Source organism: Suricata suricatta, chromosome 3, assembly GCF_006229205.1.
Source record: "Suricata suricatta isolate VVHF042 chromosome 3, meerkat_22Aug2017_6uvM2_HiC, whole genome shotgun sequence".
Classification (NCBI taxonomy): domain Eukaryota; kingdom Metazoa; phylum Chordata; class Mammalia; order Carnivora; family Herpestidae; genus Suricata; species Suricata suricatta.
In genome coordinates this window covers 14163896-14308074 of record NC_043702.1, presented here as the reverse complement: position 1 = coordinate 14308074, position 144179 = coordinate 14163896, and the positions used below count along the sequence as shown (strand labels likewise).

Here is a 144179-nt window from a genome sequence, read left to right as displayed (position 1 = left end):
AGACTGGGTAATGAAATGCACGCAGCCATGTCCTGTGACTCACAGTGTGTCTGACAGGAGAGTCCCCATTAACAGGAGTTACTGAACACTGCAATTAGTCAGAAACCTCTCCCCACCTCTTCTAAAATTATTGGAGGATAAATTTTTCTCCAGTTCTCTCATGGATAAAGTGGCAGTTATCCAAGGACTCAAAAAGGCCAAGAAAGTATAAAGAGGCAGAGCTGATATTTGCAGAAGGAGCTGTCTTCTTGGAGCCTGTTTCTAGGTTGACACAAGGAGCAAAGCTGGGCAGCCAGGGCCCAGGGAGCGAGATCTTCCAGTAATGCCGGGTGGATGGCTGTGAGCCTCTGGGCATTGCAAGAGTGGCGGGGCTGTCATTTGCCACCTGTTCGGTCGCATCCTCTAAGCAGCTACCATGAACCAGGTGCCCCGCGAGGAGGCAGTGCTTTCTTCCAGTTTAGCAGGGGAGCTCATGATCTAAATCATTACCCACGCTGCAGAGAGGCTCATGCACCATTGACTGAACATTCTACACACTCAGATAATAATTCAAACTATATCAAACCCCTCTCCTTCTTCTGCTCCCAACCCCCCTTCTCCCCCAACTATTTCTCCCCATCCCCTTCCTTTGTCTTTATCTTTACTGTATGGCAGGCACCAGCTAGACATCACCTCGTTCAATCCTCAGAAGATCCGTATAAGGCAATACTGTTATCACCATCATTTTATACATAGAACCAGCCTGCTGAACAGCCTCAAATGGTTGAGTATAAGGATGACATTGTTCCAGTTTTCTTCAGACAATGCCTGTGATATGTTGAACGTGCCTTTTCTGCTGGTGGAAGGCTCCTGAATGACATCGTGAGCACTTTGGTAGCTTCCTATTCACCTTCAATTCTTTAAAACTTCTGTCCCATCTCAAACTCTTATGTCCTCTGTCCCCAACCCATGAACACCCTTCAACCCATCACTCTGTAATGAGATGCTTTATATTTAATACTGTCATAGATGAGAATTATTGCTACATCATGTGATATGACGTCAATGAGTTTACTCTTAAGATTACTTTTCAAACACTGTGTTGAGGGTTTCATACAGGCTGGTCAAATGAGGGGTGTACAGTAAGGTGGCAGATTTGGGCATTAGTTGTTAATTGTGAGATGTTGTAATTAGCAGCCTCTTGCACTCTGTCTAGTACTATTGTGACTAAGCTCATAAAGGGACTTTGTTCCTTTCTTTGCACTTGGAGCTACTTAGAAATGTTCAAATTCTTCTCTCTGTGAGATGAATGTTTTTGCAAGATGAGCGCCCAGTTTACTTGGCCCCATTGCTTTTCTTGATAGCTTGAGCATGAAAACAAGTCATTTAGGCAGAGGAGAAGAAGGATCAGGTCTCACAAATTCAAATTAGTGATAATCCTCAGTAGATTGCTTAAATAGGGCCTCAAACTTTTTTTTTTTTTTTTTGACTTCTCTGTTTGTTTTGTGAGTCTGATGGCCTTCTGGCTTTAATCAAAGTCTTGTCTATTATGAGAAAATAAATGTCAGAAAAATTTAAATCTACTTAAATGCAAGATACTTAAGAGGATTATAACCCTTCTTTGGTTTCAGAAACATTGGTTTTCCAAAAAAGTTTTTAGGTCAACTGCATTTTTAAGAATATTAAAAACTAAATTGCATCAAAAATACTAAAAAAATAAGTCTATGTAAGCAAAATAGCAAGTATTAAAATATAAACTTCTATTTAATTCTCAAGTCAGTAGTCTAAAGTTTTACAAGATATTAATTTTGCATACATTCATGTATGTTTAAATATATTTTGAAGATTGATATTCTGAAAACCTAAAAGTCTATTAATAGCCTTAAATTCAATACAATAGCCTAAATTACAAGAAGAGGGGCTCCTGGGTGGGTCAGTTGGATAAGCGTCAGACTTCAGCTCAGGTCATGATCTCTTGGCTCTTGAGTTAGAGCCCTGCATTGGACTCTCTACTGTCAGTGCAGACAGATCCTCTGTCCTCCTCTCTCTCTGTCCCTCCCCCACTTTTGCTCTCTCTCTCTCAAAAATAAGTAAAAAACATTTAAAACATTGTCAAGAAGAAACAATTAAGAAAATAAAATAATTATATTCCATTTAGGAACATGTAATGCCAGATAACTATAGCAAGAACAAGAATCAATAGGGCTTCTTTTTTTGGTAGAAAAGATTCTGAAAAACAAGGTAAATAAAAAATTTTACATGCATTCCCAAAATGAAACTCATCAATAGTGATAAAAGAGTGACTAAGTAATAACCAACTTAAGTGGGGTGATTGTCTGGGATGGTCAGGGGGAGGTATTACTTGGCCCAGCCCCTAAATGCACCAATATAGTAGTTACTTAGTTACTGACTGCAGAAACTTATAGAAAGAAATATGCATAATCGTTTTCAAATATTCCTTCAATTGTTGAAAGTATTTGAATGGTTTTAAACATGGTCTTTAATTTGTAAACATTCTACAACTTTTTCCATATAAGGTCACCCAGCGTAAGTGTGAGCTGTGGCTTCCCAGTTGGGAAGGTCTGTGCCGTTGACAATCATTGCTATTTTCCATCGAGTGGAACATCAACCCTACTCTGGCTTGTTAGAACTTTCAGGGCTCTTATGTCTTTGAGAGCTTCTGGCCAGTGTCATTTTGTGAACTAGACCATGAGAGCTTCTTGGAATGTGTGTGGGAGCTACAGAAATATGATAGGTCTTAATACAGCAGCATGATTGCCATTACTCTGTGTGTGTTGGGAGGGTTTGTGTGAAAAATATATTCTCTTAGCAGTTGGCACTTAAATTCTTCTTAGGGAGTAAACAGTTTTTGTTTATAGTAACACTTCACTAAAACATGTGGGATAGCAGGTGAGAAAGAGCCTGAGGTCAATAAAATAGAGCCAAAGCAATAAAGTTGACAAAGTGCTCAGAACAAGAAAATAAAAATTGTTCTGCTTTCAGAGGAACAGAGTGAGAGTGGGTTCCATAGGGATGAATTGGCCAGTGGAAATACCCAATAAGCAGGTGGCCTACAGTTTAAATGGGTTGAGAGTACCTAAAAATCAGATACCTGATTAAACAAATTTTTTTATGTCTTTTATTTATTTTTGAGAGACAGAGAGAGACAGTGTGATCAGGGGAGGGTCAGAGAGAGACAGAGACACAGAATCTGAAGCAGGCTCCAGGCTCTGAGCTGTCAGCACAGAGCCCGATGCGGGGCTCGAACTCACAGACCATGAGATCATGACCTGAGCCGAACTCGGATGCTTAACCAACTGAGTCACTCAGGCGCCTCGATACCTGATTTTTAAATGGGTTGTTTTTATTTCTGTTTATGTTCTTTGCATACAGATCTTCTCAAATCTGTAGCAAAGTCAAAATCCCTCTCCCTTATTTCCTTGAGAAATTGGAAAATGGAAGGAAGAATTGAGTTCCACATCTAGGTCCACAAGGGCAGTTCCAAAATGGCAAAACAGGGCATCAACTGAGCAAGCCAAGGTTAGGGCCAGAAGATCTGAACCCAAAAGCTCCTCCAGGAGTTTGCAGAAATGATGGAAGATGTGTTTGGACCTGCCCCGTGTTTAGATTTGAAATTTTGATGCAATCTTATATAGATCTCAATACACTGAGGTATCACCTGACATCTCAGTTATAAAGAACAAGGAAAGCAGACCCTAAACGGAGAATGAAACTGCAGGTACCCATTTACAGAAGAGATGCCCTTTTGATATTTGAACACTGCTCAGACTACCTTCCCTATATGTCTTTAAATTTTGCCAGCGGAGAAACAGGCATAGACAGACAAAATCCCTAGCTAGGTACCCTTAGTTAGAAATAAGAAAAGTGTGTGTTTGAAAAAAATTTCGTGTCATAAAAATTGTAAAATATTGCTTTGAGAAGAGCATTGGCAGCATCTTAAAATGTATCTGTCTTAGAAAGGAGAGATGTCATTAATTGACAGAATGATTTGACCTGTTAAGGTGGCATGATGAAACTTACTTCCTGGCCTTACACACCCTTCTGGAAGATCCAAGTCTTTCTGCTGAACTGCATTTTCTTGGGACTCTTAAGATCTCATTACAGGTGAGAAAGCCAATAAAAGCAGCACTAATTTATTCTTGGTCTTATGGCTGTGCAACTAGAGCCAAAGGTGGACTTTGAAGAAACATTTCAGGCTCATGATCAATTTTTGTTAATACTCTTCTTTAAGGCTTACTATTTTGGAAGAAAAAATACACAGTAAAGACAACATCACATTCTGATGATCAATTTATTCTTTAGAGGCACTGAAAGTATGGTTCATTATTATGGTGGTAATCATTTTGCAGTATGTACGTATCAAACGAACACATGTACACCTTAAAGTTATTCATTGTTTTATGTCAGCTATACCTTAAAGCTGGAAAAATAAAAACTGATCTCATGTAAGCAGAATTTTTTAAATATCTAATTATTCTTTGTCCATGTTTAAAGGCTTTATTTTTCTTTCTAGTTGAAATGTCTAGGTAACAATTTGTGATTTGAGAAAACGCTCTCTGTCAGATTTGAAACATGAACAGAACCCATTCCTTAGGAAAATGTCAGTGTTTAGATTTTATGTTGTTACTTAAGAATCATTTTTCTGATTTTTATCCAAACGATTGGAAGACAAATCTGAAGATACTCAAATGGTTATTTTTCTATCTAACTTTTTTCATTGATCTCTGCCTCTTTTTCTTCTGGATGCTTCTCAAGTGGATGCTGTTCTTTTCATGATCCTGGATTTTTACCCCCTTTCTACCTTGACCCTCAATGGTTTCTTATGCATTTCCAGTCTTGTTTCATTTTCTTTGAGTCTTTCATTTTCCTCTCACGCTATCATGCACAGGAATGACATTCTAATTTCTGGAAGGGCAAGTGTACCTGAGAAGAACTTCTTCCATTCTTCCTTACTTCAGATACAGTGACCTTGGCCAGTATTTTCTTCTTGTTTTTCCTTCTCAGAGAAAGGATTTCTCCTTTTCCTCTCAGGTTAGCTCCTCCATCTGTAATCTTTTCCCTTCCTTACTCCACGTGGCCACTCTTCTGTTATTGATCCCATTACATCTGATGATTTTTTACACTAAAGTTGTTCTCATAGACCTCTTATCTTCAACCATCTGGGTGGGTGATCTTATTATAAGCATTAGATCCACATCTGTGTCCTCTCTTCCAGGGATAGCCACCTCTAGAGGGAGAGACAGCCAGCAAGGTCAATCTGTCACAAGCCCAAATCATCATGTCTCTCTTCATTTTCTTGCCCTAACTATCTTTCTTTTCTCCTCTTAGAATTTCTACCCTGATAGGTAGCGTTACCATCATCCTTGCGATCTAAGCGAGAAACTTTCCCTCCCTTATTCTTACCATCCCCATTATACAAAGTCCCAATTCACCATAAAATTCTTTTGACTTTTGGTGTATAATATTTCTCTGTTCAGTGCTTTCTTTTCATCCCATTGCCCTAGCTTCAGCTTACATTTTGTCTTGCCTGGAAAATTGCCACAGCTCTGGACTGTCTCTATGGTATTGCTGGAAACGTGAAATTTGGTGACCCAGCTCAAGCCTGAAGAACTTAAGAAGTACTTTGGCTATGAGACACACCAGCAGTGAGAGGATTCATGATCATTCAGTGTCTATTTAGTTCTGGGTTTTCTAGGAAAAAGATGGGTCCAGGGTCCCGAAGCTGGGACTGTTTGGGTTCCCAAACAATCAACAATTTCATTTAAAGAAGGGCCAGATAACTCTAAATCAAGACTGCAGTGGGGCACCAAAACTGCAGTAAACAATTCTTTTGAAAGATTTGATAGAAATCAAAACCTCATTGAGATATCACCTCATGCCTGTCAGAGTGGCTAAAATGAACAAATCAAGAGACTATAGATGCTAGTGAGGATGTGGAGAAATGGGCACCCTCCTACACTGTTGGTGGGGATGTAAACGGGTGCACTCACTCTGGAAAACAGTATGAAGTTTCCTCAAAAAAACTAACAATAGAACCCCCCTATGACCCAGCAATAGCCCTGCTAGGGATTTATCCAGGGGATACAGAAGTGCTGACTCATAGGAGCACACGAACCCCAATGTTCATAGCGACACTTTCTACAATAGCCAAATCATGGAAAGAGCCTAAATGTCCATCACCTGATGAATGGATCAAGAAGATATGGTATATATATGCAATGGAGTATGACATGGCAATGAGAAAGAATGAAATCTGGCCATTTGTAGCAAAGTGGATGGACCTCAAGGGTGCCATGCTAAGTAAAATAAGTCAGGTGGAGAAGAACAGATACCATATGTTTGCACTCATAGGTCTAACAGGAGAAACCTAACAGAGAATCATAAAGAGGGGAAGGGAGATAGAGAGTTGGGGACAGAGAGGGATGCAAAACATGAGAGACTACTGAATACTGAAAACGAACTGAGGGCTGAAGGGGCAAGGAGAGGGTGGAAGGTGGGTGGTGGTAATAAAGAAGGGCACTTGTGGGGAAGAGCACTGGGTGTTATATGGAAACCAATTTGACAATAAACTATTAAAAAAAACAACTACAACAAAAAGATTTTATATTGTAATAAAAGTATCAAGTAGGCATTATGGGCTAGATTTCATGCTTGGATTTTCTAACTCTTATTTACAGTTTAGTATAATTATATTTTGAATGACATTTAAGGCTGAGATATATATTTTGAAAGATAATCAGATGGGAAACATACTCTTCTCCTTATTTAGGATCTCTGAAGGTCTTAAGCTAACTCTGCCTTGAGGAGATGCTCAGGTTGCCATAGTGACTAGTTGGGAAGGGTTCCATGATGTCATCAGCCCTTAGATGTTCCCAATACTGGGACTCTAGTGTTGAACTCAGGCCCTCCAACCAGACTCCATCTTCTTACTTCTGGGAAGTCTCCTATTAGGTTGTTTTTTAAAAAGTTTTTAATGTTTATTTTTGAGAAAGAGAGAGAGACTGAGAGAGAGAGAGAGAAGAGCATGAGTGGAAGATGGGTTAAGGGAGATGGAGACACAGAATCCAGAGCAGGCTCAAGGCCGTGAGTTGTCAGCGCAGAGCCCAAAGTGGGGCTTGAACTCAAGAGCTGTGAGATCATGATCTGAGCTGATGTTGGTTGCTTAACCTACTGAGCCACCCAGGCACCCCTGTCTTAGTTTCCTACTATTGGTCTCAGTCTAAATAGACTGAGCTTAAAGCATTGGACCTAAAAGAGAGGTGTCTGGAATCACTCAGACCCATCTTATAGAAGGGTTTTTAGACACTGAATAAACTTTATGTTTCAAACTCGGAAAGGCACAGCCATTCTATCCTATAAGATTTGAGTTCAAGACCACATTGAGTTCAAGATCACATTCCTGAACTTTCCCCTAGAACTCCTGAAAGGGATTTCCTTCAAAATTTATTTGTAACGGGCCATTTCTGGTGAGCTTCCTGAAACAAAGATAGGGTGATCCCAAATGATTTTCTGCTCCCATCACCTAGAGTAGAGCCTGTTGCACGTTTCAGGAGAAGAACGTTAACTTATCTGTGACCTAGCACCTTTTTTATTCTTGAGAAAATGGACATTTGTGTTGTTGAGTCTGTGATTTTCCATCTGGCTTTGACTTTTGTCTGCTGACTTCTTTGACTCCACCCTTGACTGGAAGAACTGCCTCATGGGACATACATATCAGAATTATGTTAACGAGGCTGTTGAGTGCCAGTGTGCCTGCTAGGGACACCACACTCTAAAAATCCTCCTGGGCAAATTGTCAAAACCCAGTTCCCGTTCAGTCCTTTGAGAATGTGAAGATAAAACCAAAACCACCTTGGTCAATCGCATTAAACACATTTTCGCATGACTCAGAAAAAACATTTGGCCAACAACAACAACAACAAAAAGAACCAAACCACATTTGGTTTATTTAAAAATTCCATTGTCTTATCATTGTGTGAGGATTTGAAACTGGCAGCTACTTGAATGCCTTAGATGTTTTTGGTGTGTCTTTGAAAGAGGTTCAAAGTGTTAAAAATAAGCCAAAATTTTTAATGTAAACCTTTTTCATTTTTTAATTGTTAATTTTTTAACTGGCAAGAATTTTCTCTCAGTTTTACTGAGAAATAATTGACATACATCACTGTATAAATTTAAGATATATGACATGATGGCTTGATATACATATGTTGTGAAATGGCATTATGAGGGTTCAGTCAACAGTCATATCATGTAGATACAATAAAAAGAGAAAAAGGAAAAAAGGAAAAAAGCTTTCCCCTTATGATGAGAACTCATGAAATTTCTCCTAACTTTCCTACATATCATGCAGATACAATAAAAAGAGAAAAAGGAAAAAAGGAAAAAAGCTTTCCCCTTATGATGAGAACTCATGAAATTTCTCCTAACTTTCCTACATATCATGCAGCACTGTTAGCTATAGTCATCATGTTGTACATTATATATCATTATATATCTCAAACTTATTTATCCTATAACTGGAGGTTTGTACTTTTTGATCACTTTCCTCCAAGTCTCCCTCTTCCCATCCTTTGCAACCAGTAGCTACAAGTCTGATCTCTTTCTATGAGGTGTTTTTATTTTTTTTTAAGAGTCCATGTGTAAGTGATATTTCACTTAGCGTAATACCTTCAAGACCCATCCAATTGTTGCAAATGGTAGGATATCTTCATTTTTAATGGCTGAATAATATTCCAATGCATGTATATATCACAACTTCTTTACCCATTCACCCACTGATAGACATTTAGGTTGTTTTTATGTCTTGCTTACTGCGGAAAATGCCACTATGAACATGGGGGTGCAGATGTATTTTTCAGTTAGTGTTTTTGTTTCCTTTGTATATATTCACAGGTAGAGTTACTGTATCATATGATAGTTCTATTTTAAAATTTGGAGATATCCTTATACTGTTTTCCACAGTAGCTCTTCCAGTTTACAATTCCACAGACAGTGCATGAGCCTTCCCTTTTCTTCACATCTATGCCAGCATTTATTTCTTGTCTTTTGATGATTTGATGGCCATTCTAACAAGAGTGAGATTATATCTCATTGTGGTTTTAATTTACATTTCCCTAATGACTTATGAGGTTAAATATCTTTCTGTGTACCTTTTGGCTTTTTGTATATCTTTTTGGAGAAATGTCTTTTAGGTCGTTTGCTCATTTAAAAAATTGGGTTGTTTGTTATTTTGCTATTCAGTTGTATGAATTCTTTGTATATTAGGGGCATTAACCTCTAATCAGATACTTGGTTTGCAAATATTTTTTCCTATTCCATAGATTGTTTTTTCACTTTGTTGATGGTGTCTTTTTAGTTTGATGTAGTCCCACATGTTTTGTTGTAGTTATTGGGGGTGCTGCTGTTTTTTAAAATTTTGTTGCTTGTGCTTTGTGTATCATTCCAAAAATTCATTACTAAGACCTACGTCAAGGAGGTATGTTCTTGTGTTTCCTTCTAGGAGTTTCATGGTTTCAGGTCTTACACTTTGGTCTGTTTGCTTTATAAAGCTAAAACTTACAAAGATAAAAGAAGACAATCATGTTGTATTTAATTCCCTAGTCTCAATGATGGATTGAATTGTTTGGGAAATAAATCCAAGCATATGTGGAAAACTAATATTTAACAAGGAAGCCAAGAATATGAAATGGAGAAAAGACAGTCTCTTCAATAATTAGTCCTGAGATAATTGGAAAGCAGCACCTGAATTCAGGTACTCCAATGTTAGGTGGATGAATATTTATAATTATTATATTTTATTTATATACCGACCTCCTTATCATTTTATAATGACTTTCTTTGTCTCTTTCGACCATTTTAAGTTTAAAGCCTATTTTGTCTCATATAAATATAGATACTCCTGCTTTCGTTATTGTTGCTGTTGTTATCATTTGCTTAAAGTGTCTTTTTCCATCCTTTCACTCTTAGACTATATATGTCATTAAGGAAGGCTAACTGAGCAGCATATTGCTGGATCTGTTTTTTTATCCATTTAGCCATCTGGTGTCTTTTAACTGGAGAATTTACGCCATTAATGCTTAAAGTAATTATTGATAGGTAAAGACTGCTGTGATTTTATTAATTATTTTCTATTTTTTCTATTTTTTTTTAACATTTATTCATTTTTGAGAGATGGAGACAGAGTGCAAGTGGGGGATGGGCAGAGAGAGAGGGAAACACAGAATCTGAAGCCAGCTTCAGGGTCCAGGCTCTGAGCTGTCAACACACAGCCTGATGCAGGGCTCAAACCCATGAACTATGAGATCATGACCTGAGCCAAAGTTGGATGCTTAACTGACTAAGCCAGACATCCCTGTTTTCTGGTTGTTTTCTATATCCATTGTTCCTTTTTCTTATCCTCTGATCCTTTTTGTGTTTTGATATCTTGGAACTAGCATACTTTGACTTCATTATTGTGTTCTCTTGTGTAATTACCCCAGGATTTTTTCTTGTGGTTAACATAAAGCCTATGTAAATATCTTAAACTTCTAGGACCCTATTTTAAACTGATAACAACTCAACTTCAATAAAATTTGTAAACTTTACACTTTGGCTTCATTTTCCCCTCATATTTTAGATTACTGCTGTTACAATTTACATTTTTTATATTGTGTAACTAATAACAGATTAGGTAGTTATGATTATTTTTATTATGCTCATTTTTAAAGCTTTCAAACTAGCATTGAAGTGACTTATGTGCCACTATTAGCATATTGCAGAATCTAACTATAACTCTATATTTACCATTGCCAGTGCGATTTTTTCTACCTGTCTGTTTATATGAATTAAATTAGCATTCTTTGACTTCCACACAAAGAATTCCCATTAACATTTCTTGTAAGGCAAGTCTGGTGTTAATGAACTCCTTCGACTTTTGTTCTGATAAAGATAAAAGTCTTTATCTCTCCCTTGTTTCTGAACAGCAGCTTCACTGGGTATAGAATTTTTGGTTGACTGTTATTTTCCTTTCAATACTTTCAAAGTACACCTGGTACTGATGGTCTGGGGGTAATTAGCTCTGCTTGCCTACCCCTTGGCTTGAGTACTACTGGCATTATAGCTTCCAAGAGTTATCACCAGCCTTCCTGTTCAGATGTATCTGGAAGGTGCTCTGGACAGTGGGTGGAGCTGTGATGCAATTCCTTGCTGGGGTGTGAAAAAACTGGGCTCTAGGGTCAGCAAAACTCATTTGAGGATTAAAATCAGGCAGATCTGCATTCTGCCAAGTTCTCTGGTCAAAGTATGCCCTGATTGGGTTCTGCAGATGAGCACATCTGCTGTTTGGATTGCTACTTGGACACTGTAGGTATTATTGTGCCAACATCTGTGGGCCAGTTCTTGCAAGCCCCTCTTTCCTTTACCACACCCAGATTCTTAGTGGTTGAGCCCTGCAGAGTCCCTGTGGTGCAAGATCAGAGTAGGGGCTTCTGCGAAGTGACTCACAATGTTGGGGCAGAGGGGATTGTTGTCTCCCCCCACCCCCTAGGTTCTCTTTTTTCCACTGGAGCAATAAGGGTTTCAGGAAGACCTCTACTTGTGGAGCAGCCCTGGCATGGGAGAGGGGCAGTACACTCAGTGTGTAGCTGCTTCTCTTACTTTTCTCATGCAGTTTGTCTTAACCTCTGTGGTGAGGTCAGTGCTTCAGCCTCATCCCTGTGTTCTAGGATTTTCTCAGTGGTGTCTTATTCTTGACTAGTTGTTGGTTTTTCTCGTTATGGGGAGCAAAGTCAGAAACAACCTATGGGGCCAATTTGGTGACATCATTCTCAAGTTAAAATATAAATCTTTATGATATTTATTTTTTTATATTCAATTTCCTTCCCTGAAACTCTACTGGATTATATAAAGAAATGGGGGAAAAAAACTGTGAAGCAATATTGGCCTGAATTTTTCAGACTTTCTGTAAGCAAGACTGTCAGAGAGATTGGCAGGAGTTTTGCTTCCATAAAAAATATAGGCTGGGCTCCTATGTTTATAGTTATCAGGGGAACTATTTTTTAGATCAAATTTGGAACATTCTTTTCAAGAGAGAAGTTAAAGTAGCTAACTGTGGCCCAAAATATCTCAGTAGAATGTTTTTCAAATAAATTATATTCTTTTCCAAGGTTTTAATAGAAGAAATTGTCCAGATCATCACTATGCACTATATGCTAACTATGTAAAAGAAACTTTGAAATTAATATAAAGTGAAACAATATGAATAATGAAATGTTCATTAAATAATGTGATTGAATTAGAAATGTTTTAAAAACAATTATTATTTTAATAAGGAAATGTTGGGATTCTTGACATACCTGGATTTCTCATAATAATTTTGATATGAAGTATTATTTTGATTTTACTGATGAGAAAACGGAAGGTCTGAGAACTTAGCAGGCTAAAAAATAAATAGGTACTTGAATACAGATGTGAATCTGTGTCTTACATTTCGAAGCCCATACCTTATTTCCATGGCCACATCCACTTCCTCAATGCAGCTTTATTATTCTCAGGTTCTTACACTAAATTGAGGAAAAGTATCAAAAGTAACATTCTCTTAAAAGAATTAATAACAAAGTATGATTAGAACTTAGATGATACTATCACTTTAAAAGCTCTTAGAAATATTTGAAATGAAAACTTTTCCCTTGAAATCTTGTCTATTGTTAATTTGCCTATTAAACCCTTCTTTGTGAATACTAGAAAGGGCATTACATAACCTTGCTGATATCATGTTTTAACTCTGGATTTAACAAAACCTTTACATATCTGTGAGTATATCTTTGTAGTTTTGAGAGCTTTATAGATTAATTCGTTTCCTTTTAAACTTAATTACTCTTTCTCTAAAATTCTTCATACATAGATGGAACAAGGTTAAAGACCCATTTTTTCTCTCGTGCAGAGAAAAGTTTGAACATTAATAATGAACTGGACATGAAAATTCGAGCATTCATACTGATTCCAATAATAGTCTTGTCCCATAATAGCAAACATCTGATAGGAATGACTAAAAGGCACTGCTAGTTTATAGACAATAAATGTCAGAGATCTCAATGCTGAATATCATTTCCTCTTTGTTGGTGCTTTAAAAATGGACAAGATTTGGTTTCTAATAGCAGCCATTATTTTGCTGAGACTTTGCTAGGCTCTAGGCTATCTGCTTGGCTTAACGCACATGTTCCTCTTTAAGCTGTGGAATCACACTGCGTGGGGGGGGTGTCACAAATCACCAAGCTACAGATGGGGAGAGGGATTGCCTAAAGTTGCACGGCAGGTGCATGGCAGAACTGGGATTCTACCTTGACTTTGCATCTGAAGAGCATCAAAGAAGGTGAAGAGGATGGGCTCAGAGTCCTTCAAAGAGGCATAATCATCTTAGGTTATGGGAAAATGGAGGCAAGAAGTTAAATTATCTTACTAAGCACAAAATTATATGCCTGAAACTAATATTACATTGTATATGTTAACTAACTGGAATTTAAATAAAAACTTAGAAAAGTTATCCTCCATGTAATTACTTGGGGATGTTTGCCTAAACAGCTAAATGCTGTTTCCTTTAGATTTTTGGTTGTCAAACTGCTCTGTACAAGTCTTAAATTCTGTGGGTCGCCTCTAAGAGACTGGAAAGAAGTGATAGCCGTGGCTTCCCTGAGGTGCTTTGTAGGCACAAGGGCTTAAGTGAAATTGAATGAAGAAAGCCCCTACCCCACTGCCTGACCACAGTCAATGCTTGTAGTTGAATCAAGCTACTTCACCATGCTTGGTAATCTCTCCAATGACTTGGAGTGGTAGGGTACACAGCAACCAGAAGGAGCCCATAAAAGCAGGATTCAACCCTCTTTTGCTGCATGTCTGACACAGGACCCTTGGGGGGAAAACTATTAGTTTAATGTCTATTGGTGGTTTATAATGTTCTTTTTTAAAATAGTTAAAAAAATTTATTCCTTTATTATTTCTGAGAGAGAGCGAGAGAGAGAGCATGTGCACAAGTAGGGGAGGGGCAGAGAGAGAGGGAGACACAGAATCCAAATCAGGTTCTAGGCACTGAGCTGTCAGCACTGAGCCGGATGCAGGGCTCTAACTCATGAACTGTGAGATCAGGACCTGACCAGAAATCAGACGCTTAACTGACTGAACCACCCAGGCACCCCTATAAATGTTCTTATTATTGTCTATTCCGGGCCACTGACCTTCAAATTCAAGTATTTTTTTTTCTATACATTTCTCTTTAACGCTTCAAGGGGCAAGTTTATTATTTTTCTCAAGAACTGCCAAATGTGAAGGCCTCTGTTTCCTTTCCCAGTTTCTGCTACGCTGACAAAATATTTATATAAATACAAGGAACAGCACTTATATTTAGCTGGCCTTCATACCAGTGAAAACATGGAAATACTTTCATACTAGCTGGTACTCTTTGTTCTCTCCATCCCACCCAATGCCTTGGGACACTACAGACCACCTAATGATCTGGCAATTAAAGAGTTAACACCTGGTTAGGGCCTGATTTAGACTTCATGGGATTTGACACTTCTTGATTTTGGATCCCCGATAAATGAGAAGAACACAATACCAGGTATAAACACAAAGAGATATGCAAAAGAAGAAAAGAGATCACAACAAATTATAAATTTTGAACACCTGATAACACAAATATCCCCAATCTTTGGAAACATGATAATATCTTTTATTAATTAATTATACTTCATAATGCCATAAAACGTCTCTTTCTACATACTTTTTCTTTGATATCTTTATATGGCAACAATTTTATAATATAATACACAGAAATAATAGAAAGAAAATGTACTCTTTCTACATATATGGTTAGCTAGATTTTATTTTTATTTTTAATCGTTTTCACTAATTTGCTGGACATTATTGAAAACTGAATCTTCTATTTACAATTTTGCATGTTTGATGATTAAGAATTTTGCAAAGATTAGCTTCTGGCACTGTAGTTCAAGACTTGCTTCCTTTTTTACCCACTTACTCACCAGTGCTGGTGATTTGGGACACATTCGTATTATCCTAAGACCTGACACATTGCATATTATTATCATGCTTCTTGGGGAATTAGCTGGCAGAGAACATATTCAGAATATTCCTGTTCTTGATACTGAAAGCATGATCCATGCGGTTGTCTTAATGTGTCCTCCCTAAATTTGTATGTTGAAATTTTAACCCCCAAAGGGGATGATGACAGAGGTGGTCGTGGAATCCTCTTGAACGGGGTTAGTTCTCTGATAAAAGAGATCCCACACAGCTGCCCAGCCCCTTGCATCATGTGAGCACATAGGAAGAAGGTGCTAGCTATCAACTGGAAAGTGGGGTTTCACCAGAAAATGACCACTCTGGTTCCTTTGTCTTTGACTTCCAGCCTCCAAAAGTGTGAGAAATAATTTTCTGTTGTTTATAAGCTACCCAGTCTGTGATATTTTGTTATCACAGACCAAGTGGAGTAAAACAATCTATAAAAAGAACAATTGATAAATTGAAAATTCATAAAGATGAAAAACGTGCTCTATAAAAGCCCATGTGAAGAGTATAAAAAGATAGAGTACAGACTAAAAAAATATATTTGCAAACCACCACATTTCTGACAAAGGATTAGTATCAAGAATATATAAAGAACTCCCAAAATGCAACAGCAAAAAATCCAAATGAAAAATGAACAAAAGACATACACAGACATTTCACTGAAGAGACTATACAGATGGTAAATAAACACATGAAGACACCATTAGGGAAATGCAAATTAAGTCCACAATGAGCTATGTCTATACACTATCAGAACGGCTAAAATAAAAAACTTGTGATAACATCAAATGCTGCTTAGGTTGCAGAGGAGCCTGCCACTCATACATTGCTGATGAGAATGTTAAACGGTACAGCTACTCTAGAAAACAGTCCGGCAGTTTTTTTGGAAGAAGCAAGTAAGTGACTATCATGCAACACAGCAATTGTTTGCCCAGACAGGTCCACCAGAGAAACGTTCACATGAAAACCTGTACGCCAATGTTCTCAGCGGCTGCAGTCAGCGCGATGTCCTTCAACAGGTCAGTTGTGGACAAACAGCAGTGGGCAGCCCTATCACGAGACTCTCCTGAGCAACGAAAAGGAATGTAGTGACTTGAACGGATCTCAAGGGAATTTTGCTGAGTGAAAAAAAAATCCCAAAAGGTCACATACTATTGATTTTATGTATATAGCATTTTGAATGACAAAATTTTATGGATGGAGGACAGATTAGTGGTTACTGTGGGACAGAAAGAAGTGGGAGCGGGGAGGAAGGAACCTGATGTGGTCATAATGGGACCACATGGGAAACCCTTGTGGCTCTGTAACTACAGTAATAGATACATGGACCCATATGTGTGATACAACTGAGAGATCTTAATACACATGTGTACACACTCATGAATGAAAACAAGTAAAACTGGGTAGTCTGGGGGCGCCTGGGGGGCTCAGTCGGTTAAGCGTCTGGCTTCAGCTCAACTCATGACCTCACGGTTCATGGGTTCAGGTCCCGTGTTGGGCTCTGTGCTGACAGCTAGCTCAGAGTGTGGAGGCTGCTTCAGATTCTGTGTCTCCCTCTCTCTCTGACCCTCCCCTGCTCATGTTGTCTCTCTCTGTCTTTCAAAAATTAAAAAAAAAAAAAATTAAAAAAACCTGGGTAGTCTGAATATGATAAATGAATTATATCAAAGTTAATATCTGGTTGTAATATTAAACCAGTGTCTTACAAAGGATACAGGAATCTGTATTATTTCTTACAGCTGCCTACGAATCTACAAGAATCTCAATAAAAATTTCAATTAAAACTAAATTTAAAAATACTTCTGGAAGTTATTTATACTCTAGTAACTATACACAGAAGTGACTGAAAACTACATCCATGTATTATTGCTAATCCCAAACCAGTGTATTTCTATATCAGTTTTTCCCCCAGGCAGATTCCAAAATGCCCCTTGCTGCTCCAATGGCACCCAACATGAAAAGAAGTGTGACAGGGGACATCAAAGCAGAAATAAACAGTGGTGTTAATCAATTGGGGTTAAATTAGTTTACCTTTGCAAGTTTTACAAAAACCTACCACCATGTGAATATATTGCTTGTGTTCACCCCAGGGCCATGTGATTGGGGGTCCCAAGCCTTATCAAGCACCCTTAGATTTCCTGTATCTCTGACTCTGTGTGTGGCCCAGCAGGTATCTCCATAATTGAAATCCTTGGCCTCTCCTTTGGAGGTTGGTGCCTGGGATGGGCTGACCGTTAAGTCTGAAACAGTGCTGCTAATCTTTACATTTTTAAGTGAATTTTTTGTTTGTTTATTATGAGTGTAATTGAAGAATGAGGTGAAGTCATGGCAGAGTACAAAGTTGCATGGCAGGTTTGCTCTAGGATCCTGTTCTGTCATTTGGACTTTGGAAAAAAGTGGGTTCATTTAAGGGCTCTTTTAAGGGAGTTTATTTGCAGGAGAACCTAGGGCCCTTGTGAGAAGTCACTTTTACCTGCAAGGTGGGTCCCCTTTCTGAACTCCAAAGATAATACCATCAAACCTCTTGACAAAGCAATGTGTAAACCTTCTGTACTTCTTTTTTGTGGCTTCTTTCTCCCCCTGGGGTTAGGTGTGATTTATGTAACTGGTGGGATGGGAAAAGAGAATCATAGAGCACATTATGCTCAGGTTTTTATGGGCTCTTTTCAGAGCTTCCTGTCCATAGGCCTCCTCTTCTTGTAAAAGGCTTGCTGAAGCAGGACTTGGTGGGAATAAGGCAGGGAGGTGGCCAGTTGTTCTGCCTTTTGCTGGGTCAGGATGCTTCTCTGGGAATGGGTGGACAGGAAGGAGAAGGGAGCTCCTTGCAGCCCCAGGTTTAATTTGAGAACTCTTACCCAACTGCACCAAGGATAAAGCTGGTGCTGGGATCATGATCTGAGCCTTTGTCTACTTATCAACTGGTTCAGGACCTGTAGGGTTACGAAATGTGATAAAATGGATCCTGCACACACACACAAAACTCACACTTAAATTTGTTGGTACCAGATACATAGCCTTGTGACACTGGGTGAGCAAAGCAGTATGGCCTTCAAGATCCTGGCAGGCATGTTTCAGTGCATCCCAGGTGATAAGCACCCTCTTGAGACTCTGGACACAGAATAGCTCTACCGCTTGTCTATGGAGAGGAAAATTCCTTCAGTTTAGTACTGTACATTCCTCCAAGATTTTCTAAAGCAGCTGGACTCAAGCCCAGCAGTCCAGGGGGAATCACTTGGCTACTCTGTCCCAGTCTCCCTCCCTAACATGTGGCAGTTAAGGAGAATATTCCTTTTATGATCTCAAGTCTGCTCAGAGTAAAGCCAGCCCAGGCTGTAGGGAGGAGGCTGTGGACAAGGCAAATAAATCACTACACAGCAGCCAGTTGATTCCACCTCCCATGCCTGGGGGGGCCCTGGCCATGCCTCCAAACTGCAGGAGAGAGCAGGCCAGCAGAGCACTGAGCAACCCCCTCATGTGACAATAGGGCCTTCCTAGTCCTCTTCCCACCCCTACTGAAAATTCAAGGTGGTCAATGATTATTACAGTCTCTACTCTTCATTGTTTTCCCCCTTAGTATTTGCTTTGGGAAAGGCATTTGCAAACACAGCTGAGAACTGCATTTTGAGAATAAATTTTATTTTCCTAAGAAGAAAACAGCTTAAAGGAATTTCTGAATCTTATGAAGACCAGCTGGCTATTGATACACTTCATTATTAAGTGGTTGGCAACAGAATAGTTCTGTATGTCCTCATTAAAGTTTGCATTTCATGAGAGAGACTTCTCTTGGCTGGAGCAGGTGAATAAGAGCCCTTAGAGCAGGGGAAGAGACTTGTTGGTCATAACCTGTGAGGACACTGGATTGATAATCCAGTTAGGAAGACAGGACAGGTGAGCCCTTGTTCTGGGCCAGGTCCAGGCACTGCCTCAGACACCATCACGTTTGGGTGGAATTTCCTTGGGCTGTGAAAGACTCACCCTCTCTTTTGCATCAGTGGACTGACCCTCTCAGAAAAGAAAACAAAATGTCAAGTTCATGATGTGATGGAAATACCATAAGGCAGAACTCAGGGGCCCCTGTCCTGGTTCTGACTTTGTTGCCAGCTGAACGGTTTTAGCTAATTCAGTTTTCATCTGTGTCTCAGTTTCCCTATCCAAATGATGAGCCATTGGAATGAGTACCTCTCTCTTTACTCCCAGCCCTCACTTTCTATAGTGTATGAGTTCTCTAGCTTATGAAAAGGAAAGTATAGAACTGTATGCCAACCATGGACACAGACCCTTGACTCCTTTGGTCTTCAGAAAACACCACTTCAGTTTTACAGATAAACAAATGAGGCTCAGAGAGGTCAAACAACTTGGGAAATTGTTATGCAACTGATATATTAGTGACCAGACTTTTAGTTACAAGTGTCAGGAAATCCACGTTGAGCTGGTTTAAACAAAAAGAGAATATATTGGTTCTTATCATGAGAGATTGCAAGGGATTCTGGCTACAGACATGGCTAGATCCAGGAGTTTGAAGATGTGACCAGAAACTGACTCCATCTCTCAGTTTCTTTTCCTTTGTGCTGGTTTCATTGTCAGGTTTCATGTAGTAACAATATGGCTGTAGCAGCCTCACTTCCCACAACCAGCTCTGATATCCATCTAGGATGACAAGTTGGCCCGGTTTGCCTGGAATTGAGGGGGATTCCCTGGATAGGGGACTTTCGGTTTTAGAGCCAGGAATTTCCCAGGCAAATCGTGACAAGTTGGTCCTTGGCATCGTCTCGACTGCAAGTCCAGAAGACAAAGAACATGCTTCTTGAGTAGCTCCTGTAGACTGTCCTGATTTTCACCTGCCCAACTATCTTAGAACCAGGGCCTTTCCCTAAGCATCTCTGTGGCCAGGTGACTGCATGGGACACCAAATGGCTTAGGCTTGGAAACAGCCTTGTTGGGACCACATGCATGGGGGTGGGGAGGAGGGGAGGAGCCAGCCCTAAAAGACAATAGGGGCTGTGGTCAGAAAGGGAAGTGAAGAGCTCTGTGGAGGTGAATGGAAAAACCTTCCTGCTGACGAGGAGTAAGATCATGTTTCAACCCTGGTGTCCTTACTGCAAGCTCAGTGTTCTTCCTCCAGAAGCATGGGGAGGTGGTTGACTCCAAGACGGTGGCCCTTTTCCAGGAGAGGTCAAGGAAGAACAGCCAGCAGAGTTAGAGAATGGTGATTCTGACGCAAGAAATTTGGGAGTTCTTGGCTCCGTGGCCTTTGAATAGAGAACAGATCCATTTCCTGGCCCCTGCACCATGGTAGGATTTATAGAGGTGGGTGGGCAGGGCGTGTGTGGGAGTGCGTGGCCAGTTCTCACCATGTGAGTGTGTTGGCGGCAGCCCTGAGTGAGGCTGCACTCTGTTCATTGTTCGGCATCTGGGAAGCCCTTATCTGATGCCAAGGGGAGAGCCAAGCTCATTCTCTGGGGGAAATGAAATCACAACGAAGGGAGAGGGACATCTGCCTGCAAGATCGATACCCAAAGGAATTTAAAAGATGCCGTCTGTGCAGTACCAGCTTGGAGTGCCCTGGCTGCGAATACTGCCTTTTATTAGAGCTTCCAGCAACACTTACTGGAGAGCTACTAGGCTAAAAGGAAAGATTATTTTTGGCTCTCGTACTTCCTGTTTTAGGAGAAAATGGTGTTTCAGAAAGACTTACAAAGACTGAAAAACTGCTAACATAATGACATTGAAGACAGGAGATAAATTTCACACTGAAATTTTTACTTCAAGTGAGAGAAAAAGTGTGAAAATTATTATAAGGGTGATGATAGAAACATGCTGTAATCAGGAAACAGAAATATGGTCTACTTAGGAAACCTAATGTTAGAGGTATATTGTGTGATTTCAGGACCAAGACTGTCTTCCTGCATACAGAAAACTTTTAGGAGTGTTAAAAACAGGATTGACTCCACAGTCAAATTATTCTCCAAAGATTACCTTGCATTTGAACTTCTAGAAACCTAGGCTAAATGGCCTATAATAAACTTCAGTGGGCATCTCTCTCTTTTTTTTTTTTTGCCTGCCCAGCACTGATCTTTTCTGTCTTCTTCTGCAGCAGCACCTTGATTTCATCTTAAAGAGTTAACCTTAACTGTCGTTATACTCAACCCAGGTAGTTTCAGAGGGATTGAATTCCAGGGTTGGGTACAGGATCAAAAACTGGCCAATAAGTCACTGTGATTGGTTCAGGCATGATTGTATGACCCAATCCAGGCCAGTGGAAGTCAGCACTGAGACTTCTGCTCAATTACTGGAGAAAAGATACCTAACCTAGTTTCTGTTGGTGTTGCTACACTGACAGAATATAAGTACATAGATACCGGTCTTCGCCTGAGAGGCAGCATGGCAAAATGTAGAGCCAAAGATATGGAAAGATGGAACTTTGACAGTATTATTTAAGCACCCAGATCTGGGCATTCCTGAAGCAGGTGGACTTTTCATCTGTATGAGTCAATACATTCTTTACTTCACTTGTTGGAGCCAATTTGATTTGGTCTTGGGTTACTTGCTAGTGAAACATTCCCAATTCATAGAGGAGAATAGAGTTAACTGTATCATTCACTTACAACTCAGTTGTCCAATTGATTGATTATGTGGAACAAAGAAAGGTGTGAACTGAGTTGGAGGGAACTCTGAAGAGCCAAAGCAGTTGTCACATGAAGATGCTGAGGTGGGCTCAAAGGGAAATTTATTTTTTCAGGGTTGTATGTGAGAGTAAGAGTCAAAATGCTCTCAGCAATTTTACTATTTGGTTTTCAGAGTTACCGCAGATGAGGAGCAAATCTGAAGACAAGGATGGAGCCACTCCACACATGAGAGAGAGAGAAGTGAGCAGCAACCGGATTAGTCTAAGATGAGAAGGGCCAGAGAAGTATTTCCAAACTCAACAGATGTAGTCCTTTAACATGAAGGTCAAAAAGGTCCTACATTGCATGGATGTTCTTGATTAATCCTTGAGCCACCAAGAAGACTGCTCGCTGCTCCATGGTTTTCTGTTTGAAAGGGTATGAAGGACATAACAAAGCAATTTTAGAGAGTTCCTACTGATTTAAGTTTAAAAATATGTTTTGGTGGTAGGAAGGATACATTTCACTAACTGGTAGAGCTCTCCACCAAGACCAGTTTCCTAAGGATATGGATAGCCTAGAAATGTTTTGTATTTATTTAGAAGTAGTGATGTTTGAGAACTTTTACAGTTTACCACTAAGTGAGGTAGCCTTTGTGTTTTGATTTTTATTCTATTTCATTTTAACCAAAGGATGGTTTTTGGTGTTGATGGTAAGGGAGACAGGGTCCTGTTTAATGATAGTGAAGCCTGAGGGGGTTGGTCTCAAAGCAGAGGTATTTTGAGCATTTGCTCTGGGTGAAATATTTTTGTGTGATCAATAGATGCTCTCTGGGGTCTCTTTTAACTCAAAAGATCTATAATTGCGTTCTCGGTTTAGTTTTTTTTTTAATAGCCATTTACTTTTAAATGTTATCCTACTGAATAAATCTATTTCCTCAAGTTCAAATTTTGAGAAGACATATGATACCATTATTTAAAACTCATTTCAGCCATATAGAATGGCCTGTCTTTACCAGAATACCTTTAGCTTGGGTTGTGGCCTACAGAGCTGTCTACCACAATGCTTGTCCCCCTTTTATGGTGTGGAATTTTGTGCTAGAAGATGATGGCCCATTTAGGTTCCAGCTCTTCTTGTGTCTAGGAGTGACCATATGATTAATTGTCATCAATGGAACATGAACTGAAATGGGTGTATCTTTTCCAAGATTTTTAATAGCGGGTGTGCCTTTACCATCATTTCCATTCCAGTTGGACACAGAGAATGCTACTGGAGTCCCGACACACGAAGAGAAGCACCTGGGCCTGGTGTTGCCCCTGGTTGGCAGAAGTTGAGCCTGGAGTTATTGTTTAGTGGGAGAAGAGATGCCCACCAACAATTAACGCCTTCCTTAGATTGCTAGAAAGATGTGGATGGACTTTTGGGACATTACTACTTTTTTAGCTATTATGAATAATACTGCACAATTATAATAATACCTTTTATTCTTGTGCAGGAATATGTGTTAATTTCTGTTGGTAAGTACTTTGGAGTGAAATTGCTTGGTTATGTGGTAATTCTGTGTTTAACTTTTTGAGAAACTGCCAACCTACTCATTTTTAGTTGGGTTATTTATTTTTTATTATTGAATTTTGGAGTTCTTCATGTATTCTGCACACAAACTCCTTATCAGTTATATGGTTGGCAAATATCTTTTTTTCCCTATTCTGTGAGTTGTCTTTTTGCTTTCCTGATGGTATTTTTTGCAGCGCTTCATGATATTTTATAGACTCTATGATTGCAAAGTTTCATTATTCCATCCATCCATCCATCCATCCATTCATCCATCCATATATCTATTCGTCCATCTATGCATCCAACAATTCAGTGAGGTGATGAGCCAAATCTTGATTGATTTACTTTTTCAGCTTGTAAGCAGGAACATTTTCTGTGGTGTGAGCAATCTTTTTTTTTTTTTTTTAACTTTTTAAACTGTATTTATATTTGAGAGAGAGAGAGAGAATGAGCAGGGGAGGGGCAGAATGAGATGGAGACAGAATCAGAAGCAGGCTCCAGGCTCTGAGTTGTCACCACAGAGCCGGAGGTGGGGCTCGAACTCGTGAGTGGTGAGATCATGACCCAAGTTGAAGTTGGAGGCTTAAATGACTGAGCCACCCAGGTGTCCCTGTGGCATCATCAATCTTAATTGAAGACTTACTAAGGAATGTTTTTCATTGGCTAAATTAACCCTTATTTAATGGGACCGTATACACTGAAGCATGGGGCCATGCCTGGCAACTCTCCTCAGAAGAGAATGGACTTTGGAAAACATGTCAAGAAATCCATATATTTTTAAATACTGACTTTAGTATTGCCTGTATTTCTTTTTCAAAAATTTATTTATATGTTTTTTTTTTTTGAGAGAGAAAGAGTAAGAGAGAGAGAAAGAGAGTGAAAGAGAGAATCTCAAGCAGATTCCACACTGTCAGTGCAGAGCCTGATATGGGGCTTGATCTCACAAACCATGAGATCATGACCTGAGCCAAAATCAACAGTCAAATGCTTAACTCACTGAGACACCCAAGTGCTCCTATTGCTTATATTTCAATGATAGATTAATACACTTTCAGAAAATAATTTTAAGGTTTATATTCACTTTCCACTCCACACCCAAATTATTATTTTTATCTGAAAAAACAACAAAAAGCCAAAAACACACTTATCTCTTTTGCTTTGGAAAAATCTGGATACCCAAGAGCACTCAGTGAAACTGTACTATATTCTGTGTAACTGGTAAGAGTGAATAGTTATTTTATGATCAGTTTGTTCAGTAAGCACGAGAACCAAAGTGTATGACCACACTTAGTTTTGCCGTTTTCTTTGATTTGCAGCCTGTGCCCCAAATTACAGATGGCCTCAATGTCCTCATTTGCATCATGGATGTAACAGTACTTACTCTGTAAAGTTTTAAGGAAGATTAACTATGTGTACATGCCTTGCTCAGTGCCTGGCTTAGAGTAGGTGCCCCATTAATGTTTATTAACTTTGATCTGTTCTTGATTTGGGGTAAGAGAGGGTCAAACCTTGAGGTAGTCTCTGGATTAACTCCACAGAGAAAACAATTTATACAAGATGCCATGTATACCAAACAAAACCCAAAACAAACAACAACAACAAAACACCCTACACTTGCAAATGCATTTCTCCGTAAGGACTGAGTCGGGGCTGGGGAGAGATACAGTACGATATCAGGTGTATGGAATGCTTGGAGACGCCAGATTCTGACTCACAGAGGCCACAGCCTGCCTGTTTCATGGGTGGCCAGTGCAGGCACATGCAGATCAGAGGACTGGCTCTGGCCCCTGGCTCACTGTGTGATCTCTCCAGGAACATCTGCTTTATGGAAAGAAGCAGATCAAATGGCTCAAGAAAAGATCAAAATCAGATGGGAAAAAAATGAAATCTCTTAAGCCCTAGGCTTACATTCATTTTCCCAAAGAGATATGTGGGGTACTTAGTAGCATTTTTTTTGAAAAACACTTTTTGACTGCGGTGTGATGGTCAGAAGTGTGCTCTCGAGCCAAGATGGTATGTGGCTTGACAGAAAGTCGGAATCTTCAGATCACGCTGAGTGAATGCGGAGGCTGTGGCTTTTGTTTTATGATTCATGATCTTGCTTCAGCTCTGGGTGATTCTTTTTGATTTGAACTTTCCTTCTCATTTAAAGAAATAGCAAAGTATGTGCCATAAAGTTGAGCTTATATACTGTGAAAGCATGTATTTCTTGAACATGCTCTAGCTGCAAAGCATTGTATGAAGCTCCGTGGGGAATACAGACATCCAGGTGTATGTTATAGTCATTTTTGAAAGGAGCTGGCTGTGGAGTTGAGCAGATAAAAAAGGCATCTGTGTTCATTAGTTTGATGCATGTATTTGGCTAGACTTCAATAGCCAGTTCTTTAAACAAACATTACTCTAGATGTTGCTGGGAAGGTATTTTGTAGATCTGGTTACTATGTACAATACACTGACTTTAAGCAAAGGACATCAACTTTGTAAGTGGGCCTCATCTAACCAGTTGAAAGCCTTAAGAACAAAAACTGAGGTTTCCTAAATAAGAAGAAATTCTGTCTTAAAACTGCACAAACTCCGGTCTGAGTTTCCAGTCCCCATGGTTGTGTGAGACAACTATTTAAAGTTTATCTGTATATTTATGTATCTATCTATCTAAATATGTGTCTATCACCTATTGGTTCTATACCTCTGGATAAATCTGGCTGATGCAGTATCAAAAAAACCTCAAATTTTAGGCAAAAGAATGTGTGCTCCATGAGAACAGGGACTCTGTTTAGTTCACTTGTGTATCTCAGCAATTCGAACAATGCCTGGCACATACTTGGCTTTCAATAAATACTTTTTGGATAGATGGCTGGCTGGATGAGCGGATGATGTGGTAAGGACAACAAGAATGGTATAGAATATTATTAATTCCAAAATGAAAGTTATAGAATTCTTAGAATCAACCTTTAACGTCAATATTTACTCTCATCATTTTTTTTTCTTCCTAAACCTAGAATCTAGCAGATGTAACACAGTGATGAGTCTCAAACCAAAAGTATTCTATTCCACTTACCAGTAATTTGCTTAAGAATGGGTGAGTGCTGGGGTGCCTGGGTGGCTCAGTCGGTCAAGCATCCGGCTTCGGCTCAGGTCATGATCTCACGGTTCGTGGGTTCGAGCCCCACGTCAGGCTCTGTGCTGGCAGCTAGCTCAGAGCCTGGAGCCTGCTTCAGATTCTGTGTCTTCCTCTCTCTCTGACCCTCCCCTGCTCTCACTGTCTCTCTTTGTCCTTCAAAAATAAGTAAAAAACATTAAAAAAAAGAGAATGGGTGAGGGCTTTGATTCTGGATGGCAAGGAAGTCTGTTGGGTGCCACTGGGAAATTCTTTCTTTTCCCAAAACAAAAATCCCTTCTCTGAATATAAAGTTAATTGTATATAATGCTTTAAGTCTCCAGCTGGAAAAAGGCTGAACCAAGGGAATTACAAGGAAATAGAGTGGAAATCCTAATGTGCCACATCTGAAACTCACCTTAACTTTTTTTTGTGTATGTGACATAATAAAATTTCCTATTTTTTAAATTAGTTTGAGTCATGGTATTTTGTTATTTGTGCTAAATGCATCAATTCACTAAATAAATATAAAGCCATGCGAGAATGGCTAGTAGTGGCTAGTAGGTAAGAAAACTTTAAAAATTGGAGTTTATTTCATATCACCAAGGATGAACTACTTACTAGGGTATTTTAGTTGTTGGTATACTCCATAATTGTGAGGATTCTTAAAAACTACAGAAAAGCTCTTGAAGAATCTAAAAGAACACAAAAATAACCAGTACTTGTGAGTTAGCATATTAGTCTACCACAGTGTCATGGATGATGGCAGAAGACATGAGACTCCAAGGTCAGAGACAAAGGACTTTATTATTCATCCACAACAAAGCAAGCATCATGGGTATTATATTTACAATGGAGAAGGGTTCAGATGGGTACTGGATGGGTAGTAGGCTTGCATCACACCTGAGGAAGCTTGAGTTTGGGAACCTGAATCTTTTATGATAGGTGCAAGCAACTTACTCTTTGCTGTGGAGGGAAACATTATCTTTATTATACTGGACAGAAGGCAAATCAGCCCTTTGGTCAGAAAGACATCACTATCTCTACATTCCAAGGCTGTTTGCTATACAAGCATTCTTGAGATGATAGTTCAGAACCAAAGAGCAGTTAGTGCCATACCCCAGGACATTCAGAAATGCCAAGAGTCCTATAGAAAACTGTTTCTCTAACAGGGGCTGGGAATGGGTTTATGGAATCATGGAGGACTTCAGTGAGTTTATAGAATGGTTAGGGTGAGATCTATTGGTTTACCAATATGGATGTAGAGTAGTGTTTAGGTTAGTCTTCTGTGACTAGAAGATATGAACCCCAAAGAGATTATAGTGATCACAAAATTAAAAGGAAAATTTGCCGTATCCCTCTCTTTGGGGCAATAATATATTCCATTGATCTGCTTAGAAATAAAGTGTTCTTTTCCATTAATGATGAGAAGAGAGCTAACATTTATTAGGTACATACTATATACTAATGCTGATTCCAAGTCTTATTTAGGTGAATTTATCATCACTGTAACATTTGTGAGGTAGTTCTCTTAATTCTCATTACTTTGTAGGTGAGGAAAATGAGAAACAGAGCAAGATTATGATGGTAAAAGATTAATTTTAGGAAATATTGAAGAGTTGACTGAAAAAATGCCAGGGAAGGTACCTGTCCAAAGTATTGTTTGGCCAGCTTGTTAAGATCAGAGTATCGCTGAAGCTATGTGGAGTTAAACTGGAACATTCTTCCCTCTCCTTACTTGAGCACAAGAAAAAGTTTGATAATTAAGTTATTTTTCAACCATGGGGAGGAGGTGGATGTAGAACAATGAGTCAGTGCTAGGCTTTCTCATATTTAATATCAATCTACCCAAAGATCAGAAATCAGGAACTTGCAAGAGACGATGACCTGGTTTGTATTCCTGTCTGTCCTGATGGGTAAAGTTTGGACTGCTATAAGAAATTAAACATTGGACTGGGTGGCTGAAACAACAAACATGTTTTCTCATCATTTTGGAGGCTGGAGATCTGAGATCAGGGTACCAGCATGGTGGAGTTCTTGGTGAAGGTCCTTTTGGTTTACAGATGGTCACCTTCTTGCTGCATCTTCATATGGCAGAGAGAGAGACAGAAATCTCTGATCTCCTCATATTTTAAAGGCATCAATTTTATTATTGGGAGTCTACCCTCATGACTTCATTTACATTTAATTATCACCTGAAGACCTCACCTGTGAAAATTCTTACACTGGAGGTTGGGACTTCAACATATGAATTTTGGAAGACACCAACATTTAATCCACAGCAATAGGTAGCCATGGAAAAAATATGTATCCCCAGTTTTCACATAAGAAATTTAAACATTAGAAAAGTTAACAATACCAACCTTACAAGATTAAAAAAGAGATTGTTTGGTATAGTGTCTGGTATAATGGGTGTTAGGTAGGTATTAGCTCCCTCTCTTCCTTATGGAGCTCAGTTATTTGGTAGATGTGGTGACATTAGGTGTATGTATAAATCATAGGTACTTCTCATTACATGTAAAATGCTGAGCTTTACAGATGAAACTTGTGCATTTGTCTCATCCCATCCATGGAGCTGAATCTATACTTTTTGTGACAACATTTAGAAAAGAGTAGCAGACTTCCAGGGGGATCAGAAAGAGTACATGATTTGATGATGAGGGAGAAGCATTGGTTTGTGACAAAGATCCTTCTCTGAAAACAGCCTCTCTGTGGTAGAATAGGGACTTGACCCTAGGGAGTCTGGCTTTCATTTTGTGTTGCTAGGAGGGTCATCTTGGTTGTAGTCTTTCCATTTCATAATTTTTGTCCTTTCTTGATGTTCAGCTGCATCTCTATGTCTACATAGTATGTAATAAATTCCTTGTGAAGGTGACTGAAGTTGGTTTCTATTGCTTACATACAGAAGAAATTAAACCAAGACAGTTTATGACCTGTGAAAGAAAAGGCAGTGAAAACTTCATGGTTGTTTTTTGAGATATAGAGAGTCATTGCTATTCTCTAGCTATATAGAATCCAACAAGGCATGACTTAAGTTTCTAGAAAGAGTGTTTTGTTAGGCCATTGGAGCTCACATAAGTAACCTAATCAGTAAGAAAAAATTATGGATTAAGTTCTCAGAATCTTCAAACACTAGATAATTTCCAAACATCCGTGGAGCAGGAGACTTGGGCTGAAGATTTTTTAAGGTCTTTTCCATTTACATATTTCTAAAAATAAAAAACTGTGATTCCAACATTTGGAGAGCAAGGAGTAGAGGAGTTGACTGGTGGAGGGCTCTCTGGGGACTTAATTTGAACCAAGACCCTTATATGTGGTCTTTATGATGGTTAATCTTATGTGTTGACTACACTGAGCTAAGAGATGCCAAGATAGCTTATTAAACATCATTTCTGAGTGTATTTGTGAGGGTGTTTCTAGAAGAGATTAGCATTTGAATCTACAGACTGAGTAGGGAAGATCCACCTTCACCAATGAGGATGGGCATCATCCAGTCTATTGTGGGCTTGAATAGAACAAAAAGATGGAAGAAGGGTAAATTATTTCTCTCCTTTCTTAAACTTGAACATCCATGTTTCCTGCATTCAGGCATTAAAGCTTTTGGTTCTTAGGCCTTTGTCCTAGGGATGAATAATACCACTGGCTTTCCTGGTTCTCTCTTTACGGATGGCAGACTGCAGGACTTCTCAGCTTCATGACCAACCACATGAGCCAATTCTTTTAATCTTGTTCTCTCTCTCTCTCTCTCTCTCAGTTCGTTCCACTTCTCTGGAGAAACCTGAAGGAACCATGACAGAACCCTGGAGAACGTCTCCAATCCAATCTTATTATTTAGGTTTACCTTCTGAGGTAGAGCAATTGAGGAAGAAAGAATAGTGTCTACTGTAGTACAAGGTCAGTTACTTTGTCTTCACTTTCCCTCCTTTCCCAGTACTGTAGGAAGCCATCATTTAATTCTGTTGATGATGACAACTGCAAAATTAATAAGAGGACATGAAGCTAATATATCATGTTTGACGGGTATTTTTTTAAAGAGCTTATCAGTGTTCTACATTTTGGGTTGGGGGAGCAGATGATTCCTGACTATTTCAAATGATTAAATAAATGATTTTTGACTCAGATGATCAGTGGAAATCCTTTATCTAAATTACATGGCAGCCTTCAGCCAGTTTCACCAAAACATGACATTTTTTCCTGGCTAGTGCATTTCAGAAGGGATTTCATTTCTTTGAGATGCTACAAAGAGTAACTGGAATGTTATCAGGTCCCCATGATGTGATTTATGTAAAAAGTAAACCACATGGATCTTGTACTGTCTTGAGGAATTTACTTAAAGACTTAAAACCTCTGAGGGGAGATTACCAAAAATTCTTTGCCTTTGAGACAGCCACTGGAATGCAAGACTTGGTCTCTGATGTTCATTGGGCTCCCGAGACACTGCTTAATTCTCATCACTTGTTATCAGTGTATCAAAAGCCTATAGGAAAGAGTTGAGCAGCTTGGATGCCGAAGAGTAGCAGGCATTGCAAAGAAGTAGATGGAAAATGTAGATTCCCATTAATTAAAAAGAAAAAAATTATTAGGATGCTGCAACTGCAGTTCTCTTTGTTTTGGTTTATGTGAGCATCTTGAAAGCCACAGTTTTATGGAAGCACGGGTCTTCCCCAAATTTTGTGACAGAACGATGCCATGTATTTGGCATTTGAGAGGCCCTGTGCGCTCGTGAAAAGAAGTCGGGGTTTGGCATTGCCTATATATGCTTTGTAATTTTGGGAAGTTACTCAGCCTCCCGGAGCTTTAATTTTCTCCTCTGTAAGCTGAGGATAAAAATGATACTTCTCAAGTTATTAAGAGGCTCAGTGGAGCTCTGAAAGTGACAGCACTGACCAACCATGTGACCAGGGCTATGCTGAGAGGTATAAAGGAGCAAGGTAGTATTTCCAACGAGTTGGACCCACTTACTTCTGTTAACCTCACCCACTTGATCATTCATAAATATTTGTTAATTTGTTTAATAAGTACCAAGACCCCTCTGTAAGCCAGGTGCTGTGGTGAAAACTAGGGAGAGTGGTGAGCAAGACAGGCACGGTCCAGTCTCATGGGACTTAAATCCTACTTTAATATCATATGAACAGCAAGAATCTTAAGAAGACTCCTTTAGATCTACAATTGCAAGGCACCGTCCCACTTTGATTAGATTTTGAAGTGATTGTATTTTCCCCTTTGTACCTTTGAATCTGCAGATTACTTCTTCCAGATATTCAATCCAAATTTTCTTCAGTGCATTTCTGACACTTAAATAAAATTGTGGATTTTTATAAAAAGGCAAGGTATGCTGTCAAATTGTCTATCGAATTTTAGTGGGATACTGCAAGGATAGATAATCCTCAAGAGAAATGAACCTTATTTAAAACATGGAGAATACTCTTCTATTTTTTTCCTTAGAGCTTCCTGTAAAAATCAGGAATGCTATGCAAACTTTTATTTCATGGGCTTGTACACTGCCAGAGGAAAGAGTCCGAAGGGAAATATAATTTGTAGAAGGAAAAACACCATGGAGATGAAAAAAAAAAAAAACAAGTATTAAGACACTTGAAAAAAAACGAACGGGTCCCAGCATGCAGAAGAGCTCTGGCCGAAGACCAGAAAACACCAGGGGTTAGCATAGCCGAAAATACATATAAATATACTTTAGTTTTGCGAAATGGCTCATAGGAGACTTAATGGCTGTGAAAAGCCCCCTTTTATTTCACATAGGAAGGGGACTTAAAATAGCCCATTTATAGCACTGGGAAATCCCATCCCCAAAGGTCTCAGTTCATTTGAGCTCAACTAACATTTGCAGAGAACCTGCTTTGTGCCAGGCATAGTGTTCTGGATGGACACAGGAGGAGGGAGATGCAGACCCCAGCCTAGAGAGGCTTCTTGTCTATGTGGAAGCAGATATCTAAGCAGGACATTTCTCAACACAGTGATAAGGCCTGAGATGCAGGGAAGCCTGGGTTGCCATGGATGTGGTTTAAGGACAGATATGGGGCCTGGGGTGCAGGAAGAGAGCATCACAGAAGAATTTCTGGAGCAGGTGATTCCTGAACTGAGTCTCCAGGGGGTGGGTAATGAGTGGCTTTATACAGATGAACTCATATTTTCATTATGGAACACATTAAAAAAATGAATGAGGACTCCTACAAGATGATATACATAATGTTGAAAGTTTCAAAGTTGCATATTAAGGACAGTGGTCATATTCCATGCCTGCTGATTCCTCTCTTGCTGAAGAGCAGAGGCAAAAGCACTGAGTAACACAAAGAGTAATTCACCCGCAGACACGTTCGTGGAGACAACTGGATTTGCCCAACGGTTCTCTCTGGATGACTTTCTGGTAATCGACAAACTTTCTTCACTGCAGAGTCCAGCCACTAGAGCTCTTTCTTGTTTCTAAGTAGCCAAGTCATCTTTGTGAGGAGAACTGAAGTTTGACTTTCTCTACTGGATGACCTGTGTCAGGTTCACAACATTCCCACAGGGTTATTTCAGGATAGCTATGAAAATAGATGGGGATTGCATTAACCCTTTCTCAGATGGTATCGGTTATTCAAGCCTTGTTAAGAGGCACATACTGATTTCATTCACAAATTGTGTTGCTAATAAGATTGCTTTTCATTCTCAGGAAATCAAATAAGTCACATCTAAGTCAATAATAGCATAAACTTATGACCTTTTTCTAATTTCCCCTTCAGGAAAATGCTTTGGTGGCACACAAAAGTTTTGGGAATGGGGAGTGAAAATTTGTTGATTCTCCGAATGTGTATTTGTTCTGAGAAATGCCCAGAATAAAAAAAAAATGAATTTCTGAATAAATCTCTTTCACAACATTTAAACAACTGAAGAATTTGGGGATTTTCTTTATAACATTTTTATAATAGAAGATTCTCAATTCACACTTCTCCTCTCTATCTTCTTACTTTTGCCAGGAAGAGGAGGGGGAGGGGAGAAAAGAAAGTACAACAAAGCCTCCCACATTGCCATAGGTCATAATAAATTGCCTTTCACTTGGCCACTCACTTTCTTGTTCATTTCAAATACACCAGGGTTGGAGCAAAGGTATGACTTGGAAGGGTTTCATCAGAATTTCCTTCAGTTCCATCCCAAATAAATATACAATCTAAAGAAAAACTGGGTACTTGCAATGCACACACAGCTTCACAAGGAAAACCCTGCTCTACCAGGGGTAGTCACTCTGTGTGACAGCCAACTCTTCAGAAATTCTAGAAGACATTTGGGGGAAGCAGCTGTGGAGTTCAGGGCAGGTGCAGTGCCTTGAATAATAGACAACTGTTTTCATTCAGCCTGGTATGATGCTTTCATTTCATACTTTGCCAGGGTTCCCTTGCAAAGTTAATGAGGTAGAGTCTTGATCCTATTAAGCTGTCATGAATGTGTTTCTGGGATCTTTTTCTTAATTTTGCCCACTCTAAGAGAGTTGGCATGTGACCCAAGTTTAAACATATGAATGCAATTCATAATCCTGCTGTTGTCTTTCAACTCACCAGGGCTGTGGAAGCCAGTTCTTGTTTTCTATCCCTGTAGGATGATAATGGTGCACAGTTCGTAGGTATGGCTTAGACATGTTGAGGAGAAATCCCATCCACATCTTTTAGATGTCCTCCTAGCACACAAAATTTAGGTCGATATCATTACTATTTCAATCTATATGGCTGGACTTTTTTGCTATATACCCAAACATAATTTGGAATGACTTTTTCATTATGTCTAACTGAAAAGTAATTAGCTTTTGTTCTTATTGGGTGTTATAAACTGAACATTTGTGTCTCCAACAAAATTCAGATGTTGAGGCCTTAATATCCTGAAGTAATGGTATTTGGAGGATGTGGTCTTTGGGAAGTAAGTAGGTTTAGATGGAGTGCTAAGGATAGGGTCCTGTAATGGGATTAGTGTCCTTAAAAAAGAGAAAGAAACCAGAACTCTCTTTGTCTGCCATGGGAAGACACAGCGAGAAAGTTGTTATCTGCAAGCTAGGAAGCCCAAGAATTGAATTTTCTGGCACCTTAATCTTGGACTTAGCCTCTAGAACTATGTTTATATTACCCAGTCTGTAATATTTTGTTATAGCAACCTGAGCAAAACAAGACAGGCTATCATTATTATTATTGCATATAAAGTTCACCAAAACCTAAGGGACAGAAGTTATCTTGACTATATAAAAGGATAAACTGAGGCTCAGAGTGCTTCAGTAACATTCTTGCCCCAAGATTAAGGACCTGGAAAGAATAAATTTACCACAAAATCCAAGACTGAGGCTAGTGTAAGATCTTATCTAGAGCTACCCTGTCCAATATGGTACCTACTAGCCACATGTGAAATTGAATTTGATTTTAATAAAACATTCAGTTTCTTAGTTACTTCAAGTGTTCAATAGCCACATGTGGCTAGTGGCTACCAAATTGGTCAGTGCTACCAAATTGGATGACACATTTCTACCATCACAGAAATTTCTATGGGACAGTGTGGAGAGTTTCCTCTCACTAAGTGACTGTAAGTACTGACGATGGACAATGTCCCTGCATTCTTTGACAGATGCACACAGCATGGGAGGGAGAAATGGCACTCAGTACTGGTCACAAGGTACCATTCTTTTCTCCACATGTCGTGTGGGGAGAAAACACACTCAAGAAGCACCGAAGGGGAAAGATTTGGGGTTCCATTACAGTCCCAAATAACTACTGAATCATGCACATGTGAAAAGTGTTAAGATCAGAGATAGAAAGTAGAATGGCAATGGCTAGAAGCTAGAGGGAGAGGAGAATGGGGCGTTATGGTTTAATGGGTACAGAGTCTCAGTATTATGAAGTGAAAAGAGTTATCAGGATGGACGGTAGTGATGGCTGCACACCAGTGTGAATATATTTACTCACAAGACCTACACCGTTGAACTGTACACTTAAAAAATTTGTTTATGTGCATTTTACCACCATAAAAAAGAAAAAAGAATATACTGTACAAATATCACCATATTAATAAGTACTGCAACATAAAAAAAAGTGTGTGAGGAAAGTCTAATTTCCACTGCACCTTCCCTCACCCCCAACTATTTTCTCCCCTCTCAGTAAGATTTGGAGTTTGAGACAATCCCAGGATGTACTGTGGGGTCCTAGATAAAATTCAGTGGCAAGAAATGGAAATGAGACCTCTAAAATAGCCTGACCTTGAGGTATGTTCTCTCTGTAAGTTTGGGCCAGAGAAGTCATCCCAGGAACAAACTGTACCCACAGAGGACTGCAGAACTCCCCGGAAGCTGGGGCACCCTGTGACAGTGAGACATGATGGCAATGGTAGGCAATTAGACTCTGTGGGTTTCTCTCTGCCTGGCATTTGTAAATAATACTGGCTCTCAGCTATCCCCAGATCTGGATCAAATGAGTCTCCCATTAGTTTTATATTTCTGGGGGAGCACATTTCAAGAAGAAACTGTTAGATTTCCCAGTAGAAGACTAGGTCCCAAGTGATTAATCAAAGCTGCATGACTGTTCTTCGTGCCCTGTTTTCAGAATAAATCAAACTACTTACTCTCACTACTTTGACTACACAGTGAAATCATGTGGGGAGCTTCACAAAGTGCGGGTGTCTGGGTCCATCCCCGGAAATTCTGATTTGGGGTATATGGTGTTAAAGAAAAACAATAACAAAAGACCCCCCCCGCCCCCCAATTCCCTAGGTGATACTAATGTTCAGTGAAATAAAACCATGGGCCAGAGCATAGAGGTTGTATCAAATGTACTCATTAATATACGTAAGGTGCCCAGAAGATTTCCTGGCACACAGAAGAAACACATTAGATGTTAGTTTTTGTTGTTATCGTCTAGCTGAAAACTAGAACAAACACTAAATAAATAAATAGTATATCTCAAAACTCCCATACTAACCACTGCCTGACCAAAGTTAGAACTAAAGAATTGTGTTTCTGTCTCTACTTAGGTGATCTGCCCTGGGAAGATGTGGCTTCCTTTGATGTATGTCTTCAGAAAGAAGGTTTAGTGGCTCTGGCCCCTAACACGAGAACGGCAAGTCTGTGACTTGTTTCTTTATTTGTTAATACCTCCAAAGCTTGGAAAAAGATTTAAGATGAATAAATAATAAGCCTCTAGACTGAATGGAAGCACATTTGCCATTTTTTCCTCTCTCGTGGGGACATTATTGCTGATTAATTTGCACGGAGCACCTATTCTGTTAAGGACACTTTGGAAACGCAGTGTATGATATACAGAACACAAGACCCATGCTCTTCAACTAAGTAGCTTATCATATTTATCCATAACACATATAAAATTTTAATGAGAGTAGAATTCATTTCATATGCTTAAATAAAAATCACTGGGATATTTCTTTTAGAGTTGTGGAAAGTCCATTCAGTTAGTATAACAGATTTCTATCTGCCTTGTTACTTGTTGCTCATGTCTTACTGTATCGAATATAACTGCGTACAAAATATTTCAGTGGATTTTCTCCTCATCCTTTCTCCTTTTCAGAAAAAGAAGACACATCGACATGTGAATAAAATAATACTTTTCCTTCCGAGTTTTACTATTTTAAGGCTTTAAATCTGTCTTTACAAGTTGCCCAAACAAATAAATAGTTTCAGAACAAACTGAAAAGTAACTCTCCGATTTGTATTTTAGATCTGTTTACTGAAAAACTCTCTGGGCAGATTATCTTAGTAGTAACTTGTTTCCTTTGACTTAGAACTTCAGCAAGAAGACAGTGCTGTTCTTGATCGATTAGGGGTTGGTGTAGTCTACCTCAGACATGGAATCTAGGACTTTTCTTACAGATTGTGAAACTGGTTCAAGCTGTCACAGGAAGGCCGGGCTGGACGTATTACACAGTAGCTCAACCTCTCACAATGGAAAAGTACACAAAGTCTCAGCACATGCTACTGCAATTGGGTTTTGGCTCCCGTTCAGAATGGAGGCTGGCCAGCCTCCCTGGTGCCTCTTTTTAAATATAAAAATGGAGCCTCTCAGTGTTGACACAGTATCTTTGGCTTAATTGTGCTGACAGTTCTGCCAGCGATGGCCTGTCCTCATGAGAGCTGTGGAAGGTGGCACTTGGAGGGTTATTCTGTAACTGACCTTTCTCCCCTTAATTATGCCAGTAGGTCTTTCCTGTGAATGAACAGTGCTAAGATAAGACCCATGCAGAGTCAAGCTTCTGTAGTCATTCAGTAATTCGTTTGCTTATCTGTTTACTTCAGGCATGCAGACAAGTATTTATTGAATGAAAACCTGAAGTCAGGGCCGTATCTGGCAAAGACCTTGGGAGAATGCTCACTCTGCCACTTACTCTCTGGTGGCCTGACCTTGTGATTTTGGTGCCCCTGACTTTGGGAAGGTCACACACTCCCCCAGCCTGTTGAACTCTGACATCATCATGTGATTTGCTTTGACCAATGAAATGAACAAAAGTGACACACACATCACCTCCACGTGGATGCTCTAAGATCTTGCTGTGGTCAGCCATCTCTGTCTTCCTTCTCATGAGCCCAACATGTCTCAGGTATAGGCTCTACTCCTTCCCTTTAGGTCCGGGAGTGAAGGCAGGGTGGAGTAGGTGGGAGTTGTCCCCTGCTAGCCAGGGATCATGCAAGAAGAAAACATTCTTCTGGTTTTGGAGTCTTTTGTTACCACAGCATAACCTAGCCTGTCCTGACTGGTGATGTGTATACTTTACCCTCCTACAGCTGGTGTTATGCCCAGATTGCAATATCCCCAAAACCAGAGACCACCGGGGAGACCGAGTCACATGTGCAAAAGCAAAGGGCATTTATTCGGGCTTACGCTCGGGCTCCCAGACCTCACCAATGCAGTGGATCTGTGCTGAGAGCCCCGAACAAAGGCTGGGTAGGGTTTTTATGGGGTTTGGAAAAGGGGGGTTACAGAAAATTATGACATAGTTACCGTAATCCAATCATCATTGTAAAACAGCCTTAGCAACAATTCTAACCGTACATATTGTCCAGAGTGTTCGTTACTTTTGGCGGGACCCAATCATGACATTTAGTGTTTCTTTGAAAATAACCAGTTACAGGGTGGGCCAAGGACCCCCATGTGGGGTGAGTAACTGGTTAATCTAGTATTAAACAACAGGTAACTATCTATGGTTTCCATCTACAGGCCTGTCCTTAGGAACGTTAAGTGTGTTGGCTGGCCGCGTCTGATTGGCTGCTGTGAAGGTGGTCGCTTGTTGAGCAGTAGGTGCCCTTCCCTGGTATTGTCTAATGATTCTGGGAAACTGAAGCTTAGGCCTTTAAACTCAGAGGGGAAAGTTAAAGCCTGTCATGGAGTCAGCTTGGTTCAGACCTGTGTCCTTTCACTGGGGTCTAAAAGTCACTTCCTTGCAGTCTCCATCCCCTCGCCCCTGCTCAGGACCCATCTGAGCCTGCATCATCTGTAAGCCATGTTCTTTCTATTTTGAAACTTTCCTAAGTGGAATTTGTCTCCTGCACACTCGCATGACTCACACATAGTCGCTTGCTGCTACTCAGCGGGAGGAGCCGGGAATAGGGGAGGGGAAGGGAAGGGGATGCAGGGCAGGGGACAGCTGGGGAGCTGCTTCAAGGACTTGCGTCTGCAGGAACTTCTGCTTGATTCTTGCCCCTGTGTCATAGCCCACAGCTGCTTCCAATCACTGGATGCATGCACTTCCTGTCCAAACCAAATAACAAAAAAGTAAAGACGCACATCACCAGAATCCTCATCTCCTTTTCTCCGCCCTCTAGTCCCCTTTGCCTCCAAAGCTCTAGATTTATAGTTCTGGACTTAAAGAAACACATTCAGAAAGGTACAGTGCTGTGATTTGGGAAAACAAAATACTTCCTGGAAATAATTTTAGTTTTTAAAAAAGAGCTCCTCCTGGAGTCAGGAGTGACTCCGGAGTTGGTGGTGCAATTGCTCTCTCAGCAGTGGGCGTTGGCCTCAGGATTCAATCCTGATGCCTGAGAGTGTGCTCTGACCTAGTCCCCCGGGGGAGGGTGGGATTGAGGAACACTTGGAGGGAAGTTAAAAGCCTTGGGCCAAGGCTCTCTGGTTTTAACCTCAGTTTATCCTTCAGCCCATTGGTTTGGTGAAACAATATCAATTCAATCATTCTACAGTTATTTACTGAGCATTTATTATGTGCCAAGATGTTTTTAGATCCTGGATATAAAGAGTTTTCTGATTCCTCCTTGGCTTGCAAATGAACACATAAAGAATGCTGCCACGTTTTTTACAGTGCCGCCATTAGAATGATAGTGAGGATCCTTGAGAAGTCAGCCCATCATTAGATCGCCACCAATAAACTTCGATGGTGCCTCCAGTTGAGTTTCCAAGGAAACTGATTCTGCCACTGAACTTTGCACACACACAGTATTTTAGGGAGTGCATTTGGCAGTAATGCGTTGCACACATCAGGGTAAGTTCAGCAGCAACGCCTGGGAGAGAGTGCAGGCAGCAGGGCTGGGTAGAAGGGAGAAGTTGGGCTTCGAAGAAGCTGAGACAGAGGCTTAGCGAAGCCTGCTGCAGCAGCGGAGGGGCTGAGATGCCTCTTTGTTATTCCACTTTGGGGTCTGGAGGCTTCTGTTGTTTCCCTTCCTGCTATCTACTAGTTGTTGGATCTAGATGGCTTCTGGGGAGGGAATGGAACTCTGGGAGTGCCTCTCTTTGCTGGAGGGAATTCCACAACTCCACTTGGGTCACTTCCCGCAGCTGGGGGATGATCCCTCAGGGGCCCTGTGCAGTGCAGCGGGCCAACCTCTAGGGGGCAGAATCAAAACAGGACCACGACTTACCTCCATTTTCCATAAACAATCTGAAGGAGTCAACCTAGTAGAACTTGTCTTCAGTCCCCACACTCTTACTCTGCAAGCTTTCCTGGGGTTCTCATTCTACTCCTCGAGAAATCAGTGACTGGATAAATATTGGTTTTTTTAATTTACTGAGAGGAGGACACTAGAATCCTGGAGGAATGTGTCTGTACTAATGCTTCAAAGAAATAAAGTTTATGTCTGAACTGCACTTTAGAGGATAGATGTATTCCTTATCTGTTCCGGGGATGCCATGTTAAACAGGCAGGCAGTTTCACAGATGCAGCACTGAGGTGGGGCCATCATCTTTCTTCAAGCACTTCAGTGTTTCCGGTAAACTTTGTAAAATGGAATTATGTTCATTCTTCAGAGCTTCCAGCCCCTGAATCACTTGCTTGGTCTTAGAGATAATCTCATCCTGTGTGAGCTTCTCCAACTTGTCTTCCTTTATATACCCCGTCGTGGACATGTCATACATTCGTGCTGCTCCCGCGGGGCCGCGCGTTCGCGCTGTCAGCACGGGGAGGTCGTGGGGCGCGTGCGCGGAGCCGGAATGCGCGGGGCCTCCGCCTCGGCTGCCTCAGTGAAAAGACCTGCCCACTTCGCATGGGTAGCCAGCGCTGTACACGGGGTTCGAGCCCAAGCCTGAGCACCTTCCCTGCAGAAAGCTGTCCCTGACCTTCAGGAGTTCATCCGGTGGGCAGGGGATGTCAGGGGCAGGCTACCTCTTCTGCCTGAAGCCCAGCCTAGATCTTCTAGTTTTGAGGTTGCAATGTTACTGACATCCAAGGCCATTTTCTTTTCTTTTTTAAAAAAATTTTTAAAATGTTTTTATTTATTTTTGAGAGAGAGAGAATGAGAGAGAGAGAGAGAGAGACAGACAGACAGACAGACAGACAGACAGACAGCGTGAGCAGGGGAAGGTCAGAGAGAGAGGGAGATTCAGAGTCAGAAGACAGGCTCCAGGCTCTGAGCTAGCTGTCAGCACAGAGCCTGATGCAGGGCTTGAGCCCACGCACTATGAGATCATGACCTGAGCTGAAGCCGGATGCTTAACCGACTGAGCCACCCAGGCACCCCTGGATTGATACATTTTGTAAGGACTGTATGCCAGGGACCATTCTGGAAACTGAATGAAAGGAAACCGAATTAAGGTCCGTTTTTCCTCCTCCAGATAAAGTTTTTCATTCAGTGGTTTGTTCCAGAAAATCATAAAAGAAAACTGATAGCACCAAATACTCTTTTAATTAGAAATTCCTTGAGAATGCATCTCACTGGTTTTGGTTTTCTCATCAGAAGGATTTGGACGAGGGGATACAATTGGGTAAACAGAGAAAGATATGCTTGAATCCCTTAAATTCCTTTTGTCATGAAATCCAATCTCCTAAAAACATAAAGGGAGTTGAAAAATTTCCAAATGAGTGTGTGTTATCTGGAGCTTTAGATACAATTCCATAGAATTTGATACGTGCATAGAAATCATAAAGGCAGGTAGTTGTGGAGAGTGGCATTATGGTACACAGAGTCACCAGTTTAGGCTTGTTTTTTTTTTTTTAATGTATGATGGAGATGGACACTTATATTCACTCAAAAGAAAAACAGAATCACAAGTAAAGATGAACTCTTCTATGTCTAATAGATAAAAGTTTGCTCCTTTGTTCAGGATTCAGGACATTGACTTAAAAAATTTTTTTTAATGTTTATTTATTTTTGAGACAGAAAAAGAGAGAGAGAAAGTGAGTGCATGAGCGGGGGAGGGGCAGAGAGAGAGGGAGACACAGAATACAGAGTAGGCTCCAGGCTCTGAGCTGTCAGCACAGAGCCTGATATGAGGCTTGAATTCACAGACTGCCAGATCATGACCTGAGTGAAAGTCAGATGCTTAACCGACTGAGCCACCCAAGTGCCCTGTTTTGACTTTTATTAAGTTAACAAATTTTGTCATGTTGAGCTAATCCTAGGAGCAGAAGCTTCTAGTAAGTGTTGTTTCACAACATAACCCTGTTTATGGAGGGAAAGGAGAGACCAGTTCAGACTGCTAGGGTGCAATTTTCGTAGGCAAGGGAACTTGCATATGAGCCTCGACTTGAGGTGGCACAAGGCAAGTATATTCCTGAATGCACTTGGCCCCCAGGATCCTGAAGGTTCATGTGGAGGCTTTGACTGAATTCAGTCACATATTCAGTACAGATGATCTCAACACCATGCTCTCTCAAGACTCTGCCTTTGGAGGAGCTCCAGCTACAGGAACTGTGGGCAAAGCATACTTTCCAGGGACAGGGGAGGAGATGAGGAACCTCCGATTGATTATCTGAGTCCAGTTTGTGTGCCAACTAGCAGTCACATCCTCTTGATGACCTCCTTCAACAGTAAGTGCTTTGCTTTGGAGCTTTGCAGGTGAAAAGGGCTCCCAAGGGGCCATGTCACCTCCATGGCATCCATGTGAACAGATATAAGACATGGAGGTCTCTGCAGATCCAAGGAGATGGGACATTTTTATTTACTAGAAGTCAGGGATACTCATTGAGAGAAAAGGGGATTTAGAGCTGATATCCAGAAATGACTTCATGCCGTGAGGAGGGGTATGTGTTGACAGCATGAGCTCTTGGAAGGTGGCAGGAGCCACATAGCAGGAAGCAGAAGAAATGAGACTAAAGTACCATATGCTGGTGGCTGAGCTACATGGAGAAAGAAGAGAGAAGGAAGCAGCTGCTACGCGGTGAGGAATTTTGGGAGAAGGAGAGATGTTTAGAGTGGATTTTTATAAAGTTTTCACATGTTGTGTCCCTTCTGTAAAATCTACAGAAAAGTATGGTGTTATTTTTCAAGGTCTTTTGATGACAGATGGGAGTGAACTGTCTCTCTAGTAGGAGACATGACTAAAGGACAGTCTGGGATGGACTGTGTTATGTGCTCAGAGAGAAGGAATATCTACACGCAATGGGTTTATGTGTTGCTTTAGTGCTAGGGAGTTGGGTTTTGTACCCAAGAACATGTTACGGATTGAGAGGAGTTAGAGCTACTAATCCAGTTTATTGGTGAAAATGATCAGTAAAACTTTAGTTGCCTTGGTAACTGTCCTGCTGCTGATCAGTAAGTTCAGAGCTTGAAGAGAACTCAGAATCTTGAAATCCTAACTTCTCCTCCTGCAGTGTTCTTTCGAATTTCCACTGTACCCACCCTTGTTTTTGAAAAGTAGAAAGGAAATGTAGAAATAACGTAGCCTAGGAAACGCTGATAAAGGTTAACTATAAGAAAGGTGATTTATTTATACAAACAAATAATATACATACAAAATTTTCTGATGTGCTATAAAGTTATTTGCTTGACAAGGAAATTTTGAAAATTCAAATTATGAAGAATGCTACTCATAGAAAATTGGCAGATTAGCAAGGCCTGAAATTCCTCCTTTATTCTTCTTTTATATCATCTCAGAATGTTTAGCTTTGATGTTCAGAGTCATCTCTGCATATTTATGTTGCTGCGTAATGGTATTTGGATCCCTTCATATTCAAACTTAACCAAACAGGGTTAGATTTTATTCCTGAGGATTTAGATACTGACCTAGACAGGCATCCTTACCACATAAATGGGATTTTGGCCCATAATTTGACCAGTCAGGTTAGTTCTTCCCATTAGAATGTGTTTATTTTGTGGAACAGCTAGTTTGAAATTGATGACAGCATTGCTATGTCCTGTTTGTCTAATCTTCCAAGGGTCTAGAATATGATAACTGACTACAAGCTGTACAAGAGTAGACTAAGCTAGTACTTAGAGAATTCAATACGAGATTTTCTGGGAGGAAAATATGTTTCCTGAGAGTTAGAAATAATCTCCAAGCCTTCAAATTTTGTAGATGAGACTACAGAGAGAGGTACTTTAACTGATGAGACCCATGACATCACTACCTGTTTATTCCTCAGAATCAGGTTTTTATTAAGCCAACCTATGGATATGGATAGGCCTCCCTGAATGGCGGGAGGCCTCAGACATTCTTCCCATCAAGACAATAGTAAGATCCTCCACTCTTCAGATCCTTTTTCTCCCATTCCTCCGTGGGCATGGGATTGGTAAATCTGCCTAAATCATCCCAGCTGGGTTCCAGAATTATAGGAAAGAAGAATCTACAGATTCCTTGGCAAATCTTTCCAAATGAAACAAACCATAGAACCTCTAACCACAGGCATTTTTAAGATTGAGTCTGAATCATGGTTATAGAAAATGTCCCCTTTCCATAAAGCTCCTTGCATAGTCCGAGATCCTGAGGACTTGAGAAGATCGAGAAGTGTACTCTGTTGTGAGCCATGTTGTGAGTATGTATCCAACTCTCAGAGATATTCACTCAAAACACTAGTGAAATATGGTCTATTAACTAATGAAAGGTCAATTTTAGTAACTGGTCTAGAAAAGCTTATTAACTTTATTTGTAGACATGCTTAGTGTTGTAGGCCTACTGAACAAATTCCTGAACACACTGATGAAAGAATTGCCGAGATGACTTGTATTAAACAGTTCTTGAGAGTGTAGATAATGGACTCATATAGCAGGCATTTTCATTTTAATTCCAAGAGGAAATCTCGGATCATGACTCTTAGTGTTTAACTCAGCACTTTCAAGAAAGCAAAGGTACTTTCAAGAAGCCCAGGTAGGCTAAGCATTATCTTATCTTACTTTATCTTATCATCTCATCTCATTTCATCTTAGAGAGAGAGAGAGGCATCTGCACAAGCAGGGGGAGAGGCAGAGGGAGGGAAAGAGAGAAGCAGGCTCCACACTTAGCATAGAGCTTAGCATGGGACTTGATCCCATAATCCTGTGATCATGACCTGAGCTGAAATCAAGAGTCAGTAGCTCAACTGAATGAGCCTCCCAGGCATCCCCCTTAAGCATTGTTTAGAAGAGAGCCTTGTGAAAGAAGACATCATAAGAGATAAATATGTTCCTGATCAACAGAATACTTCATTGTTTCCTACTCATTTTCATCTCAGTCCCCTTTTTATCTGCACCAAAATTTCCATTTGGGAAGGGCCTTCCGCATTTGTAGGCTTCTTTGGGATTGGATCACTCCAGCTTCAGGGGTTGGCTCTATTTGGCTGAACAAGAGGACACTTCCCTCCTGCAGTGCTTGACATCTGGATGGGTACCTGAAAGTCTACTTGCTGTTGAGCAGGCCTTTTTTCCTTGTTTTCCTTTTTTTTTTTATGATTGAAGGAGAAGGACTCCTCCTCTCCCTTGCTTTCTCCACATCTTCTTGAGTTCTGACTGACACATGGACTGAGGTTTTTTTTCCCCAGTAAAATTAATTTCTCTTGAAACTGAGCTATAATGATAGGAGAGACGCTTGAAAATCTGGACACATTCAGAGATGTGTTCTTGGAATTTTCCATAGAAAATTAACGCCTGATCCACAGTGACACATTCAGCAAGTATTTGCTTAGTACAACCTCTTCTGAAATGGTGAGATAGATCTGAAAAGATTCAAATCCAACATTCTCCATTGAGCTTAGGGTAGATGAATGTGGTAAGGTATGCTGGATGGATATTTGGAGATCAATCACGTAAGCAACTGGACGGGCTCACAGGGTCTCCAGAAGCCTTTACTTCAAAAATCTTTGAGGCCAAGGGGCTCTTGGTCGTAGCAAGTATGTAGTGAGTGTCCTGAATCTCTTAGAGTTTCAGAAGTTAGCCATCTGATTAGATTAACACAAGCTAAAATTTTGTATTCTATTTCAACCTCATCTTAAATGTTCTGTAAGTTGACAGGACCATTCTGGTTCCTTCCCTACCCACAAGGGGATGAATAAGATTTGTAGAGTTAGAACAGAGACCGTACACATCCATTGGCTGAGTAACACAATAGAAGCAATGCATACAAATCTCTTTTGATTACTAAAATGTCCTTCTCCCTTTTACTGACTGGATAGTTACATATGTGGCAAATTATATTTAGAATTGATTGTGTTTAAAAATCTCAGTAGGTTTAATTACCCACTGGTTCTAACTGCCATAGAAAAGATGGATCTAACTGCCATAGAAAAGATTCCTCCAGCTATTCCTTATCCCTCTGAATCACAAAGACATGGTTGAGTTTAACAACTGTTAACATAGGTGCTTTGTAACTGATCTTAAAAAAATTTCACAAACTCACCCGAAGCTCTAAGTGTAAGTAGGCATTCCTTTAATGTAGGACCAACAATTCAAAATCTGTTTCCAAACCTGAAAACACTTCCGAGTTTTTCTTTTGGAATTGCGATCCTAAAATTCTTGAAATAGTGTAAATTTTTACTTTTTGAGGATGGATTAGACTTTTAGAAATTTAAGTTGGACTTTGTTCTAGGTTCTAGGTGGAATGATCAAGCTGGCTAATCTTTTCATAAAGGGTGGTAACTCTAAAAGAAATGCATTTCTGTGTGTGTGTGTGCGCGCGCGCGCGCGCCCGTGTGTGTGCCTGAAGGCGGTTTGAAAAGTTGAATGCTTTCAGCTGAGTCAGTGTTACTGGACTAAGCATCCATAGTCCCAAGTCTGAGGAGGAGAACACTCATTTTTATTTCTTAAGTTTCTTGTAGCTAAAAAACCAGTTTTATCGTTATGTAAGTATATTCTGTAGGTAAGAAAAGCACTATAAGGTGGTTAGAATGTTTACTTTGATTACTTTCATTATCTGTATCTGCATTGCCATTGCATTGCATTGCCTGTCTTTTCTATGTCAGGGTCTTGAGGGCACACACAAGTACGTCTAAATCTCTGTATAGGCTTTGCTATAGCAGAATGTGGAAATAATTGGTCATCAAGTTTTCTTCATAATTGTCGTGATGGGGTCTGTGCAGGATTTTAATTCCATTTCTAATTGCAAATTATTTAAGATAAATACTTAGCTAGCTGTAAACCTCCAACTATTTTACAATGAATTAACATTTGGTTTCTGATTTATTCTGATAGTCTATATTTAGATATTTACACTGGAGGGTGAAATATCAAAGTTCAGAGTTTTTAGAGTAATAAAATGAGAATCTGATGGTCTTGTCAACTTTGTAGGAAATCTGAGCAGAAATCAGCTGGTTGTCAGAAATTCCTGCAGCAGATTTTCTTGGACTTCTCATTTCCAAAATTGGATTAATGAAAATCTTACATGAAGAACAAAAGCATTAAAATCTAGGCCAAAATATTAAAACACTAAAATATATGAGAAAGACCTCTAAGTAATTAAAGCTACAGTTGCAATTTTTGAGGAAATGGGTTCTAGTCCTTAATTAAAACAGGAACATTGTGGCTTCATATCACTTATATTTATAATAAAAATTAATGCTGGGAAGAAAGGGCTGCAAAGCTAACTTTGCAAATCAATTGTTATAAAAATGATACAACGTTACCATGTTTGCCCCTAGCTTCTTCGAAGATGGTTTCTGAATTCCTTCACTTTGATAAATATATTTTTCAATTTTGTCTTTTTGGAGTGATAATAAAATTAGAATTACAAGCTAAGGTTAGAATCCTGTACACTCTTGGGGCACCTGGGTGGCTCAGTTAAGCATCTAAGTTCGGCTCAGGTCATGATCTCAGGGTTCATGGGATTGAGCCCCACATCGGGCTCTCTACTGTCAGCACAGAGCCTGCGTCAAATTTTTGGTTTCCCTCTCATTCTGCCCCTCCTCTGCACACACTCTCTTTCTCTCCCAAAAATAAATAAACATTAAAAAAAATTAAAAAAGAATCCTGTACTCTCTTATACAAGGCTAGAACTGCATAGCACCTTAATTATAGCCTTACTCTGCTCTTGCTCTACTATCTTATTAATTGATTTTGTATGCCTTAGAAAATATTTTTTATAGAATATGTCATTCTACCATTTATAATTGATTAAATAAGCTGCCTGAAGTCATTACTTCAAAAATTGTGCATCTGACCCTTGATCAAAACTCAGAAATACAAGAAAACATGCAAAACATCTGATCCAAGATGGCTTTTTATTTTTTTTTGCCTTTGCTGTCCACAATGAAATTAACCAGAAAAAAAGGATCAATTTCGAATTCTAGTTTTCTTCCTGTAAAGAATTTCTTATTTCTTATACCTTCATTCCAAGAATTAAAAAAAAATTGATTTTAGCATCTTTACTGTAAGAATCTCAATTCATTTTGCAAACACCAGCTGTGATGTATTAAGAATTTCCTGTAGAAGGAAACATTGTAAAAGGGTAATCATTGGTGTGCAAGCCAGTGTGCTAGTAAAAAGAAAACCATTGACCACCATTGACCTTGGGAAGTTCTTAGGCCCTTTGAGTATCAGTTTCCTTTTCTGTTAAAATGGGGGATTTCTGTGTCTCACTGACAGGATCTATGAGGATTGCTTCAGTAACACAAATAAACCATCTGCCCCATGAAATGTAGTTGGTGCTTACTAAACTATAGTTTCTATCCTTTTTTTTTTTAATGCTTCTCATCTCTCTTACTCTTATTTAACCTGTTTCCATTATATCTGGGCGCTACCAGAAAAAACATATAGTCATCTGCAGCCCACAGAATTTAAATCTCACAGCCTTGCTTCTGTTAATGATAAGAAGATGAAATTCACAGGGAAATATTCCTCACCTACAAAGTGAGGATAAGTGACTTGCCCAGACCACCCAAGACCCTTGAGAAGATAGAGTAAAAGGAACTTCACCACCAAGGATGGGAGTGGAAATTGGTACAATGACTTCGGGAAGTATTTCAGAATTAATTTTTTTTCAACTTTCGCTTTTCCTAATGTCAAGATTTCAGCTTGAGATAGTTTTTAAAAAAAAATACAAATAGAAAAATGTAAACACCCTTAAGAATAAACTCCTACTAATTAAGAGTTTCAAATGGGCAGAAAATGTGGACTTGCCTTGCACAGAAATGTTAGTTCTGTTCAATGTCATTGTTTATAGATGCAACAGTTTCCCACTGGAAATACATGTCTTCTTACTGAACTACTTCCCATGGTATATGGGCACAAGCTCAAGTTTTATCATTAACCTGACCTCAAACTTCTCCACACAGTCTTCATGTAGGACCATGGTAGAAAGTGCAGGATATCTCTTGTACTCTGATGGCATCAAAATCTACCTCATTATTTTTGTTTGTTGTTCAGGGTCAGGACATATCCTTAGAAGGGCTTCGCTCAGCTGGTTGGTCTCTGCGTCAGTCGCTCTTGGTGTTTGCATGGTAGTTCTGGTGGGTACAGAGAAGGTTCCGTCGGGGTGGGGAGTAGGGTTTCTGGGGCAGCCATGGCTTGGTGGTGCTCCCTCATTCTTTGCTGGAGGCTGATGGGTTGAACATGCACTTGCACCGAAGAGTAGCTCCACTTTCCTAGAGAAGACTTCCAGAGAAATTCTTCTCCATCATATCTTGGCTTTATATTCTAATTGCCAGAAAGCATATGAAGAATATGCCAACCTTATTAGTTATCGGTACATGCAAATGACATCACAATTTTATAACTCCAGGTTCACAAAAGCAACAGCATCTGATGGTGAAGAGCAGGAACTTGTGGAATGCTGGTGAGAACACAAATGGGTAAAATTGCTTTTGGAAACAATGTGGCATTGTTTTGTAAAAGTTGAACTTTACATGATTTTTCATCCAGAAGTTCATCTTTCAGGTCCATACCCAAGAAATTCTGGTGCACATACACTTCTGTATACATACATAATAATTGACATGGAGGGTTGTTCCAAACCAGACATGCTGAATATTCCTCAACATTAGAATGTATAAATATCTTGTATATTTAGATGGCGAAATATTCTATAGAAATGGAATTGAATAAATCATGACTATGAATACCAATGTAGTTATGTCTAGAAAACATAATGATTGGAAAGCAAAGTAGAGATTCAGGTTATATGAAGCTCAAAAATATGAAAACTTTGTCAACAAATTGTTTCAGGAGAATGGTAAACTATAAATGGAAAGCAAGGTATGGTAAGCACAAAATTCAGAATACATAAAGAGGTAGAAAGGTTTGAGAAACACAGGTCATTTACAAGATCTTTTTCTCTTACGGTTTGGTGGTATGCACATCTTAGGTGTATGTATTATATAATACAATAAATACTTATATAAACCATATAATATCCCTTTGTATTAACCTTTATAATTAAAAGTTGAAGATTATTTTTACTGTAAATTTTTATGTAATGGAAACTTGAAACTCTGCTTTAAGCAATGTGAAGAGTAATTCACAAAGGGGGGGAGGGATTCTTATTATTCTTTTTAAGTTTAAAAAAACTTAAAAATTGAGAGAGAGAGACAGACAGACAGACAGAGAGTGCATATGGAGCAGAAAGAGAGGGAGAGAGAAAATCCCAAGCATGTTCCACATTGTTAGCACAGAGCTCAATGCGGGACTCAATCCCATGAACTGTGAGATCATGATCTAAAATCAAGAATCTGATGCTTAACTAACAGAGCCACGCAGGCTCACCCTCACTATTTCTATCAAATTTCATTTTGTAACCTGAATAAATCCTCCTGGCCTCCAACCAATCAGTCTCTTTATATGGTCATTTCCCCCCTCAACTTTATTGAGATTTAATGACATAACATTGTGTAAGCTGAAGGTGTAAATTTGTTGATTTGATACATTTATATTTTGCAAAGTGATTTACTACCACAGCCTTAGCTAACACCTCCATTCTGTCAAATAGTTATCATTTTTTTTGTGTGTGGTGAGAACACTTAAGGTCCACTCTCTTAGCAACATTGAAGTATTTGATGCAGTATTATTAGCTGTAATCACCATTCTGTACATTAAATTCCCAGAACTTGTTAACCTTGTTAAGTGGAAGTTTGTACCCATTTATACCAATATCTCCCCATTCCCTGGAACACCCAGACCCTGACAAGTACCACTTCTACTGTTTTCTGAGTTTTTCTAAGTTTTACATTTTTAATTATTATTTGTAAAATTTTAATTCCAGGATAATTAGCATACAGTGTAAGTTTCAGGTGTACAATGTAATAATTCAACAATTTTGTACATTATTCATTGTTCATCATGATAGGTATACTCTTAATCTCCTTCAACTATTTCACCCACCTCCTTCCCCCACCTGCCTTCTGGTAACCATCAGTTTGTACTCTATAGTTAAGAGTCTGTTTTTTTTGTTTGTCTTTCTTTTTTCTTGTTCATATGTTTTGTTTTTTAAATTCCACATATGAGTTAAACCGTATGGTATTTGTCTTTCTATGACTGGCTCATTTCACTTATATTATACCTTCTAGATCCATCCATGTAGTTGCAAATGGCCAGGTTTTATTCTTTTTTTAATGGCTGAGTAATATTCCATTGCATGTATATACCACATCTTCTTTATCCATTCATCTGTTGATGGACATTGACTGAATCCATACTTTGGCTATTGTAGATAATGCTACTGTAAATGTTGGGATGCATGCATCCCTTTGCATTTATATTTTTGTACTCTTTGGATAAATATCTAAGTAGTGAAATTGCTGGATTATAGGGTAGTTCTATTTTTAACTTTTTGAGGAAACTTCATGCTGTTTTCCAGAATGGCTGCGACAGTTTCCACTTTCACCAACAGTCCAAGAGGGTTCCTATTTCTCCACATCCTCACCAAGAGCTGTTGTTTCTTTTGTTGTTGATTCTGACAGGTGTGAAGTGATATCTCATTGTGGTTTTGATTTGCATTTCCCTGATGATCAGTGATGTTGGGCATCTTTTCATATGTCTGCTGGCCATCTGCATGTCTTTGTTGGAGAAACATCTGGTTATATCTTCTGCAAATTTTTTAATTGGATTATTTGGGGGACTTTTTTGGTGTTGTGTTGTATGCATTCTTTATATATTTTGGATACTAACCCTTTATCAGACATGTCATTTGCAAATATCTTCTCCCATTCAGTTGGCTCTCTTCTAGTTTTGTTGATTTTTTTTCCCCTTGCTATGCAGAAGATTGTTATTCTGATGTAGTCCCAATAATTTATTTTTGCTTTTGTTTCCCTGATATCAGGAGACATTCTAGAAAAATATTGCTGCAGCTGATGTCAAAGAGATTACTGCCTGTGTTCTCTTCTAGAGTCTTATGGTTTCAGGTCTCACATTTAGGTTTTTAATCTACTTTGAGTTTATTTTTCGATATGGTATAAGAAAGCGAGCTGGTTTCATTCTTTTGCACATACCTGTCCGCTTTTCCCCATACCATTGGTGGAAGAGACTGTTGTTTTCCCACTACGTAATTTTGCCTTCTTTGTCAAAGATCAGCTGACCTTTCAGTTTTTATTTTTTAAAGTTTGGTTATTATTTATTTATTTATTTATTTATTTATTTATTTATTTATAGAATATCTCCATGTTGAGCATGGAGCCTGACACAGGGCTCAATCTAATGACCATGAGATCATGACCTGAACTGAAATCAAGAGTCTGAAGTTTAACTGACTGTGCCACCGAGGCACCTCGTAACTTACCATTTAATTATGGGTTTATTTCTGGGCTCTGTATTCTGGTCTATTGATCTATGTGTCTGCTTTTGTGCCAGAACTATATTATTTTGATGACTACAGCTTTGCAGTATTGCTTGAAACCTGAGATTGTGGCACCTCCAGTTTTGCTCTTTTTCTTTGGCTACTTGGGGTCTTTTGTGGTTCCATAAAAATTTCAAGATTATTTGTATTAATTCTGTGAAAAAATGCTATTGGTATTTTGACAGGGATTGCATTAAATCTGTAGATTTCTTTGGGTAGTATGGACATTTTAACAATATATATATATATATTTTAATGCATGAGTATGGAATATCTATCCATTTGTGTCATCATCAATTTCTTTCATCAGTGTTTCATAGTTTTCAGAGTACAAGTCTTTCACTTCCTTGGTTTAGTTTGTTCCTAGGTATTTTATTATTTTTGCTACAATGGTAGATGGGACTGTTTTCTTAATTTATCTTTCTGCTGCATCATTATCAGTGTATAGAAATGCGGCGGATTTCTGTATGTTGATTTTGTATCTTGTCACCTACTGAGTTCATTTATCAGTCCTAGTAGTTTTTTTGGTAGAGTCTTCAGGGTTTTCTACATAGAGTATTATGACATCTGCAAGTAGTGAAAGTTTTACTTCTGGCTTACACATCTGGATGCCTTTTATATCTTCTTCTTGTCTGACTTCTAGTACTATGTTTACTAAAAGTGGTGGGAATGGATATTTTTGTCTTGTTCATGATCTGAGGAAAAAAACCCTCAGTTTTTCACCACTGAGCATAATGTCAGTTGTGGTTTTTCATATATGGCCTTTATTATGTTGAAGTGTGTTCCCTGTAAACCTAGTTTGTTGAGGGTTTTTATCATGAATGTATGCTGCACTTATCAAAGGCCTTTTCCACATCTACTAAAATGATCATGTGGGTTTTATCCTTTCTCTTGTTGATGTGGGCATTGTATCACATTGATAGATTTGCAAATACTGAAATGCCCTTGCATTCCAGGAATAAATCTCTGTTGATCATGGTGAATGACTTTTTTTTTCTTTTATAGTTTATTGTGAAGTTAGTTTCCATGTAACACCCAGTACTCATCCCAACAAGTGCCCTCCTCCATGCCCATCACCCGCTTTCCTCTCTCCTCCCACCACCATCAGCCCTCAGTTTGTTCTCAGTATTCAAGAGTCTCTCATGGTTTGCCTCCCTCCCTCTCCTCAACTATTTTTCCTCCTTGCCCTCCCCCATGCTCCTCTGTTAAGTTTCTCCTGTTCCACTTAAAAGTGAAAACATATGGTATCTGTCCTTCTCTGCCTGACTTATTTCACTTAGCATGACACCCTCAAGTTCCATCCACATTGCTGCAAATGGCAGATTTCATTCTTTCTCATTGCCATGTAGTATTCCATTGTGTACATAGACCACATCTTCTTGATCCATTCATCAGTTGATGGACATTTACGTTTTTTCCATGATTTGACTATTGTTGAAAATCAACAATACTATGTACTATGAGCATTGGGGTACATGTGCCCCTATGCATCAGTACTTCTGTATCCCTTAGGTGAATGACTTTTTTAAATGTATTGTTGATTTGTCTTGCTAATATTTTGTTGAAGAGTTTTGCTTCTCTATTCACTAGTGATATCAGCCTATAGTTTTTCTTTTTTTAATGTCTTTATCTGGTTTTAGTATCAGCGTAATGCTGGCCTCAGAATGAATTTGGAAGCTTTCCTTTCTTTAATATATTTAGAAGAGTTTGAGAAGATTAGATATTAACTTCTTTTTATATGTTTGTTAGAATTCACCTATAAAGCTGTCTGGTCCTGGATTTTTGTTTGTTGAGAGTTTTTTGATTACTGATATTCAATCTATTTCTGGTAATCAGTCTGTTCAAAATTTCTATTTCTTTCTGATTCTATTTTGGGAGGGTATATGTTTCTAGGAATTTCTCCATTACTTCTAGGTTGTCCAATTTGTTGGCATGTAATTTTTCATAATATTCTATTACAGTCCTCTGTATTTCTGTGGTATCAGCTGTTATTTCTCCTCTTTCACTTCTGATTTTTTTTTTTTAATTTGAGTCCTCTTTCTTTATGATGAGTTTGGCTAAATGTTTATCTATTTTATTGATCTTTTCAAAGAACCAGCTCTTGGTGTCATTGATCTGTTCTATTGTTTTTTAAAATTCCTATTTCATTTATTGTACTCTAATCATTATTATTTCATTTCTTCTACTGGTTTTGGGTTTTGTTTGTGCTTTTTCTAGCTTCTTTGGGTCTAAGGTAAGAAGGTTTAGTTCTAAGGTTTAAGGTTGTTTTTTTTAAGGCTTTTCTTGCCTCCTGAAGTAGGACTGTATTGCTATAAAAGTCCCTCTTACAACAGCTTTTGTGGCATCCCAAAGATTTTGGAACAATGTGTTTTCATTTTCATTTGTCTCCAGGTATGTTTCTGATTTCTTGCTTTAGTTTGGTTTAGTAGCATGTTATGTAACTCCCTGTATTTGTGCTCTTTCCCGACTGTTTCTCGTGGTTGGTTTCTAGTATTATATTGTTGTGGTCAAAAAAAGATACATGGTATAACTAATCTTTTGAAATTTGTTGAGACTTGTTCTGTGGCCTAATGTGATCTATTCCGGAGACTGTTCCATGCGCACGTCAAAAGTATGTGTATTATACTGTTTTAGGACGGAATGTTCTGAAAATGTCTGTTAGACCCATCTGGTCCAATGTGTCATTCAGACCACTGTTTCCTTGACTTTGTGTTTTGGGTGATTTATTTATTGATGTAAGTGGGTTGTTAAAGTCTTCTGCTATTATTGTGTTACTATTTCTTACTCCCTTTATGTTTGTTATTAGCTGTTTTATGTATTAGGTGCTACGATGTTGGTTACATAAATATTTCTAATTATTATACCTTCTTGCTGGATTGTTTCCTTCATGGTTATGTAGCGTCCTTTGTCTCTTTTTACAGTCTTTGTTTTAAAGTCTATTTTGTCTAAGTATTGCTATCCCAGCTTTCTTTTCACTTCCATTTGCAGGATACATGTTTTTCATCTCTTAATTTTCTTTTTTATAATTTTTTAAAATTTATTTATTAGAGAGAGAGAGACAGACAGACAGACAGACAGACAGAGAGAATGAGTGGGTGTGGGTAGAGAAAGGGAGACACAGAATCTGAAGCAGGCTCCAAGACCTAAGCTGCCAACATAGAGCCTGATGCAGGACTTGAACTCATGAGATGTGAGATTATGATCTGAGCTGAAGTCAGATGCCTAACTGATTGAGCCACCCAAGTGATCTCTTACCTTAATTTTTTGAAATGCATCTTTAGGTTTGAAATGAGTCTCTTGTAGGCAGCATATAGATAGATCTTGGTTTTTTCCCCATTCTGTCACCCTATGTCTTTTTAAAATTAATTACTTAATTACTTACTTAATTAATTTTTTGAGAGATGTGGGGCTGATGTGGGGCTTAAACTCATGAACCATAAGATCATGACCTGAGCAGAAATCAAGAGTCAGATGCTTAACTGACTGAGCCACCCAGGCCCTCATCCTATCTCTTTTGATTGGAGTGTTTCCTCCATTTAAATTCATAGTAAGTATTGATTAAGTAAGTATATACTTACTGATCTTCTATTACTTGTTTTATGGTTGTTTTTGTAGTTCTTCTTTGTTCTTTTCTCTTCTTGCTCTCTTCTCTATTGGTTTACTGGCTTTCTCTAGTAATATACTTGGATTTCCTTCCAAGTTTATTTTCTTGCCTCTCTATTATCTGTTTTTGATAGCAGTTACCATTAGGCTTATATATATCATTCTATGCTTATAGTAGTCTACTGTTAAGTTGATGGTCACTTAAATTTAAACCCATTCTAAAATCACTACATTTTATTCCCCCTTCACATTTTAGGTATATGGTATCATACTTTACATCCTTTTATTTTGTGAATCCTCTAACTGACTTTTAGAGATATACCTAATTTTACTGCTTTTGTGATTCTTACTTTTCTTCTGCTTTTTATCTTCCCTTTCCACTCGAAGAGTCCTCTTTAACATTTCTTGTAAGGCTGGTTTAGCCATGGTGGTTTCCTTCAACTTTTTTGGGGGAAGCTATCTTTCCTTCTTTTCTGAATGATAACTTTGCTGGATAGATTATTCCTGGTTGCAGGTTTTTTTATTTTTTTTCAGCATTTTGAATACTTCATGCCACTTTCTTCTGGCCTACACACTTCCTGCTAAAAAAAATCAGATGATAGTCTTATGAGATTTCCCTTATATGTAACTATCTTATTTTTTGGCTTTAAATTTTTCTCTTTATCACTACTTTTTTTTTTTTCCGCTATTTTAATTACTATGTGTCTTGGTGTTGACTTCCTTAAGTTGATTTTGTTGAGGGCTCTCTGTGCCTCCTGGATCTGGATTTCTGTTTCCTTCTTCAGATTCAGGAAATTTTCAGCTATTATTTCTTCAAAAAATTTCAGCCTGCTTTTCTCTCTCTTTTCTTCTTGGATCCTTATAATGTGAATGTTATTATCCATAATGGTTTCACTGAGTTTGCTTAATTTATTTTCGTTTCTTATAATTCATTTTTCTCTCTCCTGTTTAGCATTATTGATTTCCATTACTCTGTCCTCCAGGTTGCTGATCCATTCTTCTGCTCCCTCTAGTCTGGTATGTTTCCCTTGAGTTATTTTTAATTTCATTTATTGAGTTTTTCATTGCTGATGGACTCTTTTTTATGTTTACTATTTTTCTGTGAAGGTATCATTGAAATTGTCCACTATTTCCTTAAGTCCAGTGAGTATCTTTATGACTATTACTTTATTTTATTTTTATTTTTTTAAACCAGGTTTTTAAAAATGTTTTTAATTTATTTTTGAGAGACAGACAGCTCGAGCGGGGGGTGGGGGTGGGGGGTCAGAGAGAGAGGGAGACACAGAATCTGAAGCAGGCTCCAGGCTCTGAGCTAGCTGTCAGCACAGAGCCCAACGCAGGCTTGAACCCCCAAACCGTGAGATCATGACCTGAGTTGAAGCCGGACGCTTGACCGACTGAGCCACCCAGGTGCCCCTATGACTATTACTTTAAATTCTTTATCAGACATACTACTTACCTCTCTTTCATGTAGCTGTCTTGCTGTGTCTTTTCCCCTGTTCTTTTATTTGAGACATATTCCTGTCTCCTCATTTTGTCTAACTCTGTGTCATTTTCTGTGTGTAAGGAAAATCATGTGTGTCTCTTGCTCTTGAAAGTAGTGACTTTATGAAGAAGAGGTCCTATGGTGCCTTCTGTTCTGCTATGTTCACCAGAACCTGGTTCTTCAGGGGTGTCTTCCATGTGTATTGCATGTACCCTACTGTTTTGGCTGAGTAGTGTTTGCATTCAGTCCAGTCATCATCAATGGCTCTCTTTGTCTGTTGAGGGGAGGGTTTGGTCCCTGTGTTGTTAGTGGGTCAGTCTGGGGGCCACCTTGGGCTTGAGTTGACTCAGACCAGGCATTTGCCAAAGACGCCATAGTGCTCTCTCTGTGTTTTCCCCTGAGAAACTGTTGTTGGTGGGTGGCCGTGAAGTCAGCAGATGTCTGTCTATAGCCCACTGTGGGGGCCCTAGTTGGACTGGTGTATATGATTATCTTCTCTTCTCCTCAGGGCAGCAGTCACTTCAGAGTGGAGCTGGGCCCTGTTGCAGCTGCTTGCACAGACAGGCTTCTGGCAGTACTTTGGATGAACTCTTGCCAAGGGTGTGTTGGAGAACATGTCTGCAGGAGAACAAAGGGCTGGATCAAGTGGTGCCAGCAAGGTCCATGGTGGTCCACTGTGGAAGCTGACCTGCAGCCACCTGAGGAAACTTGCTGAGCCCAGCTAGGTTGGAGGGAGTAGATACACAGAAGTGCATGGGAATGGGGCATGCTGTTAGCAAGCTAGGTGAAGCGTATTGGCCCTCTGTTGGTTCCTGCAGGTGTCAGTGTATCTGGGCTGGGAGGTGGGGGAGGATAATAGTGCCCGCCAGCTCCTTTGCTCTTGGAGAAGTCTCCCAGCCCCTTTCAGCACAGGCTCTGATGTTATGAAATAAATTTCCTTCCCATGTACCATATACAGCAGTGTTTCTCAAACTGCTGCTTCTGTGGTACATCTCAGCAGGGCCTTTTTTGTTCTGTCTCTTTAAGAGCATGGGCTCAATTTCCTATCAATCTCTAGCTCTCCCAGAGATAAGCATGCTGATTTTTAAAGTTCCAAGTGTCAGCCCCACTGATTGTAAAAACTCATGGAACCAGGCCTTCTGGATTTCAAAGCTGGATGTTATGGAGATTCATTTTCCCAGGAAAGGTTTCTGTGTCCGAGGTGCCTGGTGTGGGGTCTGCTCCTCTCTTCTCTCCATGCCCACAGGGTCCCTCCCTCTCACAGTCCTGCAGGTCCATTTGGGCCTACACCAGATCTCTGTTCTTCCTACCTCTTCAATGTGGCTTCTTCTCTATATTTAGCGGTGGAGATTCTGTTCTGCCAGTCTTTTGATTGTTTTCTGGTTTATTTATACTGGTGTGGGTATTAAGCTAGTTGTACATGTGGGATGAGGCGAGCCCAATATCTTCCTACACTGCCATCTCCCCCAAAGTCTGATGTTGGCTTTTCAGCTTCCACACATACGTGATATCATACTTCATTTTTTCTGACTTGTTGCACTTAGCATATGCAGTCATTTTTAAAAAATTGATTTATGTTTTAATTTCTTTATTTTGAGAGAGTGGGAGAGCGAGAGCAAAGGAGGGACAGAAAGAAAGGGAAAGAGGGAGAATCCCAAGCAGGCTTTATGCTGTCAGCATGCGGCTCAAACCCAAGAACTGTGACATCATGACCTGAGCTAAAACCAAGAGTCAGATGCTTAACTGACGGAGCCACCCAGGCACCCCAGTGTATACAGTTACTTTTAAAGAACAAATTCCAGTAGCCGAAAGTTCCTAAAATTGAGTTGAATGTTTTACTTGGGACTCTAATTAAAGAAAATCCTGATTGTAACTAGGAGGAAAAAATTCCCCTTTCCTACTTTCTCCATTGTCTCATAACCTGTGACCGGTAACTGGCCAAATGAGCCCCCTCCCCACAGTTTCCCTAACAGATCTGATCCCACATTGATATTATTGATTCTCTCTCTTTAGCTTTTCTTTTTATTAAAGAATAGATTAATTACATAAAATGTATTATGTATATCTTCCTTTTTTTCCCCCTACTTGCTGGTATGGTTTGCATAAGGTTGAAATCCTCCTTATTGAAATTCTTCTCCAAAACCTTCTGGAATCAATGCATTCTGAGAGTTGGTTTCTGACTAGTAATTTAACTTATTTGATTATTTCTGGTTTCTACTTTGTCTAAGTCATTATATGAGACTTCTATTTTGTCTTAAGTAATTTTTGTTCATTCATATTGAAAAATTTAAATGTTGTTTATGACTTGTAGAGCCCTGAACTATAATTTTTCCTAATTATCTCATTATTTCAAAATTTCCTATTGTGTATGAGTTTTGGTCCATTTTTCATTCCCTTATTGTTTATTTGTCTCTTTCCCTTGTTCAGTTTTACCAGAGGTTTTCCTATGTAGTACCTTTCAGAAAATAAAATCCCCTTAGTTTTAAAAAATAAATACCATTCTTAAAAATATAATATTGTTTTAATTTTTTAATTTAATTTCTTTCTGCTATTGTGTTTATCTTACTTTACTTTTAATTACTTTGCTATTCTTTTTATACTTTCTTAATTCAAATGTCTAGGACAATAATCTTCAAAACTTAAATAGATCTATATGGAAGACAAATAGCTCTGAGTTCTGTTTTTAAGGGTAGAAAAGGTCAGAGACACTTTTACTTAATTCAAGCTTGTTATAAATAGGTGTAGCAGGAGAAAAGAAATATCAAGCAATATTTCAGAATACTAGAAGTTGTACTGGATTTTTATGGTAGATTAGAAATAAAAACTTCAGTCTAACATAGAAAAAGAGAAAAAAATTATATGTTTTTGTCCTCTCAGTTCAGTTATATCTGAAGTGGTAAATAATAGACATTATGCATGAATTATCACATATTTTATGACTCCCCTCAATCATTCAAATATACTTTAAATATACTCAAACACAAACGTTTTTATTTCCCTTGGGTAAAGACAGGTTCTGCAATAAAACAATTTAACAATAAAAGAATTTTTATTTCTCTTATGTCAAAAGGCAATGAAGAAGGAAATGCGAGGTTCACCAACAGAGGAATCTATTCGATATTATAAACACCAGGTGTAATCAGATTAAATACTACTTGGGAACTTGGCTTTAGTTGGTTGGCTAGCCCTGAAGTTGTTTGTGTAAGTCCCTAGCTCATGAATTTGGCTTCCTTTATGTAACAGTGTACATCTGAATAAACAAAGGACTTTGCCTGTTCTTATGTCACTTTTTAAATTCTTATCCACAAGGTAGCCTTTATTAAACTCTGTGACCAGGTTTCTAGGTTTTGTTCATGACATGAAAAGGGAATTTTAAAAATGTCCATTTCAGGAATGCTGTTTGCCAAGAGATTTAAGAAATCAGTTTTGCACTTATCTCTTTTAAAAATCACCCCTTGGAGGATGTACCCGCTTCTCATCCTGAGGCGATGAATGCCAGCAGCTCAGGCATCGGCGTGGCTATGGGGAATGGGCAGGTATGGCTGCGGAGGAATGGAATGTTATCACTATTATAAAAATGTAAACACATAAATCACGCTGATGACTCAGCACAAGGGCACCTGACTGGCAGCATAGAGGATGATTCTAGCAGCTTTGGGCACAAAGGAAGACTTTGTCTTGGCGTGGGCACCCTTGATGATAAACCTGGAAAATAGAAGAATAGACAAGTCAGAGGGGCTGAATAAGGAGGAAGGAAAATGACAGATACCATATTACAACAAAGAATATTTATTCATGAGCATCCCCTGGAAATTTTGTAGATCAATTGAGAGGGATTAAGAGGTCCTCTACTTGTCAGGTTTATTATGGCATGTGGAAACTTAGGCAACATACTTTGAGGACCAAGATACCTGGAATAAGAGTAGAAGGAGAACATGGGTTAAGTGGAAATGACAACAATAATAATTATAATAACCAGCTTCTACTGAATGTAAACTTTTACATACCATTTGATTCCATTTGAATCTCTCAATAACTGAAAAAATGAGGTAGGGAAAAACTTTTAACCTTGCTATTACAGACCATGAAGTTTATCAAGGTTATTTACTTAACTTGCTCAGGGTCATGTATTAAAATGCAGTACCATCATTTGAACCTGAAGATTTCTGCCTTTGGAAACAAAGTCTTTCTCTAGGGAGTGCTGTCTTGGGACCAGGAAGGGAGCAGAAGTCCAGAAATTTCTGGGGCAGCTCACTGCATCCTTAAGAGGAGTTACTGAGTGTAGGGCATTGGAGGATACCATGAGACTAGAGTTCCTGGAAAGGGGTTCAGCAGTGTAGTTACCAACTGTCACCCTACAACATTAGTACTGCATTATTGACTAGATTCCTTATGCTGGGCATTACAACCCCCTGACTTATTTATTTTATAACTGGAAGTTTGTAGCTCTTAATCCCCTTTCCCTATTTTCACCTGCACCTCAACCTTCCCCACTCTGGTGACCAATAGTTTGTTTACTGTATCTATGAGTCTGTTTCTCTTTTGTTTTGTTTTTTAGATTCCGTATAAATGAAATCATACAATATTTGTCTTTCTCTGTCTGACTTATTTCTCTTAGAAGAATACCTTCTAAGTCTGTCCCTGTTGTCGCAAATGGCAAGATTTCATTCTTTTTGTGGTTAAATAATAACACCACACATATGTCTCACATCTTCTTTATCCATTCATCTATTGATGGACATTTCGGTTGCTTCCATATCTTGGTTATAGTAAATAATGCTGCAATGAACACAGGGGTATATCTATCTCTTCCAATTGGTGATTTTATTTTCTTTGGATACATACCCAGAAGTGGAATTGTTGGATCACATGGTAGTTCTATTTTTAGTTTTTTGAGGAGACTCCATACTGTTTTCCATAGTGACTGCATCAATTAATATTCCCACCAGCAGTGTACAAAGGTTCTTTTTTTCTCCATTTCCTCCATATTTTTGTCTTTTTTGATAATAGCCAATCTAACAGCTGTGGGGTGATAGCTTATTGTGTTGTGATTTGCATTTCCCTGATGATTAGTGGTTCTGAACATTTTTTCATGTCTGTTGGCTATCTGTATGCCATTTTTGGAAAAATGTCTGTTCAAGTTCTCTGTATATTTTTTAATCAGATTGATTTTTTATATTAAGTTGTGTAAGCTCCTTATGCATTTTAAATATTAACACCTTATTGGATGTCTCATTTGCAAATATCCTCTTGCATTCAGTAGGTTGTTTTTTTGTTTTGTTGATGGTTTCGTTTGCTGTGCAAAAACTTTTTTAGTTTGATGTAGTCGCATTTGTTTATTTTAGTTTTTGTTGCCCTAGCCTGAGGAGACTAGTCCAAGAAAAATATTGCTAAACCCAATGTCTGTTTTCTTCTAGGGGTTTTATGGTTTCAGGTCTTACATTCAAGGTATTTAATCCATATTGAGTTTATTTTCTGTGTATGGTATAAAATTCCAGTTCCATTCTTTCGCATGTAGCTGTCCTTTTTTAAAAAAATAAATCATTGATTGAAGACACTGTCTTTTCATTATTGTTTTGCCTCCTTTTTCATAGATTATTTTACCATATATGTATGCTTATTTCTGGGCTTTTCATTTTATTCCATTGATCGATGTGTCTGTTTGTTTGTTTGTTGTTTTTTTGTGAGATTATTTTTGCCAGTACAATACTGTTTTGATTACTATAGGTTTGTAGTATAGTTTGAAACCAGGGAGCATAATACCTCCATGCTGCTTACTTTGTATGACTAGAGTTTTTACTGCGACTGCAAAGAAATACATGACAGAAAGAGAAATAGTTGCTAAATGTTTCCACTCTGGGTCTTTTAGCCTGTTGTCTGGTATAGTTTTAGTGTTTATCTTATTGTCAAGAAACTAACACATTGCCTGGTACCTAATATAGTGACTGAAACTTGGTAAGAGTTGAATAAACTTTAACAGATTAAATGCATTGGGAAAAAATTTATATTCACCTGGTCTTATATTTTTTTTCTCTCACTGTCTTTGGAATTCCACCTAACTTTTTAAATGATTTTGATAAGACCTTGAATTAAAGTCATTCATCTTTATTTTGCTGATTAACATGCATTATTTCTTTTAAAATTCCAACAAGAACAGAAAGATAAAGAGTTGTGAAATAAGAGTACACAAACTGTAACTGGAGGGTTTCCTTTGGAAACTGAAGTCAGTAGGCAGATTGTTGTAGCTTCCCAGTGTTCAACTGTTTTAAGGGCTGTTTTTGTTATGTTTAAGCATTTCCATCAGCCATGGCTGTGATTTTCAAAAAGTACATCTCCTCCAATAGTTGTCACCAGCCAGTTCTGCTAGAAATTCCAATTTGCAGAGCCTTTTGGCATGTCAGCCATCAAGAGGGAATGTTCCCTACCCACCTGGTTATCATTAATGAGATAGACTTTCTTGGGTACTCTCCATGTTGGGCACTCTGCAAAGCACAGGGGGAAGCAAAAACTTATGAAAGCATGGTTTCTACCCTTAGTATGGAGTGACCTAAAATAAAGTCCTTCATTTTCACATTTATTTTATGATCCATTCTGTTGACTTTATATTCATCTAACATTTCAACTGAGAGTCACAATAAAGGTCAATGACGAAGCTATTTTCCTATCTAGTTCAATCAGTGTCAAGCAGATTTGTAACACATTGAACTCTACTTCCTCTCTTCTGGGAGAGTGAAGAGTTTTCAACTGAGGGAGGGACCAAGGGTTTTTCCCAAAGGGATGGAGTGCCCCTGGAGAGATGCTTCAGATGGATTGATCTACTCAGGGGCTCACTGACTGATTGTAACCAAGACTTCCTCTCCGAAGGGAGACTTGCCATTACATACTGAGGCATGCTCTGGGATCATTTCTGCTGCCTAGTGGCCAAGTAACAAAGCTCTAGCTAGCTGCCTTCTCACAGTTGAAATATTTGTTCTGATGGCATTAGGATGTGGATTGACAGCACTGACGAATCTGAGAAAGAGTGGCTCTCTGGGAGGTAAAGCTCTTAGCATGCCCAGTGTTACAAAGATCAGACGTGTTTCCTGATTCAATGTATTCAATTCCTTATTGTATTAATCATTGGAACTCTCAACATTTCTGAATAAAAGGGTGGGGTAGGGGCAGCAGTCTTTTTTGAAAGGGTGGGTGAGAGGCCAGTCTTGAAGTTGTAGACAGTGTAATTTTTTAAGGTGATTTGTGTGTGATTATTTGAGAGTTTTATTTAGGATGTTTTGGTGAGAGATTTTGATGAGGGGGCATAAGCTAAGTCTTACTATCCTCATCACAGCACAAAGGACAGTCAATACAAAGCTCTGACAGAGGACAATTCTAACTTTAAGGTTTCTTTCTATACTTTCAAGATCTCCAATTCCTCCTTCCTGCTTCATTTTCATTCTCTGACATTATCTTTACATGATGATTCCCTCAACTTCTGTCATCAAATCTGCATCCATATGCAGCCTCCTCTTCTCATTGTTACCATCGAAGTTGTGCTTATTTTCTGTCAGAACAACCCTTCCACCTGTGTTCTGGATTCCATCTCCTTCAGTCACCTCTGACCCCACTTTTTACCTTCCCTTGACATGGGGCCTCCGTTCCTCCCTGTGGTTAATGAATATGTTTTAAGCTATATGTAAATCCCTTAAAATTATATGCAATAGTTTCTTTATGGGTATTTTTGTTTTAATTAATTTCAATTTATTGCTTCTCAGCCTTTTGGCTGAGATCAAGTGTAATTAATTTCAATTTAATGAAATTTAACTTAATTTGTATACAAGTGATATCTACATATAGTCAAAGTGATAAATAATGCTTGTAAACTTATAATGAAGAAATTAGTCATACTTTTCCTTCTCCCCAACCCACCAGTTCTACTCGACAGGAAAACTGTCTTTTAGCTCATTATTTTTTATGTTCTTCCAAATTTATAAAAAAGTGCTTAAATTTTCCATTAGAAAATTTTTTATTTTTTTAATTAATTAATTAATTAATTTAATTTTGTGTGAAAGAGTCTGAGAGAAGGGAGGGATAGAGAGAGAATCTATGCTGTGAACACAGCGCCCAATGTGAGGCTTGAACCCACACACTGAGATCATCACATGAGCTGAAACTAAGAGACAGATGCTCAACCAACTGAGCTACCCAGGTGATAGTCCATTTGATAATTTTTCAACTTTAGACATTATCTTTTGTGTTTCTGTTGTGTTGGCTAAGAATTTAGCTCCAATAAGCCATCCATATCCCCGTTTTTATTCCTATACCTTGTCAGTATAGTTGCATTGTAATTTTTGGTTATAATATTTTGCCTTTTTAAATATGATTGCTGCTTCACTAAGATTTTTTTCTCATACTAGTTAATATTTTGAGTTCTTGCAATTCCAGCCTGACATTTGGCATTGAATTTTAATAGAAAATCATTTGAAGGTCTAGCTCTTAGTAGTTTTTTTTTTAATCTTTAATGTATTTAAATTTCACAGTAATGTGTTTGGTGTGGATCTTTTTCGTGAACTTTGCCAGACCCTCACTGAACTTGTTTACCCTGAAGATCCATGTCCTTCAGTTCTGCTTTTGGTTCAGTTTTGTTTTTCATTTTGTTTGCTTGTTTGTTGTTTTTCAAAATACCTCTTTGATAACCTCCTCCTCTTGGATTCTATCTTTTTCTGGAATTCTTGTTAGATAGATGTTGGGCTTCATAATTTTAGTTTTCTAAACTTTAAAATTTTCATTATTTTTACTTTTCTTTTCTTCTTTATGGCAAATGATCATTGCCTCATGTTTAAATCTTTCTATTTAATTTAAAATCATGTTTACTGTATATTTTTTAATTTCCAAGTTTTTCTTAGCTTGTAATTATTAATTTAAAAAACTTTTGCAGACACACAAAATGGTAGAGAGAAAAACAACAAATAACACACACTGCCAATTTTAAAAAGTCGTTAAATAGAGTTGAGATCCCTTGTAAATAATTTCCCAATTTCAGTGCCCTCTTTTCCTTTCCAGAGGTAACTGTATTGGTCTTTATCAGTGTCATAGATATTTTTATGGTTTTACTACATTTTTCCCTATGTCTTTTATATTCTTAAACATTTTTGGCAGATGTAGATGGCATCATATTGTAAGAATGGTAATGTAAATTTGCTTTTTTGCTTAAATCGTGTCTGTGGGGCTTACTCCTGAGCATACATGTAGCTCTCATTTATGCATTTTCATAGTGGCCATTAGATGGCTACAGCACATTTTGTTGATTTGTGTTCTTCTTGATGGACCTTTTGTTCATTTCCATTTTTCTTTTTCTTTTTTGTTATTTCAAAGAATGTTACCATGAACATTTTGTTCAAGATTCCTTGTGTACAAGTTTAAGTGTTTTTAGGGTTCATGCCTGAAAGTAGAATTGCCATTCATAGGTTATGCTTACCTCCAACTTGACGAAGTTCTCATTTAAAAATTTACCCTCCCACTACCAAACCTTTCCAACACTTAATACTGGTAGACTTTAACATTTTCTCCAACTTAATGAGTGTGAAGTTATATTGTACAGAGTGGCTTTGATTCTTATTTTTCTCATCACTAGTGACCTTAGTCATTTATATTTTCTTTTCTTGTTTTTCGCTTTCTTTCTTTCTGTCTGTCTTCTTATTTATTTATTTATTTATTTAATTTGCTGGTTCATAGTTTTTGTTGTACACATTTTTCATATTGTTTGGTATAATCACACATTTTTCATATTGTTTGGTATAATCATTCCTTTTGCATAGCACTGTTTTTGCTTTATAGATGCAAGATCTATTATCACTCTAAGAATATTAAGGTTTCTTCTGGTTAAAATACTGATTTTGTTTTTTCTGGGTCTTTATCTTTTTCCTTCATATTTGTGTATTTCCTCAAATATCTGATTTTAGGTTATCTTCATATTTAAGGGTGAGGCTTATAAAACTGTGTAGTTCTATGAGCTTGGACAGAGCTGACCAACTGCAGAATTACTTATTGGCCAATTTGCCCTTTTATTTAGGGCCACTTGGGTTTTACAGCATTATTTGTCTTGGAATCTTGGAATATACTGGGAGAAGTTTGATATCTTAATTCATACTGGGAAATGGGTAGGTATCTTGAAATATACCACGAGCAGAATGGACAGACTGACCCCTCCAATCAGTGTGTAGAATTATTCTTAGTTCTTAAGGAGGCAGTCTCTAGAATTTGTTTGGATTGTCAAACCTATATCAATTATTTGTGGGGCAGTGGGAAAGTTAATTAGCAATATATGCCTCAGTCTCTTGATTTGTAAAGTGGGAATAAAATCAATACTACCGTGTGGATTGTTATGGCAACTAATAGGTATTCAGGAGAAGTTGTAAAACATACTAGTTGAAGACCATAATGAGAAAAAGAAAACTCAGATATTCAGAAAAATACCCCAAGATGTAATGACCCAATCCTCATACTTTAGAAAACGTACATGTCCTAGACTCTCCCTAAGACCTCAATCATGAAAATATAACTATACACACACACACACACACACACACACACACACACACACACACACACAACCCTGGCGACTGATAAAGTGAATGCTCATACAAACCTCAGAAAATTCCAGTTTGCTTCTCTACTTACAACCACCCTTATAACAAGGTCTTATGAGCTCCAGATCTCTCTCCTTTGAGATGGCAGGGAATCATCGATCAGACTTCCTGAGGGCCAGATTTAACTCCGGGAGCAATATCACTGAAGTCTGAGCCCTGAGAAGCGCTCTCCTGGAAATTACCAGTGGTGGCTGTTTTTCCTGGAAGAAATCTGGACCAAAGATTTCTTCCCAGAAAAAGTCTATTTACTGAAATTAACTCCTCCACTTTCCAATTCTTAACCTTTGAGCAGCTGGAAATAAATCAAATTGGAATAACTCTCTTTCTTCATAGTGAGCTTAAATCATCAAAAACCCAGAGGTAAAAGAATTATTGCTATTTCAGGCAAAGATTCTTAATTTAACAAGAGACATTGAGTAGATGTTGAAATTTAAGCAACTCTGTGAAAGGATTTTATTATGTGAAAAAAAAACCTAGCTTGGAGAATCTCAAATGTATAATCTTAAAACCCACTTATTTGGAAATGTGCCTTCTAAAAGACAAGATACATATGGAAAAAAATATGAAGTGTGGCTAACTTGTATTTGAAGACTTTGATAGAATATGGTTTGTTTAATTTTTAGCTACAGTTCAGGGTAATACCAAATGTCTAAACTGAATAACCAAAAATGCATCAAACTAACAGTTTTTGTTTGTCTTCTTATTTCTCCAGCTAGCGAACAGTAAGCTTAAAAAGAGAAGTATAACTTGAGGTAAGAAGCCACACCCCTAGTCATCGGGAAGAGGATTGTGCCAGAGATGGGCTAATTAAAAAAAAGTTTAAAGCTATATGTAATAGTAAGATCCTAGATTCTAGAAAAATGGGAGATTGAGGTTTTTGTTGTTTCCCCTCTTGCCATAACATTTATCCTAGATTTGTAAAGTTTATTTGGAGGGAGGTGTAGACATGCACATAAGAAGCTAATACTAACAACAACAAAAACAAAAAAAGCAAAATAAGCCTGGAAAATTATTGTGTACCTAAAATCTAAAGAATGTTTTTCTGTGTGTGTGTGTGTGCAACACTGTGAACATGCTACTCTGAGTGATAAAGTACAGTTAATAAATAATGACAAATTGGGAATTAGGGGCATGGAATATTTAATTCCATGCTAGAATTTGCATTTCTACACTAAAAGTAAATAGCTAAGGCTTTAAGTAAATGTTTTGCATAATTAGATTTTAATGAAAATATATTACAATTAAAGTATTATAGTTGAAAAACTAGTTTCTTTTATGATATGGTTCTAGAAACATTCAATCTAGGAATTATATGAATTTATAAGAAAATTTCTACTTATACTTTCTGGGTGTGATTTTAAAGTATAACATCGGATACATTTCCCAGGTTTAAAAGTTTTAATTATTATTATTATTATTATATTTTAATACATTAAATTATATTTGACAGACTTCTATTTTGATAAATACTGATTGTATTTTTTAAAGTTTTAATTGTCTTTAGAAAGTTTGACCTTGTATCACACTAAAGTAATGGATATAGTTGTACTTAGCCCTAGGTCTCTACAAACAGGATTTTATACTAGGATTATTTATAAGGAAAATAAGGATATTAATAGATTATATAAAGTTTTATTTATTTTTTATGTTTATTTATTTTTGAGAGACAGAGACAGCGTATAAACAGGGGAAGGGCAGAGAGAGAAGGAGACACAGAATTGGAAGCAGGCTCCAGGCTCTGAGCAAGCTTTCAGCACAGAGCCCAATGCGGGGCTCAAACTCATGCACCACGAGATCATGACCTGAGCTGAAGTCGGCTGCTTAAGCGACTGAGCCACCCTGGCGCCCCATAGTTATAAAGTTTTATTTATATATGAACAAGACTTGTTAATGAGACGGGATGCTTGTCATTCAGTGTTCTAGGTTAAACAGTCTTAGCACTTACACCTCCATGTCACAGATGTGTGCTTACTTATCTGCCCCCGTCAGATTGTGCCCTCCTTGGGATCGGTGCTGCATGTGTTGTCTTGGTTGGAATGCCTTGCAGGGTGTCTGACATGAAACAGAGACTCAATAAACATTTATTCTACAGACTGCAAGCCAGATCAGACTCCCTCATTTTATGACCAAGAACCATGTTAGAACCACGCTTCTGGATTTTTATTCTACATCTCTTGCCACTGTTTCATGTACTTTTATATTTCAACAGTGTTATGGTGTGGAGAGAAACACCTCTTTGGGATAACAATAAAACATTCCCCACTCCAGACTACCCAAATGTCCATAAATGCTCAACAGGGAAAGCAGAGGACCTTGGTAAAGCCTTTGTAGTCACATAGACTGGACATTTCCAGCACGCTACTCCTATTTCCTCAGTGATGACTGCTCCTCCCACCCTTTCCCCCACATCCATAGCAGTAGAAGGATTTGTCTCCTAAAGCCTCTGAAGGGAAGTTAGAAGTTGCAGAGAGACTGAGAAAAATGCCCATTAGTGAGACCTGCCTGATGGACAGTTAACGGCTGTGTTCAAAGAAAAATTGGTGTTACTGAAAATAGAGGGGAACAAATCAAAGCTTTGTGCTCAGTGGTAAGAAAACTAATTTGTTAGACACGAAGAGACTGAATTATATACACCTTGAAATCTAAAAGCACCTGGGGCATAATGGGACTCACACAGTGTCTGGGGGTTATCACTTCCCACGAAAGCAAGACTACAGGCTTGCTCTCCTTACGAAGGCATGGAGGCTCAATGCCCCTCCATGTGGGCCTTCATTCTGAGCTAGCTTTTAGACAATCCAAGAGTGCAGGAAAGGGACGAATTACTTTTTCATAATTCCCAATGTTTCAAAGAACATCCTTTCGTCAGTGTAGAAATGAAAGAGCCTTCTTGGTGAGTTCACCAGAATGGAAATCAGATGAGAACTTCCACTTGACACAAAAATTGGACTGGAAAAGTTTTGTCAGCTGTGTGGTTCAAAAGAAGCATATTTACCTACTTCTGCCATATAAACCACCCAAAGCACTTTATTCTTCCTCTCCTGATGGAAAGAAAGGGAGATGAGGAAAACACAAAGGGAACACTGCATCTGTCTGAGGATGGCATGTGGACATTCCATCTTCAGATGACAGTTTTTTCTCCTATTTCAATTTTTCCTTAAAAAAATTTTTTTAAGTATAATTTATTGTCAAGTTAGCTAACACACAGCATGTACAGTGTGCTCTTGACTTTGGAAGTAGATTCCCATGATTCATTGCTTACATACGACACCTAGTGCTCATCCCAACAAGTGCCCTCCTCAATGCCCATCACCCATTGTCCCCTCCCCTGCCCCCCCCATCAGCCCTCAGTTTGTTCTCTGTATTTAAGTGTCTGTCATCATTTGCCTCCCTCTCTGTTTGAAACTATTTTTTGGGGCGCCAAACTATTTTTTGGCTCAGTCAGTTAAGCCTCTGGCTTCGGCTCAGGTCAGATCTCACGTTCGTGGGTTCGAGCCCCGCGTCAGGCTCTGTGCTGACAGCTAGCTCAGAGTCTGGAGCCTGCTTCTGGTTCTGTGTCTCCTTCTCTCTCTGACCCTCCCCCTCTCATGTTCTGTCTCTCTCTGTATCAAAAATAAATAAAACATTTAAAAAATTTAAAAAAAAAGAAACTATTTTCCTCCTTCTCTTTCCCCACGGTCTTCTGCTAAGTTTCCCAAATTTCACATATGGGCGAAAATATATATCTATTTTTTCTGACAGATTTATTTCACTTGGCATAATATCCTCCAGTTCCATCCATGTTGCAAATCACAGGATTTCATTCTTTCTCATTGCCAAGTAGTATTCCATTGAATACATAAATTACATCTTTTTTTAAATTTTTTTTTACTGTTTTTATTTGTTTTAGAGAGAGAGAGACACAGAGAGAGAAAGAGAGAGAGAGAGAGACAGCATGAGCAGGGGAGGGTCAGTGAGAGAGGGAGACACAGAATCTGAAGACAGACTCCAGGCTCTGAGCTAGCTGTCAGCACAGAACCTGATTGGGGCTCGAACCCACAAAACATGAGATCATGACCTGAGCCGAAGCTGGACACTCAACGGACTGTACATCTTCTTTATCCGCTTGTCAGTTGATGGACACTTGGGCTCTTTCCATAATTTCGCTGTTATTGATAGCACTGCTATACACATTAGGGTACATGTGTCCCTATGAATCAGCACTCCTGTATCCTTTGGATAAACTTCTAGTTAAAAAAAATACTTTGTATCCTGCTATATGATATGGAGCTTTCTTCCCCCCCAAAGGTAAAAAAACAACCTCTTAATTATGATCTATGGTTAAGACTTACTTTCTTGTTCGTTTAATAATTTCTATGGTTTTCTTGTTTTTGTTCTTTGAGTGCTGCTACATGAAGCAATACCCTTTTCACCCTTCACAAGCCCATTTCCTCCCAAGGCCAATTTCTCATGGAGAAACCTTTTATTTTTTTAAAAATGTTAAATGTTTATTTATTTTTGAGAGAGTGAGAGACAGAGCATGAGCGGGGAAGGGCAGAGAGAGAGAGGGAAGCACAGAATTTGAAGCAGGCTCCAGGCTCTGAGCTGTCATCACAGAGTTTGATGCGGGGTTCGAACCCATGGACTGTGAGATCATGACCTGAGCCAAAGTCAGCCGCTTAACTGAATGAGCCACCCAGGTGCCCCTCATGGAGAAACGATTTTTAAACTGGGGAAGAACGTTTCTCCACACCAGAGAGGCACTGTAAGGCATGGAGTACACTAGGTAATGGAATGAAGCAAAATTGGGTTGAAAGATACTGCTGACCCACAAGCTGGGAAAGGCACTAGGTCTTGCTAAGCCCCAATGCCCAGCATCCGTGTCTCCTCCTGGGGACTGTACCCAGTACCAATTTCATTTGGGGAACCCCTCAGAGGAAACCGTGTTATGCCATGGTTTGAGTGAAATCGACTTCACCCTTGCTCTAGAAGTAAGCCTTGATTAGTCAAAGCAAACGTACCTTGTTCTATTCCTTGCTCACTAATCAGAACCAATGTGATTTGATGGAGATACTTGCTGTTGTTCTTGGGAAAAGGTATTTCCTCCCTCGTGCAGAAGCTATCAGAAGACCACCTCTCTTGCCTACTAGGGCTGCCACCACAGAGCACCGCAGATGAGGGGGCTTATGCAACAGGCATTTATTTTCCCTCAGTGCTGGAGGCCAGAAGTCCAATGTTCAGGTATTGGCAAGTTTGGTTTCCCCTGAAATCTTGGGCTGTGGAGAACAATCCTCTTGCTATCTCGTCCCCAGGTCTTTCTGATGTGTGCCCACCTCCCTATTATTTCTTTATGTGTTCGAGATTCCCAGCAGTCAAGTTGGATGAAGGCCTACCATAGAGGTTTCATTTTAACCTAATTACTTGTCACCAGATACGGTCACATTGTGAAGTTCTAGGGGTTAGGGCTTCACCATATGGATTTTGGAGGGATGTGATTCAGGCCATCACACCTTGGCTATTGTGTGTGAAGATGCAAAGTCAAGAATTACTGCATCCATCTCTCCCTACTTTGAGGAAAGCCAACCTGAAGATCAGGCACACACAACTGATAACAGCAGAATGATGAGAAGAAACCACATCTTTGAATTATATTATTTTAATGGCTAGATTAAGCCTTGGTGGAAGCCCAGGATACTTTCTGGCTTCTGGGTGACATAAAATTTTCCTTTTTTTATTGTTGAAACCCATATTGAGTTGGGGTTCTGCGTTCAGGACCAATAGTTTGGTCCTATCACCAAAGTCTACCTAATTGTTACTTATTTTTTTTTAACATTCTTTATTCACTTTTGAGAGACAGAGAGAGACAGTGGTAACAGGGGAGGGTCAGAGAGAGAGGGAGATACAGAATCTGAAGCAGACTCCAGGCTCTGAGCTAGCTGTCAGCACAGAGCCCAACGTGGGGCTCAAATACACGAACGTGAGATCATGACCTGAGCTGAAGCCGGATGCTTAACCAACTGAGCCACCCAGGCACCCCATTTACTGTTACTTAATATAGCTTTGAGTTGTTTCAAGAATGAAATCATATGAGATAGTTTATTTGATATGCCCAGTATAATATTTCACTAAATCCAAAGTGCCATTGATTGTAAGGCACACCACTAATTATCATGTGCCATTAAAAAAAGGAAAAAGTGCCATTAATTCAACTGTGATATGAAGATTTATTGTCACTTAGACTTTGACATTTAAACATATTAAAAGAGTGGCTTTACAGTTGTTTAAACATAGGTTTTTATTAAATAAAGTACTTTTTCATACACACAAACACAGGAAATAGAAGCAAAATAAATTGGTGAAGGCACATCTAAAACTTCTCTATACCCACACTCTTTATTTGGATTCGGTTTTCAGTTCAGAGTTGCAGAAGCCTGAGTTTGTTTCTTTGTGAGCAAGAGTGCTGGTGATATAGAATTTCTGAAAAAGATGCTCTGTTACTATGTTCTATTATTAAAAAAGGATGTCTTTTTTAATGTTTATTTTTGAGAAGGGGAGCACAAGTTTATTTTTGAGAAGGGGAGGGGCAGAGAGAGAGGGAGAGAGAGAATCCCAAACAGGCTCTGCACTGTCTGTGCAGAGCTTGATGTGATGCTCAAATAATTCACAGCTGTAAGATCATGACCTGAGCTGAAGTCGGACACTTAACTGACTGCACCACCTAGACAGCCTCTCCAGGATTTTGTAAACCATAAAATTTGACGTATATGCACAGGTGATGATAACGTCACCAGAGTTGCTGCCTCTCCAAAAGTGATCTCCTGAAATCAGAATTTACTTTTTAAATTGTGATTGTCTGAACTGTGTATCTGTCTTGAACATACTGGATTAAACTTGTGCCATGAGTTAAAACTCCATTTTTTCCCCACAATATCGAGCTACACAACTTTTATGTGCACGACTTATAATTTTAAATAGCATTTGCATTAAGTTTGCTTAATTTTTACTGTTTTTCCTCCCAAAGATGAGTGAAAAACTAAATGCAATTATATTTGTAATTGTATCCACCCACCTATACATACTTTATGGGTGACAAATCTTTTCTGAAACTGAAAATTTTTTGTGATGGTTCTTTAATTTTTGGCACTTAAAGATCATCACTCAAAAGAGCACATTGTCATTTGACTTGAAAAGGTCAACATTTAAGATAGGAGTCTTCATTCACATGAAGCTTTCCGTATAGTCGAAATTGGAGTTTAGCTACACATTTGAAAAATGTCAGAGAAGGTTCTCCCACCCCAAATGTCACCCTCACGTATTTGACTCAAGCCCTGAAACTCCATCACTGAAACTCGTTCCTTTTGGCTAAGGTATAATCTCTGTACCTTTCGTGAGAAGGCTCCAGTCTTATACCATTAGATCAAAAAAGTAAATTCCATGGGTTAGCCACATCCTATAATATGAAATTTAGGCAAATTTTGAAAATGGATTTTTAAACTAAGAAATTTTTAGTCTTTGTCATGCTTATATTCTGAGTATATTTGCCAATAGTGAATGGCAAATTAAGAGGTTAGAGGTTAGAAGTTGACTAAAGGAAAGACAAGCCAGGAATAGCATTATGAGGTTATATTCCTAACTTATAGACAATGTTTCAAATGTAAATCCTGCATAAAATATTAACTGTGCATTCAACCAAGCATGAATAGAGATATTGGGGATGGAGATAGAATATTATTGTCATGTTGAGGTTAGACAGGGGTGAACTGGCTGGCTGAACATTCCAAAATTTGGAAGGGCAGAACAGGAGAGGACTCCTGATAAGGAGAGTTAAACTGCCAAACTTGGCCCTGGAATGGATCCTTAGTCATTATAAGACCTTCTTGGAATCTTCCTGTTAGGCCCAATGCTCTGTGGGATCTTGTCTAGGTTCTGAGGAAAGAGAGAACAGTAAATATCAGGGAATCTGCTAGTAACTACTCCATACAAGATATTGGCAAACAGGGGAGTAGTGCTCTGTCCTCTCTTGCTTCCACATAAATACCACGTAGCTTCTTACCTTAGGGAAGCCACACATTAGTGGAAGCACAGGAAATTTCTGGGAGAATCAATGGCACCTGGTGGATGTGGAAGATTCAGCAGAGGAAAAGTGGACAAGGAAAAATGGTGGCTGTCACACAGTCTGTGACTGGAATGGCCTGGGACTCCATGTAAGACATTTCTTGAGGATTTCAGTAATACTTGAGGGCCCTGTGTAGAGAGCTGTGGTCCAGTAAATGGGAAGAATTATCAGCAAAATAAGTGATGGAATTTATATGAGTTCCCTTTAAACTGGAAGCTAGGAAAATTATTTGAGAATAAGAGCTATGTACAAATGTATTTATGACTAATATTATAGAGTCATTCATGTATTCATCATTTATTCAATACTTATTAAGTACTCTAGAAAATAATGCCCAGCATTTTCGTGATGGAAGGTGTTGAATGTAAATCCTTACCAGATCTTAGCTCATGGAATCAGGATATAGACATATCTTCTCCTAGGGGTTAGTAGAATTATCTTTTTAAACAGTAACTTTTGAAATATGGTACAGAGTAATATCTAAGATTATAGGGCCTAGAGTAATTAGTAATTAGCAAGCTCTGTCCCATGCTGTGTGGTCCTAAGCAAGTTATTCAATGTCTCTGAACCTGTGTTCTCATCTTTGGAATGAAGATAGAAACACCACAAACACATTGAGTTATTGAGATTGTTGCAAGAGGTTCAATTAGATCATCTGTAGCAGCTGCATACGTGTACCATCTACAGGTCTTGAGCCTCCCTATTTCATGCCTGTGAGTCCACTTCCAAGAGTTTCTGTTCACATCTCTTTGCACAAGGCTTTCTCTGAATCTGTGGGAGACTGCAGCTCTGAGATGCTAGGGAAATCATGCCTAAGGATAACCTCACAAATAACAACAGAAGGGAATTGGTATATAAATACCTCAACTCCCTCACCCCTCAGGCAGGATAGCATTTTCCTAAAGATTTAGGCTTCCTTCTCCTTCAGGGTTAAATGATTTGGTAATGTACACTTTATTGGCCTTTTCCTCTTTGTCTCATTTTCCAGTTTCCTTACCCCTTGCAAAAGAACCACATGCCCTTGATTTTTTGTTTTTGAGTTCTCTTGTGGTTAACACAAATTAAGAATAATGCATGTAAAGGATTGTGCACATGGCAAACACTCAAAAACAAAACAAAGCCAACAAAAAATTGTTAGATAACTTCTTACTTCTATTTCATCCATGGCATTCCTGTTAAATATGATAAAGTATTCATTGTATTGAAAGTGTTCAAGATTCATTGTTGTTTAAATCTACTCCTTTTTAAGCTCTTAATTTCATGGTTTATATAAGGAAAAAATTTTTGAATGTGAGATAAAATGATAGCAAATGTGAAAGGTTGCTCCCTCAAGCCACAGTTTTTGTAACATAATTTTCCCCCCATGGGTCTTTTGATATTTTGGTGAATAACCAATGAACTCCATCCTATTTATATTTCTGTATAAATTTAGTTGTTTACAGGATGTTTGCCTGATTAATGAACAGAGAAGAATGAATAACGGAAATATACCAATGATAATATGATAATGACACCAAAGTATATTTGTGTTATGAATGAATATTAAAGGTCAGGCTGTTCTTGGAATTCTAAATTTGTCTTTGAGGACATTTCAATCTTCGATTATAGTTGAAGGTGAACTTCAAACAAAAGGACCTTAGATCTTTGTTTTGACTAATAGCTTTGACATAAATTTCCCTAAACAAAGTTTTTTCTTCTGTCATTGATTAGTGCTTCTCCAAATGGATAAGCCCCATTATTTGCCTAGATTTTATTTGTATTTCCTGCTTGAAAGAATTATAAAGAAATAAGCATCATGCACAAGGTATTTGAAATATAAGGCATGTGACTCTTGTCCATGTATTTAATTTAATGGATTGATTAAGATTAAGGGCTCTGGACTCAGGCAGCCTGGGAACAAATTCTGGTTCCCTGACTAATGAAATATTTGATCTCCATCCAGTTGTTCAATATTTCTACTTAGCTTCATTTTCTGTATCTGTAAAATAAGAATACAATTATGCTCGTTTCATGAGGCTGTTGTGAAGGTCAAATGGGATGATATAAGTAAAGCCTGGTACATAGGAAATGCTCAGTAAGTGTTAGCTATTGCCTTTGTTTTTAAAGGAACCCTTTTTCTTCTCTCTTTTCTCTTCAAAATGGAGGAAAATCAATGGCATGAAAGTTTATAAATCTAAAGTTTTGTGTATATGTGCTACGATCTGAATATTTGTCCCATTCCTCCCTCATATGCTGTAAACCTAAAGTCCAAGGTGATGGTATCAGGAGGTGGGGCCTTTGGGAGGTGATCAGGTCATATGGGTGGAGCCCTTGTGAATGAGATTAGTGCCCCTATAATTAGTGTCCCAGAGAGCTGGCCCATTTGTTCCATCTTATCATAGGAGGATACAAGGAGAAGTCAGTGACCTGAAGAGGGCCCTTACTTGACCATGCTAATACCTGTATAGCAGATTTCCAGCCTCCATTTCTGTTGTTTACAAGGCACCCAGTCTGTGCTATTTTGTTACCACAGCCGAAATGGATGAAGACACTATGAAGCCATTAGTGTTTGTCTCCAAGTTTAAGTCCTTATATTCTTGTGGAAATGTTGATTCAAGAGTTACAACATTATCGTTTTTCATAAGCAAAACATTAGATATATAATATACATGTATCTTAGAAGCTGCATTTAGAATCTAGATCTTCCATTCAGTGGTTTCTAGAATATATTATCGATTATTCCAGTGTATAATTTCTAACATCACAGTATTGCTGTCCTGTACACTCTCATTCATATTTCAGCAGAAGCTTAAAAGAATAATAGCTATTTGTGAGCCTTGTTTAAAGTCAGAAAGACAAGGGGTGTCTGGGTGGCTCAGTCGGTTAAGGATCTGACATCAGCTCAGGTCATGATCTCATGGTTTGTGGGTTGGAGCCCTGCGTCAGGCTCTGTGCTGACAGTTTGGAGCCTGGAGTCTTCTTCAGATTCTGTCTCCCTCTCTCTCTGCCCCTCCCCTGCTTGCACTCTGTCTTTGTCTCTCTCAAAAATAAATAAACATTTAAAAATTTAAAACAATCAGAAAGACAAATGAATGTAGCCAAAGTATACGTATAATTTGGTTGTCTACCCTTATTTTTCTGCTGACATATTTTACTCAAGATTTCTTCCCAAGTCCATGCTTCTCCAACAACTACCCCGAGGGTTATGATCTTTTTTCCTTCCTCCCTTCTTTTTTTCTCCCGTCTCTCTCTGCCTTCCTCTCTCTCAGTACTTCACATCATTCTCTCCCTACTTGTTCCCTATTGTCTCATTCACATTAGAGAACCAAAAAGACTTTGGAGAAACACTACCCAAGGCAGTGTATTGGGAAATATGTAGTCATTGACTTTCATGGGTCACAGAAATTGTGCTATTTTAAGAGTGCTCCAGCTAAATGGGAGATCATTTGGTAAGGGATATCAAAGACTCACAAAGCTATTTAAGCTATTAAATAGAAGAGAGTAATTATATAAAAATTTACATCTCTCACATTGAGGAAGGGAAATATAGTTATAGAAGGTGATTTAAAGGTAGACACACTTAATATCTTTTATGCTTTATCCTCTACAGAGAGATCAGAGATGGATTATTGTTTGGGGACTGATGTAGTTGTGAAGGAATGAGAGAAGAAGGAACAACATTCTTAGAGAGTATCTGGAAAACCTGGGCAGTCAGGTCCATAGGGTCTGGTAAGCTGTTCCTTCTGTTCTTCCAAGAACTTCAGGGCAGCTAGCCAACATTTCTAAGAAATTCTAGAAAGGGGTTGCTGTCCTTTCAGAGTGGCAGGAGAAAAGTGGTGCACTTATACTTAAGGGGGAAAAAACCCTTAGTACTGAATGGTATAGCACCAACTCCTACAATTTATTGAAAGAATATTGTAAATAATAAAGTAACCACAACCTATCGAGGCACAGATGATCAGAAATCAAAAGCATAACTTTGGTGTTAATAAATCTTTCTGAAGTTAAGTAGTTATTTATTCTGTAGCAAGGGGCCATGCAGACAAGGGTAGAGCAGAAGGCACACTTTGCCTCAATTTTCCGATGGCTTATAAATCATAATCTAGTTAAGAGATTCTGGGATATTGACAGTACTTGTGAAGAAAACAGCACCGCTGGTTTTCAAAATGCATGGTTACTTATCGCTTACATGTGGCATTTTCTTGTTCCACATTTGGGATATGAACCTCTAAAGTTCAATTAAGTCAGAACGGCTAAATCAGAATCTCTGAGGGTGGGACTGAGGTATCTGTATTTTGTAAACCACAGGAGTGGTCCTGGTGCTTAGTGAGGGTCTGAGAGAAAAGGTTTTGCAACTCTACACTCCAAGGCGGGGAGTAGAGACTTGAATCAACTGAAAGTTTTCTCTTTGTCCCATTTGTTTTTCTGCCTTCCTGCCTTCAACCCTGGCATTCCCTATGTCTAGGAGGTCACTTATGACTTTTTGAGGGGTCCATGTCCCATTCATCTTTCAAGCCTTAGCTCAATTTCTGTTCCTCTTACAGAGCCTCCTGCCCCAGCCCTTCTCACCTCTGGGCAGTCTCACTATTCAAAGTGTGGTTCATGAATCTGTATCATGAGCATCATGCGAGAGTTTGTTAGAAATGCAGATCTTGGGCCCCACCCCAGGCCCACTGAATCACCAGCTGCATTTTAAGAAGACCCCCCAGGGCATCAGTGTGCACCTTCAGGTCTGAGAAGCCTTGGTCTGCACAAATCTTAAACTGCTTGCCACTTCCCTGTGTGTGGTCACAAACGGGTTTGTTTGTTTGTTTTTTTGGGCTCATCTTATCAAATAGATTATATGTCCTTTGATGGAAATGGCCACTTACAGCTTACTGCATCTCTGTATAACATGTTGTATATGGACATGCAAAGGCTCATAATAATAGCAGCATTTATTGAAACCCAGATTATGTGCCGGTCAGGGTGTTAAATCCTTTAGAGGAATCATTGAAATCCCACAGCAAGTCTGTGATGTAGGGTCAAATACCCATTGTAGATGAGAAACTGAGGTTCAGAGGGGTGAGCTAAGTTGTGCCAGGCCACACAGTTGGTAAGTGGCTAAGCTGAAATCTAAAACTATAGCTCTTAACCTCAATGGGAACAATAACATGTGCTCATAAATTGTTTAATAATTCCAAGCTTAGAAAAAGATGCCATGAATTTAAAAGTCCTCTGGCTTACTTACAAATGTGAAGCTGATAGACACAGGTCCAGGGTTCCATTTAAGGTATTTGGCAGGCTTTGGGCAACAGTCTATTCCCACCTTATTTAGTCTTCGTGGTGGCATATTATTACGTTCTTCATCTGGTTTCTCTTTTGTTTTGTTTCTAGAATAAATCTCCTCTGTGTTGTTAAGGGTAGCAAGACTCAAAAACCTGACTTCTATTATTGTTGATCTCTTAGTTGGTTTTCTCTAAGACCTATTTAGTCTGATCCTGGTAAGGGGGCTGGGGTGGAGATGGTGTATCTCTTTTTCCTTCTGTTATCTTTGTTATCATAACCACAATAGCAGTGGAGCATGGCCTTTGGTAGTATCAGGTTTGGGTTTGAATCATAACTCTATCACTTGGATAAGTTATATTACCCCTCTGTGCAGCTTCCCCATTTATAAAATGATCTCAATAGTATCTACTTCATAAGATTGTGATGATAAATAAAAGTACCAATTAAACTTGCGAAGACATAGGAAGCACTCAGTAACTATGAGATTTGATCATCAATGCAAGCCAGACTCCCTGTTGTCTTTGTTTTTCACCTTGTCTCAAGTAAACTCGTAGAAAGCAGACCACTGGGCTGTCAGTCACCTGGAAGACACTGCTAGATTTCTTGTACGTTGCTCAGGGTAAAACACATAGTCTCGAATGGGAAATCTCAGTTGGATGTTTCATAGTCAAGATGGAAGATAATAATAGGTCATAAACACATATTTCCCACTTGATTACCTCTTTTCTCTTTTTTTAAAGTTTATTTATTTATTTTGAGAGAGAGGGGAATTAGGGGCAGAGATGGGGGGAGCAGAAGATCCAAAGCAGGTTCTGCACTGACAGCAGAGAGCCTGGTGCTGAATTCAAACCCACCAACCCTAAGGTCATGACTTGAGCTGAAGTTGAGGCTTAACCAGCTAAGCCACCCAGCTGCACTCTCTCTTTTATATGTTAGTCACGGGGGTGGTTCTTTGGGTCCTTTCCTAGATGGCCAGTCTCTACATGACACAGCATCAGTAAGGCATGCATAGTATCTGTTGACTGACTGGCTTAGCAGGCAATGAGCTGGACATGACTGCTAACCTAAAGTTAACTGTGGACAAGCATCACAGCATCAGGATAAACTGATTTGGAAAACTAGATTCGGAAATCAGTGCTTTTAGAATACCACAGTTCTTTCAGAAGTGGTTGAACTTGGGGCATGTTTCTGATCTTCTGTAGCCTCAGCACTTGGCAACAAATACATCGAATGTATAGCTCGATCCTTCACCTGTTCTGCAAAGGTAATAATGCTTAGCTTGTCTCAAAGGAATACTGTGTAGGATTGCTAATTAGTGCTGGCAATGAACTCTAGAGCTACCAGTGAGTGCTGAATTAATGTTAATTGTTAGGAATAATTTGATTCAGATGCATTCTGATACTCAGTGTTTAGGCATCCAATGTCCTTAGAATTTTAATTCTAGACTGTCTTGGGTGAATTGAGTTAGGCCTTTAAGGAAAATGAAGTCTTTAGTAATGCATATATCTCTGATGTTCTACCATCACATATTATGTAAGGTGAAGGAGCAGCCTAGCTTGGGAAGTCAGAAACCTGCTTTTGGTTTCAATTACCGAACCATATCATCATGGGCATTGTTCAGTCCCTTGAAGCTACAGTTTCCTTATCTGTAAAATAAGAAGTGTACAAGATCTTTTAGTCACTTACAGCTTTGAAGTCCATGATGGGCATTGCTTGGCTTTCCTCTGGCCTTCCACAGTTAAAGAGACTCAAAAATCCCATCCATTGCCACGCCACACAGTGTTTTGAGAATCCAATATTGTGGCCTGTAATATTAAATATTCAATATAAAAAAGTATTTGTGGGTTTATAAGTCCTGGTAGTGACTACCACCTGAATTTTATTTTTTTATATAATTTTCAATATTCCTTAGCTTTTTTGATTGATGACAAAGAAATATGGTTCATTGGCATTCCCAATAAACAACAATAACAGACAAAAAAATACATGAAACCATTATTCACTCACTGGGAGGGTATGGAAGGTATTAACCATATACGGTAACTATAGTGCATAAACCTATAGAGTACATACTCTGTATAGTACCGATAGGGTACTTCACTCCTAAGTGACACTGCTGTTTTGCGCCCTCCTCGCTTCTGTTCATAATTTACAACAAGTTTGAGGGAGGAAATCTTTGAAAATTATTGCTCATCTAAATACTAGTACATTTTGTGACAAGCTGAGTGGAAAGGAATATAAGTTTTATTTCATTTACTATGGGCTTGTTCCTTTGAGGAAGGCAGGCTACTAAAAAATTATGGGCTGGTAAATATTTTCCATTTGTTTCCAAGACTCCAATAAGTGGCATAACACTTCAGGGATCAAGGAAAATTTTCCATTTGGATATGTCTCTTCAACTAAAATTCCATTTGGCCTTCAATTGAGGTCAAGAATTGTGATAAACATGTTAGTACTTATCTTCAAAACCTGATGACATTTAATAAAAAAGCGGGTTGAATTTTAGTAATGCAAAATGTAATCTTAACCTTTTGAAGAATGTTATGAAGAAATGTTGAACGCCTTTTAATTTATTTAAAATTTATTCCCACCTACTTCTGAAATGGATTTGAGGTGACTAAGTTACTAAGAAATTTGAGTTGCAATGAAAATTCATCATTACTGCTGTGCTGGAAATGATTTGGTTAATGGAAGCTTAATGGGCTAAAACTGTCATTGTTTGGTAAGGATTAATAAGTTCTTTTATTGGTTCTTTATTTTCACATTGTTTTCATCAACCCTGATGGTTCAGAAAATGCAAGCATTTTCGAGACCTGTAGTTTTGAGAAAGCAGACTGCAAAGCATTAGCATTGAATTTGTTTGCAGTGAAGTTTGCACTTGTGTGAACATGGCTGTGCTCTGTAACTTACACTTAAAAAATTCAGTAAACCTCTCCTAGAATTTTGATTTTATGGAGAAGCCATGGAAACGGGGACTGGCTTTTTTTTTTATCTTTAATTCTTATCTTGCTATTTTTGTGATTAAAATAGTACAGAATGATGGGGAAATTATTGTATTTTATTAATTCAAACATACACTATTTTCTTTTACCTGTCAACATATTACACATTTTTTATTGAAGCATAATTTTTAAAGTTTTTTTGGAGAAAGTGCAAGCAGGGGAAAGGGGCAGATGGAGAGAGAGAGAATTTCAAGTAGGCTTCATGCTCAGTGCAGAACCTGATGTGGGGCTGGGCTGGATGCCACAATCCTAAGCCGAAGTCAAGAGTTGGATAATCGGGGCACCTGGGTGGCTCAGTCGGTTGAGCGGCCGACTTCAGCTCAGGTCATGATCTCACAGCTCATGGGTTCGAGCCCCACATCAGGCTCTGTGCTGACAGCTAGCTCAGAGCCTGGAGCCTGCTTCATATCTGTGTCTCCCTCTCTCTCTGCCCCTCCTCTGTTCACATTGTGTCTCTCTCTGTCTCTCAAAAATAAATAAACATAAAAAAAAAAGAGTTGGATGATCAACCAACTGAGCCATCCAGGTGCCCCATTGATGTTTTTATGCATTATGAAATGACAGTAAGTCAAGCTACTGTCTCTCACCATCAAAGGTTATTACAATATTATTTTATTACATTTGTACATCTTTGAAATCAGAATGCATCTTATAGTTGAGAGTGTCTTACAATTGTTGTCAATCAAGTGACATGGTTTTCCCTGCTTGCATCTGAGTAAAGTTGGTTAGTGAAAAACAACAGGGGTGGGGTGCCATTAACAATCTGTTTGTAGACCATTTGACAGAAGACCAAATCCTCCTTGTTGCCTAAAAACTTTCAGGTGACTAGTTGGTAAGATGAAGAAAGTACCAATAATAAAGCTTTTAGAATGGGTGTCAGACGATGTGCAGAAAATCCAGAGATGGTCGTGGAGAAACTCTGGGAGTATTCAGAAGGTTGAACTCTGAATTGATAGAAGTTCAACCTTAACCAACTTATTTTGCTTATATTTTGTTTTACTCATGTACATATATGTACATAAGAATAATATATTTAAACATGTATACTTATATATGCAAAGTAAATATACTAAGTAAAGAAAAAACACTGGTCATAGTTTAATTAGCAGATATTTATTTATCTCTGTTAAAAAATAATAATTTATGGTCCTGTACTTAAAACAAAATTCAGTACAGTACTAATATATTGAGTCTCTACAACCAAAATGATGGAGGCCGCCAATAAGGTAAAACCAGTCCCATATCCCTGAAAAGTCAAAAATACTTAGGACATTCTACATTCAGGACATCCTGCATTATTGTTTTAAAAAAAACTGGTACACTTTTGAGAGACTCAACTTTTTCAGAAGCTGTTCCTTTGATTGTGGGAAAAAGTGAGAACTTGGACAACACAGATGTTTCCAATTTGGAGAAAGAGGAAGCCCATGGGCCTGTATCTTATTCTGGTTCTTGACGATCATGGGAATCTGTTTTCTGGCTTCCCCTCCATTATCAACATGTATATAACATTAAGCTTTTATAAGTGTACTTTATCCTAACCTCTGCCCTAACCCCAATACACATTTAAAAAAAATCTGCAGAACTTTCTTCTTGACTTCCTCAAGGAATTTTGGGTATAATGTTGTAAAGATTGATCTTAGTGTTAAATTTTGTAATAATGAAAGATCTACCTTTCTGATTTACTCTTACCAATTGATGTGATGGGCAGATAAAAATGGTCTTGTATTTCTAGGGAACACCTACCCTGGGCATTAAGAAAAGTCAGAGAGATAAGCCATATGGAGCTGTAAGAAGGAATGAACATAGCTATGGCTTGTTTGCGAACGGGGGCTTCAGTGTTCAGATTTCATGTCCGTTTGCCAGATATTAGGATCTGAGCTGGGATGCTAGGAATAACTGTCCCCAAATAAAACATTTTTATTAAAAAAAGTTTTAAGTCTTTTCATGGTCTGTACTATGATCACATGGAAACCTTCCAGCTCAACAACACCAACACCAAAAATATTTCCAATCCTTGGCTAAGGGCTTACTTTTTTCCAGCATTAGGCATATTGTGATTCTAGGGCAGGAAAACAAAGGGGACAAGACCTTGATGGCGGTTACAATGGGATTTCGTCTCTCCTTAGGGCAATCCTTGCAATTCTATTCACATCTAATATTCAGGGCATGAGGCTTTATTTTTATTTTTTATATTTATTTTTATTTTATTTATTGATATTTTTGAGAGAGAGAGACAGAGAGACAGAGAGAAAAAGAAAATTCTAAGCAGGCTCCATGCTGAGCTTGTTGTTATGCTTGATCCCACAACCCAGGGATCATAATCTGAGCTGAAATCTAGAGCCAATAACTTAGTGGACAGAGTCACCCAGGTTACCCAGGGCACAAGGCTTTAAAACATATATCAGACTTTAGGGAATGGAAGCAGATATGGAGCCTGGAAACAAACTAGTTTTTAGGAACAGAGGAAGAGGGAGACAGAATCCAAAGCAGGCTCCAGGCTCTAAGCTGCCAGCACGGAGTCTGACACGGGGCTCAAACCCATGAACCTCTAAGTTCATGACCTGAGCTGAAGTCAGAAGCTCAACTGACTGAGCCATCCATGCACCCTGCTTAGAGACAAGCTTGTCTATGATTGTTCTGCTATGAGGAAAGAACACTGGGAAGATATATATTTTGTCCCTTCTTCCTCCACTCTTCCATTAAAATATATTTACAATATGCTAGTTACAGTCCTGGACACTTGAGATATATCAGCAAACAAAACAAAAACTTCAGTTGTGGAGTTTAGATGCTGTTAGGACTAAAGGCAATAAGCAATGAATAAAAGACACAAGTCATACAGTGTATGAGAAAGAGAACATGGGATGAAAGAATAGAGCAAAAGGCTACCAGGAACATGGGTGTAAGCTGTGACAGGAAGGGTGTGATACAGGGTCTTTGGGGCAGCCATGATCAAAGGTGAAATTTGAGCAAAAACTTGAAGGAATGAGGGAGCTGGACAAGGAAATATCACTGGAAGAGCGTCCCAGGCAGAGAGAAGGCCTGAGGGAATAGCCTCGTTGCTGAAAGATGCCTAGAGTATTAGTAGTACTGCAGCACTCATGTGCAAAATGCAGGAAGAGTAGCAAGTGATGACATCAAGAGGTAAGGGGGTCCCATCAGGGGGCCATGCATGGCACAGTGAGTCCCCTTTGGTGCTCTAAGATGTGTCTTCTCTCTGATACGGAATATGGTAGGGTCATCTCAGTCTTTGGACATAGCTTCCTCTGAACTTGTAATGTTCTTTCCCCAGACCATGCTCTAGCTCCCCCTTCTCTTCACACAGACCTCAGCTTTAAGGCCACCTCCTCAGAGAGGACTTTTCTCATCACTGCAGCCCATCCTCACGTTGCTGCACTTTTGCTTATGAAATTGTAACTGTCAATGCTAAGCTGTGCAAATGCTCCCTTTGAGTGACAGTGAATGGTGGCCCGGGGATTCGGCATTGAGCATCTCCACTAAGGAAGATAGGTCCTTAGAGCTAAAAGAAGTTATGGAGAGCAGTCCATCTTACCCTCTCAACTGAAACCTCTGCAAGTTCTTTGTTTTCTGGGAGTCAATATTTCCTCACTCATTTTCTGAGGCAGAAATTTTGTTTCCTCCACTAGTAGATCCCTGCGGTGAATTTGGGGATAGACACATGGCCTAAGTTGTGCTAATAGGAGCTGCCACTGGAAATTTTATGCCGGAGCCACCATGAAAGTCCCTGCTCCAGTGGAGTTGCCTAGTGGCTGCGGGGGCCATTAGTGGTCATAGCTCTCCTCTAATGGAAAAATCTTCACCAAGAGGGAGTGAGAGAGACTGAGACCTGGTGACATCATAGGAGACATTGAACTTGATGTGCCTGAGGCTCCTGGGCTTTTGGACTTTTTAGTTGTAGCAGTCGTAATTACACTGGTTAGACTTGGGCTGCTTTCCCTTGTAATAAAAAGAGTCTTCATAATGTAGGTATAGCTCTCATTTCTACTTTCTGTTTCAATAGCTAATAGTGATTATGGTTGCTATGGTCACTATGGGATTCAGAGGCCTTTTATTATATGAGGACTTCTCACATACCTCATCCTGTCGACCATTGCTGATTGGAATTCTATTTGGTTCAGTTTCTCACCCAGCAAATGGAAGCTCTTCTTTTCTTCTTGAACTTGTATCTTTAGTTCCAGTTTAATTATTGTAAAGATCCCCAAAGAGCTTGAAAAATTAAATTAGGTCTCTATGCTAAATTTCAAGCTCAATTAAGAAGGTCCTAGGAAATCCAATTTCTTCACCATCTCTTGCTCTCCCTAAAATATTTTTCTACTTAAAAGGTAAATTTGCTCCACATCTAAGAGCTGTTCATGCTAATGGGCATTTAGAAGAAGTTAAGAGGAAAAATGAGATTCTAAGAGGATGTTTCTCTTTGTTTCCTGCTTTGCCCTCTCGGTTTACCAGCATCAGGGGCCACGTCAAAAATGTACAGAAATAACCCCATCTCCAAAATAACAGTATGAAAGCATTTTTCCTCGCTGATAAAAATCAGGGGTATCCAAAAGCAACATTGGAGCAATTCTGCTTCTTGGTATATATCCAAACGAGTTGAAGACAGGATCTCAAAGGAATATTTGCACACTCATTCCATTACAGCCTTATTCACAATGGTCAAGAGGTGAAAGTAACCAAGGGTCTGTCAGCAGATAAATGGATAAAGAAAATGTGGCTTGTATACATATGTACATATGATGGAATATTATTCAGCCTTAGAAAACAGAGGAAATCCTGTCTGTGCTATAGCATGGATGAGCCTTGAGGACTTGTGCTAAGTGAAATAAGCCAGTTATCATAAGACAAATACTGGAGAATGCTACTTCTATGAAGTATCCATAGGAATCAAACTCATAGAGACAGAAAGGAGAATGGTGGCGGCCAGGTTTTGAGGGGTGGGGAAATGAGTTGTTGGTTAATAGGTTCAGAATTTCAGTTTTGCAAGACGAAAAAACGTTCTGGAGAGCTGCAACATGATAATATGCACGAAGTTAACACTAATGTATTGTGCACTTAAGTATGGCTAGGATAATAAATGTTTTGTGGGTTTTTTTTTTGTTTTTGTTTTGGTTTTTTTTTTTTTTTTTATATACCATTTTTTAAAAAGGAAAACAGGGACACCTGGGTGGCTCTGTCAGTTAAGCAGCCGACTTGGACTCAGGTCATGAGACTTGGGCTCAGGTCAAGATCTCACAGTTTGTGAGTTCGAGCCCCACATTAGGCTCTGTGTTGACAGCTCAGAGGATGGACCCTGCTTTGGATTCTGTGTCTCCCTCTCTCTCTGCCCCTCCCCCACATGTGCTCTGTCTCTCAAAACTGAATAAATGTTAAAAAAAAAAACTTAAAAAGGAAAAGAAAAAGCAAAGCAACACCAAAACATTCACTTTACTGTCTTCATGGAGCTCCTTCCAGAAATTTCATCCGAGGGGTGGACTACTAATGTTAGAAGGTCACTCAATTATTTTTGCTTCTTGAACCTTGTCCCCTTAAATTTTGCTTTGCCTGTTTCGTGGGAGCATAGCCACACACACTTGTTTGTGTTACCTCTGACTGCTTTCACATGACAACAGTGGAGCTGAGGAATTGTGACAGAGACTGGATGGCTTCCAAAGCTGGAAATATTTGCTGTCTGGCCCCTTACAACAACGTATGCTGACTTTTATAGGCTGAAATGTGTCCCCCTAAAATTCATATGTTGAAATCCTCACTCCCAGCACCTCAAAATGTCACTGTTTTTGGAGATAGAGTCTTTAAAGAGGTAATTAAGGTAAAATGAGGTGGGGGGGGCCCTCATCCAATAGGACTGGCATCTTTAGAAAAAGAGGAAATTTGGACATGGACACCTGGAGGGAGGGCGATGTGAAGACACAGGGAGAAGACGGCCATCTATATGCCAAAGAGTGTCCTCTGCCAACACCTTGATCCTGGACTTCCAGTTCCTAGAACTGTGACAAAATAAATTTCTGTTGTTGAAGTCACCCAGTCTGTGGCATGTTGTTATGAAGGTCCTGGCAGACAAGAACCGCTGACTCTTAGAACCTCCTTTGTATTCTGCTTTGTTTCAATGCCAGCCTTGTGGTTAATATCTCGTTACTTGTTTTCATAGAACAGATCTGTTTCCTGTTTGTTTTGTCTGATGGAGAACCATAGTTAGGTCATACCTTAATGAATGAGGACCAGGGAAGGGCTGGCTGAGCTGTGGCCTTTTCACATGTTAAGATCATTACCTAAGCAGTTTAATACTTTAAATATGTCATTGAGCCTTGTGGTGGGCTGAAGGGTGACCCCCAAAAAGATATGTCCAGGTTTCTATCCTGGGAACATGTGAATGTGAGTTTATTTGGGTCCAGGATCATCTTGGATTGTCTGGGTAGGCCCTAAATCCAATGACAAGTTGCCTTATGAGAGATGTGCATGGAAGAGATAGTTAGAAAAGGAGACAATGAGACCACAGAGTCAGTAACTTGGAGTGATGTGGCCATAAACCATGAGTACCTGCAGTCATCAGAAGGGAAAGGCAAGGGATAGATTTTCCTTAAGAGCCTCTGGAGAGAGTATATGCTCCCATTAACACCTTGACCTAGGATTTCTGGCCTCCAGACTCGGAAAGAACACACTGTCATCGTTTGAAGCCATTTATTACTGACGCCCTAGGAAATGAATTCAAGCCTTGATAAGAACCAAAGTATGCACTCAAATGTTGTCAAATGCAGTGTGTGGTACGTTTATTATGATCTGAGGTTAAAGAGAGAAACAACGGTATAGCTGAGGGATTGATTTGGTCTGTAACTGTTCTCTCCTTTTTCTGGATTCTTACTGCATGGATGGATGATAAGGTTTTACATTATCAATATGCATAGCAGTTTCCAAAGGGGTTTCCATGTTATGCTCTCTCACTTGAGAGAGTGCCACACATTGTCTCTAGGAGATGCAGAAGCACAATTATCTCCAATCCACGGATGCAGGGAGTGGGTTTGGGTTAATAACCTATCCCAATGATTCAGATCCAGGCTTCCTGATCGCCAGTGGATATCCTGTCGTTCCACACCCAGTGGTGCCTACAGACCAGCATAAATGATGGGAGCGACTGACCAAGGACTTCCAAATGAAGCAGGACATGGACTGCAGTGATTTCATGGCTTCCTTGACGAATCTCAGGTACAGAGCTATATTTTCCATTCATTTGGATGGGATTTTTGTTTTTGAAAAGCAAACATAAACAAAAGTATTTTTATAATGTAATATTTCAGATGCACAGGGCATTAAGGTGAATGCTTGTTTCCATGAGGCTAAATTAGCTCACAGACTGGTTCATGTCCAGAGCTTGGACCTGAAAAGTCGAGGCAATGCTACCATTGCACCTCTGGCTTTCCTTGATTGTTGCTATCAGCCTAGCAGGGAAAGTTCATATAAAACTTTTACTTTCCCTTTTGCTTAAAATGTAATAACAACCATTTTTGAGTGGGTTTTTTTGTACTTATTTTCTCACTTAGCTTTCATAATAGCTCTTCAGATGAGTGCCAACATCCCTTTGAATGACGAGCACTGGGACTGAGGGTAGTTAAACTGCATGTCCAGGTCACAGGGTCCCGTGTGCTGCAACTGGGATCCAAAGCCCAGATAATTTGATTCCAGAGCCTGAGGCAGTTAGCTCCCTCCATGCTGCAGGACCTAGGTGTCATTGCCCCATCCCCAGTGGTCACGAACACCATCAGACCTGGGTGGGCTCAGCTCCAACCTGGTGATGAACTCAGAGATTTGGTGCCTCCCTTTGTCCCACCATGTGTCACAAAGCAAAGCAGATTTGTTCTGGCAGCCCTGGGCTGCTGGGTCCCTGACACAACATTGACTGAGTGTCATATTTTCCTATCTGATTTCACTGCTTTTCACAAGGCTATTATTTAGTGTGCAGCAATAAGCTAGCATAAACACAGCTCTGACTTTTTGGAAGTAAATATCAGCTAGAATAAGCATTTGGTCTCCCTGAAGGCTTTTAAATCTACTGAAATGTCAGGTGCAATGAGATTCTGGGCAAAGGACAGAAGAGCAAATCTCTGGATTTTATAAAAGTTCCTTGAATAATCAGTGCTTTAAATGAGCCAACTGAGTCCTGCTTGGGTTAGACTTTCCCTGGATCTTTATACAGTTCTAAAATTCATCTCCTTTGGTGGACAGCAAGTCTGGATTTAACTTGGCTGTCAGTTCAGGGAATTATTTAAACTGCAAGCTCAGATCACTGATCTATTTTCCTTTTATGGTACCTAGAACATCACGTGGAACAGAGACACCTGACTGGATCATGCTCACTCTGAGGGAGGAAACAACTGAAGGAAGAACATACTTATAATTTAATGAATTCAGCTTTTCTGAGGGCTCTTGCTAGAGAAAATTCTACATTGCCATGAGAAAAATTGTTTTACATTGATATTTAATATGGATATAAATCCTTCTGGAAAATATACAACATTAGGCTGGAATTACCAGTGAGAGAATTCCTAGCATTGCACCCATATCTTTCCAGCTACACTACAGTGCTAGATTTCCAAGCAAAACTATTTATATAAGGGTCTCTTTATATTTTTCTGTCAGAATATTAAGACTTTTCATGTGAACATTTTACATATGTTTTGGATATTCTTGACAGATGGATTTTCCCCATGCCTACCAGGATCTTTGGTGGAATTTAGAGAGATCAAAATTATTGGTAGCCTTTACAGGTCACTTGAGTGAAGTGGCTATACTAAACTCTTTAAAATATTTCCCCAATTACTTGTATGTTTTTAGACTGGATGGCAATGATTTCCAAAGCCAATACCAAAAATTAAAGGATTATGTCCAAACTACCTCCATAGCCACCACCATGACCATCACCAGCAAGAGCAACAAGCAATAACAATAAAACAACAACAGCCTACAGTATAGACCTCAGCACCAAGAGGGGCAAGCATCCTAAATATAACTATAATTCAACATACTCTTTTTAAATATATTTCTTATTATCTATGCTAAAACTCTTATCAGAATTTGCTCCCTACTAATATTGGTCAAGTCCCTGAAACAAAAATTTCTGTTGAGTATTTTTCATGAGGTCTCCTTGTTCTATAAAGATCTATGAAAACACAAAGAAACATCCTTAAGCTGCCATTCCATTTAAAATTTCTTAAATTAATTTATTATCTCTCAGGAGCTAATTCTTCTTTGACAGGTGCTTACAAGGCCATGTGGGGAGCTCATAAAACTCTAAAACAGCCTATTAATTATAGGAGGCTTGCATAATTTATAGTAGTTTTGAGAAATGCTAAGTAGCAAAAGTTGCTCCTAAATTCATGTTCCCCTCATTCCGACCTCTAGAAAAATCTTAATAAGATTTATTATTTTGTGCTTGGGTGGTTGATATATTCTGCAGATCAGAATTCAGATAGGGCACTCAGGATTCAGGAACTCTTGCTTTATGACTCTGCTTATATGGGTAGAAGGCAGTGATCCTTTGGAATATGCAAAATCAGTGTTATCAAGTCCTTTACTTAGGTTGCATAGGGGTTTCAAAGTCAGTGAAACCTTTAGTTCTGGCAGTGCCTTTTGGAGTACATCATTTCCAGATAACTCAGTGCCATTATTTCTATCTTGGTCTTCATTTTTGTTTGTGGTCACTGATCAAAATCATTCTTGGTATTCCTTTAATCATCAAGCTGGAAGTTTATGTCGACTCCCCTTGGCTGACTTGATGAGACCTTGCTTTCTTGAATGATTATCTTGACTGATGTTAGATGCCATATACTCTTATGGCCTTTCTCTGAGTTAGGCAGGAAGGGTGGGAAGCATTGTTTCCAGAATGCCAAATAAAAAAGTACAAATGCTGCCCAAAAGCAAAGGGATGACAATCTGAGAAATCTGTTTTTTTTAATAAGCTCCACTAAGATGATCATTTTGCTTATGACTTGGGGAGGCAGAGATGCAATATAGCAATAGGGTCAGCGATGGGGAAGAAAGGGGAGAGGCTAGTAGAGTTTTGGTAACCTCCTGGCCACGTGTGAAGACTGACCCTGAGGAAGGTGCTCCATGGTGGTATTTTTAGTAGGGAATCAACTGGAACACAGATTCACAAGTCCAATGCTTGATGGATAGCGGGTGTGATGGTAAAATATCCCAGAGGAAAGATGAAGGTAGAGCAATGAATCCACTTCATCTATTGTACCATTCTGTTTGAAACAACCTTACAAATAGGATTACTACTAGATTATAAAGCCTCTGGGCCTCTATCCAGCATTAATTTTAAGCATCTTTTCCAAGCTTTGAAAGCATTTGTGTATGAAGCCAACAGTTCACAGCAGCTCTGTTGTTTGTAATAGTCCATTTTAAGTCTTGGTTGGGTCTGCTAAGCAAATCATGTTTTAATGTTGGCATATGAAGAATAAATACTGGATTCTAGTCTGTCATCTTAATGCCTTCAGCTTAGCATAGACTTCACTCTTTCTGAAACTCTTGTCCTCCTCCTCCTCCACTGATGTTATAAGGTTAGCTGTTGAATACAGGAACATCATCTCTGATTATGAATTATGTACCTACAATCCCCCCAAAATCCTACACTTCCACCACCCTTAGCACATCTGTACTTAACCCATATAAGCAATAAAAGCAATCAGGCTTGGCTTGCTAGCATGCTGCTGCTTAGGGACTTTTGATATTATCTAGAGAAATACTGATGTTCTGGAAGATTGCTGGGTGCAGGTGATGAGGATGAGTTGCACTTCGACTTAAGTTCTAGTCAATGGACTAAAACACATAGGACTGGAACTCAGAAGAGACTCTAGTGATGGGTCAAGAAGGTTAAAAGTCATTCTGCTGAGGGGGGGAATGTTAATGCCTTAAGTGTGCTGAAAGATGTATTAGTTTGGAAACAAGGATGCTTTAATGAAATAGAAGACTATATCTCTTTCATGTCATGAAGGGCTGCTGGTTGGTAGTTCAGGCCTAGTATGGCTCCACAAAGAATGAACTAGCTTCTAGGTGAGCCTCAATTGTCTTTATGGTCTAAGATGGCTGCTAGAGCTCTAGCCATCACATCTGAGTTCCAGGGAGCAGGAAAGTCACACTGACTCACTTGAAGGAGACTTCCAGGAAGTCTTACTTATTATTGGCCTAAACTTAATTACTTGGGAAATGCAGGGGAGGCTGGTAAATATGGTGCTTTGGTTGCGCAGTAAAAGATCTGTGTGATCAATTAAAAATTGGAAATTTTATTACAAAGTATAAAGGAGAGGAAAGTGGATGTTGGGAGGCATTTATCGGTGTATCAGTGTCTGCCATAAAGAGCTGGAGAAGCAATGGGCAAAAAGCTAGGAACACACCAAGAGTGTGATGTTCCTAAAGCTGAATGATTACCTTATTTCAAAAAAGAAGGCATCAAATGTGCCAATGCTACTGAGAGCTCAGGAGGATGAGGGTCATTGAATCTGACGATGAGGAGTGGTTGGAACAAAATCTGATTTAAGAGGGTTAAAGAGAGGAAGGAAGGTAAGAAATGGATAAATCAAGTTTTCTATAAAAGGAATCAGAGAAATGGAGCAGTACTGAAAGAAATATGAAGGGTTTACATTTTTTTAAACATGGAAAAATATTTTAGCATTTTTGCATGGGTATGGAAATACCCAGTTGGGAGAGAGAGGGAGCACATTGATGATGCATATGAGAAAGGTAATCATAACGGATAGAAAGTCTTTGAGTAAATAAGAGGGGTGGGATCCTACATGAAGTAACTAGGTGTTTTAGATCAGTAGAGGATCAGTTCAAACCTTCAATAAGAAGGAAGGCAGAGAGTGGGGCTGTCCACTCCAGTAGCTGGGTAGACTTGGTGGTCAAAGGTTGGTGTTCTTTTCTGAGGTCATCTATTTCCTCAGAGGAATCAGAAGCAACACCACCAGATAATAGTGGGAAGTGGGGAGGGCGCCCATAGTTTCATGAGAAACAGAAAATGTGAAACCACCATCTTGGAACTTGGGAGAGTGGATTGTGACTCGAGAAGAGTTAGATAGTAAACTATGAACACTATCATGTATCAGTTTTTCGATGTTTTCCCAGAAGAGTGGATGGAACAGAGCCAAGTGAGGAAACCATATTCCTGAGGTGGAACACAAAACAAGAGGGAAAGGGTAGAGAGCAGAAGGGAAAAGGAGGTCTCGTTTGTGATTTATTGCAGGACTTTGCATATAATGAAGAAGGGAGTTTAATCAAAAGGAAGCCATCTCCTATAAGGAACGCATTTACCAAGACTAATGGCAGAGACACGTATATGGTGGGATCGCAGGAGGCCAGCGAGGCCAACAAGCAAACAAAACAAAGCATAATGGCTTATATAACTTTTACTGTTTGATGAACAAAGCATACCGTTTTCTAGAGAGTCATTTTTTTTTTACCACATTATTCTAAGAGAAATTTATTTTGTGGGTTTGTTTATAATTAACAACCCAATCGAAAATCTCTTCAATGACAATTTTACAGAAGTTTTAAACACATTTTGCTATGATTGTTTCATATTCCAAATTTATTTCACAGCAGATGGTATTATGTTAACCCTTGGCCTGAGAAGACATTTATTATAAGGTCATGTAAAACAATATAGTCTAGTAGCTATTTGCCACTCAACTTATGCTGGGTTAGGACTGACTCCAGAAAAGGACTGAATTGTTAAATGTCCTTTCGTTTTCAAATATACATGACCTCAATGAAGTTTTTGGAAGGAACGGGATAACCTTTAATTTGAGATGAAACTCTGCAAAGTATTGAGAGTTTCAGTATATTGTCCTATTATCAAACAAAGAATAGTGTGGAGACAAATAACTTTTTTTAAAAGTTCATTCAGGTAAAGTATTTACTTAGCACCTATGATACAATATGTCTGCAATGTTTTGGGCATTTGGGTTACACTAGTTAACAAAATAGACAAAGTCTCCTGCCTTCGTGGGTGTATGTTTTGAAAAATAAAGACCCTGACTTGCTTCATGCTCAGATGACTGATGGATAAAGGCTTTGATGTGAAGGTGGAGTAATTAGCCAAGAGAGGAAATGTCTTTGACTTTCATTTATTTGTTCATCCATTCATTCAGCGACATTTAGTAAGTGGTTGCTAATAAATTAGGCACTGACCCAGGCTGCGTTGGATGAGTGAAGCCATCAGATGGTAATCTGAAAACCAGACTAATGGGTCAATCTGCATAAATACAGAGACCAACACAGATAAGTTAATGTGGGCAAATATCAATATAAAATTAAAGAACATTCTGCCACTAAGGGTCCTTCAGCAATGTGCTGATGTCCTCCTTGTTGGGACAACTCAAACAGAGATGGAATTAGATACATCCCTGATTATAACTGACTGGAAATTTCCTAAATCCATTCCAACTCTGAGTTTTTTCATTCCTATGATCTTGCCTCCAACTGAATGTCCATTGTACATTTGGCTCTGGGGCCATTTGGGCTGTGAGTTTGGACCCGAGCCTAACAATATATCTGGAAGGGAAGTCCTAGAAAAGGAGGGGATCCTTGGAGCAATAGGTTTTTTGACATGACACTATTAAGCCCTCAAGCTTATGATGCCACGTGAAACTGATTGTTTCTGGAAGGCACTCTTATTGTGATTGAAGTGGCAGTGAGCTGGTGTTTGAGACAGACTTTCAGTATTTGTGTTTTTTCAGTCTGTGTCAGGATCATTTTCTGCCTGACTTTTATATGCAGAGTTAAGGTTGACTTAAGATGGTTGTTAAGTACATGAGTTTTCAAAGACTTTTAGTTGCCTATATTGATTTGATGTAGTTTGATAGGTTGTCTATTGTCATGTGCAGTGACATTAAAGGGTTTTAAGTCTAAAGGCAAGTAGAAAAATAATAACTCTTTTGCGAAGGTATCATTCCCTGAGATTTATTTATCTTGTAGATCGTTGTGGAGGCTAAATCTCTCATCTTACTAACACTGTCCCTCACTCCAGAAGGTCCACAGACACAAAAGTCATATAAGACATCCTACTCCTGTCACTAAAAATGGGAGCCTCTTCCTACCTAAGAAAGATCAGATTAGCAGAAAAAGTTTTCTCCATGAACATTTTCTCTCATATTTGTTTCCTTTCAAATGCTTCTGCATCTTTTAATCAAGAATCTCAAGCTAATAATTTCAATATATCAATGTGATATATTTTGTAATCTTTAATCTCGTTAACAATATTTTGTTGTGGTCAGGAAATAATTTTCAGGGGCTCCACTGTACGTGGATAAGTTTGAAAATAGCTGTATGGGCCTTCCTTTGCTTCATTCAACAACTCTTCGTTAAGTGCCTATGAAGAATGTATAGAAAGACCTAACAATATATGGGGTGGGTCCATAAATTCTAAACATTCTAGTAATTCTAAGGTTAAAAACTCTGAAATAGGTTAGAAATAAATAAGGGAAATATTGAACAAGTGTGTGTAACATAAGATGTGATAGTTAACATAGGATAGTGAGAGTAACATAGAATAGTTAAAAAAATTCCAAAGGGAGTGCAAATAAAGCAATAGTTAGTGCCAACTGGGGAGTTAGAGATGAATTTTCAGACCACACAACAGAGCCTTGAAGACTGAGCAGGTGGAAATGTCAGGTCAGGACTTTCTGGGCATGAGCAACAGAAACAGAGGTGTGAAAGGGAATGAATCGTTTGGGGGAAGAGTGAGATGTTTGCAATGATGGTACTTGCCAGGGTGAAATAGGAAAGATTAGCTATGTTGAAGGTAAGTTGAAGTTAGTCTCACAGCAAATGTGTGTTGTATCCATTCTATCAGCTACATTTCTATCCCAGACTATGAGGTTCTTGAGTGCCATACTAAGGATTTGGAGAACAGTCCCCTTGCTTTCGTGCTGAAGTCCAAAACCGGTGACTTGATTCTGTAATAGAAAATAGGGTTGGCAGAAGCCTGGTAGGTAGATTTGGAGAGACGCAAGACCGAAGTATGGAGATGAATTGTAGAATCATGGAATAATTCAGATATAAGACAAAGAGAGTTGGAAATAATGTAGTGGCAGTGAGAACAAGAAAGTGGTGTTGGTTTGTTTTTCTTACCACAGATAATTTGCTAGCAAGTAGCAACAGCTGCGTTTCCCATTGCTGACTATCTCAGGTCTTTGACATGTCATACAAAGCATTTTCAACCTATGTCTTAAAAAAGACTCTTCTGAATTCTTGGCTGTGGGACATTATAGAAGATATACGTGTTTTCTATTTTTCTTAAATCATTATTTACAGATATATATCACATACTTTAAGGCTGTTAAGAATAGAGTGGTAAACAGGATAGACAAAGTATAGGCTCTATTTCATTGACATCATTGTAAGAAAATATAGATGAGGACAATGTAAAGAAACAAATAATATGTACATGTTTTATTTTATTTTGTAATTATGCCTTGGTTTACTACATATGTAATGACCCAAATGTGAATCTTTGTAACCATAATGTCATCATGTAAATCTATATCCCTCAATCCTTCATGCTAAAGTCCCAATATTAATAAAGCTTTATTTTGAGAGAAGAATTTAATATCTGGTAGGTAGAAGAAGTCCTTGAGGACATATTTTTACAGCAACTGTAGAGTGGACATGTGTATTTATATAAAATATTGTATTTGCATTTGCAAACATGCTTCTGGCTTCCATGAGGTCCTGATTAGTAGTTTAGAACTGATTAACAATAAGCAGGCAAGTAGAACAAAATATTTCTTACAAGTATCTGATTGAAAGCACAGGAGACCTTCCAAGGAAGTGAGGGCCAGGATATGAGAGAGGAAGAAATCCCAGACAGGTGAGACAAAGTACCTGTTTTCCTCTAAAGGCCCCTGACCATTCCAGGGAAGATGACAGAAAAATTGGAAAACTGAGAATAACATCTGAGATATTCAAAAGCACGAAGGGTGAAAATTGGAGGCCAGAGATGGCCAAGGAAAAACAAAGACCTAATAAATCATCAGCGGGTTTGCTGGGATTTTAAAGAGATAAATGCTCAGAATGAGAGAACTAAACATAAACCAGGTCTCATAGGGACTGGAGAATGCTTTACATCATGCTAATCTCTGATTACTTGAAGGTGATCTGGAATTGTTAATAATAAACTCTGATGGTTGATAACATCCAGAGCCTTAAATTATTTCTCCAATTCTTCATATATGGTATCTATCAGCCAAATAAAATAACCAGCTATATGAACAGAAATTAAAATGTGACGTCAAATCATAAAAAATAATAGACAGTAAAACATAACCCACAAGACATCCAGATAATGGACACATACACAAACATTAAGAATGCTTTGTTTAATATGTTAAAGAAATAAAAGAAAAGATAGAAAATCTTGGCAGAGAACATTAAACTATAAAAAAAAGCAAAATTAACATTTCAGAACTGAAGAATGCCAAACAGAAATAGTTCAATGGATGGACTTAATAGATTAATCACAACTGAAAAGTGAATTAGTAAACTGGAAGATAAATCAAAATAAAGTATGTAGATTATAGTACAGAAAGACAAAACTATGGAAAATAAAGAAGACAAAGAGACGCATGGGATCTAGTGAAAGCATCTAATATATGCATAACTAAAATTGTAAAAAGAGAATGAGAGCGAGGAATAGAGCACAAAAATTTTTTTGAAGAGATAATAGATGAGAGTTTTATAAAACTGATGAAAAATATCAAAATATATTCAAGAGACACGCACATCAAAAAGTAAGTAAAAAATCTACATGTAAGCACAATTCAGTAAATAAATACACTGAAAACCAATTTGAGAGAGGAAAAATCACAAAAGAAGTTAAAGAAAATATATTTCTGTTAAAGACAACAAAAAGACTTCCATTTCAAGAAGGCACTAAGAAAATACCAGTAAATAAGACTCATAGTAAAGAGAAGAAAGATGATGCTAATGATGAGATTGGAAATTAATGAATTTGAAAACAGTCATAAAAGAGGGAGGGGCCAACAAAGCTAAGAGTCAATTTTTTCAAAAAAAAATAAAATTAATCAATATTTGATGAGACTGACAGGTAAAAATGAGAAAAGGCACAGAAAACCAACTTTAGGAACTTAAGGGGGAGTATCACTGAGGAGTGCATAGACATTTGAAAGATTTAAGAGGATATTATAATCAACTTTATACCAAAATATTTGAAATTTTAGATAAAATTATCAAATTCCTTTTTTAAAAAAAAAATTTTTTTTTAATTTTTGAGAGACAGAGATAGCACGAACAGGGAAGGGTCAGAGAGGGAGGGAGACACAGAATCCGAAGCAGACTCCAGGCCCTGAGCTAACTGTCAGCACAGAGCCCGACACGGGGCTTGAACCCACGAACCATGAGATCATGACTTGAGCTGAAGCCGAACACTTAACCGACTGAGCCACCCGGGTGCCCCAAAATTCCTAAGTTCCTATAAAACATCACTTACCAGAGCGGTCACAAAGAAACTGAAAATCTTAATAGATTATAACTGTATCTGTATTTAGAAATTTTCTTACAAAGGAAGCTCCAGGCACATAAACAAATAACATCAATCTTATACAAAGTCTCAGAGTGGAAAAAAAAGAAATAACTTCTCAACCTGTTTTATGAGGCCAGTATAACTTTGATACTAATACTTAACAAAGACATAACAAGAAGGGAAAAATATAAGTCAGTATTATTTATGAATATAGATTGAAAATATTCTATAATTTAGCCATTCAAATCCTATAATATAAAAAAATAATGGATCACAGCCAAGTATTGTTTATTCCAGAATACGAGGTTGGTTTATCTTTTGAACATTAATGTACATCACTACATTAGCATAATACATTAGCCCAATAATTTGAAAAAATCCAGCATTCATTCATTGTAAAAGAAAATCGTCATGCTAAACTAGCAACAGAAGGGATCTTCCCTTTTGGATAAAGAATATCTATCAAGAAACTAGAGTGTCCATCATACTTAGTGGTGAGACACTGATAACTCTCCTTTTGACATGGTAAAGAGGAACAGATGGTCACTATCAACACCTTTATTTAACATTGTTCTGAAGGCCCAAACTACAGCAATATGGCAAGAAAATAAAATGAAAGTCATAAAGAGTGGAAGAACTAAGCCCATCATAATTTGCAGACTACATAATTATATAACTAGAGAATCTAAAAGACCCTACAGGTAAATTATTCTAGGTAATAAGTGATTTTAGCAATTTTGCTGGATAGAAAATCAAAACAAACAATCAGTTATATTTATGTGTACTGGCCACAGAGAGTTAAAAAATAAATATTCTAAGATTTTATTTATTTAAAAAGTTTTTTAATGTTTATATTTTATTTTGAGAGAATGGGAGAGAGAGAGAGAGAGACAGAGACAGAGACAGAGCACCAGCAGGGGAGGGGTAGAGAGAGGTAAACAGAGAATCGGAAGCAGGCTCCAGGCTCTGAGCTGTCTGCACAGAGTCCAACACGGGGCTTAAACTCATGCACTATGAGATTATGAGCTGAGCTGAAGTCAGAAGCCTAGCCAACTAAGCCACCCACGCACCCCAGACTTGATTTTCTTAAGTAATCTCCACACCAATTGAGGCTTACACCCTGAGATCAAGAGTCCATGCTCTACCAACTGAGCCAAGCCAGACACCCCAGAAAATAAAAATTTTAAATACCACATGCAATAGGGATAAGAGAAAGCATCAATCATAAAATGTCAGCTCTCCTCAAATGTATAGATTCAGTGTAGACAGAGTCAAAATCCCAACAGTGTGTTGGGATTGTAATATGTGTGTGTGTCTGCAAATTGACAAGCTGATTCTTGTCATACATGGAAATAGAAAAAGCCAAGCATACAAGATCAACTTAAAGAAGAAGAAAAAATGGAAAAACTTACTCTATTGGAATTAAGACTTAATATAAGCTACAGTAATTAAGACTAATCTGCATTTAATTTATGACAAATGTGGTGCTGCAGAATGATGGGAAAATGATGTTCCTTTCAATAAATTTTGCTGAGTTAATTGGATATCCTTAAGTGCAAAAGGAAATTTGAACACTATACTATACACAAAATCTATTCCAGATGCGTTTAAATCTAATTATGGAAAGAAAAACAATAAAGCATGTAAAGGACAATATAGGAGACTATTTTCACAATTTTGAGACAAGAAAAGATTTCCTAAACAGGATATAATGCCACTAATATAAGAGAAAATTCTAATAAATTACATCACTTTAAAATAGGATTTTTTTTTTTTTGTTCTTTTAAAAACACCACTGAGTGGGAAGGTAAACTATACTATGGGAGAAGATAATTGTTACACACAAAACTGACAATGTGCTTTTTAATAGAATGTATAAAGAATTCCTAAAAATTCACAAAAAAAGAGAGACCATCTAAGGTTAAACAAACAAACAAAAGGAGTGTGGGGGAAAATAGAGTCTAGTAGCCACTTCACAAAGGAAGATTTCAAAGGGGCCAATAAACATTTGGGAACATGCTCAATCTCATGAACAATCAGGGAAATACAAAAGATAGCCCTACTGAGATGCCCCTCTAGAACCCCCAGAATAGGTCACTCACTAAATATAAATGTCATAATATAGCAAATCTACTCTGCACAGAGATGCACACACAGATGCAGCAAGAGACTGGTCTAAGGATATTTGTTGTGGCATTATTTCATTATAGCCCCAAATTGGGAAAAGCCCAAAGGTCCATCAATATTAAAATGAATATGAAAGCTGTGGCATATTCATGCAATGGAATATTATATAGCAGTGAAAATTCATGTACAGGCACATATAACAATATAACTAAATCTGTCAAATATCATAGTCAGCACGGGGTGCCTGGGTGGCTCAGTCGGTTAAGCGGCCGACTTCAGCTCAGGTCACGATCTCACAGTTCGTGGGTTCGAGCCCCACGTTGGGCTCTGTGCTGACAGCTCAGAGCCTGGAGCCTGCTTCAGATTCTGTGTCTTCCTCTCTCTCTGACCCTCCCCTGATCACACTCTATGTGTGTGTCTCTCTCAAAAATAAATTAAAAAATTTTAAAAATATATAATATTCAGCAACAGAAGTATAAGGACATATTCTGTGTGATTTCATTTGAATTTCAAAAACCAGGCAAGAGAAATCTCAGGAATTAAAAGTCAGCTGGGCAGTTACATTTGGGGAGGAGGGAGTGGGTCCTCTATTTCTTCGTCTAGGTGGTGGTTACAATGGTGTTTTCACTCTGTAGTAATTCATTGATCTGTAGGCTTATGATTTGTGCATTTTTCTGAGTGTATGTTACAGTTTACTTTTTTTTTAATTTAAGGAATGTTCCATTTCCCAAGAGAAGATTTATTTTGAAGGCATGTAACTGCCTTAGTCCCCCAAACTTTTTATCTTGTACTCTGCCTTGGACATAAAAGCGAGAGGGGCAAAATTTGATTTTTTGCCACTATTTGGAGTTTTTAGATTTAATAATCATCCCAGAAGTTTTTGCTTTCAGACAATCTTTGCTTATTTTTTTCCAATCATACACTACAAATGGTAGACAAATAAATCTTGTATTCTGTATTTACACTCAATGTCTTCATTGCCAATCACTTATGAACCAGCCAACTGTGGTAGAACCCATTAAAATAATATATCACTTATACTAAATGAGTGTTTACATTAAAGAAAACCAGATTAATTTTTTTCTTCCTTGCAAACTAGTATGATACATTTCCTTGTGATGTTAGAAAACAGACTTCTGCTACAGAGTCAGTTCTCTTATAAAGAGAAACATTTCTTTAGCCAAACTTTCATGGGGCATTTTCCTCCTCTGGGCATATGTAGAACAAAATGAACCTTTGGCTATTTTCTTGGATCATTTTATTTTACTTTTATTTGTTTTTTATTTTCTTGGTCATCATGTTAATCCAGTATACAGAGGGATAGCTGGGATGGATCCCAGTGTGGGATGCGGCGACCATCCATGTTTGATTAGAAGCTCAAATCAGAGCTTAAAAGGAAAACACGCCTGGATCCAAGCTCTTATATCCATGGCCGTGGCTGACTTTGACTTCTCTTCGTGGTGCTTCTGCCTGTTCCTTTGGAGCTTTTGTTATTTCAAATGAAACTCATGATGATGAAGAGACTGTGGAAATACTTGAGGCCAGGTTGCAGTATCAGTAAGCAGTCCTAAAGTGCTGGCGGCAGGTGTTGGCGGGTCTGCATTATGAAATTCTACAAGAATGTTTATTGTGAGTAGGAAGAGGACTTCAGGAGGTGATCCAGCCATCTTCCTGGGTTTTTCTGTGACGGTAAGAAGCCAGATTTCAAGTTTTTTTAGCAGTCTTGTTGACAAAATTGGATAACCTCCTCAAAGCAGGCCAGGCATAGTCCCATGATGCTGTGCACTTCACAGAGATTCTGTTTGGCTGACAGCCATCCCCCCTGCCAAATTCCAGCCTGACTCCCCAGACTCATGGCCTGCTGCCCCCTGAAAACCCAAGGCTTTCCTTTTCTCCAATGTGTATCTCCAATGTGTATCTCCAAGTTTGATCCAGTGATAAGCAGTATCTAACTGAGAACTTGTTGGAAATGCCAAAACTCAGACCCCACTGTGAACCTACTAAGAGGGCTCTGTTTACTGACAAGATCCTGAGGTGACCTTCACGCTGACCTTGTGGAAGCCATGCTAGAGGTGACAGTTTCCCAGAACTCAGGAATAGAAAGACAGATTCAGCAGCCTTGCATTAATCTGCAGATTTAAAGAATGATGTTAGTTGTTTTGAAAGATGGAGAAGCCCATATCAGATTTTTTTGACACTCTCAGTCATGTATGGTTAAACCAAAACATTATTTTTATTAATTTACTTATTAATTCATTCATTATTAATTTTTAATTCCAATATAATTAATACACAATATTATATTAGTTTCAGGCGTACAATATAGAGATCCAACAATTCTATACATTACTCAGTGTTCATTGCGATCAGTGTGCTCTTAATCCCCTCTCCACATCCCCCCGCCCCCTCTCCTCTGGTAACCAGCAGTTTGTCATCTATATTTAAGAGTCTGGTTTTTTGTCTTTGTTTATTTGTTTTATTTCTCAAATTCCACATATGAGTGAACTCATATGGTATTTGTCTTTCTCTGACTTACTTTGCTTACTATTATATTTTCTAGATCCATCCATGTTGAAAATGGCCATATTTTATTCTTTATTTTATGGTTGAGTAGTATTCCAGTGTGTGTGTGTGTGTGTGTGTGTGTCCCATATCTTTTTTACCATTCATCTTGGATTGCTTCCATAATTTGGCTACTTCCATAAATAGGCTGCAATAAATATAGGGGTATATATACTTTTTAAATGTTGGCAAGCCATTCAAATTGTTTAAAAAACATTTGGAGGCAAAACTATCAAAGGCAGCTGGTGTGAGACTGATGTTGCAGAGTTTCCACTTCATTAAAACCCTGATCAGGGGTCGGACTCTATTTTCAGAGGCACTGGGTGTGTGAAGACTGCTGTTAAGAACAGGCATGGGTCAGCCATGGGTTTGGCCAGTTAAAGGTCCCTTTGGGCCAACAGCATCTTGATCTGCTAGCGTTGTCTTGGAGCAGGATATTTCACACAGTCTCCTGCTGCTCCGTGGGATCTGGGACACCAGTTGTCTTGAAGGAATGCCTTGTTATGTAAGTGAAGCCACAGGGAGGCAGAGACAGGAAGCATTCTTCATGGGAGGTTACTTTGGTGACCCAGTGCTGGTGTCTAGAGAGAGTCACAATTGGACTTGCGTTTATCTGTAGCATTCTATCAGGGCCAGGAGTTTGGGGACTTGAAGAGCAGCCAGTATTTCTTCATTTTCTTGACTCAACTCTCAATCACCTTGCATCTGTTGTCCCTGTATGAGATGTTTCTCTGGCTCCCTGTGGTTTCCTCAGCCCAGACTTCTTCCAATCTCCAAAAGTCAATAGTTTTATTCTCGACCCAGTTCCACCAAGCCTGAAACCTAGCAGTGAGCCTGGACATCCTGTGTCCTTGGCTCCTACAGCTAACCCTCCTCAAGTTCTAGCTATTTGATTCCACACAACTATTGAATCCCTCTCTTATACCCACAGCCGTTGGCCTTTGCAGGTGACCATTACATCTTGTCAAAGGTTTCCATTCTTGCACTGGCCCAGCTCAGGCTGCAATAACAAAATGCCATGGGCTGCATGGCATAAACAACAGACATTTTCTCCTCATGGTGCTGGAGGCTGGGAAGTTGAGGACTTAGCTGCTTTCTTGCTGTATCCTCAAAATGGCAGAGAGAGAGAGAGAGGAGAGAGTGGGAGCAAGAGCACTCTGGTGTCTCTTTCTCTTCTTACAAGGGCATTAATCCCATCCAGGAGCTCCAATCTCATGGTATCATCTCATCCCAATTACCGCCCAAAGGCCTCACCTCCTGATACCATCACATTGGGGATTAGAACATCATCATATAAATTTTGGAGGGACATAAACATTTAGTCCATAATAGAGGGCTTAACAAAAGGCAAATTTGATTATTTTACTTGCTGTCCACTTGACTATCCCACATGACCAATTGGCAGCCCTCTTTTCATCATATTCTATGCCCTAACCTCACTGGCCTTCTCATTTCCCTAAATTCCACATTCCTTATTGCTGCTGGTCTTTCCCTGTCCCTACACTGCTGTATCTACACTCTTGCTGAGTAAACTCTCCTCAGTCCCTCACAGCTCAAGGGTCTGTTCCTCAGGGTAGCTTCCCCACCCCCAGACCAGGTCTATCCCCTTATAGCAATAATAATGCAGCTATGGTTGGTGAGGATGGTGTTAGAAATGATTAAAATTGATTGACCTCTAGCCAGGGCTTCCATCAAATCTTTTTGTATTTAATGTCCACAATGACATTTTAGGGTTTATTCTAGGGTTCTGATTTTACAAATAAGGAAACCCAAGTAACCTGATGACAAAACTATAGCAACTTTACAAACACATTTTTGTTGCATCTTGAAACTTTTTTTAAAAAAAGTAGTGCTCATTTGGACTTATAATTACACATTTCCTTTTGTAAAGTTTAGAAAATGAATGTTTATCTTTCCACCAGACCTTGTGCTCTTGAGATGCAAAGACTTTTTGGCACATGTGTTTGCTTACCACCTAATGCCAGGTATCTAGCACCATGCCTGGAACATAGCAAGTATTCAATAATAGAATGCCTTTGGAATTTTTTCACTCAAATGTCTGTGCAAATTATCTCTCAACAGGAACAAGAAAGACTCCTTTATTTAAAAAAAAAAGAATATAAGAAATAAATCTTAAAAAAGCAGAACTTGTGTGGCTCGGTTGGTTGAGCATCTGACTTTGGCTCAGGTCATGACCTCACAGTTTGTGAATTTGAGCCCCACATGGGGCTTTCTGCTGCTAGCGCAGAGGCCACTCCAGATCTCCTGTCCACCCCCTCTCTCTGCCCCCTTCACTTGCACTCTCTCTCTCTGAAAAATAAATAAACCTTAAAAAAAAGAAAATGAATAGTATGGAAGTATATAGAACATTGCAGTGTCTTGAAGAACCAGCTTTATTAATATTATTGTATTAAAGGATTCAAAGTTACTCGGGGTGAGGAGCACTACCCAGGACAAGAACGAGTTATTCCTAAGAAGCAAGAGGTCTTTGTTCTCAGCCTTAGTGAGAAGATCCTGAAAGTGACCACTGTTTGGCTAGTTTTGAGTCATGTGCCTGTCGTGAGCCAATGACTTTGGCCCAGGGGTTAAGAGTGCCCTGATTAGCTAAGCCTGGTTGTGCCCACCCTCATGGCAAGGGCAGTGTTTTCTGCCACCAGATTGGAGGTGGGCTGATAGAAGAAGCAGCATAGACAACCTTAACCAGGAGCTTCTACAGAGTCTCATAGGCAGAGTCGCTTGGCAAAGATGTTGGGCACATGCTATCTTAGTGAAGAATGCTCCATAATATTGCCTCTTTATTCCTAATTTGTTCCTCATGTATCTCTGCTTGCTGCAAGACAATATTTTATGTGTGCTGCTTTGTGCAATAATTATATTTCATAGTATAAATTAATACATTGGGATTCTAATTATACACCACCAGCCCTGTCATATCCCTTTACGGACAGATTTCCTTCTCAGTGTGCTAACAATTCAGGGTGATTAGTTTGTAAGCCCAAGGAGAATCATGAGGAATTCACGAAGATGATGCTACCTTTTTTTGGGAGGGGTACCCCCCATCTGCAAGGTTAGAGCTGTAGCTCAAGGACATCATGAGTTCATCTCACTACTTCTATTCAACTTTGTATATGCTGTAAATATGAGCAAGGAATTAAAAAAGATTAGGAATGTGTTCCCCAACAGTCAGGTGCAGATGTCATCCAGGGCTGGTCTCAGAGTTTTGAAATTTTTTTAGATATGCTGCTCTTTTGCTTTGTCCTTTTGTGTATAAAACTCCCCAGGAGGTTGGTGACCATGTCTGTGTTGTACAACCATATCCCCAGTTGCTGAGCTCCATGAACTGAATGAGTTGATTGAATAAGTGACTCCTGATATCTTCCATCCTACTCTTTCTTCTACCCTACTTTTTGCTCAGGAAAGAGTAATTAAACAATTCTGAGTCTCCTAGATTCTGGATGCACATTTTTGTGTGTGTAATGTGTCTTGAAATGGAGATCAATCCAGTTCTTCACATTGTGCCGCTGGGCTTTGTATTGAAAGAAGCACAGCAATGACCACATCGATTTTTGCATGCCCTTAGCAGAACCATTGAATCCCTTCCAACAGCTAGTCAAATGGTCAAAGGCCTCTCTTTGGTCAGGCTTCCCTTCCGGAAGCAAAGGATTTGTTAAAATTGGATAAAGAGCACAGAGCTTCCTGCTGCTAAGCCATGAGCCCTGGCAAAAACAGTGAGGAAGGTAGGCTGAAGTGTTCAAGAGAGCAAAAACCCAAGTAAACTGGCTGAACTGGAGAATTCCAGACACCCTGCTGAGGACTCAAATAGTTGCTAGTTCACACAATTAGGCTGAAAAATACAATTCAATTTTAACATTGACATTTCCATTGCTAGCCAAGTCCTTTCCCTAGTTTATTGTTGTTGCTTATTCCTGACCCGTCCTCCCACCAAAAAAAAAGGAGAGAAAGAAAAGAAAAAAAAAAGCAAGAACATTCCTTAAAGAGCCCAAAAAATGATTCTGAGGATGCATTCATACCTGGATCATGGAAGCAATCATTTTTTCAAAATGTCCAATCAGCTTCATTCAGCTTTGAACAACATCAACAACAGAGCAAAACCAGTTTCCAAATATTAGTTTCTAAAATGAATTCCAAAGAATAGCACAGAGTACCTGTGAGGTTCTTCAAGGGCTCCATAGACATTTGATATGTATTTTGTTTATTATTATTATTTTTAATGTTTATTTTTTGAGAAACAGAGAGAGAGAGAGAGAGAGAGAGAGAGAAGAGAGAGAGAGACTTAAAGACAGAAAATGAGTGGAGGAGGGGCAGAGAGAGAAAGAGACACAGAATCTGAAGCAGGCTCCAGGCTCCTCCAAACATGGGGCTCAGCACATGGGACTCGAACTCAGGAACTGTGAGAACATGACCTGAGCCGAAGTCGGAGCCGTAACCAACTGAGCTACCCAGGCACCGCTGAATTTTATCTTTACATAAGCTTTAAATTCTTCAAAGATTGCAATCTTTACATAGCCACATGTAATATATTTTAAATATAAATTTATGGAGGCTACCAATCAAATCTTCACTTGTACTGATGGATTTGTAACTTTCTGAATAAGTTATAATGCTTCTCTGACCACTTGTTATCCTGAGATTGCAAGACAAATCATGAAATGACCTTTAATATTTACAACCACTTGTCTATTGTGAATAAAGATGTTCTTTATATCATATTGCCCATTTGTCTATCTCAATTAATTGTAAGCTAAATTGTAAGAACTGTGTCACTGCCATCTATGAGCCCAGATTTATATTTTTGTGCTAAAGAAAAAGAACTTGTTTTCTCAGTAAGTGGCTTTATCAACAAATACTATAAACTTGAATCAGTAAAATGAATTTATCCTAATCCTATACTTCTTTATTATAAATATCTGAGTAAGAAGTTTTTAAAGAGTTCTATAGCTAAAAGACACTTTTTAGATTCTATTATTTCTCAATTTGTCAAGTTCTGAAGCTACATGATTCTGTGATATGCTTAAAATCATGAAATGAGTTAGCAATTTTGTAGTGAGGCTAGTATTTATCAGTGATAATGGTCTCTCCTTCAGCTAGAATATTTTTGGTTTGTGTTTCAGCTATGTGTTGTTATGTTACTAGCTATCCCCAAACTCAGTGGCTTAAAACAAATGAATTTCATTATGTTTATGATTCAGTGAATTGACTGGGTGGTCTTCCCAAGACTCATAGGAGTAGCTGCATTGAGCTGGTGGAGCCACTGTGACGTGGGCTCAGCTGGGCTCCTCTTACTATTTTGTCTTACATCCCAGGTGTCTTTGTGGCATTCCATAAGGTCTCAAGGTGGTACTCCAAGAGAACGAGCCTTGGTGCACAGTCTTTATTAAGCTTCTGGGCACATTCTATTTCCTGAAGTTTCATTGGCCAAAGAAAGTCATATGGCCAAGGCTAGAATCAGTGTGGAAGGGGATTACACAAAGACATGGCTATAGGGAGGTGTGTGTGATTTATTGGGCATTATTACTGTAAAAGTTGAACTCAGTTTTCCTCAACAGAACTGTAAAGACTCTGCTAAGCTGTACACAACCGGAAAACTAGGACTTCTAGACTATAAGGCAGGAGGAAGGTCATTATAATAATGGCTCCAATGAATAACAATTTCCTCTGTTCAGACTCTGCAGTGCAACGCTGTCAAGTGTCCCATTGAGAGGTAGGTAGTATTTCTCTGCCTTGAATCTTGCTGGCCTTGTGATTTGCTATGACCTATAGCATGTGACTGACACGATGTTGTAGGAGGTCCAGAGTCTAAGATGCCTTGAAGCTTCTGCCATCATGTTCTTGGGACTTAACATGTCATGTAAAGAAAGATGGGCTAATTTACTGGGTGATAAGAGGCCATGTGAAGAGGGAGGTCCTAGTCTTCCAGCCATCACATCAGGGTCTCAGACATGCAGGTGAGGCATAAGGAACTCTCCAGGGTCCAGCTGATCCACAGATGAGGCACAGGAGCAAGCCTGTGGGACCACCCAACCAATCATCCTGTAGATCTGTAAGAAGTGATACTGCAATGGTGTATTAGAGTGATAGACAACTGACACAGGGAGTAAATATTAACTCCTGTTTACCTCTCATGCTAACTCTGTGGAGTAGTTACTCATTTCCTTCTTTTACAAAGAAAGGGCCCAAAACCCAGAAATGTTGACTGTCTTGTTGAACATCAAGACGGCTAAATAACTGAAAGGACACAGGTCTGCTGCCCTGTAAACTAAGAATCTTTCTGTTACATATTAAAGCTAATTTTGGAAGATTTAAAACATTTTTTTCTTTCTGAGTAAAGAGTTATTTAGTCCACATTTTATTTACTTTCTTTTTGGGCAAAGCTAACCTAAAAGCTGATCCTTGGCATTATCTCCTTTAGCTGAATGTTTTCTCTTTCCTGGACTGACTTTTTGGATGGCTAAATTTCTAGAAAATCCCACAGGCTTCAGATATGGAAGGACAAGTTTGAATTCAGCCCCTTAGAGATAAAGGATCAATCCGAATGGTATGATTAAGTTGATCTTACCAACAGAAATGTTATGAAGTCTTCTTTTGAAAAAACAAAAACAAAAACTAGCAAGCAAATTCCAGTAATCAGTATATCCTGGCCTGGAATATTTCTGCCTCATTTTCCTTCTGTATTTTGGTTTTAATGGAATATTTGTGCTGTGTAGATTATCTTTTTGAGCTTTTGGAGTTACTATGAGACAGACATAGGTCACAGGAGTAAGCCTCATTCAGTGACAGAAATGTAAATTCCTATATTTGTAAAAATATTTTTTGTTTTCCGATGATTTAGCTTTTACAGCCATGCAAACACTATTTTGGAGACTCGGAATAATGTGGAAGGTGTGAATACGGATGAAGCTATCCTGAGGACAGGGCCATTTTGAGTCAAAATTGATTGCCCTAAGATGGCATACTCATTAATTCTGAATCACCAAACTCCTTTTCCTCTTCAGGATCCTACTCTGAGAGGCTCAAAATCACACACAGACTAAGAAAACATTCTTTTTTGGTTACTGAAGTTTTTTTCTACATACACATTAGGAGGGCTTTTTTTTTTTTTTTTGTAACCACATAAGACACAGCTAAAATAACATTGTCTGAATATTGCTGAGAGAGAAAGTGACTTTAAGGAAGAGTTGTATGACTTTGATCAAGAAGAATTCATTTCTGTTTTCAGAGAAAGCTGAGTCAGAAAGTAGTTTTGGGTACTAACAAGAACCAAAGAAGAGAAGAGATGAGCACACTGCGTCTCGTCTCTGCTTCTTCCCCAGAGGAGACATGGATAAACAAAGAGAGGAGCGGACAGGAGCAAACAGGCTTGGGTCGGACAGTGCTCACCAACCAACAGCAAATTAGGGTCCATGAAAATATTTTTTCCTTTTTCTTTTTAAATGTATCTAGCTAACTGATTTTTAAGGCTATGGTATACCTCAAAACATGTTTAAAGTAGCAGGAACAAGGGGAGCCTGGGTGGCTCAGTTGGTTAAGGGTCTGACTCTTGGTTTCGGCTCAGGTCATGATCTCACAGTTCATGGTTTGAGCCCCACGTCGGCCTCTGCATTGACAGCATGATGGAGCCTGCTTGTGATTCTCTCTCCCCACCTCTCTCCACATCTCTCCTGCTCTCTCTCTCTCTCTCTCAAAATAAATAAACATAAAAATATTAAATTAAAAAAACATTTTGGGTTGCAGTAGAATAAAGTTGCATGGTGGGTCAATCAAATAGCTCTGATTTTTAAGGGGTCCAAAATCCCCAGGAGAAAACGGTGGCTAGCCAGACTGTTCTCAGAAAGTTTAGATACTTGATCTGAGAGGTCAGACTCTCCAAAGGGAAAATGGCAGAAATTGCCATCCAATGAAGCTGGATACAGTTACCTGCAGCAGTTAACGCAAGTGCAGGGCCAGACTGGAATTTGGACATTAGAGGAGGTGGAAAAATCAGGGCTGCCTGCTGGAGTTCTCCTTGTCTGCCCGGCCTGACACATCACTCAAACTCCTTCTCTAAACATTTTAAATGTTTCAGTTAAACTTACTGGGGTGCACTGAAAGCTCAGTCCAGCTGGGAGTTGAAGATTCATGTCTCTTTTACATGTTGATTGCTGATAAATATTTCTAAGTTAACGGACAGAACCTTCATGTGTAAAAAGTTCTAACAGGCAAAATAAACTCAAAAATCAGTTGCTCATCTAAATAATTTTTTGAAAACATTTGATAACTTGAAAATAGGATTTTTAACTGTTTTAATTTTTTTAATGTTTATTTTTGAGAGAGAGAGAGACAGGGTGTGAGCAAGGGAGGGGCAGAGGAAGGGAGAGAGACACAGAATCCCAAGCAGGCTCCAGACTCTGAGCTGTCAGCACTGAGCCCTATGTGGGGCTTGAACTCATAAGCCATGAGATCATGACCTGAGCCAAAGTCGGACGCTTAACCGACTGAATCACCCAGGTGCTCCTCCTAATTCTATTTTGCAAAGAGATTAATTTTCCAAAAAAATTCAAGAAATATATAATGAAAGGAAAAAAATGAAGATTTCCCCCCACCTCTTTATTCTGTGTGGTACAATGGAGAAGGCCGCAGACAATTTGCAACATTTTTGGGTTGAAAAACTCCTAAGGAAGGAGGGCTTCAGGGCTGTTTCCACCTCCAAATAGGATTTTGACCTCCTTTTTAAAAAATTTCCTTTCTTTTCCTATATACATAATATATTTTACTTTAGAAAAGTTGGAAGAGTCAGATAATTTTAAAAAGAGTCAGCTGTACATCTAGCATGCAGAAATAACAGGTGTTACTAGTGGAATGTATATCACCACGTCCGTTTACAGAAATCTTATCAAAGCATTCCCAATGTTTTGAATCTACTTCCTGTTATTAAATAATGCATCCTAAATACTTTCCACCAGGAACTACATATCCGTATGATAATTTTTAATGGAACCAGATGGCCCATGTCATTAAAGTTGCCTTTAGGTGAACATGTAAATGGCTTTCCACTTTTCTCTATATCTGTTTTTCACTATTACAAATCACTCTACAATAAAACATGTATATACATCTTTGGACATTTGTCTGATTGATTCCTTTAGGACACATTCCAAAAAGTGGAATTTCCAAGGTACGTGAAACGTGTGTTTTTGGAGCATGTATTTATATGCCCAAACTGACCTTCATGAAGGTGGCAGCAATTTACACTCTCTTGAGTGAGAGAATGAGCAGGGGAGGACAGAGAGAGAAGGAGAAAGAATCTCAAGCAGGCTCCACACTGTTAGTGGAAAGCTGCCTGATGTGGGCTCAGACTCACCAACTGTGAGATCATCAACTGAGCCGAAATCAAGATTTGGACGCTCAGCCAGCTGAGCCACCCAGGCGCCCCGGTTTGCCAATCTGATAAAAGAAGGCATAACGTCTCAATATTGTTTTACTAAATGCTACTCAGGGAACCAGTGACTAGAACATATCTCATATATTTATCAGCTGTCTGCATTTCTACATTTGGAATTTTTCCATTTGGTTAACTTACAATTCCAGAGAAGAGCCCAGAACACTTTTTGGCTATATGAGTCTGTCTGGAATTGTCTCCAGTATTTCATCTTTTCACCGTATTTAAATCTGCTCTTGTCTATTTCTTAGAAATATATGAGCAGACTAATACTCACTGAAACACATTCTTTCATATGCTGAGGACTTTTTCTACCCACTCTGGCCTCTTCAGTCTTTCAATAAAATGTAAAGCAGCCGTAGTTTTTTAAATGTGACAGGACAGTAGTAATGTTTTCAGATGACGATGGGACAAGGGCCATAGACAAAAGAGAAGGAAGTCTCCTGTCTGGAGATGGGGAGGAAATGGAATTAAAGTGTTTTCCAGAGCTATTATTCTATGACTGCCCGGAGAAAATCTTCAAGAAGCAGAAAATATTATGCAATGTTTTGCAAACATATTTTTTAAAAGTTATTTATTTATTTATTTTTGAGAGACAGAGAGAGAGAGAGAGAGAGAGAGAGAGAGCGAGCGAGCAGGGGAGAGCAGAGAGGTAGACAGAAAATCCCAAGCACGCTACTCACTGTCAGTGCAAAGCCCAATGTGGGGCTCCAACCTGTGAACCTTGAAGTGTTAACCTGAGCTGAAATCAGAAGTCAGACAGGTAACTGACTGAACCACCCAGGGGCCCCCCAAAACGTATGTTTATCACACGGTCATTTTCCACCTCTTTGCATTTGTGATACGTACAGAAAATGGTGGTGAAGAGTGAGTCTGGACCCGTGCAGACCTCTGATAGTGCACCGTCTGAAAAGTCAGCTCCAAATGCACGACTCAGCCATGGTGTGTCAGGACCCTCATGGGTCTGTGTGAAATATGAAATGGTGGTAAGAATTATGATAGCTCAAAAAGATACCTCTGCAGGATTTGTGTGTGCTGAGGAAGAAGAGGTGTCCCCTTCCCCATGACATCAGAAGGTCTGGAGGCCGAAGTGCTAAAGCTGCAAACTCCGTGGAGCATCTTCTGGGCATTTCCTTACCTGTGCGATGGAACTCGTAGATGAGTGACATGTCTTGCCAAGAAGCCATATATCTCAGAGTGGGAAAAATCCAGGTTCCTAACTTTAAATCCCACAGGCTCCACCTTACAGCTATTACCTGTAAAAGCTTGGGGCCTTTGGTTTTTTTTTTTCCTAATGTTTGTTTATTTTTGAGAGAGAGAGAATGAGACCGAGAGAGCCATGTGAGCGGGGGTGGGGCAGAGAAAAACAGGGACAGAAGACCCAAAGCGGGCTCTGCTGGTGACAGCAGACAGCCCAATGCGGGGCTCAAACTCCCAAACCATGAGATCATGACCTGAGTTGAAGTCAGAGGCTTAACCAACTGAGCCACCCGGGTGTCCCCAGGGGCCACGGTCCCAAGGCCTGCATGTGACGCAGGGCTCTGCTCTGAGCATACCCTGAGTCAGGGTTGAGCTGAGTTGGTCTTATACCTTGATGCATTTACGAGATGTGTGCTCATCAGGTTAGAGTTTATTACCAGAGCTATTACATTTTCAAGTTTATACTTCACTGAGGTGACACAGCAGATTATGATGGGCAAGGCCCATGAGAATAATTGTTGCTGGGAAATAACATTTCTGTTTACACCATGAAGCGCACTCCTAACGAGAGCTGAGGAAATTTGCAGCCTCTCTGCTTTTGCAAAATACATTTTTGACAAAAAGATATTTCACGCTGCAAAGCCTTATATACTTCTGACCAACCTGCAACTTCATTGGTCCCTTCTACACCCGTGTCAGCCCCGTTATGGGAGGGGATTCATCTTGGAGAAGCTGGCCATTCAGATAAATGAGGAGATGGGCACGGGCTGTGAAAAAGAGAAAGCGAAGAGCAAATTCCTCGTCCGGAAGCACAGTTCCTGGAACTCGTGAGTCAGGCGGGTACAAGTTCTACTTCATTTTGAAAACATTCCCACTCATGAAGAACAGAGTGCAAACTGCCATCAGCGGCTGGGACTTTACAGAAAACTCTTCCGATAAAGGGAGGGTGATAAGCGGACGGGACCCCTATTCGCTATGGAAATTTCAGAGGCTTTTTTCGAGCTGCCTTCCACTGATAAGCTACTTCATGTTTTCCAAGTTCCCATAGTGAGGAAAACATTCAAGTGTGGAGTCTACAAAATTAACTCTCTGACAAAGGCCTCCCCAGACCTGGGTGGGCCCACCCCTCCCTTCGACTTTTCTCTCCTGCTGCTACCCTAAAAGGATCTGCCTTAGTCAGTTTGTGCTCTTTATTATTCTTCGGACATTCCTTGATCTTTCTTGTCCTGTTCTCTTTTTCTCAATGTTCCTCCTGCCTGGAATACATTTTGTGATTTTGCCAGGGAGAAATCTGTTCCTCGGGGGCTTACGGAACAAGTTTGGGGGTCCGGGCCCTTTTCCAGGGGTGTCAGTGTGAAAAAAACATCCTTCTTTCCTCCAAGGTATTCCCACTCCTCTGAAATCTAAGGACCTCCTGTTTTCTCCCAGGCCCTTGTAATCCTTCTTTGGCTAACTGACTACAATCCTCATTCTCTGAACCTTTCTGTTTCTTGGCCACCTATTACTGCTGTCTTAGAAGCTTTCCAAACTTCCATCTTTTGGCCATTTCCTCCATGAAGTTGAACAAATATATTCCTTGAAGTACCAATATTTATTTAAATAGTGACTTAGTATTTGTCTATAGATTTACTCTTTTTAAAAAAAATTAATTAAATTTAAAAGGAAAAGTTTTATCACTATTTCACAAACAGAAACCCCAGCATTACTAGCCTTAAATAAAAAGTAACTATAAAGAATATAATGAAACGAAACCATTATTATTCAATGCTACTAGGAAGCAAAAGGATGTTGGTAGGAACCTTATTCATGAAAGCAGAAAACGGAAGCAATCCGAATGTCAGGAATAGCACAACAGATAAGTAAATTGTGGCGCATTCACACACTAGGAAACCACACAGCAAAAAAAAGAACAAGCTATTTCGAACATCCAACAGAGTGATTCTCCTAGACATAATGATGAATGGAAGAAACTGTATTAGATGATCCCATTTCTTTTTTTAATTTTTTATTTTTTAATGTTTATTTATTTCCTGACAGAAAGAGAGAGACGGAGCACAAGCAGGGGAGAGGCAGAGAGAGAGGGAGACACAGAATCTCAAGCAGGCTTCCGGTTCTGAGCTGTCAGCACAGAGCCCAATGCGGGGCTCAAACTCACAAATGGTGAGATCATGACCTGAGCCGAAGTCAGAGCACAACTGACTGAGCCACCCAGGCGCCCCTAGATGAATCCATTTCTATGAAAATCAAGGAAGGAATTGAAGCCCCAGAGTTTGCTTTGTCTGGAGAGAGTAGAGAAGGAGGGACAACAAAATTCTAAAGATTTCTCATCACATCACATCCTCCATTAGAAGGTAAGGGCCGTGGGGAGGAATCCCATCTGCGTTTTCAGTGCTCACCCCTCGTGCCTAGGATGGTACCCAACACGTGGGAAATACCCAGGAAACACCTGAATAAATAAATGGATTTCCTTTGTCCAGAAGTCACCTCTGCAAAATGATTATTCCTTTTTTTAAAATTGAGGTAGAATTGGCACATGACATTAGTTTCAGGTATATGACATAATGATTCATTGTTTGTACACCCTGCAAAATGACCACCATGATGAGCCTGCTTATCATCTGTCACCAGACAGAGCTACAGAATTTTTTTTTCTTGTGACGAGAATTTTTAAGATTACTCTCTTGGCAAGTCCAAATATGTAGTACAATATTATTGACTATAGTCACCATGGTGTACATTATATTTGCAGGACTTATTTATTTTATAGTTGGAAGTTTGTTCCTCTTGACCCCTTTCACCCATTTCGCCTACCTGTCATCCTGCCAGCAATGTCCATTCTATTCTCCATGTCTGTGAGTTTTGTTTTATTTGTTCATTTGGTTTTTTAATTTATATTTAAAAAAAAACCTTTAAGTTAATTAACTTATTTTGGGAGAGAGAGAGAGAGAGAGAGAGAGCGAGCGAGAGCGTGCAAATGGGGGAAGGGCAGAGAGAGGAGAATCTCTAGCAGGTTCTTTGCTGTCAGCACAGAGCCCAGTGCGGGACTTGAACTCACAAGCATGAACTCACAACCTGAGCCAAAGTTAGATGCTTAACTAACTGAGCCACCCAGGTGCCCCTGTTTTGTTTTTTATACTCCAGCTATAAGTGAGATTGTGCAACAGTTGTCTTTCTCTGTCTGCAAAGTCCTTGAATCACTACCATCTGGGAAAGTACTATGAATCCTTATTTCACATTAACTGAGGTCTCAACCAAAAGACCTTCAAGAGTCCTGCACTGTTCTGGGTGTCTGCAGCTCTCTCCAGGCCTTTACCTTCAGCCTGCATAGGCTCTTCCTCCATAGGTAGGCTTGCCATCCCCAAACCCCTCTCCCAGAGTAGCTATTTGGACAAAGAACAGTTGAACTCTTCCCACCAGCCCTGTCTTTCATCCTGAATACACAATGCTCTTCAGAGACATAGCCAAGTTTTCCTGAACTTCTAGCCTTTTGCAGTTGAGTCTTCTCCTGAGAAAGAGCCACATGGCCAGGTGTATTTCCAGGTTGGAAGACATATGGTATTCCTTCAGCTTTGCTGGCTTTATGCTTTGTGGGAGGGTAAGACTCTTTCCATAAAGGAGAAATGTTCACGCCATTTCAGAATAGAAACAAAACCTTAGTATGCACAAGCTTTGTAGTATCTTTTCTCTTTGATATTTTAAGTGCAAGAAGCCCATGGCAAACAGACATATGCCAAAATAAAAATAATGATTATTTTGTGTGTTTTTAAAAAATGTCTACTTTGATCAATGTTGTTATGTGGAAATCCTGGCAGGCATACATTTGCTTACTCTTTTTTTCCCCCCAATGTTTTTATTTATATTTGAGAGAGACAGAGAGAGAGAGAGAGAGAGAGAGAGAGAGAGAGAGAGAGAGAGAGAGAAAGGCTGTAAGCAGGGGAGGGGTGGGAAAGGAGGAGACGCAGAATCCAAAACAGGCTCCGGGTTCTGAGCTGTCAGCACAGAGCCCAACGCAGGGTTTGAACCCACCAACTGTGAGATCATGACCTGAGCTGAAGTCGGAGGCTTAACTGACTGAACCACCCACGTGCCCCATACATTCGCTCACTCTGTACAGTAGCATCAGATATCATATTTTACCTGCTTCTTAGGAAATAACATAATTTTAAAAAGTGACATTAAACTCTTTTGCCTATGAAGACAGTTTTCAAACAGAGAAACAAAACTGTGAGTGTGTCCTTAGGTCACAAACCTTCTGAAAGTTCCTCATGGACCCCATATTAGAAATGTACCATGAGCTCCTCTCTGGGCATTGGAGGGGTGGGGGACTTTATAGTCTGAGACCCTAAAAGGCTAAGAAAACTTCTCTACCAATTCACCCAGGAGTAATGACAGTTTTGGAAGTTAGGACAAAAGGTTCAAGAAACGGAGTCACAGATAGAGAATCAGTTGGTCTTACTACCAGTTATAAAGATTCCCTGGGTCACGTCAGCCCTATTTTTTTTCTTTCCTTTCTTCTCTACATCTCATGGGATCCAAAGATAGCATGTTAATAAAAGATACTGAAAGACCAAACTTACCTATAAGCCAATAGGAGACATCAAACTATCAGAAATTTTCAGATAAGAAAATTTCACCAGGTCAAGCATGATATTGTTCTGCCATTTTCTTTTCCTTTTCTTTTTCTTTTTTCTATAAATGTCATCCCTTCCATCCCCAGGCCTTGCTCCTATAACATGTCCTGAAGGTGTAGAATGAGCTTTCCCTGTTAAACGAATTTCCAAACTAACTTAAACTCCATTATTTCCTTTATATGAAGATGCCATTAATTGTAAGAAATGTCACTGATTTTATAGGCTTCTGTTGGGGGAAGAGGGTGGTGAATTACTGCTATGAAGTGACATTGATTATAAAAATACATTCAGATTTTAAAAATGGGAAAATCTGAAAAGTGCCTTAGAATGGATACATTATTGCCCTTATTAGGAAAATTGTATTTTAGTGGGGAGAGGGGGGAATTTAAGCACTGGAAGGGTACCTGCGAAGGAATGATGGGTATTTTCTCGGGGGTGGGGGGCCTTCTTTCATCCTCTCCTCATGTTATCGTGCCACATGGCGGGCCACCAGCTGTCTTCTCCCACCCTCATTTCTTTTAAGACTGGTCTGGAGTATGTTGCTCCTTAATCATCTTATGAAATTAATAGGTTATCAAATTCTTTAAACCTCTTAGTGCAAAAGCACTTTAAGAAAAGCATCAAAACCCGATTTCAAACTCTGACTTTTTATTTTCTAGTGCCAGCAAAAATATAACCTGTTAAGTTCCTCTTCTTTTCCCCAGACAAGTTTCAGTGAAATAGCAGTAGTTGCAATATTTATAAAGACCATAGGTTATAATACATCAGCAGAAGAAAGGTTATATGAGAGTAAAATCCAAGCGTTCTTCAAATTAACTAGTGCCCATCAAAGTTACCTACTCTTTGTTTTTACATAGTACAATAAATGGACGATGCCACAAAAGTAATGTCAGGGCCAAGACAAACTCTAGAATTGAGAAGCAAATACAAACACAATATTTTTTGGTAAAGGATGCCAGCCAGTGGTGTTTATAGTCCAGAACAGTGCATATACAGCACTCAGCTCTAAGCCTGTGACAGGGCTGAGCACTTACTAAATGTGCCCAGTGAGTATCGTTATGTGATCAGGAGTTGTTCCGATGTCATTAGCACTCAGAGAGACTGGAAATGTCCATCCTTCCAAGTACTGGGTCTGGAAGACATACGTTTGTTGAAGTTCCATTCACAGCTTGAAACACACAACACAGCTGCATTAAAAAAATACTGTCCTTTCAACATGAACCCCAGTATTACGTGCGTGTGAATTCAGAGATTAGAGTTAATCACAGCTCTGGCAATGGCTTAACACTTTCAGGAGGAAATGGAGGTCTCCCTTCTAATTAATGAGTGGAAAGAGCCTTTACTGATTTTTGTTTTTTGTTTTTAAGTTCTTCAACATTTCACACACAAGAACCATAGAGAAGTGTTGATAAATTCGGGTCTTTTGATTTTCAAAGTGATTTCCTTTCCACTCTGGAACGAATTATATATGAAAAGCTTTTTTCCTGTTGGTCAAATAATGGTGTGCTTTTAAAGGGAATGCTTGGTGTAACTCAGATCCTTTGAGGTAGGCTGTTGACCTGACAGATACTGTAAGGAAGTGCTGTGGGAAAGTGTGAAGAGAGGTGGGTTTCTGCAGGTGGAAAGGGATTCGGGGCTCCAGAGACAGGGACGAGTCATTCTAGTTGATTGAGAGGTACTGTAAAATAGACAGAAAGCTGGCATCCGCCATTTTGCCCAAATCAGCCTTGTTCACACCTCTTTGTACATAATACACAAACATAACAAAGATTATCATACTATAAGCATTTTTCAATATACCAATTTGTAACCTTGGAGGCAGAAAATTCAGAACCTGTAGATTTTAAGATCTTTCCTCAACATAATCTCATGCTTGTGTGACTCTGAGCCTATCCTTCTGAAGGTGTTTGTTCCTCTGACCAGGTTGCTCTGTATCTGCTAGAAAAATGCACACTTGGTGTTAACAACAACTTGTTTCTGCTGTCTTCGGTGTGATCATTCTTTTTAGCTATGCTTCATTTCAGCTGCATGGGACCATGAACTATCTCTCAACATGCACATTAAAACTACACTTGCAGTTAAGAAATGAGAAACAGAATTGCCATTAGGTTTATAGTGGCCTTAGAGTAAAGAAACAGATTTCTACACACAGTGGCGCATGCTCAGAATTGTTTGATGCAACATTATCATTCCTATTCGAAAGAGGTCCTATTCGAAAGATGGAGAGAAGAGCCAAGGGACCAGCTGGCAAACACTAGAACAGTGGTTGTTAGTGACATAGGGAAGCAATTTTTCTTCCAGGGGGACACTTAGCAATTATGGAGACATATTTGAGTCACGACTTTGGGGGGCGGGAGGTTACTAGCATCTTGTGGCCAGAGATATTGCTAAATGTTCTGTAATGTCAAGACAGTTCCCCTTACAACAAAAAATCATCTGGCCCCAAATGACAATATTAATGAAGACGAGAGATCCTATATTAGAGCTATTGTTTGGATAGTTTCTCTGACTTTGGAGTCTAGCCTGCTCACCGTATGATATAAAAGAGTTGGTTCTCCTCAGTGTATCTTCACTTTCCAAGCATCCTGGGAAGTGAGGAAGGTGAGGCAGAACTCTATAAGCTTCCAAAAAGAAAAAGGAAGGAAAAAATAATTATTGATGGTTTCTTCTGTCAGGCACTGTTCGAAGTGCTTTACATGGTTTAATTCATTTAATTTTAAGTACAACTTTTTAAGTAGTTTTCACATTTTATATCAAGGAGAAATAAAGGCACAATAACGTTAAGAAACTTGCCAAGGGCATGGCGCTGTCTGGATCTAGGACTTAGACTCACACACAAGTGTTTTTTCCCAGCAAAGAGCAAGAAAGGTAAAGAAGTCTGTTGGAATACTTTATGTCCATATTCAAGGCAGGGAGCACAACTAACCACACTAAGAGAGCCCTTTAGCCCAAGAATATCAACTACTCACTCTATTAACATCCCCCGTTGCCAGGACTTTTGAAATTCAAATCACTCAGCATTATTATAGCATTTCATTGAAAGTAAGATGCCACTAGTGGTAAGATGTACTATTCCTTTTGTGTAAGAAAAAAAGCCCCACAGTGTTTATGTGGAAGATACCATCAATTCTAAGAGATATATTAAAGATACTAATGTGTTTTAAATATGTGCATCTCACAATTCAACACAAATGGGTTAAGCATCTCCACATGACTCGAGGTCGTGTTGTGCAGAATAGAGTATGGGAGCTGTCTCTGTCCTCAGGAAATAAAACAAAAGCCTTTTAAAGTCATTAAATGTTTAGATCTCATTTCTTAATCCACAGTGCAAGCTGAAAGAATAATGCAGAGAGTCAGTGATAGCTTTAGGTCTTGTTGATTCAGTAGGACAAGAATATTATGGACTGTGAGAAGATAAAGTCCTTTTCTGTTAGAAGGATCTACACAATTTAGGTTGAAAGGCATGATTTGTCAAATTATGTGCTTGTAATCATGGAGATGATATAAAAACAATGGACTGTGTTCTTTTCACTGTCAAGTTCCAGACCAGAGTAGGTTCCATATTAGTTGAATGAATGAAAGAATTATTTATATAGAATTCTTTTTTTCCTTTATCTTTTGATGATTTTTTCAAAAATGCAAGAATACTTCTAGCTTCTTATGCTTGCTTTCATTTTCTGTGTCTGTAAGGGAGCAAAACATTGAGTTTAATTCAGGAATAAAAGGCCATAGAAAAGGATGCTGAAGAACAAGATGGAAGGAATCTTCCTTAGACATTTTAAAGTGAGTGCTTGGGGCCCCATCAGTCTTCTGGACAAGAATCAGGTTCAGGGATTAGAACTTGTGCATCAGGTGGCCCCATGTTGTGGTAGTACTTCCTTTCATTGCCCCACACTCCAGTTGGAAGTTCAGAAAAAGTGCTTGTTTGCTCAAAGTGACCAGATTCTCTAAAATGAAGATGTTTTGAGAGGTATTGTTTTATTCTTTGGCCTTGTAATTCTACTTCTTGAGAAAGGTTCTTGAGAAGATGATTATTTATCTAGTAGATACCTATTGAATCCTTCCTCTGTGCCATCTACGGCTCTGGTAATTTTTAAGTATGGGAACGACATTATGTGACTTTCATTTTTCAAAGATTGTTTTGGATGCTGCATGAAGAGTGCATTGTAGGTGAAGCAAGAGAGCAAGTAGAGACATTAGTTGGGAAGCTATTACAGTGGTCCAGTGGAGAGGTGATGATGACCTAGACGAGTGGGCAGAAGTGACACAGAAGAGGGATACAGGGTATCCTTTGTAGCTGAGTGGACAAGACATGCGATGTATTTGACATGAGGAAACTAAAGGAATTTAGAAGAACACCTACATATTTAACATGAGCAAGTGGATGATATTCTTCAATTCTAGAGTAAGAGCAGGGGCAGAGGCAGCAGAGAGAACATTACAAATGTGGTTTTAGCCCTGTTACATTTGTGATGCCTTTCGAAGCAGACATACATAGACATTGAAGAGACAGTTGAATATATGACTCAAGAATTATAGAAGGGGTACCTGGGTGGCTCAATCGGCTAAGTGTCCAACTCTGGCTCTCTGATGGTAAATGAGAAGAACAAGGTTACAGGATAATATATACAATGTGAGCTCAATTTTGTTAACAAAAGTCATAGCTATCCGTATAAAATAACAATAAAAGGTGTATATATTATTAGCATGTTAGAAGTAATTATCTCTGAAGAATCAGATTAGAAGTTGTAAGATTTAATAGATGGAGGCAGAGACAGAGGAAAGAAAGAGACCAAGTTATGGAGCCAAGAAAGCCTTTATTGGGATCTGCGATTCCCAGGCGAGGTTCCGTGACTCCGGGAGTGGGGAGTCAGGGAAGTCACATCTGGTTTGGGAGGGGCGGGGTTTTTTATGGGTGAGGGGGTTCCGGGTTTGGTCTTGGGGGGGCAGATTACCAAGTAAGGGCATTTTAGGGTCACGGTGAAACAGGATAGGTTGCCTACTTTGTCAGGGTGGGGGAAAACTGTAGCTTCATGATTGGCTGTTTTCAAATGGTGCAGGACAATCCAGGTCTGCAGGTGAGGGGTGGGGGTCATCAGTGCATGGTGTTCTCCTCCAACCCACAGTGAAATGGCCGCTCGGTTGCCATCCCAAGGTGACTCCCAAGGTGACTCTTACAGAAGTTACATATATTTTCTTCCTTGTGCTTTTAAGTACTTTCAACTCTTTGCAATGAGCACATTTAAATGCTGTTCATTTATTTTTAAAGATTAAAACAAAAGAGAGATTTTGGTTTATAAATTAAGTATCCCTTCCAAAAAAATACTGAGGAGCTTGTGTGGGCTTCCTTCCTTACAGTCTAACCACAGGGACAGGATCTCCTGTGTCAATTCAATTCGGGGGCTTTCATGCTCCATTAGGTGGTGGGGTGCCTCCTTCCCTGTGATGAAAAGAATTCCCTGATCAGCAGCATACCTATTCCTACTGAGAATGGGGCTCTGGAATGTCCTCTTTCCTTTGAAAGAGGGTTATGTTTCCCTCAGTGACAAGAAACAAAGAGAGGGTGAGGTTGGAATAGTTGCCTTTCAGAACCAGGTGAGGAAAGCTTCATTGTGCTGAAAATTCACCTGGCCAGGGAACCCTCAAGCAGTCCTACATCTATGTTCTGATTCCTAGGGGAGTTTTCAAATTAAAAAAGGAAATCTCCATTTTCTCCTTCTTCAAAGGGTTAGTAAAGATATCTTTTCTGGAAACATGTGGTTTAATCTGCAACATTTTTTTCCAAAAGTATTTTAGAAGTCTTTTTCTTTTTTCCATAGACGGAAAGTTTTATGAAATCTGTTTATCTTGAAAAAGTCTCTCCATGATAATACAGAGCAGAGAAGAAACAACACTCACTCAAAAACCAGAGCAGTGTTCACTCAAAAAAGAAAATACCCCAAACTAAAAATGATCTACGTGTTTCATTTTTTATGCAGCATCAATACAATTAGATTCCTTTTTTTTTTTTAATGTTCCTAGGGCAAGCTTAATATGCTTTAAACTGTATCATGGAGAAAGATAAAATCTATTTTGTCTGTGTGTTTCAATAGCCAGACACAATTTCATTTCTAAAAAATTCTTTATCAGATAAGATCTATATGCTGTAAACACGACAGAAAGGCTAAAATACATTGCTTTTATGAGTTTAACTTGAGATAGTCAGTTGCAGCTGTGTAGTCCCCACACGCTGGAGTCGATACCACAGAGAACAACATAAACTTTGTTTTGTTTTTTACCATTTTTTATTTATTTTTGAGAGACAGAGCATGAATGGGGGAGGGGCAGAGAAAGAGGGAGACACAGAATTCGAAGCAGGCTCCAGGCTCTGAGCTGTCAGCACAGAATCCGACTTGGGGCTCGAACTCACAAACCATGAGATCATGATCTGAGCTGAAGTCCCTGGCTTAACCGACTGAGCCACTCAGGCGCCCCAAACGTTGATCGTGAACATTGCACTTTTTTTTTTTTTTCAAATTTGGCTAAAGTAATGCTCTAGAATCCTCACTAGAAGTCAGCTCTCCCTGGTTTTGCCCTTTATGGACCACTGAGAGACTTTGGGGCCACTGTCAGGATGGGGCTCGGGCTTTTTTCTGATTTCCAGACCATCTACCCTTGAATTTTCAGCAAACCCGGTGACGAAATCCATAGTATAAATCCTCCGATCACAGAAGGGTCTTGGCGGAAGAACGCTGGCCTTTGCTTTTTGGAGATCAACCCGGAACTAAAATCATTGTCTTGATTTTTGAGGTTTAAGAAAATTAATATTATTATTTATTATTATTATTATTGGTATTTTAGTGGTGGTGGTGGTGGTTAAGCCAGACAGTGGGCAGCTGAGATATTATTCAGATAAAAAAAAATTCCAGGTAAAGCTGCTGGGAAGCAAGTTATGTATGTAGAATTCTTCATTTTCTGGACTTTTTGGGAACGGTACACATAGTCCGTGCATTGTGTATGAATTACCTTCGTGGAAGCAGGCTCCAGCGTGTCCCATGTAAATAATTAATAGAATGTACGTCCAGAGCGAGCACCTGCAGGGCCAGTTTCCACCTGAGATCTCTGGTTTTAACACCTGCAGGTTGTGCTAAAAACCAGGATTATTTTATGTTTGAGGAAATGAAAGAAATAGTCTTTGTTCAGATAAGAGACTGTATTATTAATTACTGTGTTTCCAATATCTATTCTTTTTTTTCCTTCTGAGATTAATGTTGCTCATATAGCAGGTCTCAAATATCTCATTCAGACCTCTTAAATCTCTCTTAATAATGTCTTTTAAAAAATTTTTCTAATGTTTTATTTATTTTTGAGAGAGAGAGACAGAGAGACAGCCTGAGCACAGGAGGGTCAGAGAGAGAGGGAGACACAGAATCCGAAACAGGCTCCAGGCTCTGAGTTAGCTGTCAGAACAGAGTCTGAGGTGGGGCTCGAACCCACAAACTGTGAGATCATGACCTGAGCCGAAGCCAGTCGCTCAACCTACTGAGCCACCCAGGTGCCCCTCTCTTAATAATTTCTATCTCTGCATCTCTTTCATTTGAGTTTTAAAAAAATTTTCTTAATGTTTGTTATTTTTGAGAGAGGGAGACAGAGCACAAGGTGGGAGGGGCAGAAAGAGAGAAAGACACAAATAAAGCAGGTTCCAGGCTCTGAGCTGTTAGCACAGAGCCCAAGGTGGAGTTCTACCTCACAGACTATGAGATCGTGACCTGAGCTGAAGTCAGATGCTTAACCGCCTGAGCCACCCAGGTGCCCCTTTCATTTGATTTCTTTTAAAGATAAATTTTTAGAGTAGTTTTATGTTTACAACAAAATTGAAAGGAAGGTACTAGATTTCCTATATACTCTCTGGGGCCCTGTCCCATGCACGACCTCTTGTAGGATTATGTAGGATGAACCTGCATTTATACATCATAATAACCTAAAGTTCGGAGTTTAGGTTATGGTTCACTTTTGGTGTTGTACATTCTATGGCTTTGGCCAAATGTATAAGGACATATATCCATCATTAAAATGCCAGGCAGAGTATGTGCACTGTCCTAAAAATCCTCCGTGCTCTGCTCATGCGTTGCCCCCCGCCCCACCGTCAATCACTGATCTCTTAATGTCTCTGTAGTTTTGCCCCACCTGATTAAAAAAATTTTTTTTAATGTTTATTTATTTTTGAGAGAGAGAGAGACACACACAGAGTGTGAGGTGGGGAAGGTCAGAGAGAGAGGGAGACAGAATCTGAAGCGGGCTACAGGCACTGAGCTGCCTGTCAGCACAGAGCCCAATGTGGGGCGCAAACTCACAAAGAGTGAGATCAGACTTGAGCTGAAGTTGGAGGCTTAACCACCTGAACCACCCAGGTGCCCCTCCCCCATTTGATTTTTGAGACAAAAATTCACGTCTTAATAGCAGCCATCTCCTTAAATTTATTTACTGACATATTTTTTAATTCCACATTTTAAAATCAAAGTTTTTGCTTGTCTTTCTGTTTCAGAAAATCTCTCCGTTCTTATCTTGAGTTGCCTTAAGTACTCATATTGTTATTCAAGTCATTCTCTGTCTCCTCCAGTAGCTCCATTACATTAGGGATAAGTTCAGTGTTTCATTTTTTTTCTCCCTCCTCTGGCTGTCAAGGTCCCTTGGGTGTATGACTCTTCCATGGTAATCCAGGCTCCGTTCCAACTAGAAAGACCCAATGTATCATGGATTAGAAAGGTGCCTCTAGAGTGGCAGCCGGTCCCAGCAGAGGCACCAAAAGGAAGCCTTTTTTTCCTCTGTTTTCTAGACTCTTCTCCCTCTTCCCTTTATAGAGTAAATTCAAACCAGTTGTTCAACTGATAGAAAGATCTGGTCTCCTTGTTCTGTGAATGTCCACCGCTAATGCAGGGTCTGGGAATCTTCCAGGACCAAGCTCTTCAAGCATCACAGCATTCAGGTCCTTGAAGCCTTTTCCATTCCCAAGGTTCCCACCGAGCCCACCGGGGAAAGAGCCCAGCAATAGCTCTAATGCGGGTACCCTTGGACCCCATGCTCTTGTGGTCCCAGAATAATCGAGCGACCTGAAGCTGGAATTAGGCTAACAAAGCATGGCAAACAGTCAGCTACTCTTTCCAGATCCCTTTCTCTAGGGAAGAACAAAACCCAAAACTCAGTCAGAGGATTCATTTTGAGATCACAATGTGTGTCTCACACAACATACAGAAGGCTCTGTCAGGCTGACATCCTTTGAACTACAGTCGTGATTTGTTTCTACATTTCATTAACACAACGATGACTCTGATGTTTACAGTATTACTGCTATAAGATACTAAAGGACTTGCAATATCCTTAAGAAAGTCAAATTATACTCAGTACATATTTTCGTGTTGTCTGACTTTATACTATTCAGATACTTTGAAATGTAAAATCACGGATGATTTCCATGGCAACCGTTTGAAAACCAGACTCTTAGATTAATCAGAACATGGGACAAGAGTAGTTGAGAGTTTGCTGGTTATTTCTGTGCTAGGTCAAGTAGAATTATTCTAAACCTTATATAATAGCAGAGAATCTCGTTTTAAAAGGTTTTCTGCATAACGCAATAGAACTTTCACCTTTTGCAAAATTCAGCAGATTGAACTTCAAGCTGGTAATAATTGTGCTTATTTTGCTTCTTATAAGAATAGGCTTCTGGTTTTTTACTCTGATTGGATTCCTCTGAAAGAGAGGTATTGTTTTTCAACTTTTTAGATATTTTAGTAGAGGCAATTTGTTGTGCTTGAAAGGCTGAGATTTGAAATTCTCTCTCAGCTGTAATTTATTTCTCTTAAGAGATTAGTGATAGGAGTTGAAATGTGAGGAATATGAATCTAGAACTTTATGGCAATGGAGTGTCAGAGAATCTATTCCGCTATGTAATATGCATTTCTGGGCACACAAGTATGTACATTGATTATTTCAGAGTGCCCGTTTCCTTACTTAATGACTCCAAGCAAAGCCATGAAGATTCTAGTTTCATATAGTGTTAGCCTCATGTACTGCCACTTTTAAATATCATGTGTCTACTTACTGTAAATTTGCTTTGCTTCTATTTTTCAGGCCTTTTCCAAGCAAATATATTTTTAATTAAAAAAAGTTTTAATCTTTATTTATTTTTGAGAGAGAGGGAGACAGAGCATGAGCAGGGGAGGGGCAGAGAGAGAGGGAGACATAGACTCCAAAGCAGGCTCCAGGCTTTGAGCTGTCAACATAGAAGCCCGAAGTGGGGCTTGACCCCATGAGCTGTGAGATCACGACCTGAGACAAAGTGAAATGCTTAACTGACTGAGCCACCCAGGCATCCTGCAAGAAAATATTTTTATATTGGGAAGTTAGAAAAAGGAATTTTTTGTTTCTTTTTTCAGTTTGTTTGTTTACTGAGAGAGATTGTGAGCAGGGGAGGGGCAGAGAAAGAGAGAGGGAAAGAAAGAATCCCAAGCAGGCTTCATGCTGTCACCGATCAGCACAGCGGGGGCTCCACCTCATGAACTGTGAGACCATGACCCGGGCCTAAATTAAGAGTTGGATGCTCAGTGGACTGAACCACCCAGGCATTCCCAGAGAAATAAATTTCTGACTTGTGTTTCAAGCTCACTGGTAAAAATTTACCATAATAAAAACATAACCCTTACGCCCTGATGGGTAACTCCTAATATTTTCCCCATTCTAGACCTTTTTCTTGAACTGGAAACATAAATTCAATGGCGCACTTGGCTTCTTTAGGATATTGTGAGAATTAAGAGGTATCCTAAGTGCTGCATGTCTGAGTAGAAATCTTTATGTTTTAGCTGTAGTGGTTTAGTAGTGTTCCTTCCCTGGGTTATGTATCCACAACTTTGGAAAGTGACCACATTTGGGAATAAAAGACTTAAAAATGTACTTCAGGTAAAATCTTAAGATGAGATCATCTTGGATTAGGTGGACTCCAAACCCAATGAAAAGTGTCTTTCTAAGAGACAGAAGAGAAGAACACTGAGACACAGGGAAAGGCCAAGTCAAGATAAAAGCAAGTATCAGCGTTTTGCAGCCACAAGTCAAAGACCTTCAGGAGCCATCAGAAGCCCGAAGAAGCAAAGAAGGATTCTCTCCTAGAGCCTTTGGAAGAGATACAAACCTACCGACTTGATTTCAGACTTCTGGCCTCCCAACTTGTGAAAGAAAAATACATTTATGAGATTTTTAAAGCCACCTGGTTTGTGATAATTTGTTAAGGTAATCACAGAAAACAAATACACCACCCCTTCCCAAAACTGGGGGTCCTCCATCTTCCACATTCAAGTGAACGACTCCAGTCCAGAACTCTGAAGCTGTCCGTGGCTGCTTTCTTTATCTCACATCAAAACCACAGTTTGTTAGCCAAGCTTGTTGGTTTTACCTTCTACTACATTCAGAATTCAGCTCCTCCTCAACCATGACTGTGATCATGGACATGATCATCCTTTGTCCGGGCCTCAGCAGCAGCCCTTTGGGATGTCCCATGCTTGCCCCTTCCTTACAATCAGTGGATTCTTCATACAGCAGCTGGATGCACCTTTCAAAACCAAGTCAAACCACTTCTCTGTTCAAAATCCCTTATGGGATAGATGGATGTCTATCTCGAGGGTTAAAGAAAAAGATCGCACCGACTTTTCCATTACCTGCCACCTTCCAATGCCGCAGCTCATTCTCTGTTACTTTCTTCTCCCACTTCCGCCCTGACTCACACCCACGCCCACACCCCCAGTCCCACACACAAACACACACATCCACTCTGCTTCAGCCACCCTGCCTTCGGTTCTTGTCTTCTTAGGGCTCTTATAGCAGTTGTCCCTTTCTGCCCGGAATGTTTATATTGTTTCCCCATCTTCTCACTGTCTTTGTGTCTGCTCAAATGTCACCTGAGGCTCTCTCTGACTCCTCTATAAAAATAGCCCCTCTCACCCTCTGTCCCCTTCCCCCAGCTCACTCTTCTTCATAGCAGTGATCATGACTCGGCCTGTTACTTCTTCATTGTCTAGTCACTGCTGCCTGCACCTCCAGCTTTGAGCCCAAACCTTCTAGAACAAGAGCTTTGTTTTGTCCAGCAGTGCACTTGTTACAGCGCCACTGCCTAGCACACAGCAAGAACTCAGTAAATATTTATTGAATGAAAGGGCAGCTCAGACTATACCATGAGGCCCAGCTGTTACTGCTCACTTTTAACACACTATAAAAAAATTGAGACGTGTTGTATATAGGCTTTTTAATAACCTGCTTTGTATTTCGATTCATTGACTACATTTTGTTTAAGTGAATTTAAAAATTCAACATATGTTAGTTATTATTGTTCTAATGGGTTCTATGGTCAACTACCTTCTCTTCTTCCCTCAAACTCCTAAATCCTCCTGAGCTCTTATAACTGAATCGATTTGGTCCATTATAGTTTTGCGGCAAGCAACAGTCTTTACCTCTATACAAAAAATATTGTTTCCATTTTTTGGTCTTTTATACAATAGAAGATTTAAAATATAAACCGCTCTTTGGGAGAGTGGGGGAAAACAAAAAATGCTCTGAACTTCGGGTATTGATTTGCTATCAAACTTGTTCTCACATGGGTAACTCTATGTAGTGAACATCAACAGGAATTTGTTCATTAGTGGTGGTTAGTGATTTCTCCATAGCGGCCCAGAGAAAGACAGGTAGTGAATACATTTAAAAGTTCCGTGTATAGAGCCTGTCAGGAGACAAAGTGATACAGAGACAACCTGGGGATAAGTCAAACCTAGATTTACATCTAACCATACTCTCGGATATTCTTGCAGTCAACCAGTTAGCTGCTTTAGACGGGAATTTCTTCTGTCATAACCTGACAACAATAGTACCTAATCCACGTGCTCGTTTTTACTCCCTCCCCCTTCCCCATGACTGATTTGCTTTTCCTCAAATTTATTTTTGTACATGAATAGGGTGACTCTATGATTTGTAGTTCAAACTGGGACACTTTTGAGAATGAAAGGATGTGCTAAAAATATATAATTGAAATTTTATAATTTTTGGCTTATTTTTTTATGGATTCCAACGTTAATATTATTATATTGACTAATGCTATGGTCCATTCAAAACTTATTTTCAAAAATAATATTCTTTCAAAAGGTAAAATAACAGAATTTTGTGCACACATTAAAGCAAAAATTTTTTAAAAGCTCTACACATTGATGATTTGAACATTAAAAAATATAAACAGAATAATTTTTATGGTATATATTCATGTACTGTGTTCAGTTTCTTAGCTTTGTCTATTTCTAATGCATGTATACTTGAATTTTCTAAAGAATATGTGTTTTTCAATATGTTTTATCTGTCTTTTTGAAGTTTCATCTTGTGGCTAATAAATGTGGTTCACTGATACTGTTAATTGTCTTGTTTAATACATGTTATTTGCTGATACTGTAATTAACTCAATTTTCAATTGAGAAAATGCTCTGTCCATATTTGCTGAAAGACTAGTAAACACAGAGGAAATTCCATCAAAAGGAGGTTATTCTCAATTGTAATTTTTCATATTAAAATGTGTAACTATTTCCACCCAAACATTTGTCACTTTGACTCTAGTTAGATAACCTCTTTTCAACAAGAGTTTTCACAAGGAAAAACTCATTAAATAAATTCTCTCACTATGATTTTTTGAAGTTTTGTTAAATTTAGATGTTAAAAAACAGAAAGCTTCCAGATTTCATTCCACCGTAGTTCAGAAAATAAAGGTATTAAGCTAGAAGTAGCCCCATCAAAAGATTCTTCCTATTGGTTGAGATATTTCCAAGCATAGTTATTCAATCTTTAGTCTTTAATTTGGAACACTGTCTGAATTCTCATTTCTGCATTTGTTGAGCGTATAACATATATAACATACAAAATATGTGTTAATCGACTATTTATGTTATTGATAAGACTTCCATAAAATGGCAGGCTTTTAGTAGTTAAGTTTTTGGGGAATCAAAAGTTATGGACAGAGGGACACCTGGGTGGCTCAGTCAGTTAAGCATCCGACTTAGGCTCAGGTCATGATCTCACAGTCATGGGTTCAAGTTCACATCGGGCTCTGTGCTGACAGCTCAGAGCCTGGAGCCTACCTCAGATTCTGCATCTTCCTCTCTCTCTCTGCCTTTCCTCCACTCACACTCTGTCCCTGTCTCTCTCTCAAATGGTAAATAAAAATTTAAAAAATTTATGGGCAGATTTTCAACTGTGTGTGAGGGTCAGCACACCTAAGACCTGTGTTGCTTAAGGGTAAACTGTACTTAATGTTGATTTACAAAGAAATTCTTTCAATGCTCAAATAGTTTTCTAATCCAAATTATGATTGATTAAGAAGAAGAAAAGTGTACTTAAAAGTTCAGCATATTTTTATCACAAAATATTTGGGGATTAGTTGCTTTAACTGTGTTTAAAGAAAAATATTTGTATATTTTGGCATCGATAGTCTCTATTCCTATTGGTAGAATACTGTTGTTAGTTTGGTTACAGTTAAAATTTGTATGTACCACACAGGCAATTCCAAGCACATTTCTGCTCTATAGATTTCTTGATTTAATAAGAATAATATTTTTACCATGGAATGACGCTTCACAAAAACAATATTAATATCACTGTAAAAAAATCACACACACACTATGAAAAAGAATATCACACATAAAACTTTGCCTTCAATGTGGAGTTTTTAAAGTAAATTTATAATAGCATTCACAATAGTACTGAATGCTTTATCTTTGACTGAATTGGTTTCCAAAACTTTTTCACTTTGATTCCACGAGTTTAAATGTCTAAAAAGTTGAACAGTTTTGGAATCAACTTCATTGATTTTCCATTTGAAGCCTCCAATGACACTGATATAAAACTGACTCTGTATTGTTTTCAACATTCTTCTGTCAATAAAGTCATGACATTAGCAGCAATTGCTTTGCTGTTTTTCAAATGCAGAGGAAATCTGGTATTGGAAAGAAGTGAAATTAAAAAGCACTATCATTTGATTTAAATAAAAAGTCATACTTCATGGAGCGATATGCTTCAGTACCTACAAATATTTCCAATTATCCAATCTTTATTTTGAGGCAAAATCTTTTGAAATAAATATAAATAACGTTTGAAGTAGATGCTAACATATGGTATATTTGAGTCTTGTAATTGTTTTGTGGTCTGTTATTCCTATGGTCTCCAATGTGGGTGGTCAATATTGGAAAATATTCTGTACAAGTCACACGTTTATCATAAACTTTATTAAGAAATGGAAATTTGGTGTAATATATTAAACCTGTACTTCTTTTATTGAGCTCATTAACTGAAGGAAGGACTTAATACAAAATATTAAAAGAATATCAAATTACACTACACCCTATTGTCGATTTATGTCAAAAAGCAAACCAACAAAACTACCTTAGAAGAGCAATCAGACAATTGTCTACACTCTAACGTTAGAACTGCTCAGGTTCTATTTCCTTCATTCCTTTCATGTCCACTTAAGTTATAATTTCCCACATTGCCCGTTGACCATCGGGACTGGTAGCCTGCTAGGGTCCTGTAATTCACAGGCTACCAAGCAGGCTTCAGCATAACTGACTGGAATACCCAATGGGTGGGCAGAGGAAACAGCACCCAGTCCTTCTCAAACTACCATCCATTTCCAATCTGAGTTGTCTGAGCAAGCCTCATTGCACTACCAAGCATCCTTGACTGAGAGGTGTTAATCATATTGTGTCTGACTGGGGTGAGGGGAGGAGAGATGGGTCATCCCTGGTTATCTTTCAGAGTTAATCACATGTTCCAGTGAGCATCCTTCTCGCTGCATGCCTGTGTCTCACACACTGCTGGATAAGACCCTGGACGAAACCACAAGTCCAAAGGGGAGTTCTACTTTTAACTCTTGTTTGGATTCAATACTCAGAACTCATCCTAGCTTATTGCAGTACAACCAAAAACATCAAGGACAAACCAAACATGGCATGGTTTGGGGACAACAGCAATGAACCAGGGCTGTGTCAGAGAGCCAGGACACGTAGTCAAAGTAGACACAAGTGATTTATCCAGGCGACTTTCCTGCTCCCCTCTGGCTCCTATTATCCCACTTCTCTACTTCTCTTAAATGCCTTTTCATTTTAGGAATAGTGACTTGGCTCCTTCTCTTTTTTCCTTAGCTTTTTATGAGCAATAAAACCCAGCTTCTTCCCAGCTTAATGATTTAGAGCTTTGCTTTACAGGTTTTATGCTAGCTTTAACTCAGCCTATAAAAGATTTTTTTTTTTAACTCAAAAAGAAACTTAAGTCATGTGATTGAAAAATCACTCTAAAAATAGAAACGCACCTGAATTTTTACATGTTTACTACAGCTACCTTTATATGTTCCCCAAAGCAGGTAGAGTTAGTGGTAGAAATGAAAATGGAAGGAGTAAGTGAGATGTTAAATTTTCCTATGCCTGAAATTATATCTTAAACTTGGCTGTACCTCGGAGAAACCTCTTTTCACGACGCTTTACTAATTTGCTTTTATGTTGCTTTGTAGATGTTTTATATATTTCAGTGTATTTTTTCTCCAATTAGACTATAGACTCTTTGAGGGCTTTTTATCATGTCAGTATTACACCTCAATTTTAGTATAGTTCCTATCTTTATATAGTCCCTATATTTATTGGCTGAATTCTCATCCTCTTTGAGTCAGTGAGCGAAGAAATGAGGCAAACATTCAACTCTTGAGCATGAGGAATATGCCAAACAGGAAGCAATACTTTTTCAATAAGATATATGAAATTGATTGGCTTATTCCCCATAGTAACTCAACTTCATTTGTTGAACTATGACCTAGAAGTGTCAAGTGCACACTCTTAACTCTGTACTATAATGACTTTTCAGAAATCTACACACCCATGTAACCACTAAGGTCAAGATGTAGATCATTTCCAGCATTCAGAAGCCCACATCTTCTGCCTTCCAGTCAACACCCCTCATAAAATCAACACCATTCTGATTTCTTTCACCATGCATTCATTTTGTTTGCCTGTGAACTTTAAATAAAAGGAATCATGGGGGAGCTATTCCTTGGTATCTGGCTTCTTACCTTTTAATGTCAAATTTCTAACTGAATTACGTAACAGGCAGTAAAGTGCTCACTGAATTTTTACTTAGTGAATCCATCTAACTGACTGGCACAAAATCAAGAATAACATTACTAGTGTTCCAGGTTCTTCCTTCAGGCCCCTTCTAGTCAATTTTTCAATGTTGAGGCTAACCACTTTTCCTGACTTTTAAGACCATGGCTAAGTTTTGCTTGTTCATCTGATTCTTTTATCTAAAAGGAATCAGAGTATTTACACATCTGTGTTTGATTTCTTTCACCTAAAACTGTATTTGGTAGATTCATCTATGGTAATGAATACAGTTGTAGTTTATTCTTTCATACTTCTGCTTAGTGTTCCATTGTATGAATATACTATCATTTAAAAAAATCAATTCTGGATGCACATTTGGATTTCTCCCAGTTTGGTGCTATTATGCACAGTGCTGCTACAAATAGTCTTGCTCACATCTTTTTGTAAACTATATGCGCATTTCTGTTGGGTATATACCATAGTAGTGGAATTGCAAATGCTCATGCTTGGAAAATATTGTCGGTTTTCCAGAATGATTATTAATTTACATTTAAATGGGCATTATAGGGAAGTTTTAATCATCCTATGTCCTTACATACAGTGGTATGCTGATAAAGCAGCTCTTTGGGGGAGAAAATGAGCTGTGATTTGTGGCGTTTGCCAATTTTATGATGCAAATGCTCCCACCATCGCTGATTTCAAGCTATGAACATGATGTCACTAAATGCCAAGTTGGGAGCAGATGTGGATGTCCCGCTCTAGCAGATTCCTGGTTCTTTGCCTTTTAAACGTTAACCATTCTTTTGAATGGGTTGCATTCTGATTTAAAATGTTCTTCCCTGGATGATTAAGAAGGTAACTTGTCTGAGATTTACTGATGATTTGGATATCTTCCTCTTGAAGTAGTTGTTCAAACCATTTACTCAATTATGTTGGAGTTCCTTTTTCTTGTTAAAATGTTCTTCCCTGGATAATTAAGAAGGTATCTTGTCTGAGATTTACTGATGATTTGGATTTCTTCTTCTTGAAGTAGTTGTTCAAACCATTTGCTCAATTATGTTGGAGTTCCTTTTTCTTGTCAGTTTTATTTTTTTTAATGTTTATTCATTTTTAAGAGAAAGAGAGAGCCAGAGTATGAGTGGGGGAGGGGCCGAGAGAGAGGTAGACACAGAATCCAAAGCAGGCTCCAGCTCAGAGCTGTCTGAGCTAGATATGGGGTTCAAACTCACAAACCATGAGATCATGACCTGAGTCAAAGTTGGACACTCAACTCACTGAGCCACCCAGGCACCCCTTTTCTTATTAATTTTTAGTCCTTTATATACTTTGGATAAAAGTCTTTGTCAGATATATGTATTGCAAATACATTCTCATTCTCTGTGGATTGTCTTTATGTTTTTAGTCATATCTTTTGAGAAACAGAGCTCTTTTCTTTTAATGCAGTTCAACTTACCAATTATTTCATCTATAGTTAGAGATTTATATGTCTAGCTTGAGAAATCTTCACTTTCCAAAATTTATGATGATATTTTCTTGTGTTTTCATCCAAATATTTGCTTTCTTTTTCACATTTAGCTATTAAATGTACTTGAAATTTGTTTTATGTGTGGTTTGAGGTGGAGGGCAAGACCCATTATTTTCCCAATGGTTATCCCACTTACGGAAGAGACTATTCTTTTCCCACTGCCCTTCAGTGCCATCCTTGTCATAAATTAGTTCATTGTTTATAAGTCTTTATCTAAATTACTGTTTCATTGATCTATTCATCTACTTTTGTGCCAACTTTTCTGTCTTCATTACTACAGATCTTAACAGGTCTTGATATTTGGTGGTGTGAGACCTCTTTTGTTCTTCTTTATTGACATATTGTTTTGGTTTATTTTAGTGAACTCTTTCTATAAAAGTACTCTATAACAAACAACCCTAATAAAATGTGTGGTATTCAACAGATCACATTAGCTAGAACCTCCAATACAATGTTGCATACCACTGATGATAGCAAATACCTTTTTTCTTTAAATTTTTAAATTTTTTTAAATAACATTTTAAAAGTTTATTTATTTTGAGAGAGAGAAAGGGTGCACACACAAGCAGGGTAGGGGAAGAGAGAGAAGGAGAAAGAGAATTCCAAGCAGGCTCTGGGCTATTAGTGCAGGGCCTGATGTGGGGCTCAGTCTCATGAACTGTGAGATCATGACCTGAGCCAATATCAGGAATCAGGCACTTAACTTACTGAGCCACCCAGGCAACCCTAATTTTTATTATTATTGTATTAAGTTTAAAATTTTAATACCAGTATAGTTAACATACAGTGTTATATTAGTTTCAGGTGTATAATAAAGTGATTCAATAATTCTGTACATCGTTACTCAGTGGTCATCATGATAAGTGGACTCTTAGTCCCCTTCACCTATTTCTCCCATCTTCCCACCCACCTCCCTTTTGATATGCTTTATTTTAAACAAGTACCCTCAGGTAAAGTTATTTTTTTTCAACAAGAACATTTTTTACTTGAAACATACTTCAGCATACTTTAGAATGGTCCTAAAATATATAAAACATTCCTTTCAAGGGGCACTTGGATGGTTCAGTCAGTTATGTGCCCAGTTCGATTTCGGCTCAGATCCTGATCTCAGGTCCTGGGATCAAGTCTCATGTTGGGTTCCACACTGAGCCTGGGACCTGCTTGGGATTCTCTCTCTCCCTCTTTCTCTGCCCCTTCCCTGCTTGCATGCTCTCTCTCTTTCAAAATAAATAAAAATTTTGAAAAGCCATTCCATCCAAGAGAAATGAAATATACATTTTCTTCAAATACACACAAAAGAATCCTCTAGTTAAACCACATAAAGAGGGACATAATAAATTTTACAAATTCAAGAAGAGTGAACTCATACCAAGCATATTTTCCAACCACAATGGTATAAAACTAAAGATCAAATAAAACAAAGCTAGAAAATCTATAATGTAAATATTAAATATTTAATTTATAAATATTAAACAACACACTACTTACTTCACAAGCAATTGGCAAAATAAATAAAAGCAAAAGGCGAATCAAAATACGTCTCAAAACAAAAGAAATAGAAAACACAATATTCCAAAGACTATGGGATACAGCAAAAGCAGCTATTGGAGTGAAATTTATGCTATAATGCATAATGTATTTTATGCATAAATGTATTTATGTTTTAAGGGAAAAAGTTGAAATAAACAACTTAATATTACACCACAAGGAACTTGAAACTTAGCTAAAATTTACTAGAGGAAGGAAATAAAGAATACTCTGAAATAAGTAAAATAGAGGCGTGCATGGGTGGCTCAGCATATGACTTGGTTTCAGCGTTAGTCATGATTTCACCGTTCCAGAGTTTGAGCCCCACATTGGGCTGTGCACTGGTGGCACAGAGCCTGCTTGAGATTCTCTCTCTCCTTCTCTTTCTGCCCCTCCCCCACTTCTGCTCTAGCGCTCTCTCAAAATAAATAAATAAACTAAAAAAAAACCCCTATAGATTAGAATAAACAATAACATAACATTGAAAGTAATGGTCAGTTTTTCCAAAAACAAAAACCAAACAAAATTGGCAATGCTTTAGCTCTATTAGTTAAGAATAAAACCTCCAGAGGCACCAGGGTGGCTCAGTCAAGTGGCTGACTTGGGCTCAGGTCATGATCTCGTGGTTTATCAGTTCTAGCCCTTGTCAGGCTCTGTGCTGACAGCTCAGAGCCTGGAGCCTGCTTGGGATTCTGTGTCTCCCTCTCTCTCTATACCTTCCCTGCTAGCACTCTGTCTCTCTCTTTCTCAAAAATAAAAAAATAAAAAAAATTTAAAAACCCAATACAATTTTGCAGACCATTGGTAAGAGGGAATATCTTTGCTCTGTTTTCAAACTCAGAAAATCTCCCAATATTTAGTATTAGATCTAATGCTTAGAATAGCTGAGTTGTAAATAACCTTGTCAGATTAAAAAGGTTAATTCCTTAAATATAAATATAACTTGAAGTTATATTTCTGCTTCGCTGTTACTTCCTATGTAGTATATCTTTTTTAAATTAGATTTAAAATTTTAATTCCCACATAGCTAACATGCAGTGTTATGTTAGTTTCAGATGTACAATACAGTGATTTAACAATTTTATACATTCCTCAGTGTTCATCAGGATTAGTGTCCTCTCTAATCCCCATCACCTGTTTCACCCATCCTCCCCCACCGCCCTTCTCTAATCATTAGTTCACTCTCTATACCCAAGAGAATGTTTCTTGGTTTGTTTCTCTTTCCTTTTTTCTTCTTCTTTTTGTTTGTTTTGTTTCTTGAATTCTACATTTGAGTGAAATCATATGGTATATAAGGATATCTTTCATCATTTCAAACTGAAACTCTCTAGTCATTAAACAAGAATTCTCTATTCCCCCTTTACTGACCCTTAGTTACTACAATTCTACTTTCTGTCTCTATGAATTTGACATGTAAATGGAATGATATAACATTTGTCCTTTTGCATCTGGTTTGTTTTACTTATTATAATGTCCTTGGAATTCACTCATGTTGTAGTATATATAAGAATTTCGTTTCTTTTTATGGTTGAATACTACTCCATTGTAGATAGGTACTATATTTTGTTTATTTATCTATTGATTGACATTTGCATTGCTTCTACTTTTTGGCTGTTGTGAACAATGCTTCTGTGAACATTGGCTTACACACATCTGCTCAATCCCTACTTTCAGTTCTTTTGGGTATATAACCAGAAGTGAACTTAATTGTTGAACCAAAGGGTAATTCTATGTTTAATTTTTGA

General features: G+C 38.9%; 1 long non-coding RNA gene across 1 annotated transcript; it reads left to right on the top strand.

Moving 5' to 3' along the window:
* Positions 1–46739: 46739 nt before the first annotated feature.
* LOC115288645 lies at positions 46740–91834 on the top strand. The gene is made up of 3 exons (XR_003907130.1): positions 46740–46761; positions 69106–69145; positions 91796–91834. It is a non-coding gene; the product is annotated as an uncharacterized LOC115288645 (long non-coding RNA).
* Positions 91835–144179: the final 52345 nt, after the last annotated feature.